The sequence below is a fragment of the Crinia signifera genome, chromosome 2 (genome assembly GCF_055691185.1).
Source record: "Crinia signifera chromosome 2, ASM5569118v1, whole genome shotgun sequence".
In the NCBI taxonomy this organism is placed as follows: Eukaryota; Metazoa; Chordata; class Amphibia; order Anura; family Myobatrachidae; genus Crinia; species Crinia signifera.
The window spans coordinates 401,984,039-402,128,217 of NC_139218.1; the positions used below are offsets into that span (position 1 = coordinate 401,984,039).

The window sequence follows — 144,179 nt, forward strand, 5'->3', positions numbered from 1 at the left end:
CGCCTCTGCTTGTCTGCTGGACCCAGTGAGCTCAGCTGTTATTGCCGCCTATGCTTGTCTGCTGGACCCAGTGAGCTCTGCTGCTGAGCCGCCTCTGCTTGTCTGCTGGACCCAGTGAGCTCAGCTGTTATTGCGGCCTGTGTTTGTCTGCTGGACTCAGTGAGCTTAGATGCTATTGCCGCCTCTGCTTGTCTGCTGGACCCAGTGAGCTCAGCTGCTATTGCCGCCTCTGCTTGTCTGCTGGACCCAGTGAGCTCAGCTGTTATTGCCGCCTTTGCTTGTCTGCTGGACCCAGTGAGCTCAGCTGTTATTGCCGCCTCAGGTTGTCTGCTGGACCCAGTGAGCTCTGCTGCTATTGCCGCCTCTGCTTGTTGCTGGACCCAGTGAGCTCTGCTGCTATTGCTGCCTCTGCTTGTTGCTGGACCCAGTGAGCTCAGCTGTTATTGCCGCCTCAGGTTGTCTGCTGGACCCAGTGAGCTCTGCTGCTATTGCTGCCTCTGCTTGTCTGCTGGACCCAGTGAGCTCAGCTGCTATCACCGCCTCGGCTTGTCTGCTGGATCCAGTGAGCTCTGCTGCTGAGCCGCCTCTGCTTGGTTGCTGGACCCAGTCAGCTCAGCTTTTTGCTGTTGCCGCCTCTGATCGGCCGCTGCCTCTGCTTTGCTGCTCATCATGAGCCAATGCAAGCCTTCTCCATTCCTTTTCTTCTGTAACAGGTTGGTCTTCATTCCATTTGCCCGTGGAATGATGTTCCTGAGCTGTGCTGGATTTTTTTTTTTTTTCACAAATCTTTCTCTGTACCGTGGAAAAGATCCTGTGATCATCCACCACTACGGTCATCCGCCGATGTCCAGGCCTTCTCATTTTCAGCTCCCCAGTGCATTCTCATTTTCTCAGAATGTACTAAGCCAGTGGTTCCCAAACTTTTTTAATCACGGCGCCCTATAGTATCAGAAAGTTTTCCGTGGCACCCCTAGACCAAAAGTTTTTTATTGAGTACTTTAGATTTTTTTTTCATTAAATAAATTGTGTTTATATGTCATCCTTAGTTTCAGTTATGTGGTTATGTACATGATTCGCTTCTGTTTGTCCAAATACTTTATGACTGGAAGCCATAAGCACTGGTTTTGCCTATTACATTGACAATAAATAATTTAATTGGGCCTGGATCACAAACCCATGGCACCCCTGCCAGTGCTCCGCGGCACGCCAGGATGCCACGGCACACAGTTTGGGAACCACTGTACTAAGCTGTTGATTTCTTCATTCCTAAGGTTCCCTTTAATTCCAAAACCCTTCCTCCAAATCAGTTGTTAATTAGCCTCAAATTCAAGATGGCATCTGGAACTTTAAACCCATAATCATTATACAACTGAAACTTAAATATGTTTTAGTAAAACACTATAAAATTAAGTCCTAATATATTAGGACACTGACCTAACAATAGAATACAAGATGATGAGAGTAGATGGGCAGAGAGTGTTCCTGGCTGGTGAGGATCTCGCTGGAGATACACCGATGATGGGGCAGGTCAGATGTCTCCACTGAAGACACACAGGAACAAAAATAAGGAGCCACAGCCAATTTCATTGACACATTTTATTAGCTGTCAGGGTCCTCACGATGATTTGGCAGCGAGGCGGCATGACAAATATACACGGGACACCACATCGGTCTCAGGCCTATCTTCTATTACTACACAGTATTGTCTCATAATAGCACACATTGTGCACAATGAAGATATGCCCCCCTGTCATTGGGTGGTAGGAGCGTGGTGGTCACCGCCAATCAATGTGGGAGGAGTCTCCGGATTGTGTCTACACAGACTGACATGATAATAAATTCCCTTTTTTTTTTAACAATCACAGTAAAAATAATTAAAATCAACAGGCGTGCAAAAATCGGAATCGGAGGTCCAAAACGGCTGCGGCGCCGGCAGCCCTGACGCACGGCACGTAGTCCGATTGGCAGATTTATCACACAAGAAAGCAGCTTTCGGTGTCAGACCGCACTCATTACTCTATTTGGCAACACAAGAAATACAAAAATGACAGATGTGCAAAACGGTGCAAGGGGTCCGGGCGTGCCGTGGACCCCCAGACTCGGTAAGATCATATACATGACACAGATTCAAACATTCAGCAAAAACCTAAATCTTCAACTAAATACAAAATAAAACTGCATCAATCACCCCTAAAGCTGAGAGTTCCTGGGGCAGATGCTGTAGTGGGCACTCAGGTGTGCGGGACAGGGAGACGGACCTGCTGAAATGGCATTGGTACAATATCCGTCCGGCACAGGGTCATGCGCAGATTATGGCTTTCACACACACATCAGTTATAAAATAATAAAAACAACATGAATAAAACAGGAAACCGCTGAAATGGCAAATCGTACAAACATCGTTACTCATCACAGATTGTAGGTAGCAGAGTGGGTGGTCGCCACCATGAACCGAGTCCTCATCCCCCATCACTGACCTAGGACCGTCTCTGGGATTCCCACAGCTGGGTACACATTAGCAATATCGTGTAGTGTGTATGTATGATGTGGGTTATTCACACCTGACTGCTGCTTTGCAAAATCGCAAGTCTATCGATAGACTGCGTATGGAACACAGCGCGCATGCACAGGGTCACACAGCGGCAAAAATGAGCAATTCATCTTATTCACAATCACCTCACAACTTGACTGAGAGGAAGCCGCAGTTTGACAGACGGACGTTACTGGGAGTGTCAGAAAGACCGCAGTCATGCCCAGGGAGGGTCCGGGACGCCAGCGCCAGCCTCAATCAGATGGATTCTGTCGCACTATGAATGGATATGCAGATGACCGCAAATTAGCGATCCATTCACAAGTCACTGGCCGACCTGCGCAGGGCGGGATTACACTGTTTGGGTGGCGACTATCTGATCTCAAAGCCCGATGCGCACTCCTGTGCGTTCCTAGCGCCTCCCTATGTCTGTACATGCTGTAAAATCCTGACTATATCGCTACCGACAGCTATACTCCTGGGTGTGACCGTCACTGTGACACCATCTAGTGTGTGCGCACTATATCGTTACCGACAGCTATACTCCTGGGTGTGACCGTCACTGTGACACCATCTAGTGTGTGCGCACTATATCGTTACCGACAGCTATACTCCTGGGTGTGACCGTCACTGTGACACCATCTAGTGTGCGCACTATATCGTTACCGACAGCTATACTCCTGGGTGTGGCCGTCACTGTGACACCGTCTAGTGTGCGCACTATATCGTTACCGACAGCTATACTCCTGGGTGTGGCCGTCACTGTGACACCATCTAGTGTGTGCGCACTATATCGTTACCGACAGCTATACTCCTGGGTGTGACCGTCACTGTGACACCATCTAGTGCGTGCGCACTATATCGTTACCGACAGTTATACTCCTGGGTGTGGCCGCTGACCGATATAGCCGTGACACCGTCTAGTGTGTGCAATATCGTTACCGACAGCTATACTCCTGGGTGTGACCGTCACTGTGACACCATCTAGTGCGTGCGCACTATATCGTTACCGACAGTTATACTCCTGGGTGTGGCCGCTGACCGATATAGCCGTGACATAGTCTAGTGTGTGCAACATCGTTACCGACAGCTATACTCCTGGGTGTGGCCGCTGACCGATATAGCCGTGACACCGTCTAGTGTGTGCAATATCGTTACCGACAGCTATACTCCTGGGTGTGGCCGCTGACCGATATAGCCGTGACACCGTCTAGTGTGTGCAATATCGCTACCGACAGCTATACTCCTGGGTGTGGCCGCTGACTGATATAGCAGTGACATAGTCTAGTGTGTGCAACATCGTTACCGACAGCTATACTCCTGGGTGTGGCCGCTGACCGATATAGCCGTGACATAGTCTAGTGTGTGCAACATCGTTACCGACAGCTATACTCCTGGGTGTGGCCGCTGACCGATATAGCCGTGACATAGTCTAGTATGTGCAACATCGTTACCGACAGCTATACTCCTGGGTGTGGCCGCTGACTGATATAGCCGTGACATAGTCTAGTGTGTGCAACATCGTTACCGACAGCTATACTCCTGGGTGTGGCCGCTGACCGATATAGCCGTGACATAGTCTAGTATGTGCAACATCGTTACCGACAGCTATACTCCTGGGTGTGACCGTCGCTGTGACACCATCTAGTGTGTGCAATATCGCTACCGACAGCTATACTCCTGGGTGTGGCCGCTGACCGATATAGCCGTGACATAGTCTAGTGTGTGCAACATCGTTACCGACAGCTATACTCCTGGGTGTGGCCGCTGACCGATATAGCCGTGACATAGTCTAGTATGTGCAACATCGTTACCGACAGCTATACTCCTGGGTGTGGCCGCTGACCGATATAGCCGTGACACCGTCTAGTGTGTGCAATATCACTACCGACAGCTATACTCCTGGGTGTGGCCGTCGCCGTGACGCAGTCTAGTGTGTGCGCACTATATCATTGTCACTGAGTTCCATAGTGGACATGGATTCAGTACGGAATCCCGGCGGTCAAAATCCTGACAGGGGGGGGGGGGGGACACGTGGATCGCCCCCCTTGCGGGCTTGCTGCGCTCGCCACGCAGCGGGCCCGGTGCCTCACTATGCTCGGCACGCTAATTTATTCTCCCTCTATGGGAGACACCCACGGAGGGAGAAAGTTTCGGGATTGCGGTGGTCGGGATTTTGACCGCCGGAAAATTGACCGCATCCCGCGGACAGAGACGTCTAATGTGTACCCAGCTATACCGAGACTGAAGATAAAGGCCATATTGTCCTGCAGATCTCCAGCTGTTGTGGAACTACAAGTCCCAGCATTTTCTGTCACAGTTTTGCTATAAGAGAATGCTAAAACCGTGACCGGGCATGCTGGGATATGTAGTTTTATAACAGCTGGAGACACACACGTTGGCCAGGCCTGGGGTTTCTCATTCATGATATTTAGCTTTATAAAAAATTTTAAAAATCAAATTTTTAACTTTTAACGTAAGTCCCCTCTTCGCCTCCTCACTCAGTATACAGATACGTATGACTACATGGTACACAGGGATACAGAGCAGTACGGCTGCATGGTGTACAGCAGGGCTGGGCAACACCGGCCCTCTAGATGTTAATGAACTACACCTCCCAGGATGCCTTGCATCAGTTTCAGCATGGCCACATAGCAAAACTAATGCAAAGCATCCTGGGATGTGTAGTTCATTAACATCTGGAGGGCCGGTGTTGCCCAGCCCTGGTGTACAGGGATCCCTCCGCCATGGTTACTATACAGTATAAAAAGTCCCCACTCTGTATACAGAGCACTATGACTGCAGGGTGTACAGGGATCCCTCCGCCATGGTTATTATACAGTATAATGTACAGATCAGTATGGCTGCATGGTGTACAGGGATCCATCCGCCATGGTTACTATACAGTATAATGTACAGGGCGGTATGGCTGCATGGTGTACAGGGATCTCTTCACCATGGTTACTATACAGTATAATAAGCCCCCACTTCGTGTACAGGGATCCCTCCACCATGGTAATAATGCAGTGCCGTACAGATGCAATAGAGAATCACTTATACAGCTATATATCCCTCTCCCTCAGAACAGTGTATACAATATGTGTAATATAACTATATTAGGTCTCCCAGACCCTAACCATGGCTTTTTACATTTCTAGCTGATATCCAGGGACTGGAACTAATTTCTCACCTGAATGACGATGGTGGGAACATTTCCAATGTCAGAACAACACGAGGTGGATAATATGCTACACCCTCACTATCACACACAGCGCTCCACAAAACGCAACTAATTCGCGTTTATCTGAAAATGGACCGGACACCTAGAAATGGAAGCGTCATGTGACCGCCAGGGCTAGTTCCCAGTGCAGTGACAGGCCACACCCTCAGGGCTATTTGCCGTGTCCGCACAGGTGACAAGAGTCAGCTACAGGCCCCTCCTCTCACACATCAGTGTGCCCGAACCTCTGCTGCTTGTCCAGTAGAGGGCAGTGCCCATAGTTTGGCATCACACAGATCTCCCAGCATAGGCGTACTAGGGATACACACAGAGATACAAGACACAGGACTACTGTAAATCATCTAGGAGCACATGGGCTGATTCTAGAAGGCTGACACTGTAGGACACAGGCTTCGCTAGAGTTCCAGACATCAGGACTCTCTAAATTACACTCAAATAGAAACAAGCAACCAAAACGGATGTTGGCCGCTGGGACTATAGATGGCGCAACCCCCCCCCCCCCCCCGAAGGCTATAGACGGCGCGGACCCCCGCAGGGCAGTGGTGATGGCTCTGACCAGTCTGCCACTGACCCATGGGATTAAAAAAAAAAAAACATCTCCCAGAATTCCAGCCGGCAGAGCAGTGATATATGTACACAACGCCTGGATGAAGTCTACGGTGCAGTATATGCGTGAGTGTATATATATAAATATATATGTATATACACACACATGTACAAACAGATATATACAGACACAGGCACGGATCTGTCCTGAATTAAAAGAGCACACCGTCACTTAAATAAGTTAAAAACTGATGAAATGCTGCATGGTCATGGGTGTTGGAAATGGGGGTGCACAGAGTGAGAGCCCCAAGGCTGGTGCCTACATACATAGTGTAGAGCACCGCCAACCAACGTTCCCCTAATGGGTGATGTTCGGGGTTTGCTATCCTCATTGATGTCTACGGGACAGCGGAGGTCAGGAAAACACAGCTGGTCAAACGCCAACCGGCCGGTGCTCTTTCCACTTCCTGAAGACAGGTCATTGAGTTCCATAGCGTGAAGGCCTTTGTGGTCCTCAGAAAAGAGAGGAGACATCCCGCTCCGTGACGCCGATGACCAAACAGACATGGAGGAGACTCTGCTTACTCCTCGGTATCCACCGGCAGGTAGGGGGATGCCACCGTGTGTTCCTGCGTGATGGCCGCCAGCTCTTTCATGAACTCTGTGAATATCACAGCGCAATAAACAGCGTTTTTTACCCGCAACGCCTCGTTCTGTTTGTCTGCGGAGCTCTTGAAGAGAGAAGTGCCAGAGAGCGCATGGAGGACCTGCCCATCGCGCACGTGTTGGAACGCCATCTGTGCCGCCTGCCTGGCCCGCGTAGGGCTGTTGGTGTGACGCAGAATCAGTTCTCCAATGGACGGCTTTCGGCTCTTCACTGTGGAAGACAAGTAGGAAAGGTTAATGTACAGGGCGGTATGGCTGCATGCTGTACAGGGATCCCTCCACCATGGTTACTATACAGTATAATGTACAGGGCGGTATAGCTGCAGGGTGTAGAGCGATCCCTCCACCATGGTTACTATACAGTATAATGTACAGGGCGGTATGGCTGCATGCTGTACAGGGATCCCTCCACCATGGTTATTATACAGTATAATGTACAGGGCGGTATGGCTGCATGGCGTACAGGGATCCCTCCACCATGGTTACTATACAGTATAATGTACAGGGCGGTATGGCTGCAGGGTGTACAGGGATCCCTCCACCATGGTTACTATACAGTATAATGTACAGGGCGGTATGGCTGCATGGTGTACAGGGATCCCTCCACCATGGTTACTATACAGTATAATGTACAGGGCGGTATGGCTGCATGCTGTACAGGGATCCCTCCACCATGGTTATTATACAGTATAATGTACAGGGCGGTATGGCTGCATGCTGTACAGGGACCCTCCACCATGGTAACTATACAGTATAATGTACAGGGCGGTATGGCTGCATGGCGTACAGGGATCCCTCCACCATGGTTACTATACAGTATAATGTACAGGGCGGTATGGCTGCATGGCGTACAGGGATCCCTCCACCATGGTTACTATACAGTACAATGTACAGGGTGATATGGCTGCATGGCGTACAGGGATCCCTCCACCATGGTTACTATACAGTATAATGTACAGGGCGGTATGGCTGCATGGCGTACAGGGATCCCTCCACCATGGTTACTATACAGTATAATGTACAGGGCGGTATGGCTGCATGGCGTACAGGGATCCCTCCACCATGGTTACTATACAGTATGATGTACAGGGCGGTATGGCTGCATGGCGTACAGGGATCCCTCCACCATGGTTACTATACAGTATAATGTACAGGGTGATATGGCTGCATGGCGTACAGGGATCCCTCCACCATGGTTACTATACAGTATTATGTACAGGGCGGTATGGCTGCATGCTGTACAGGGATCCCTCCACCATGGTTACTATATAGTATAATGTACAGGGCAGTATGGCTGCATGCTGTACAGGGATCCCTCCACCATGGTTACTATACAGTATAATGTACAGGGCGGTATGGCTGCATGGTGTACAGGGATCCCTCCACCATGGTTACTATACAGTATAATGTACAGGGCGGTATGGCTGCATGGCGTACAGGGATCCCTCCACCATGGTTACTATACAGTATAATGTACAGGGCGGTATGGCTGCATAGTGTACAGGGATCCCTCCACCATGGTTACTATACAGTATAATGTACAGGGTGATATGGCTGCATGGCGTACAGGGATCCCTCCACCATGGTTACTATACAGTACAATGTACAGGGCGATATGGCTGCATGGCGTACAGGGATCCCTCCACCATGGTTACTATACAGTATAATGTACAGGGCAGTATGGCTGCATGGCGTACAGGGATCCCTCCACCATGGTTACTATACAGTATAATGTACAGGGCGGTATGGCTGCATGCTGTACAGGGATCCCTCCACCATGGTTACTATACAGTATTATGTACAGGGCGGTATGGCTGCATGGCGTACAGGGATCCCTCCACCATGGTTACTATACAGTATAATGTACAGAGCGGTATGGCTGCATGGTGTACAGGGACCCCTCCACCATGGTTACTATACAGTATAATGTACAGGGCGGTATGGCTGCATGGTGTACAGGGATCCCTCCACCATGGTTACTATACAGTATAATGTACAGGGCGGTATGGCTGCATGCTGTACAGGGATCCCTCCACCATGGTTACTATACAGTATAATGTACAGGGCGGTATGGCTGCATGGTGTACAGGGACCCTCCACCCTGGTTACTATACAGTACAATGTACAGGGCGGTATGGCTGCATGGCGTACAGGGATCCCTCCACCATGGTTACTATACAGTATAATGTACAGGGCAGTATGGCTGCATGGCGTACAGGGATCCCTCCACCATGGTTACTATACAGTATAATGTACAGGGCGGTATAGCTGCAGGGTGTAGAGCGATCCCTCCACCATGGTTACTATACAGTATAATGTACAGGGCGGTATGGCTGCATGGTGTACAGGGATCCCTCCACCATGGTTACTATACAGTATAATGTACAGGGCAGTATGGCTGCATGGTGTACAAGGATCCCTCCACCATGGTTACTATACAGTATAATGTACAGGGCAGTATGGATGCATGGCGTACAGGGATCCCTCCACCATGGTTACTATACAGTATAATGTACAGGGCGGTATAGCTGCAGGGTGTACAGGGACCCCTCCACCATGGTTACTATACAGTATAATGTACAGGGCGGTATGGCTGCATGGCGTACAGGGATCCCTCCACCATGGTTACTATACAGTATAATGTACAGGGCGGTATAGCTGCAGGGTGTACAGGGACCCCTCCACCATGGTTACTATACAGTATAATGTACAGGGCGGTATGGCTGCATGGCGTACAGGGATCCCTCCACCATGGTTACTATACAGTATAATGTACAGGGCGGTATGGCTGCATGGCGTACAGGGATCCCTCCACCATGGTTACTATACAGTATAATGTACAGGGCAGTATGGCTGCATGGCGTACAGGGATCCCTCCACCATGGTTACTATACAGTATAATGTACAGGGCGGTATAGCTGCAGGGTGTACAGGGACCCCTCCACCATGGTTACTATACAGTATAATGTACAGGGCGGTATGGCTGCATGGCGTACAGGGATCCCTCCACCATGGTTACTATACAGTATAATGTACAGGGCGGTATAGCTGCAGGGTGTACAGGGACCCCTCCACCATGGTTACTATACAGTATAATGTACAGGGCGGTATGGCTGCATGGCGTACAGGGATCCCTCCACCATGGTTACTATACAGTATAATGTACAGGGCGGTATGGCTGCATGGCGTACAGGGATCCCTCCACCATGGTTACTATACAGTATAATGTACAGGGCAGTATGGCTGCAGGGTGTACAGGGATCCCTCCACCATGGTTACTATACAGTACAATGTACAGGGCGGTATGGCTGCATGGCGTACAGGGACCCTCCACCATGGTTACTATACAGTATAATGTACAGGGCAGTATGGCTGCAGGGTGTACAGGGATCCCTCCACCATGGTTACTATACAGTACAATGTACAGGGCGGTATGGCTGCATGGCGTACAGGGACCCTCCACCATGGTTACTATACAGTATAATGTACAGGGTGGTATGGCTGCATGGCGTACAGGGATCCCTCCACCCTGGTTACTATACAGTACAATGTACAGGGCGGTATGGCTGCATGGTGTACAGCGATCCCTCCACCATGGTTACTATACAGTATAATGTACAGGGTGGTATGGCTGCATGGTGTACAGGGATCCCTCCACCATGGTTACTATACAGTATAATGTAAAGGGCGGTATGGCTGCATGGTGTACAGGGATCCCTCCACCATGGTTACTATACAGTATAATGTACAGGGTGGTATGGCTGCATGGTGTACAGCGATCCCTCCACCATAGTTACTATACAGTATAATGTACAGGGCGGTATGGCTGCAGGGTGTACAGGGACCCCTCCACCATGGTTACTATACAGTATAATGTACAGGGCGGTATGGCTGCATGGCGTACAGGGATCCCTCCACCATGGTTACTATACAGTATAATGTACAGGGCGGTATGGCTGCATGGTGTACAGGGATCCCTCCACCATGGTTACTATACAGTACAATGTACAGGGCGGTATGGCTGCATGGTGTACAGGGATCCCTCCGCCATGGTTACTATACAGTATAATGTACAGGGCAGTATGGCTGCATGTCATACAGGGATCCCTCCACCATGGTTACTATACAATATAATGTACAGGGCGGTATGGCTGCATGGCGTACAGGGATCCCTCCACCCTGGTTATTATACTGAGATTTATGTCTTACCTGTTAAATCTCTTTCTTCGAGGACGTCAGGGGCCACAGGGATTACATTGGGTAGAGAGTGAGGTCACGACCTTTCCAGCACCAGAAAGGATAAAACTTCTGGACTGCCCAGAGACAGCCCTGGCTCCTCCCTCCTCTACCCCGCCTCCTAGGCTAGCTTACTTTCAGTTTTTCCCAAAGCCAGGCAGGAGACAAGATAGAAGGAAGAGAAACCCATACAGTAACACATTCAACCAATATATGTGTGTGTGGTTGCTCAACAGAGGAACCATAACTGTGACATGTATAAGTACCTCAATAAAGGAACTTTTAACTAAGTTCACTCAACGGAGGAACTATGAACTTCAATACCATGAAGCAGGCACGGCAGGGAGGGATCCCTGTGGCCCCTGACGTCCTCGAAGAAAGAGATTTAACAGGTAAGACATAAATCTCAGTTTCTTCTGCGGCAGACGTCAGGGGCCAGAGGGATTACATTGGGATGTCCTAAAGCAGCCACCTAAGGGTGGGGACGCGCCTGTGCCGCGGCCAGTATATTCTGGACGAATGCCGAGTTCTGAGAGGCAAACATAACAAACGCAAAAAAGCGTAAGAAATCGTTGGCAGACGACCAAGTTGCCGCCTTGCCAAGTTGCTCTGCCGTTGCACCACCTGTAAAAGCCCGAAACACACCCACAGATGTAGTGGAATGAGCCCGTACCCCTGCAAGAACGGAGAGTGAGGTGAACAAGGAATCCTGCTTGATAAACGACCGCAGATATCAGCTGGCAATAGTCTGCATGGTAGCAGACCAGCCCCTCTTATGAATTCTCTAGTGGATAAAGAGAGAGTCAGATGGCCAAAGTATTACAGCGTGATGTACATAGTCGTGCAAAGCACAGACCATCTCCAGTTGATTGCTGCCCAGGAGAGAGCGCCGGCCTACAAAGGGCAGGGATCACTATCTCCTGGATGACTTGAAATTCAGGAACCACCTTGTGAGGTGTAAAGTAACGTTTCAAAGAATCCGTTCTATGAGAATGAAAGACTATGAAAGGCGATTGACCTAACAGAGCCTACCGGGCAGACACCCAGCAGCAACGGTCAACAGGAAAACCGTTGTCCCAGTTAGCCTGTAAAGAGCCCTAAAGGGCCCAAAGAATCAGAGAAAGATTTTATCAAACCACCATGTTTGTAACAACCAGAGGTTGGATCTGCAGGACCCCCTGCAAGAATGAGCGGAGATCATACCACAGAGCTCATAGGCTGTGGAATACAAAGGAGAGAGCTGAGCCCTGTTGCTTTAAAGAAACAGGCGGAGGCCAGCCCCCACTACTTCTACCGAAAGGACAAAACCCTAGACAAACGGTAAATTCTGGGATTGAATTCAATCCCGTGGCTTTTAATTAGGTTGTCTTAACAGCCCTGTGAGCAGTTCTGGCCCCAGAGGCAGACAGATAAGAGAGACCCCTAACAGGGTTCACAGATCCGAGAACCAGATTCTCCTGGATTAAGGTGCCCCCACCTCCACTTTTAATGTACAAATTACTTTGAGGAGGAGCAAAAATGGTGAAAAGCCTACCTCCGCACGAATAGCCACTGGACTGACATAACAGAGCGTGGACTCTGTAACCTGCAGGGTCTCGAGACCTGGACACATACAGGGTGACCTGGTAAATGTGACGCAAAGCCATCAAACCACCATTGGTCCACCCCAATGGCCTACCAACCACAGGAACACCTCCGAAGGGAGGGTCCATCTGTTGGTATAGTTTTGCCAACAAGGCCGGGATCTTGCGCTCCCATTGGAAGAAGCGGGAGGCCTAAGCCTACAGCACCTGGTATTCCCAGATGGTCTCCCATCCAAGTACTAACCAGGCCTGACCCTGCTTGGCTTCCAAGATCAGACGAGATCAGGCGTGTTCAGGGTGGTGTGGCCGTAGGCTCATAGCCGGCCCACTCAGAGTGTCACCCTAGTGGTTGATAACAAACCACCCTTTTTTGCATCACCCGACTGGACCTGCACAGGGTGACCTAGAAACCAAGGTTCTACCTTGCAGAAATCCCACAGGACTGTCTTTTTCACTTAGGTTTCAAGACAGAAGCATCTTTTCCATAATAGCATTATCCAGTCTATGTCTTAAGATGTACTGTTGCGTGTATAAAACACGGATTTACCAAAAGGATCAGTTTTGGTTATAATGTATGTGTATGTAGATACATTAGAAAACAAACAAACAGGAAACTATATCGAACCGCTGTTTGAATGTAAGAAGCGAGAATGCTGACCTAGCACCGCTATATATATCCACTAATATATATATATACATATATATATATATATATATACATACACATATATATATATATATTGTGTATGTACATATATATACACACACATGTACACACACAAATGCCTACAAACATAAACATATGCATTCATGTACCCCTATACAATAGGTCGTACAGATTAAGAGGCAACATATTGGTATATAGCATATGGTGGCGCTGAAATGAACAAGGCCGTCAACATTGGCAACCAGTAAAACTTCTACCAAAGTGAGATTGCGTCCCTGAAGGGATGCATAGTCAAGGCCATATTAGCTTTTAATTATAAAAGCTACAGCCAGTGTTACTCCGCTAACATAACTTAAAGGAGAACCATAAGAAATGACAAACCGAATTGTTTGTGGGAGAAAACGGGAGCACCCGGAGTAATCCCACGCAATTACGTGGAGAATATACATAAACTCCACCCAGTTAGGGTAATGGCGTTGTTTGAATGGAACCCATGTTATCTACAACAGCTGGTGTTCCCATGTGATCTCAAATGAGATTGGGCATATCCAGTGTGGTATGAATATAGATTGACATCAGTGCCGTGAGGTAGTAATGTTAACCATTACACAGTTCGTACTGCACCTCCACAGCTGCATCTCCCAAAAATGCTACCCCGCTGGGGTGCAAGGCTACTAGAGGCCTGGAGGAATACTAAGTCAAATTATCTCAAATGTGCGATCTGCATGTTAGATGCATGTGATCCTAACGTAAATCAGACTACATAGTCAGATCCCACACTGGATTGTATTGTGCGTACACACCACAACCAGCTCTGTATGTGACAGTGCAATGTTCCAACTTCCAATGACCAGGAATACCAAAGGTTATCCTGTGGAGAAATTACATCTCAGAGTCCACCGTTGGTGACGTTTACCATAGTGCCCTGTCAGAACATGAAATAACCCCTGTATTGTGGGGACTGAATCCTTATAGCCGTGCGCCTTGTCTACTTAAGAGACGGGAGCGTTGCTGATTGAGCTATTGCTCTATTAGGGTAAAACAGGCCTGGACTATGTTCCGACAGGGTTTAAAAGTTAGCAGAGGTGTCTTACACCAAGTGTCTGGACCAGAACTGTAATGGCTGCACACACTGTGATTTCTAATTGACTTGCTATGGATAACTTTGCTAACTCATGAGTTAGTAACATACAAGTCATGCTACCTGCATTAGACATTGCTGCCCTTGCCTTTGATTAATGGAGTGACCTCTGTGTCACTCTGATAGCAGGGTATAAGACTTCCTGCTGTCCTCTGTATGTGACAGTGCAATGTTACCCTCAGTATCTGTGCATTAGAGTAAGGCAGTGACCTCTGTGTCACTCTGATAGCAGGGTATAAGACTTCCTGCTGTCCTCTGTATGTGACAGTACAATGTTACCCTCAGTATCTGTGCATTAGAGTAAGGCAGTGACCTCTGTGTCACTCTGATAGCAGGGTATAAGACTTCCTGCTGTCCTCTGTATGTGACAGTGCAATGTTACCCTCAGTATCTGTGCATTAGAGTAAGGCAGTGACCTCTGTGTCACTCTGATAGCAGGGTATAAGACTTCCTGCTGTCCTCTGTATGTGACAGTGCAATGTTACCCTCAGTATCTGTGCATTAGAGTAAGGCAGTGACCTCTGTGTCACCCTGATAGCAGGGTATAAGACTTCCTGCTGTCCTCTGTATGTGACAGTGCAATGTTACCCTCAGTATCTGTGCATTAGAGTAAGGCAGTGACCTCTGTGTCACCCTGATAGCAGGGTATAAGACTTCCTGCTGTCCTCTGTATGTGACAGTGCAATGTTACCCTCAGTATCTGTGCATTAGAGTAAGGCAGTGACCTCTGTGTCACTCTGATAGCAGGGTATAAGACTTCCTGCTGTCCTCTGTATGTGACAGTGCAATGTTACCCTCAGTATCTGTGCATTAGAGTAAGGCAGTGACCTCTGTGTCACCCTGATAGCAGGGTATAAGACTTCCTGCTGTCCTCTGTATGTGACAGTGCAATGTTACCCTCAGTATCTGTGCATTAGAGTAAGGCAGTGACCTCTGTGTCACCCTGATAGCAGGGTATAAGACTTCCTGCTGTCCTCTGTATGTGACAGTGCAATGTTACCCTAAGTATCTGTGCATTAGAGTAAGGCAGTGACCTCTGTGTCACTCTGATAGCAGGGTATAAGACTTCCTGCTGTCCTCTGTATGTGACAGTGCAATGTTACCCTCAGTATCTGTGCATTAGAGTAAGGCAGTGACCTCTGTGTCACCCTGATAGCAGGGTATAAGACTTCCTGCTGTCCTCTGTATGTGACAGTGCAATGTTACCCTCAGTATCTGTGCATTAGAGTAAGGCAGTGACCTCTGTGTCACCCTGATAGCAGGGTATAAGGCTTCCTGCTGTCCTCTGTATGTGACAGTGCAATGTTACCCTCAGTATCTGTGCATTAGAGTAAGGCAGTGACCTCTGTGTCACCCTGATAGCAGGGTATAAGACTTCCTGCTGTCCTCTGTATGTGACAGTGCAATGTTACCCTCAGTATCTGTGCATTAGAGTAAGGCAGTGACCTCTGTGTCACTCTGATAGCAGGGTATAAGACTTCCTGCTGTCCTCTGTATGTGACAGTGCAATGTTACCCTCAGTATCTGTGCATTAGAGTAAGGCAGTGACCTCTGTGTCACTCTGATAGCAGGGTATAAGACTTCCTGCTGTCCTCTGTATGTGACAGTGCAATGTTACCCTCAGTATCTGTGCATTAGAGTAAGGCAGTGACCTCTGTGTCACCCTGATAGCAGGGTATAAGGCTTCCTGCTGTCCTCTGTATGTGACAGTGCAATGTTACCCTCAGTATCTGTGCATTAGAGTAAGGCAGTGACCTCTGTGTCACCCTGATAGCAGGGTATAAGACTTCCTGCTGTCCTCTGTATGTGACAGTGCAATGTTACCCTCAGTATCTGTGCATTAGAGTAAGGCAGTGACCTCTGTGTCACTCTGATAGCAGGGTATAAGACTTCCTGCTGTCCTCTGTATGTGACAGTGCAATGTTACCCTCAGTATCTGTGCATTAGAGTAAGGCAGTGACCTCTGTGTCACCCTGATAGCAGGGTATAAGACTTCCTGCTGTCCTCTGTATGTGACAGTGCAATGTTACCCTCAGTATCTGTGCATTAGAGTAAGGCAGTGACCTCTGTGTCACTCTGATAGCAGGGTATAAGACTTCCTGCTGTCCTCTGTATGTGACAGTACAATGTTACCCTCAGTATCTGTGCATTAGAGTAAGGCAGTGACCTCTGTGTCACTCTGATAGCAGGGTATAAGACTTCCTGCTGTCCTCTGTATGTGACAGTGCAATGTTACCCTCAGTATCTGTGCATTAGAGTAAGGCAGTGACCTCTGTGTCACCCTGATAGCAGGGTATAAGACTTCCTGCTGTCCTCTGTATGTGACAGTGCAATGTTACCCTCAGTATCTGTGCATTAGAGTAAGGCAGTGACCTCTGTGTCACTCTGATAGCAGGGTATAAGACTTCCTGCTGTCCTCTGTATGTGACAGTGCAATGTTACCCTCAGTATCTGTGCATTAGAGTAAGGCAGTGACCTCTGTGTCACCCTGATAGCAGGGTATAAGACTTCCTGCTGTCCTCTGTATGTGACAGTGCAATGTTACCCTCAGTATCTGTGCATTAGAGTAAGGCAGTGACCTCTGTGTCACTCTGATAGCAGGGTATAAGACTTCCTGCTGTCCTCTGTATGTGACAGTGCAATGTTACCCTCAGTATCTGTGCATTAGAGTAAGGCAGTGACCTCTGTGTCACCCTGATAGCAGGGTATAAGACTTCCTGCTGTCCTCTGTATGTGACAGTGCAATGTTACCCTCAGTATCTGTGCATTAGAGTAAGGCAGTGACCTCTGTGTCACTCTGATAGCAGGGTATAAGACTTCCTGCTGTCCTCTGTATGTGACAGTGCAATGTTACCCTCAGTATCTGTGCATTAGAGTAAGGCAGTGACCTCTGTGTCACCCTGATAGCAGGGTATAAGACTTCCTGCTGTCCTCTGTATGTGACAGTGCAATGTTACCCTCAGTATCTGTGCATTAGAGTAAGGCAGTGACCTCTGTGTCACTCTGATAGCAGGGTATAAGACTTCCTGCTGTCCTCTGTATGTGACAGTGCAATGTTACCCTCAGTATCTGTGCATTAGAGTAAGGCAGTGACCTCTGTGTCACCCTGATAGCAGGGTATAAGACTTCCTGCTGTCCTCTGTATGTGACAGTGCAATGTTACCCTCAGTATCTGTGCATTAGAGTAAGGCAGTGACCTCTGTGTCACTCTGATAGCAGGGTATAAGACTTCCTGCTGTCCTCTGTATGTGACAGTGCAATGTTACCCTCAGTATCTGTGCATTAGAGTAAGGCAGTGACCTCTGTGTCACCCTGATAGCAGGGTATAAGACTTCCTGCTGTCCTCTGTATGTGACAGTGCAATGTTACCCTCAGTATCTGTGCATTAGAGAGTAAGGCAGTGACCTCTGTGTCACCCTGATAGCAGGGTATAAGACTTCCTGCTGTCCTCTGTATGTGACAGTGCAATGTTACCCTCAGTATCTGTGCATTAGAGTAAGGCAGTGACCTCTGTGTCACTCTGATAGCAGGGTATAAGACTTCCTGCTGTCCTCTGTATGTGACAGTGCAATGTTACCCTCAGTATCTGTGCATTAGAGTAAGGCAGTGACCTCTGTGTCACTCTGATAGCAGGGTATAAGACTTCCTGCTGTCCTCTGTATGTGACAGTGCAATGTTACCCTCAGTATCTGTGCATTAGAGAGTAAGGCAGTGACCTCTGTGTCACCCTGATAGCAGGGTATAAGACTTCCTGCTGTCCTCTGTATGTGACAGTGCAATGTTACCCTCAGTATCTGTGCATTAGAGTAAGGCAGTGACCTCTGTGTCACCCTGATAGCAGGGTATAAGACTTCCTGCTGTCCTCTGTATGTGACAGTGCAATGTTACCCTCAGTATCTGTGCATTAGAGTAAGGCAGTGACCTCTGTGTCACTCTGATAGCAGGGTATAAGACTTCCTGCTGTCCTCTGTATGTGACAGTGCAATGTTACCCTCAGTATCTGTGCATTAGAGTAAGGCAGTGACCTCTGTGTCACCCTGATAGCAGGGTATAAGACTTCCTGCTGTCCTCTGTATGTGACAGTGCAATGTTACCCTCAGTATCTGTGCATTAGAGTAAGGCAGTGACCTCTGTGTCACTCTGATAGCAGGGTATAAGACTTCCTGCTGTCCTCTGTATGTGACAGTGCAATGTTACCCTCAGTATCTGTGCATTAGAGTAAGGCAGTGACCTCTGTGTCACTCTGATAGCAGGGTATAAGACTTCCTGCTGTCCTCTGTATGTGACAGTGCAATGTTACCCTCAGTATCTGTGCATTAGAGTAAGGCAGTGACCTCTGTGTCACCCTGATAGCAGGGTATAAGACTTCCTGCTGTCCTCTGTATGTGACAGTGCAATGTTACCCTCAGTATCTGTGCATTAGAGTAAGGCAGTGACCTCTGTGTCACTCTGATAGCAGGGTATAAGACTTCCTGCTGTCCTCTGTATGTGACAGTGCAATGTTACCCTCAGTATCTGTGCATTAGAGTAAGGCAGTGACCTCTGTGTCACCCTGATAGCAGGGTATAAGACTTCCTGCTGTCCTCTGTATGTGACAGTGCAATGTTACCCTCAGTATCTGTGCATTAGAGTAAGGCAGTGACCTCTGTGTCACTCTGATAGCAGGGTATAAGACTTCCTGCTGTCCTCTGTATGTGACAGTGCAATGTTACCCTCAGTATCTGTGCATTAGAGTAAGGCAGTGACCTCTGTGTCACTCTGATAGCAGGGTATAAGGCTTCCTGCTGTCCTCTGTATGTGACAGTGCAATGTTACCCTCAGTATCTGTGCATTAGAGTAAGGCAGTGACCTCTGTGTCACCCTGATAGCAGGGTATAAGACTTCCTGCTGTCCTCTGTATGTGACAGTGCAATGTTACCCTCAGTATCTGTGCATTAGAGTAAGGCAGTGACCTCTGTGTCACTCTGATAGCAGGGTATAAGACTTCCTGCTGTCCTCTGTATGTGACAGTGCAATGTTACCCTCAGTATCTGTGCATTAGAGTAAGGCAGTGACCTCTGTGTCACCCTGATAGCAGGGTATAAGACTTCCTGCTGTCCTCTGTATGTGACAGTGCAATGTTACCCTCAGTATCTGTGCATTAGAGTAAGGCAGTGACCTCTGTGTCACCCTGATAGCAGGGTATAAGACTTCCTGCTGTCCTCTGTATGTGACAGTGCAATGTTACCCTCAGTATCTGTGCATTAGAGTAAGGCAGTGACCTCTGTGTCACTCTGATAGCAGGGTATAAGACTTCCTGCTGTCCTCTGTATGACCTAGCTGGCAGCAAACTGTCCCCCCATAAACTGTAATCTGAGAACACAGTATCTTTCTGGAAGAAAGCAAGAAGGGGTTTTTATTTTGTCAGCCAGCAGATACACATTGCACAATTAGAGGCTTATTGCAGAAATCTAACGATCTCTATGTCACGGAGGAAAAATACATCAGGGAAGGCAACAGGGTATATGGCCTCAGGCCTCAGATGACAATGTAAACTGAGTTATACACTTCCCACCTGACAATATATACACTACACACACACAGGGAGAGAGAGTAGGTATAGGTAACCAGAGATAGAATCACTGGATAAGAGAGACAGTATAAGGAGATGAGCTGCCACAGGCCAATCAACAACACCATGGTATATAACACAGGAGTGATATGACCTAATTTACATACAGCCCAATACTGTCCCACTATGCTCTAAACCCCACTGTCTGAACACAGAACATGGGGGAGCAGCTGCATTCAATATGCAGTTAACCAGGACAAGCTTGAGCACAGCCCTGGCATTAGCAGTCAGGAGCCTCCAGCAGCGTGCAATGGCGGCAAGTATGTTAAAATGACCGCCAGAACCGCCTGATAGCTGGGAAAGTACCATGGACTCCGTCCTTACAATGGCGTCCCTTTTTGAAAGGGTAGCCGCGCCATCAGGCTATACTCATATGCCCAGGCTGGCCGGTGGTACTTGGGCCAGCCTTGCAATGTGTGCAGGACACCAATATAGGAGTCCCTATGTCACTATCGCTGTCCTCTGACATTGTACAAGAGGCAGCTAAACTGGTACAGCTAACACCTATACTTCTGACATGCAGTGATGGTGTTAACACAGTTATGAGACACAGCACAATGCATATAATAATAAAAGTGGCACTGAGCTCCGCAAAGCACATAGGCCGGCAGGAGCATAAAGTACTGTACCCTGTGCTCCAGTAGGAGAGGTACAGGTGGGATTTGCCCATATGGCCCGGCAGTGAAGAGATGGAACTCCAGACTGGCAGAGAGCTCTCTGTGTCCTTCTTACACGTGCAGCAGGCAGGCAGGAAGAGATCAGGGCTGGAAACCCCGTGGGTACATCCTAGCTCCTGTCTCCGGGAGAGGGGCTGTGTGAGGAGAGGCTCCCTTCCCCCTACTAGCAAATGGCCACCGGGATTTCATGACTCATGCGGCGTCGGTAAAATGGCGGGGATCCGGCGCTTGCCGGGCGGCCCCGCATACCGACGCCGCTGCCCACACTCAAAGTCTCCCTGGTGGTCCAGCGGGTCAGGGTGCACACCTAGTGAAAGGAGGCGTTCTGGCCGCTTGCTAGTGCAGCCCGGCGATCCCCCCCACCGGGCTGCTCAGCCGCTATAACTGCGTGCGCATTCGCACTCCCAGCGGGGAGCGCGTTACCTGAAAGCGGTTGTCACCGCTGATGTCCCGGTCCCCGTCGCGGCTGTGCTCTCCAGTGCTTCAGAGCCAGCCGAACACCTCCGCTTGTGGGAGCCACGTGGGTGGTGTTGGGCTGCCGGGTCCCGGGTGATGGAGCGCAGTGCAGGGATCTAACAGACCCCCAGTGCTGCTGCTCTGTCACTGACTCCAGTCAGTGTAAAAATAAGAATAAAAAAAAAAAATTCAAAACGAAGTTTAAGCTGCTTTAACAGCAGCCCTTTCAAAATGCGTGTTGGCTCCTGCCAGCACAATCAAAACTGAAAGTAAGCTAGCCTAGGAGGCGGGGTAGAGGAGGGAGGAGCCAGGGCTGTCTCTGGGCAGTCCAGAAGTTTTATCCTTTCTGGTGCTGGAAAGGTCGTGACCTCACTCTCTACCCAATGTAATCCCTCTGGCCCCTGACGTCTGCCGCAGAAGAAACAGTACAATGTACAGGGCGGTATGGCTGCATGGCGTACAGGGATCCCTCCACCATGGTTACTATACAGTATAATGTACAGGGCGGTGTGGCAGCAGGGTGTACAGGGACCCCTCCACCATGGTTACTATACAGTATAATGTACAGGGCGGTATGGCTGCAGGGTGTAGAGCGATCCCTCCACCATGGTAACTATACAGTATAATGTACAGGGCAGTATGGCTGCATGGCGTACAGGGATCCCTCCACCATGGTTACTATACAGTATAATGTACAGGGCGGTATGGCTGCAGGGTGTAGAGCGATCCCTCCACCATGGTTACTATACAGGATAATGTACAGGGCGGTATGGCTGCATGGCGTACAGGGACCCCTCCACCATGATAACTATACAGTATAATGTACAGGGCGGTATGGCTGCATGGCGTACAGGAATCCCTCCATCATGGTTACTATACAGTATAATGTACAGGGCGGTATAGCTGCATGGCGTACAGGGATCCCTTCACCACGGTTACTGTACAGCATAATGTAAAGGGCGGTATGGCTGCATGGCGAACAGGAATCCCTCCACCACGGTTACTGTACAGTATAATGTACAGGGCGGTATGGCTGCATGGCGTACAGGGATCCCTCCACCATGGTTACTATACAGTATAATGTACAGGGCGGTATGGCTGCATGGCGTACAGGGATCCCTCCACCATGGTTACTATACAGTATAATGTACAGGGCGGTATGGCTGCACGGCGTACAGGGATCCTTCACCATGGTTACTATACAGTATAATGCACAAGGCGGTATGGCTGCATGGCGTACAGGGATCCCTCCACCATGGTTACTATACAGTATAATGTACAGGGCGGTATGGCTGCATGGCGTACAGGGATCCCTCCACCATGGTTACTATACAGTATAATGTAAAGGGCGGTATGGCTGCATGGTGTACAGGGATCCCTCCACCATGGTTATTATACAGTATAATGTATAGGGAGGTATAGCTGCATGGCGTACAGGAATCCCTCCATCATGGTTACTATACAGTATAATGTACAGGTAGTATGGCTGCATAGTGTACAGGGATCCCTCCACCATGGTTACTATACAGTATAATGTACAGGGCGGTATGGCTGCATAGTGTACAGGGATCCCTCCACCATGGTTACTATACAGTATAATGTACAGGGCGGTATGGCCGCATGGTGTACAGGGACCCCTCCGCCATGGTTACTATACAGTATAATGTACAGGGCGGTATGGCTGCAGGGTGTACAGGGACCCCTCCACCATGGTTACTATACAGTATAATGTACAGGGCGGTATGGCTGCAGGGTGTGGAGCGATCCCTCCACCATGGTTACTATACAGTATAATGTACAGGGCGGTATGGCTGCATAGTGTACAGGGATCCCTCCACCATGGTTCCTATACAGTACAATGTACAGGGCGGTATGGCTGCATGGCGTACAGGGATCCCTCCACCATGGTTACTATACAGTATAATGTACAGGGCGGTGTGGCTGCAGGGTGTACAGGGACCCCTCCACCATGGTTACTATACAGTATAATGTACAGGGCAGTATGGCTGCAGGGTGTAGAGCGATCCCTCCACCATGGTAACTATACAGTATAATGTACAGGGCGGTATGGCTGCATGGTGTACAGGGATCCCTCCACCATGGTTACTATACAGTATAATGTATAGGGAGGTATGGCTGCATGGCGTACAGGGATCCCTCCACCATGGTTACTATACAGTATAATGTACAGGGCGATATGGCTGCATAGTGTACAGGGATCCCTTCACCATGGTTACTATACAGTATAATGTACAGGGCGGTATGGCTGCAGGGTGTACAGGGATCCCTCCACCATGGTTACTATACAGTATAATGTACAGGGCAGTATGGCTGCATGGCGTACAGGGATCCCTCCACCATGGTAACTATACAGTATAATGTACAGGGCGGTATGGCTGCATGGTGTACAGGGATCCCTCCACCATGGTTACTATACAGTATAATGTATAGGGAGGTATGGCTGCATGGCGTACAGGGATCCCTCCACCATGGTTACTATACAGTATAATGTACAGGGCGATATGGCTGCAGGGCGTACAGGGATCCCTCCACCATGGTTACTATACAGTATAATGTACAGGGCAGTATGGCTGCAGGGTGTACAGGGATCCCTCCACCATGGTTACTATACAGTATGATGTACAGGGCAGTATGGCTGCATGGTGTACAGGGATCCCTCCACCATGGTTACTATACAGTATAATGTACAGGGCGGTATGGCTGCAGGGTGTACAGGGACCCCTCCACCATGGTTACTATACAGTATAATGTACAGGGCGGTATGGCTGCATGGCGTACAGGGATCCCTCCACCATGGTTACTATACAGTATAATGTACAGGGCGGTATGGCTGCAGGGTGTACAGGGACCCCTCCACCATGGTTACTATACAGTATAATGTACAGGGCGGTATAGCTGCAGGGTGTAGAACGATCCCTCCACCATGGTTACTATACAGTATAATGTACAGGGCGGTATGGCTGCATGGTGTACAGGGATCCCTCCACCATGGTTACTATACAGTATAATGTACAGGCCGGTATGGCTGCATGGCGTACAGGGACCCCTCCACCATGATAACTATACAGTATAATGTACAGGGCGGTATGGCTGCATGGCGTACAGGGATCCCTCCATCATGGTTACTATACAGTATAATGTACAGGGCGGTATGGCTGCATGGCGTACAGGAATCCCTCCATCATGGTTACTATACAGTATAATGTACAGGGCGGTATAGCTGCATGGCGTACAGGGATCCCTTCACCACGGTTACTATACAGTATAATGTAAAGGGCGGTATGGCTGCATGGCGAACAGGAATCCCTCCACCACGGTTACTATACAGTATAATGTACAGGGCGGTATGGCTGCATGGCGTACAGGGATCCCTCCACCATGGTTACTATACAGTATAATGTACAGGGCGGTATGGCTGCATGGCGTACAGGGATCCCTCCACCATGGTTACTATACAGTATAATGTACAGGGCGGTATGGCTGCACGGCGTACAGGGATCCTCCACCATGGTTACTATACAGTATAATGTACAAGGCGGTATGGCTGCATGGCGTACAGGGATCCCTCCACCATGGTTACAATACAGTATAATGTACAGGGCGGTATGGCTGCATGGTGTACAGGGATCCCTCCACCATGGTTACTATACAGTATAATGTACAGGGCAGTATGGCTGCATGGCGTACAGGGATCCCTCCACCATGGTTACTATACAGTATAATGTACAGGGCAGTATGGCTGCATGGCGTACAGGGATCCCTCCACCATGGTTACTATACAGTATAATGTACAGGGCGGTATGGCTGCATAGTGTACAGGGATCCCTCCACCATGGTTACTATACAGTATAATGTACAGGGCGGTATGGCTGCATAGTGTACAGGGATCCCTCCACCATGGTTATTATACAGTATAATGTATAGGGAGGTATAGCTGCATGGCGTACAGGAATCCCTCCATCATGGTTACTATACAGTATAATGTACAGGGCGGTATAGCTGCATGGCGTACAGGGATCCCTTCACCACGGTTACTATACAGTATAATGTACAGGGCGGTACGGCTGCATGGTGTACAGGGATCCCTCCACCATGGTTACTATACAGTATAATGTACAGGGCAGTATGGCTGCATGGCGTACAGGGATCCCTCCACCATGGTTACTATACAGTATAATGTACAGGGCAGTATGGCTGCATGGCGTACAGGGATCCCTCCACCATGGTTACTATACAGTATAATGTACAGGGCGGTATGGCTGCATAGTGTACAGGGATCCCTCCACCATGGTTACTATACAGTATAATGTACAGGGCGGTATGGCTGCATAGTGTACAGGGATCCCTCCACCATGGTTATTATACAGTATAATGTATAGGGAGGTATAGCTGCATGGCGTACAGGAATCCCTCCATCATGGTTACTATACAGTATAATGTACAGGGCGGTATAGCTGCATGGCGTACAGGGATCCCTTCACCACGGTTACTATACAGTATAATGTAAAGGGCGGTATGGCTGCATGGCGAACAGGAATCCCTCCACCACGGTTACTATACAGTATAATGTACAGGGCGGTATGGCTGCATGGCGTACAGGGATCCCTCCACCATGGTTACTATACAGTATAATGTACAGGGCGGTATGGCTGCATGGCGTACAGGGATCCCTCCACCATGGTTACTATACAGTATAATGTACAAGGCGGTATGGCTGCATGGTGTACAGGGATCCCTCCGCCATGGTTACTATACAGTATAATGTACAGGGCGGTATGGCTGCATGGCGTACAGGGATCCCTCCACCATGGTTACTATACAGTATAATGTACAAGGCGGTATGGCTGCATGGCGTACAGGGATCCCTCCACCATGGTTACTATACAGTATAATGTACAGGGCGGTATGGCTGCATAGTGTACAGGGATCCCTCCACCATGGTTACTATACAGTATAATGTACAGGGCGGTATGGCTGCATAGTGTACAGGGATCCCTCCACCATGGTTACTATACAGTATAATGTACAGGGTGGTATGGCTGCATGGTGTACAGGGACCCCTCCGCCATGGTTACTATACAGTATAATGTACAGGGCGGTATGGCTGCATGGCGTACAGGGATCAGTCCGCCATGGTTACTATACAGTATAATGTACAGGGCGGTATGGCTGCAGGGCGTACAGGGATCAGTCCGCCATGGTAACTATACAGTATAATGTACAGGGTGGTATGGCTGCATGGCGTACAGGGATCCCTCCACCATGGTTACTATACAGTATAATGTACAGGGCGGTATGGCTGCATGCTGTACAGGGATCCCTCCACCCTGGTTACTATACAGTACAATGTACAGGGCGGTATGGCTGCATGGCGTACAGGGATCCCTCCACCCTGGTTACTATACAGTACAATGTACAGGGTGGTATGGCTGCATGGTGTACAGGGATCCCTCCACCCTGGTTACTATACAGTACAATGTACAGGGCGGTATGGCTGCATAGTGTACAGGGATCCCTCCACCATGGTTACTATACAGTATAATGTACAGGGCGGTATGGCTGCATAGTGTACAGGGATCCCTCCACCATGGTTATTATACAGTATAATGTATAGGGAGGTATAGCTGCATGGCGTACAGGAATCCCTCCATCATGGTTACTATACAGTATAATGTACAGGGCGGTATAGCTGCATGGCGTACAGGGATCCCTTCACCACGGTTACTATACAGTATAATGTAAAGGGCGGTATGGCTGCATGGCGAACAGGAATCCCTCCACCACGGTTACTATACAGTATAATGTACAGGGCGGTATGGCTGCATGGCGTACAGGGATCCCTCCACCATGGTTACTATACAGTATAATGTACAGGGCGGTATGGCTGCATGGCGTACAGGGATCCCTCCACCATGGTTACTATACAGTATAATGTACAAGGCGGTATGGCTGCATGGTGTACAGGGTTCCCTCCGCCATGGTTACTATACAGTATAATGTACAGGGCGGTATGGCTGCATGGCGTACAGGGATCCCTCCACCATGGTTACTATACAGTATAATGTACAAGGCGGTATGGCTGCATGGCGTACAGGGATCCCTCCACCATGGTTACTATACAGTATAATGTACAGGGCGGTATGGCTGCATAGTGTACAGGGATCCCTCCACCATGGTTACTATACAGTATAATGTACAGGGCGGTATGGCTGCATAGTGTACAGGGATCCCTCCACCATGGTTACTATACAGTATAATGTACAGGGTGGTATGGCTGCATGGTGTACAGGGACCCCTCCGCCATGGTTACTATACAGTATAATGTACAGGGCGGTATGGCTGCATGGCGTACAGGGATCAGTCCGCCATGGTTACTATACAGTATAATGTACAGGGCGGTATGGCTGCAGGGCGTACAGGGATCAGTCCGCCATGGTAACTATACAGTATAATGTACAGGGTGGTATGGCTGCATGGCGTACAGGGATCCCTCCACCATGGTTACTATACAGTATAATGTACAGGGCGGTATGGCTGCATGCTGTACAGGGATCCCTCCACCCTGGTTACTATACAGTACAATGTACAGGGCGGTATGGCTGCATGGCGTACAGGGATCCCTCCACCCTGGTTACTATACAGTACAATGTACAGGGTGGTATGGCTGCATGGTGTACAGGGATCCCTCCACCACGGTTACTATACAGTATAATGTACAGGGCGGTATGGCTGCATGGTGTACAAGGATCCCTCCACCCTGGTTACTATACACTATAATGTACAGGGCGGTATGGCTGCATGGCGTACAGGGATCCCTCCACCATGGTTACTATACAGTATAATGTACAGGGCGGTATGGCTGCATGGCGTACAGGGACCCCTCCACCATGGTAACTATACAGTATAATGTACAGGGCGGTATGGCTGCATGGCGTACAGGGATCCCTCCGCCATGGTTACTATACAGTATAATATATGGGGCGGTATGGCTGCATGGCGTACAGGGATCCCTCCACCATGGTTACTATACAGTATAATATATGGGGCGGTATGGCTGCATGGCGTACAGGGACCCCTACACCATGGTTACTATACAGTATAATGTACAGGGCGGTATGGCTGCATGGCGTACAGGGATCCCTCCGCCATGGTTACTATACAGTATAATATATGGGGCGGTATGGCTGCATGGCGTACAGGGATCCCTCCGCCATGGTTACTATACAGTATAATGTACGGGGCGGTATGGCTGCATGGCGTACAGGGATCCCTCCACCATGGTTACTATACAGTATAATGTACAGGGCGGTATGGCTGCATGGCGTACAGGGATCCCTCCACCATGGTTACTATACAGTATAATGTACAGGGCGGTATGGCTGCATGGCGTACAGGGATCCCTCCACCATGGTTACTATACAGTATAATGTACCGGGCGGTATAGCTGCATGGTGTACAGGATCCCTCCACCATAGTTACTATACAGTATAATGTACAGGGCGGTATGGCTGCATAGTGTACAGGGATCCCTCCACCATAGTTACTATACAGTATGATGTACAGGGCAGTATGGCTGCATGCTGTACAGGGATCCCTCCACCATGGTTACTATACAGTATAATGTACAGGGCGGTATGGCTGCATGGCGTACAGGGATCCCTCCACCATGGTTACTATACAGTATAATGTATAGGGAGGTATGGCTGCATGGCGTACAGGGATCCCTCCACCATGGTTACTATACAGTATAATGTATAGGGAGGTATGGCTGCATGCCGTACAGGGATCCCTCCACCATGGTTACTATACAGTATAATGTACTGGGCGGTATGGCTGCATGGCGTACAGGGATCCCTCCACCATGGTTACTATACAGTATAATGTACGGGGCGGTATGGCTGCATGGTGTACAGGGATCCCTCCACCATGGTAACTATACAGTATAATGTAGAGGTCGGTATGGCTGCATGGCGTACAGGGATCCCTCCACCATGGTTACTATACAGTATAATGTACAGGGCAGTATGGCTGCAGGGTGTACAGGGATCCCTCCACCATGGTTACTATACAGTATAATGTACAGGGCGGTATGGCTGCATGGCGTACAGGGATCCCTCCACCATGGTTACTATACAGTATAATGTACAGGGCGGTATGGCTGCATGGCGTACAGGGATCCTCCACCATGGTTACTATACAGTATAATGTACAGGGCGGTAGCTGAGAGTCTGGGTACACACTAGACAATTCTATTTATAATGAATCATTAGTCATTAATGATTTGCCTTGATCTCCTGGACAATCGATATAGTGCGTAAACACTGAGGGATATTACAAACAATATATTCAGGGGAACATTCCAGGAGTATAGGGGTCATTGACACACACTGGACAACACACAGAGACGCCGTCAGGTCAGCCGGGCCCAGGTAATTTGGAAGGGGAGCGATGACAGGCTGTCCCTGAAGCTGTCTCTTTCCCCAGCTTAGTACACGGCACTGAGCAGCGGAAGGGAGGGGAGAGCAAGACCCGGGGCCCAGGTAAAAAGTCCTTTTAAAGTAGAAAGTTATAATGCACCAATCAACTCCTAACTGTCATTTTTCAAACACAACTGATTGGCTGATGCGTTATCACCTTCCACTTTATTACTGCTTTATCCCCAATCTATCACTTGACCGTGATTAATACGTGTGCCCCAGAGGTATACACATGTGTATAGGACACAGCCGGTCATGTGATAACAGAATGCCGGGTGACTATTGGGTGTGTGATTGTGGCTTAATGTTACAGTGTTTGGCAGGAAAACACTGTAGCAGAACATTTCCTATGCAGATATAGTGGTGATTGTATGCAGCATATCATCAGCAGAAGCTGCTTGTGCGTCGTATTGCAAGAAGCATTTTGCAGAGAAAGACCATAAATGACATGTACAGCACATGGCCAACTTGGAGAGATCAAAGTAGATTTTGGATTTTTATGCTTAAATATTATTTTTAAAATGAAATATATTTGTTGGAAATGTGCTGTAATTGTGTACTTGTTATTGTAGACAACAATGCCGAATAGATCTGTGATTATGTGCCGTTTTATAGAGCCGTTTTGTATGAGACTTGCTATCTCTGCCCCCACTATATCCCGGCCTCTAGCTGTCATACGATATACACAGGCCGATACCTTATTACATGCACAGCGACAGCCCCAAAGAAAGTCTCTTATCAGATGCGAATCTTACCCAGGGTGTCTGAGCGACGCAGCGCGGGAATGGACGACTGACCGTCACACCAGTCCAGCTTCCCACGGGCGATCAGGAACTTTTTGGCCTTGAAGAGCAGGGTGGGGAAATCCTCCTGAGAGGCGGCGAACGCTTCAATCTTATTCTTCACGGAGCCAAGCACCTGTGGGAGAGACCAAGCACATAGTCACCGACGGCCCAGGCGCGGGTGCGACTCACACGGACAGTCTCCCGTAGGATTACATCTGAGCGCTTCAGCCATGTATCTATATCAGCAGGAACAGGGGGTTGTGTGTTCTGTAAAGCACATAGTCACCGACGGCCCAGGCGCGGGTGCGACTCACACGGACATTCTCCCGTAGGATTACACCTGAGCGCTTCAGCCATGTATCTATATCAGCAGGAAGAGGGGTTGTGTGTTCTGTAAAGCACATAGTCACCGACGGCCCAGGCGCGGGTGCGACTGACGCAGACATTCTCCTGTAGGATTACATATGAGCGCTTCAGCCATGTATCTATATCAGCAGGAACAGAGGGTTGTGTGTTCTGTAAAGCACATGGTCACTGACGGCCCAGGCGCGGGTGCGACTCACACGGACATTCTCCCGTAGGATTACATCTGAGCGCTTCAGCCATGTATCTATATCAGCAGGAAGAGGGGTTGTGTGTTCTGTACAGCACATAGTCACCGATGGCCCAGGCGCGGGTGCGACTCACACAGACGTTCTCCCGTAGGATTACATCTGAGCGCTTCAGCCATGTATCTATATCAGCAGGAAGAGGGGGTTGTGTGTTCTGTAAAGCACATGGTCACTGACGGCCCAGGCGCGGGTGCGACTCACACGGACATTCTCCCGTAGGATTACATCTGAGCGCTTCAGCCATGTATCTATATCAGCAGGAAGAGGGGGTTGTGTGTTCTGTAAAGCACATAGTCACCGACGGTCCAGGCGCGGGTGCGACTCACACGGACATTCTCCCGTAGGATTACATCTGAGCGCTTCAGCCATGTATCTACATCAGCAGGAACAGGGGGTTGTGTGTTCTGTAAAGCACAGCGGGACACCAACTCTCCTGATGATGGAATGACATGGCTGAAAGACACCAGTAAGCCTGACAAACCAAGCAACGCAGAGCAATGACGGAAAATAACAGTACGCCAGTGCCAGAGAGCGCCCGATCCAAGCAACAGTTCCCCCCCCCTAGAGGGGAGGAGCAGCATTAGCCTAGAGGACATGCTCAGTGAGTAACAGGTTGATAAATATATATAGGGGGCAGACAGAGAATAGAGGTGAGGTACAATTTTTAGTCAAAAAACTTTTCCTTTTCCTATGTGTGTGTATTTTTTCACTATTTGTACCATTGTGGAATGACGAGTCCCAGTGGGCCCTTTAAGGCCCCGTATGCTGCGACTTGTGGTTCTGCAATTCCCTGCATGCGGTGCTGGCTTGCTGGGACTTGTAGTTCCACAACAATAAACAATAGTTTATTCTACTTTTAACCATTTATCAGCCTGACGTCCACCGTCCAAGGGGCATTGGGGACAGCCCCGGGCTTCAGCCTGGGCAGGGGTCACTCTGGAAGGGGGGACCCCTTTATTGGGGGGTCCCCACTCCTCCAGGATCCCTGTCTGGGCTGACCAGACAAGAGGCTGAATGCTTTGGCCAGGGGAACTTACATAATAAGTTTCCCCCGGCTGTGGCAGTACCCTGTTGGCTGTTTGGGCCTGGTGCTAGTTGCCAAAATACGGGGGACCCTCAGTCATTTTGTCCCCCGTATTTTGGTAACCAAAACCGGCCTTGCATACTATTGTCACCCTAGGCCTCCATAAAGCAGCAGACTCACCTGCACCAGGGACTTGACGCTGGGCTGGAATACCATGTTGGTGTTCAGGAGGAAGGAGCGGAGCAGGGGCTGCGGGTGACAGGCCAGCTGGGCGACAATGCCCGTCAGCAGGAAGTTCACATATAGAGAGTTTGTTACCATGTTCTCCAGTTTGGCAAAGAGGACAGCGATAAAGGGACCTGCAGCAGTAACCACAGAATTAGGGGTTATTATACAGACCATAACATGGGGCACCGAGGACCGGCTGTAATATACACTGACAGAATCAGGGGTTATTATACAGACCATAGCATGGGGCACCGAGGACCGGCTGTAATATACACTGACAGAATCAGGCGGTTATTATACAGACCATAACATGGGGCACCGAGGACCGGCTGTAATATACACTGACAGAATCAGGGGTTATTATACAGACCATAACATGGGGCACCGAGGGCCGGTTGTAATATACACTGACAGAATCAGGGGGTTATTATACAGACCATAACATGGGGCACCGAGGGCCAGATGTAATATACACTGACAGAATCAGGGCGTTATTATACAGAACAAAGCATGGGGCACAGAGGACCGGCTGTAATATACACTGACAGAATCAGGGGTTATTATACAGACCATAACATGGGGCACCGAGGGCCGGCTGTAATATACACCTAGGACTACCTTTACCATCACAGAAAACATATACACACCTACAGGAGACAAAATCAGTGAGCGTGTGTGTTACAGTACACAGGCTGGCATTGGGCTCTCACCTGTATAATGCTGGAACCTCTCTGGGCACTCACCTGTACAGGGCCGGCTACCTCTCTGGGCTCTCACCTGTACAGGCTGGCTACCTCTCTGGGCTCTGACCTGTACAGGGCTGGCTACCTCTATGGGCTCTCACCTGTACAGGGCCGGCTACCTCTCTGGGCTCTCACCTGTACAGGGCCGGCTACCTGTCTGGGCTCTCACCTGTACAGGGCCGGCTACCTGTCTGAGCTCTCACCTGTATAGGGCTGGCTACCACTCTGGGCGCTCACCTGTATAGGGCTGGCTACCACTCTGGGCTCTCACCTGTATAGGGCCGGCTACCTGTCTGGGCTCTCACCTGTATAGGGCCGGCTACCTGTCTGGGCTCTCACCTGTATAGGGCCGGCTACCTGTCTGGGCTCTCACCTGCATAGGGCCGGCCACCTGTCTGGGCTCTCACCTGCATAGGGCCGGCCACCTGTCTGGGCTCTCACTTGTATAGGACTGGCTACCTGTCTGGGCTCTCACCTGTATAGGGCCGGCCACCACTCTGGGCTCTCACCTGTATAGGGCTGGCTACCACTCTGGGCTCTCACCTGTATAGGGCCGGCTACCACTCTGGGCTCTCACGTGTATAGGGCCGGCTACCTGTCTAGGCTCTCACCTGTATAGGGCTGGCTACCACTCTGGGCTCTCACCTGTATAGGGCCGGCTACCACTCTGGGCTCTCACCTGTATAGGGCCGGCTACCTGTCTGGGCTCTCACCTGTATAGGGCTGGCTACCACTCTGGGCTCTCACCTGTATAGGGCCGGCTACCACTCTGGGCTCTCACCTGTATAGGGCCGGCTACCACTCTGGGCTCTCACCTGTACAGGGCCGGCTACCTGTCTGGGCTCTCACCTGTACAGGGCTGGCTACCACTCTGGGCTCTCACCTGTATAGGGCCGGCTACCTGTCTGGGCTCTCACCTGTATAGGGCTGGCTACCACTCTGGGCTCTCACCTGTATAGGGCTGGCTACCACTCTGGGCTCTCACCTGTATAGGGCCGGCTACCTGTCTGGGCTCTCACCTGTATAGGGCCGGCTACCACTCTGGGCTCTCACGTGTATAGGGCCGGCTACCTGTCTAGGCTCTCACCTGTATAGGGCTGGCTACCACTCTGGGCTCTCACCTGTATAGGGCCGGCTACCACTCTGGGCTCTCACCTGTACAGGGCCGGCTACCTGTCTGGGCTCTCACCTGTACAGGGCTGGCTACCACTCTGGGCTCTCACCTGTATAGGGCCGGCTACCTGTCTGGGCTCTCACCTGTATAGGGCCGGCTACCTGTCTGGGCTCTCACCTGTATAGGGCTGGCTACAACTCTGGGCTCTCACCTGTATAGGGCTGGCTACCTGTCTGGGCTCTCACCTGTATAGGGCTGGCTACCTGTCTGGGCTCTCACCTGTATAGGGCTGGCTACCACTCTGGGCTCTCACCTGTATAGGGCTGGCTACCTGTCTGGGCTCTCACCTGTATAGGGCCGGCTACCTGTCTGGGCTCTCACCTGTATAGGGCTGGCTACCTGTCTGGGCTCTCACCTGTATAGGGCTGGCTACCACTCTGGGCTCTCACCTGTATAGGGCTGGCTACCACTCTGGGCTCTCACCTGTACAGGTCAGGCTACCTGTCTGGGCTCTCACCTGTATAGGGCCGGCTACCTGTCTGGGCTCTCACCTGTATAGGGCCGGCTACCTGTCTGGGCTCTCACCTGTATAGGGCTGGCTACCACTCTGGGCTCTCACCTGTATAGGGCTGGCTACCTGTCTGGGCTCTCACCTGTATAGGGCTGGCTACCACTCTGGGCTCTCACCTGTAAAGGGCTGGCTACCACTCTGGGCTCTCACCTGTATAGGGCCGGCTACCTGTCTGGGCTCTCACCTATACAGGGCCGGCTACCTGTCTAGGGCCGGCTACCTGTCTGGGCTCTCACCTGTATAGGGCCGGCTACCTGTCTGGGCTCTCACCTGTATAGGGCTGGCTACCACTCTGGGCTCTCACCTGTATAGGGCTGGCTACCTGTCTGGGCTCTCACCTGTATAGGGCTGGCTACCTGTCTGGGCTCTCACCTGTATAGGGCTGGCTACCACTCTGGGCTCTCACCTGTATAGGGCTGGCTACCTGTCTGGGCTCTCACCTGTATAGGGCCGGCTACCTGTCTGGGCTCTCACCTGTATAGGGCTGGCTACCTGTCTGGGCTCTCACCTGTATAGGGCTGGCTACCTGTCTGGGCTCTCACCTGTATAGGGCTGGCTACCACTCTGGGCTCTCACCTGTATAGGGCTGGCTACCTGTCTGGGCTCTCACCTGTATAGGGCTGGCTACCACTCTGGGCTCTCACCTGTAAAGGGCTGGTTACCACTCTGGGCTCTCACCTGTATAGGGCCGGCTACCTGTCTGGGCTCTCACCTGTATAGGGCTGGCTACCTGTCTGGGCTCTCACCTGTACAGGGCTGGCTACCTGTCTGGGCTCTCACCTGTATAGGGCCGGCTACCTGTCTGGGCTCTCACCTGTATAGGGCTGGCTACCACTCTGGGCTCTCACCTGTATAGGGCTGGCTACCTGTCTGGGCTCTCACCTGTATAGGGCTGGCTACCTGTCTGGGCTCTCACCTGTATAGGGCTGGCTACCACTCTGGGCTCTCACCTGTATAGGGCTGGCTACCTGTCTGGGCTCTCACCTGTATAGGGCCGGCTACCTGTCTGGGCTCTCACCTGTATAGGGCTGGCTACCTGTCTGGGCTCTCACCTGTATAGGGCTGGCTACCTGTCTGGGCTCTCACCTGTATAGGGCTGGCTACCACTCTGGGCTCTCACCTGTATAGGGCTGGCTACCTGTCTGGGCTCTCACCTGTATAGGGCTGGCTACCACTCTGGGCTCTCACCTGTAAAGGGCTGGTTACCACTCTGGGCTCTCACCTGTATAGGGCCGGCTACCTGTCTGGGCTCTCACCTGTATAGGGCTGGCTACCTGTCTGGGCTCTCACCTGTACAGGGCTGGCTACCTGTCTGGGCTCTCACCTGTACAGGGCTGGCTACCTGTCTGGGCTCTCACCTGTATAGGGCCGGCTACCTGTCTGGGCTCTCACCTGTATAGGGCTGGCTACCTGTCTGGGCTCTCACCTGTATAGGGCTGGCTACCACTCTGGGCTCTCACCTGTATAGGGTTGGCTACCTGTCTGGGCTCTCACCTGTATAGGGCTGGCTACCACTCTGGGCTCTCACCTGTATAGGGCTGGCTACCACTCTGGGCTCTCACCTGTATAGGGTTGGCTACCTGTCTGGGCTCTCACCTGTACAGGGCTGGCTACCTCTGGGCTCTCACCTGTATAGGGCTGGCTACCACGCTGGGCTCTCACCTGTACAGGGCTGGCTACCACTCTGGGCTCTCACCTGTATAGGGCTGGCTACCACTCTGGGCTCTCACCTGTATAGGGCTGGCTACCATTCTGTGCTCTCAGGGGGCTGCTCAGCAGGAGTGTCAGAGAGTCCGCCCGGTTCTTCATCTCCTCCGATTCCTTATTAATAATAATATCTCCGTACTCATCCTCCTCAGACGGGATTCTGTTGTGTCTCTCTGTGGTCTCCTCCTGTACGGCCACCACCCTCATGCTGTCCTCCATCTGCTTCAGCTCCTCTCCAAGATTCTCAATATTCAAGTGTGTCCCATTGGTCTCTGCTGGGGCCCGGTCCAGGAGCTCATCTATCAGACTATCCACGGACTCTGCTGCCTCCCACTGTAATGACGCCCAATGCTGCTGATCCGCGTGAGCCGGGCGCTTCTCTTCTGTTCCATTCTCTGCTCCCGCTATTACCTCTTCCCCCTCCCCCCTCAGGACCCCGTTGCCTTCCGCCGGCTCCCGCTTTACTTTTTTAACTTCAATATCATCAGTGCGCCCGGGATGTAAAGCTGGTCTATGTGTACACCCCAAATACGCCTGTTCCTCTGTGAAAGCTCCATTCATTAGTACAGGGACAGGAGTACCACCATGAGATGTTTCTGTGTGTGTCCTCTCTCCCACCCGACCCTGGCCTTCCTCCTGTAAGCTGCGTTTCTTAGTCCGAGGGGTAACACTGTGCCGCCGTGCCTCCCTCTCGGAGCTGCTCTGCCTCCTTGTGGTTGAGGAAGGAGGGGAGAAATAATCTGGGGACACGGTGACTTCTTCTGGAGTGGGCGGTGACATGCTGCGAGGGCTGGGCTCCTCGCCATCATAAGGGGCGGACCAGACACGACAGGCGCGAGTGCACCGATCTATCCCAGCCCGGGCCTCCTGTAGGTATTCCAAGTAATTCCCATCCAACTCTGCTACCTCGTCCCAACACAAAGAGCCATGGCGCGGGCTCCCCAAACCCGCGTCAGGAGAAGAAAAGCTGGGTGAGCGATGTGATGGACTCTCAGGTGTAGAATTAGACTGACGCATAAAGAAGGCCATCCGGGAAGGGGTAGAGGGTTTCGGAACAGTGTTCACTGATGAAGTGTCGATGCTTGGACTTCCGTGGGCTGCAGGAGGAAACATCAAGGTTATGGTACCATCGCTTAGTAATGACACTGCTAAGTCAGGCATATACCTCACCTCAGATCAGACCTCCAACCACCTTTACACCATGACCTCTCAGCCTCACCTCGGATCAGACAGACCTCCCCTCACCTTTACACCATGACCTCTCAGCCTCACCTCGGATCAGACAGACCTCCAACCACCATTACACCATGAGCTCTCAGCCTCACCTCGGATCAGACAGACCTCCCCTCACCTTTACACCATGACCTCTCAGCCTCACCTCGGATCAGACAGACCTCCAACCACCATTACACCATGACCTCTCAGTCTCACCTCGGATCAGACAGACCTCCAACCACCATTACACCATGACCTCTCAGCCTCACCTCGGATCAGACAGACCTCCAACCACCTTTACACCATGAGCTCTCAACCTCACCTAGGATCAGACAGATCTCCAACCACCTTTACACCATGAGCTCTCAGCCTCACCATGGATCAGTCAGACCTCCAACCACCTTTACACCATGACCTCTCAGCCTCACCTTGGATCAGTCAGACCTCCAACCACCTTTACACCATGACCTCTCAGCCTCACCTCGGATCAGACAGACCTCCAACCACCATTACACCATGACCTCTCAGCCTCACCATGGATCAGAAGGATCTCCAACCACCTTTACACCATGACCTCTCAGCCTCACCATGGATCAGACAGACCTCCAACCACCATTACACCATGACCTCTCAGCCTCACCTCGGATGAGACAGACCTCCAACCACCTTTACACCATGACCTCTCAGCCTCAGCTCGGATCAGACAGACCTCCAACCACCTTTACACCATGACCTCTCAGCCTCACCTGGGATCGGACAGATCTCCCCTCACCATTACACCATGACCTCTCAGTCTCACCTCGGATCAGACAGACCTCCAACCACCTTTACACCATGAGCTCTCAGCCTCACCTCGGATCAGACAGACCTCCAACCACCTTTACACCATGAGCTCTCAGCCTCACCTCAGATCAGACAGATCTCCCCTCACCTTTACACCATGATCTCTCAGCCTCACCTCGGATCAGACAGACCTCCAACCACCTTTACACCATGAGCTCTCAGCCTCACCTCGGATCAGACAGACCTCCCCTCACCTTTACACCATGAGCTCTCAGCCTCACCTCGGATCAGACAGACCTCCAACCACCATTACACCATGACCTCTCAGTCTCACCTCGGATCAGACAGACCTCCAACCACCATTACACCATGACCTCTCAGCCTCACCTCGGATCAGACAGATCTCCCCTCACCTTTACACCATGACATCTCAGCCTCACCTCGGATCAGACAGACCTCCCCTCACCTTTACACCATGACCTCTCAGCCTCACCTCGGATCAGACAGACCTCCAACCACCTTTACACCATGACCTCTCAGCCTCACCTCGGATCAGTCAGACCTCCCCTCACCTTTACACCATGACCTCTCAGCCTCACCTTGGATCAGACAGACCTCCCCTCACCTTTACACCATGACCTCTCAGCCTCACCTCGGATCAGACAGACCTCCAACCACCTTTACACCATGACCTCTCAGCCTCACCTCGGATCAGTCAGACCTCCCCTCACCTTTACACCATGACCTCTCAGCCTCACCTTGGATCAGACAGATCTCCCCTCACCATTACACCATGAGCACTCAGCCTCACCTCGGATCAGACAGATCTCCTCTCACCTTTACACTATGACCTCTCAGCCTCACCATGGATCAGTCAGACCTCCCCTCACCATTACACCATGAGCTCTCAGCCTCACCTTGGATCAGACAGATCTCCCCTCACCTTTACACCATGACCTCTCAGCCTCACCTTTGATGAGACAGATCTCCCCTCACCCTTACACCATGACCTCTCAGCCTCACCTTGGATCAGACAGATCTCCCCTCACCCTTACACCATGACCTCTCAGCCTCACCTCGGATCAGTCAGACATCCAACCACCTTTACACCACAAGCTCTCAGTCTCACCTCGGATCAGACAGACCTCCCCTCACCTTTACACCATGAGCTCTCAGCCTCACCTCGGATCAGTCAGACCTCCAACCACCTTTACACCATGACCTCTCAGCCTCACCTCGGATCAGACAGACCTCCCCTCACCATTACACCATGAGCTCTCAGCCTCACCTCGGATCAGACAGACCTCCCCTCACCTTTACACCATGAGCTCTCAGCCTCACCTCGGATCAGACAGATCTCCCCTCACCTTTACACTATGAGCTCTTAGCCTCACCTCGGATCAGTCAGACCTCCCCTCACCTTTACACCATGACCTCTCAGCCTCACCTTGGATCAGACAGATCTCCCCTCACCTTTACACCATGACCTCTCAGCCTCACCTCGGATCAGTCAGACCTCCCCTCACCTTTACACCATCACCTCTCAGCCTCACCTTGGATCAGACAGATCTCCCCTCACCATTACACCATGAGCTCTCAGCCTCACCATGGATCAGTCAGACCTCCCCTCACCATTACACCATGAGCTCTCAGCCTCACCTCGGATCAGTCAGACCTCCCCTCACCATTACACCATGAGCTCTCAGCCTCACCTCGGATCAGACAGACCTCCCCTCACCTTTACACTATGAGCTCTAAGCCTCACCATGGATCAGTCAGACCTCCCCTCACCTTTACACCATGAGCTCTCAGCCTCACCTCGGATCGGACAGACCTCCCCTCACCTTTACACTATGAGCTCTAAGCCTCACCATGGATCAGTCAGACCTCCCCTCACCTATACACCATGAGCTCTCAGCCTCACCATGGATCAGACAGACCTCCCCTCACCATTACACCATGAGCTCTCAGCCTCACCTCGGATCAGAAAGACCTCTCCTCACCTTTACACCATGACCTCTCAGCCTCACCTCGGATCAGACAGGTCTCCCCTCACCTTTACACCATGAGCTCTCAGCCTCACCTTGGATCAGTCAGACCTCCAACCACCTTTACACCACGAGCTCTCAGTCTCACCTCGGATCAGACAGATCTCCCCCTCACCATTACACCATGATCTCTCAGCCTCACCTCGGATCAGACAGATCTCCAACCACCTTTACACCATGAGCTCTCAGTCTCACCTCGGATCAGACAGATCTCCTCTCACCTTTACACCATGACCTCTCAGCCTCACCTTGGATCAGACAGACCTCCCCTCACCTTTACAATATGATCTCTCAGTCTCACCTTGGATCAGACAGACCTCCCCTCACCTTTACACCATGACCTCTCGGTCGCGGCAGGATGGGAGTGGGGACCGGCCGGGGGAGTGACAGGAGCAGGCTGGGGGCGGGGTCCGGTCCTGGGTACCTGTAGGTGCAGGCTGTAATCTGTATTGTGCACTGGGAGAGCCTCAGCCTCTTCAGATGTAGCGGCGCTGCGGCAGGCAGGGTCAGGAGCGGGGACCGCAGATGCAGAGAGACCGGGTGCGCGCCACGAGAATAGAAAGAAATCCCATTCAAAGGACTGGGCGGCCGCTGATTGGCTGAGAACTCAGCCAATCAGCGGCCGCCCAGTCTTTTGAATAGGATGGTTTCTATTCTCCCGCTGCTCTGCGGTCCCCGCTCCTGACCCTGCCTGCCGCAGCGCCGCTACATCTGAAGAGGCTGAGGCTCTCCCAGTGCACAATACAGATTACAGCCTGCACCTACAGGTACCCAGGACCGGACCCCGCCCCCAGCCTGCTCCTGTCACTCCCACGGACGGCTGCACATGATTAATCTTATGTGCAGACCGTCCGTCATCCGGATCTAATCCGATGTACATGGGACCGCGCATCGGATCAGATCGGATGTCATACACTATGCAATTTGCCCAGTTTCACCCGATTTCTCGGCCCAATCCTCCAGAATCGGGTGAAATCGGGGCCAAATCGCGTAGTGTATGGGGGCCTTTACTCTGCGGGGTCCCCACTTCCACCAATATCGGCAGGTACACACATTGTGTAAAGGATAAAGCCTCCTTCCCCCTCACCTTTAGACCAGGTAGCATGCTCCTCTTCTCTCTCCTGACAGACAAGATTGTCTTTCAAACAACATCGAGGGATGAGAGAGAGGAACTTGTCAGTCGTCTTGGAGTATAAATCCACATCCTTCACGGCCCGTCTTTGGCTCAGCATGACATGATTGCAGGGGATCAAATACCTGCAATGGGAAATATTTCATTACACAGACACTTACATAACCTGCCCATTGGCAGAGCACACTGATATCACTATACACAGTGCACACTGATATCACACACTGATCACTATACACAGTATGCACTGATATCACACACTGATCACTATACACAGGACACACTGATCACTATACACAGGGCACACTGATATCACACACTGATCACTATACACAGGGCACACTGATATCACACACTGATCCCTATACACAGGACACACTGATCACTATACACAGGGCACACTGATATCACACACTGATCACTATACACAGGACAAACTGATATCGCACACTGATCACTATACACAGGACGCACAGATATAACACACTGATCACTATATACAGGGCACACTGATCACTATACACAGGACACACTGATCACTATACACAGTATGCACTGATATCACACACTGATCACTATACCCAGGGCACACTGATATCACACACTGATCACTATACACAGTATGCACTGATATCACACACTGATCACTATACAGAGGGCACACTGATATCACACACTGATCACTATACACAGGACACACTGATGTCATACACTGATCACTATACACAGGACGCACTGATATCACACACTGATCACTATACACAGTATGCACTGATATCACACACTGATCACTATACACAGGACACACTGATCACTATACACAGGACGCACTGATATCACACACTGATCACTATACACAGGACAAACTGATATCACACACTGATCACTATACACAGGACGCACTGATATCACACACTGAACACTATACACAGGACACACTGATATCACACACTGATCACTATACACAGGACACATGGATATCACACACTGATCACTATACACAGGACACACGGATATCACACACTGATCACTATACACAGGACACATGGATATCACACACTGATCACTATACACAGGACACACGGATATCACACACTGATCACTATACACAGGACACACTGATCATTATACACAGGGCACACTGATATCACACACTGATCACTATACACAGGGCACACTGATATCACACACTGATCACTATACACAGGGCACACTGATATCACACACTGATCCCTATACACAGGACACACTGATCACTATACACAGGGCACACTGATATCACACACTGATCACTATACACAGGACAAACTGATATCGCACACTGATCACTATACACAGGACGCACAGATATAACACACTGATCACTATATACAGGGCACACTGATCACTATACACAGGACACACTGATCACTATACACAGTATGCACTGATATCACACACTGATCACTATACCCAGGGCACACTGATATCACACACTGATCACTATACACAGTATGCACTGATATCACACACTGATCACTATACACAGTGCACACTGATATCACACACTGATCACTATACAGAGGGCACACTGATATCACACACTGATCACTATACACAGGACACACTGATGTCATACACTGATCACTATACACAGGACGCACTGATATCACACACTGATCACTATACACAGTATGCACTGATATCACACACTGATCACTATACACAGGACACACTGATCACTATACACAGGATGCACTGATATCACACACTGATCACTATACGCAGGACAAACTGATATCACACACTGATCACTATACACAGGACGCACTGATATCACACACTGAACACTATACACAGGACACACTGATATCACACACTGATCACTATACACAGGACACATGGATATCACACACTGATCACTATACACAGGACACACGGATATCACACACTGATCACTATACACAGGACACATGGATATCACACACTGATCACTATACACAGGACACACGGATATCACACACTGATCACTATACACAGGACACACTGATCATTATACACAGGGCACACTGATATCACACACTGATCACTATACACCGGATGCACTGATATCACACACTGATCACTATACACAGGACGCACTGATATCACACACTGATCACTATACACAGGACACACTGATATCACACATTGATCACTATACAGAGGGCACACTGATATCACACACTGATCACTATACACAGGACACACTGATGTCATACACTGATCACTATACACAGGACACACTGATATCACACACTGATCACTATACACTGATATCACACACTGATCACTATACACAGGACACACTGATCACTATACACAGGACACACTGATATCACACACTGATCACTATACACAGGACACACTGATATCACACTGATCACTATACACAGGACACACGGATATCACACACTGATCACTATACACAGGACACACTGATCATTATACACAGGAAGCACTGATTTCATACACAGATCACTATACACCGGATGCACTGATATCACACACTGATCACTATACACACTGATATCACACAGGACGCACAGATATAACACACTGATCACTATTATTATTATTATTTTATTTATAAGGCGCCACAAGTGTTTCGCAGCGCCGTACAAAGGAACAATACAGGGAGACAAAACTTGGCATAACATTGAATAAATAACAAAAATACAGTACAAATAAAGAGCGCCACAGTTCAATACACATTACAGCTTAAATGTAAGTAGTGAGGACCCAATCAACATACAACTAGAGGCTAGATGCCAATGATGGAGATGAGTATGAAGATGGTCACTGAGTGTTGGAGTATAGGAGAGCTGTGAGTGACATGTGAAGAGAAGTGGGCCTGCGACAACAGGAGGGAAGAGGGCCCTGCTCGGAGGAGCTTACAATCTAGTAGGAAGGGGAGACAGACAGATTACAAGAGGTGCAAGCGAGTGGGTGGTGGTTAGATAGCAGGATGTAAACAGGCAAGGGGTCGGAGAACCAGCTGGTTTATGCAGTGGAAGGGTACGCTTTGATGAATAGGTGAGTTTTCAGTGCCCGTTTGAAGCTTTGCAAGGTCGGGGAGAGTCTAATGGAGCGAGGGAGTGCGTTCCACTGAAGGGTGCAGCACGGGCAAAGTCCTGTACTCTAGCATGGGAAGCAGTGATCAGGGTGGCCTGTGTATTGTAAGCAGTGTGTGATAGTGCAGTCCCGTGAATCGCGGGAGGGGGGGGGGGTCGTGGGGGCATGAATAGCAGGAGGGGGGGTCGTGGGGGGCTGCGAATCGCAGGAGGGGGGTCGAGGGGGGTGCCGTGAATTGCGTGAGGGGGGGGCGTGAATCGCGGGAGGGGGGGGGGGGCGCGGGAGATGCTGAGGGGGTCTGCAAATCGCGGAAGGGGGCGCTATGGGAGGTTCCGTGAATCGTGGGAGGGGCGGGTTCTGCAAATCGCGCGGGGGTAGAAACGCGGGAGAGGGGCGCGAATTGCAGGGAGGGGGGGTCACAAATCGCAGAAAGGGGGGTTCCGTGAATCGCGGGAGGGAGGTTGCGGGGGTTCCGCGAATCGCGGGAGGGGGGTGCAGGAGTAATGGTGGATGGTGGCTGTGGAGTAATGGTGGATGGGTGGGTGTGTACTGTAGCCCTGGCTGGGCCGGGGGGGGGGGGGAGGTGATGTCAAGGGGGTGGAACGTTATACACATGAAAACGTTCTACACATAGAACACTGGTCTTTTTCCTAGGGGGGGGCGGGTTTGTGTATCCCGCTGGGCGGGAACATTATATACACAGGAGATGAGTGACAGATCTGGCTAAATATATAAGAGATATCTGTGTATGTATATAGGTAAGTCACTACAAATGATACATATTATGTATATCTGTGTATGTATATAGGTAAGTCACTATAAATGATACATATTATGTATATCTGTGCATGTATATAGGTAAGTCACTATAAATGATACATATTATGTATATCTGTGTATGTATATAGGTAAGTCACTACAAGTGATACATATTATGTATATCTGTGTATGTATATAGGTAAGTCACTACAAGTGATACATATTATGTATATCTGTGTATGTATATAGGTAAGTCACTACAAGTGATACATATTATGTATATCTGTGTATGTATATAGGTAAGTCACTACAAGTGATACATATTATGTATATCTGTGCATGTATATAGGTAAGTCACTATAAATGATACATATTATGTATATCTGTGTATGTATATAGGTAAGTCACTATAAATGATACATATTATGTATATCTGTGCATGTATATAGGTAAGTCACTATAAATGATACATATTATGTATATCTGTGTATGTATATAGGTAAGTCACTACAAGTGATACATATTATGTATATCTGTGCATGTATATAGGTAAGTCACTATAAATGATACATATTATGTATATCTGTGTATGTATATAGGTAAGTCACTACAAATGATACATATTATGTATATCTGTGTATGTATATAGGTAAGTCACTATAAATGATACATATTATGTATATCTGTGCATGTATATAGGTAAGTCACTATAAATGATACATATTATGTATATCTGTGTATGTATATAGGTAAGTCACTACAAGTGATACATATTATGTATATCTGTGTATGTATATAGGTAAGTCACTACAAGTGATACATATTATGTATATCTGTGTATGTATATAGGTAAGTCACTACAAGTGATACATATTATGTATATCTGTGTATGTATATAGGTAAGTCACTACAAGTGATACATATTATGTATATCTGTGCATGTATATAGGTAAGTCACTATAAATGATACATATTATGTATATCTGTGTATGTATATAGGTAAGTCACTACAAGTGATACATATTATGTATATCTGTGCATGTATATAGGTAAGTCACTATAAATGATACATATTATGTATATCTGTGTATGTATATAGGTAAGTCACTACAAATGATACATATTATGTATATCTGTGTATGTATATAGGTAAGTCACTATAAATGATACATATTATGTATATCTGTGCATGTATATAGGTAAGTCACTATAAATGATACATATTATGTATATCTGTGTATGTATATAGGTAAGTCACTACAAGTGATACATATTATGTATATCTGTGTATGTATATAGGTAAGTCACTACAAGTGATACATATTATGTATATCTGTGTATGTATATAGGTAAGTCACTACAAGTGATACATATTATGTATATCTGTGTATGTATATAGGTAAGTCACTACAAGTGATACATATTATGTATATCTGTGTATGTATATAGGTAAGTCACTACAAGTGATACATATTATGTACTAGGTGATTCATCGCGCCCTACGGGCGCTCTTCACACCGGCGTAAGGGGCTACGCCCCTTAATTTGTGAACATTTGTATTGTGAGAAATATGGTTAGAATTGTATGAAAGATGCCCTGTAGTGCAGCTTCTGGCAGTGGGTGAGGGTCCAGCGTGGCAGCACAGGAGTACCGGACGGTGGCCCTGAGTCAGTGTCTCCTCCTACTGGGTGGGAGTTAGGGTGCATGAGAGCAGGAGGCTGGGATATGAGGCATGATAGGGGTATGTGGGCAACACAGCGTCAGCGATTACCCAGTGGTGGAAGTTACGGTTCAGGAGAGCAGGGTAGTGATAGGGGTGTGTGGGCATACGGGGGACTAAAGAGGGTGGTGGACACTGTGCAGCTTCTGCCAGTGGGTGAGGGTCAAGCGTGGCAGCACAGAAATACAGGAGTCAGTGTCTCCTCCGACTGGGTGGGAGTTAGGGTGCATGAGAGCAGGAGGCTGGGCGGTAAAGCATGATAGGGGAATGTGGGCAACACAGGGTGAGCGGGTCTCCACTGGCGGAAGTTACGGGGCAGGAGAACAGGAGGCAGGGCAGTGTCCTCCCACATTGATGGCAAAAGTATTCAACATCGGCCATAAACCATCGATTATTTGAAAATCATTGATGGTCGATGGGCATCCCTAGAACTGGAGGAGGGTGGGGGACAGTATGCAGCTCCCGGCAGTGGGTGAGCGTCTCCTCCCACTGGGAGGGAGTGAGCGTGCATGAGAGCAGGAGGCTGTATAATAGTGGTATGTGGGCAAGACATTGATAAAAGTTGTGGCGCTGGTGCAGAGGGCAGTGGGGAAACCGGCAGTGCGGCAGCCAGGGCCGGATTTCCCACCTAGGGGCGGTACCTGCTTGTGGTGGTACAGGATCCCCCATTGTCACGGGGGTACGTGAAATGCGGGAGTGGGGGCCACGGTGGTCCGCTGGGGGGTGGAATTGCCGGAAGGGGGTCTGCAAATTGCGGGAGGGGGGGTGGTGTGTGGGGATCCGCGGTTAGCGGGAGGGGGGGGTCCGCAAAATCGTGGGCGGGGGCGCGGGGGGGCTTGAATCGTGAGAAGGGGGGTCCGCAAATTGCGGGAGGGGGGTTGTCGGGGTTAGTGAATTGTGGGAGGGGGGGTTGCGGAGGTCCGTGAATTGCGGGAGGGGCGCGTGGGGTGCCGTGAGTCAAGGGGGGGTGGTTCGGGGGTCCGTGAATCACGGGAGGGGTCATGAATCGCAGGAGGGGGGGGTCGTGGGGGGGCTGCGAATCGCAGGAGGGGGGGTGTGGGGGGTTGCCGTGAATTGCATGAGGGGGACGTGAATCAAGGGAGGGTGGGCGCAGGGGGGTGGTGCGGGGGTCCGTGAATCGCGGGAGGGGGCATGAATCGCGGGAGGGGGGGTCGTGGGGGGGTTCCGAATCGCAGGAAGGGGGGTATGGGGGTGCCGTGAATTGCGTGAGGGGGGCATGAATCGCGGGAGGGGGGGTCCCCGAATGTGTGAATGACGGGGCGGTCGCAAATCGCGAGAGGTGCCGAGGGGGCCCGCAAATCGCGGGAGGGGGGCGCTACGGGGGGTTTCGTGAATCGCGGGAGGGGGGGTCGTGGGGGGTTGCGAATCGCAGGAAGGGGGGTGTGGGGGGTGCCGTGAATTGCGCGAGGGGGGCATGAATCGCGGGAGGTGGGGTCCCCGAATGTGTGAATTAGGGGGCGGTCGCAAATCGCGAGAAGTGCCGAGGGGGCCCGCAAATCGAGGGAGGGGGGCGCTACGGGGGGTTCCGTGAATCGCGGGAGGGGGCGGCGCGAATTGCGGGAGGGGGGTCGCAAATCACAGTAGGGGGGGGTGCCGTGAATCGCGGGAGGGGGGGTCGTGGGGGGCCCTTTTAATGCCGGGAGGGGGGGTCGCAGGGGTCCCGCGAATCGTGGGAGGGGAGGATGCAGGGGTCCTGCGAATCGCGGGAGGGGGCTCGCGGGAGGGAGGGGTCGCTGGGGTCCCGCGATTTTCGGGAGGGTCGCGGGGGTCCCGCGTTTCGCGGGAGGGGGTGGTCGCGGAGGTCCAGCGAATCGCGGGAGGGGGTGTTCGGGTCTGGGACGGATATTAGACAGCACTTACAGTACATCGACAGCCATTACATCGACACCATTAGTTCGACAGCTCAATAGGTCGACATGGTTTTAGGTCGACATGTCATTAGGTCGACATGTCATTATGTCGACAGCCCATTAGGTCGACAGCCCATTAGGTCGACAGCTCATTAGGTCGACATGTTTTTAGGTCGACACTGCCATTAGGTCGACAGAGTCTATGTCGTCAGTCAAAGGTCGACATGTGTTTTTTCACTGTTTTTTGGCCGAAATGTCGACACAGTCGACATGGACACAGTTTGAAGTGTACCGCAGCCGCTCGCTATGCCTCGGGCACGGTGCCTCGCTGAGCTCGGCACACTATTTTATTCTCCCACCACACCCTAGTGGATAGTAGGGCATGAAATACCGCCTGTCGGCACATGTCGGCTCAATAAACAGTGAAAAAACCCATGTCGACCTTTTGACTGTCGACATAGACACTGTCGACCTAATGGCAGTGTCGACCTAATGGCAGTGTCGACCTAATGAGCTGTCGACCTAATGAGCTGTCGACCTAATGAGCTGTCGACATAATGACATGTCGACCTAATGGTATGTCGACCTAAAACCATGTCGACCTATTGAGCTGTCGAACTAATGGTGTCGATGTAATGGCTGTCGATGTAAGTGCTGTCTAACAATAGTCCGGATACCGGGGTGGTCGCGGGGGTCCCGCAAATCGCGGGAGGGGGTTCGCGGGGGTCCCGCGAATCCCGGGAGGGGGGGTTCGCTGGGGTCCCGCGAATCGCGGGAGGGGGGTCGCGGGGGTCCTGGCAGAGGGTAGGGATGTGCAGGAGTAATGGTGGATGGTGGCTGTGGAGTAATGGTGGATGGTGGGCGTGTACTGTAGCCCTGGCTGGGCGGGGGGAGGTGATGTCAAGGGGGTGGAACGTCAGACACATGAAAGTGAAACTGTTCTACACAGGAACGTTCTCCACAGGGGTTGAGTGACAGATCTGGCTAAATATATAAGAGATATCTGTGTATGTATATAGGTAAGTCACTATAAATGATACGTATTATGTATATCTGTGTATGTACATATAGGTAAGTCACTACAAATGATACATATTATGTAGATCTGTGTATGTATATAGGTAAGTCACTATAAATTATACATATTATGTATATCTGTGTATGTACATATAGGTAAGTCACTACAAATGATACATATTATGTAGATCTGTGTATGTATATAGGTAAGTCACTACAAATGATACATATTATGTAGATCTGTGTATGTATATAGGTAAGTCACTACAAATTATACATATTATGTATATCTGTGCATGTATATAGGTAAGTCCCTACAAGTGATACATATTATGTATATCTGTGTATGTATATAGGTAAGTCACTACAAATGATACATATTATGTATATCTGTGTGTGTATATAGGTAAGTCACTACAAGTGATAGATATTATGTATATCTGTGTATGTATATAGGTAAGTCACTACAAGTGATACATATTATGTATATCTGTGTATGTATATAGGTTAGTCACTACAAGTGATACATATTATGTATATCTGTGTATGTACATATAGGTAAGTCACTACAAGTGATACATATTATGTATATCTGTGTATGTATATAGGTAAGTCACTACAAGTGATACATATTATGTATATCTGTGCATGTATATAGGTAAGTCACTACAAGTGATACATATTATGTATATCTGTGTATGTATATAGGCAAGTCACTACAAGTGATACATATTATGTATATCTGTGCATGTATATAGGTAAGTCACTACAAGTGATACATATTATGTATATATGTGCATGTATATAGGTAAGTCACTACAAATGATACATATTATGTATATCTGTGTGTGTATATAGGTAAGTCACTACAAGTGATACATATTATGTATATCTGTGTATGTATATAGGTAAGTCACTACAAGTGATACATATTATGTATATCTGTGTATGTATATAGGTAAGTCACTACAAGTGATACATATTATGTATATCTGTGTATGTATATAGGTAAGTCACTACAAGTGATACATATTATGTATATCTGTGTATGTATATAGGTAAGTCACTACAAGTGATACATATTATGTATATCTGTGCATGTATATAGGTAAGTCACTACAAGTGATACATATTATGTATATCTGTGCGTGTATATAGGTAAGTCACTACAAATGATACATATTATGTATATCTGTGTGTGTATATAGGTAAGTCACTACAAGTGATACATATTATGTATATCTGTGTATGTATATAGGTAAGTCACTACAAGTGATACATATTATGTATATCTGTGTATGTATATAGGTAAGTCACTACAAATGATACATATTATGTAGATCTGTGTATGTATATAGGTAAGTCACTACAAATAATACATATTATGTATATCTGTGTATGTATATAGGGAATTCACTACAAATGATACATATTATGTACTAGGTGATTCATCGCGCCCTACGGGCGCTCTTCACACCGGCGTAAGGGGCTACGCCCCTTAATTTGTGAACATTTGTATTGTGAGAAATATGGTTAGAATTGTATGAAAGATGCCCTGTATTGCAGCTTCTGGCAGTGGGTGAGGGTCCAGCATGGCAGCACAGGAGTACCGGACGGTGGCCCTGAGTCAGTGTCTCCTCCTACTGGGTGGGAGTTAGGGTGCATGAGAGCAGGAGGCTTGGATATGAGGCATGATAGGGGTATGTGGGCAACACAGCGTCAGCGATTACCCAGTGGTGGAAGTTACGGTTCAGGAGAGCAGGAACCTGGGTAGTGATAGGGGTGTGTGGGCATACGGGGGACTAAAGAGGGTGGTGGACACTGTGCAGCTTCTGCCAGTGGGTGAGGGTCCAGCGTGGCAGCACAGAAATACAGGAGTCAGTGTCTCCTCCGACTGGGTGGGAGTTAGGGTGCATGAGAGCAGGAGGCTGGGCGGTAAAGCATGATAGGGGAATGTGGGCAACACAGGGTGAGCGGGTCTCCACTGGCGGAAGTTACGGGGCAGGAGAACAGGAGGCAGGGCAGTGTCCTCCCACATTGATGGCAAAAGTATTCAACATCGGCCATAAACCATCGATTATTTGAAAATCATTGATGGTCGATGGGCATCCCTAGAACTGGAGGAGGGTGGGGGACAGTATGCAGCTCCCGGCAGTGGGTGAGCGTCTCCTCCCACTGGGAGGGAGTGAGCGTGCATGAGAGCAGGAGGCTGTATAATAGTGGTATGTGGGCAAGACATTGATAAAAGTTGTGGCGCTGGTGCAGAGGGCAGTGGGGAAACCTGCAGTGCGGCAGCCAGGGCCGGATTTCCCACCTAGGGGCGGTACCTGCTTGTGGTGGTACAGGATCCCCCATTGTCACGGGGGTACATGAAATGCGGGAGCGGGGGCCGCGGTGGTCCGCTGGGGGGTGGAATTGCCGGAGGGGGGTCTGGGGGGTCTGCAAATTGCGGGAGGGGGGGTGGTGTGTGGGGATCCGCGGTTAGCGGGAGGGGGCGGGGGTCCGCAAATCGTGGGCGGGGGCGCGGGGGGCTTGAATCGTGGGAAGGGGGGTCCGCAAATTGCGGGAGGGGGGTTGTCGGGGTTAGTGAATTGCGGGAGGGGGGGTTGCGGAGGTCCGTGAATTGCGGGAGGGGCGCGTGGGGTGCCGTGAGTCAAGGGGGGGTGGTGCGGGGGTCCGTGAATCACGGGAGGGGTCATGAATCGCAGGAGGCGGGGGTCGTGGGGGGGCTGCGAATCGCAGGAGGGGGGGTGTGGGGGGTTGCCGTGAATTGCATGAGGGGGGCGTGAATCAAGGGAGGGTGGGCGCAGGGGGGTGGTGCGGGGGTCCGTGAATCGCGGGAGGGGGCATGAATCGCGGGAGGGGGGGGGGTCGTGGGGGGTTCCGAATCGCAGGAAGGGGGGTATGGGGGGTTCCGTGAATTGCGTGAGGGGGGCATGAATCGCGGGAGGGGGGGACCCCGAATGTGTGAATTACGGGGCGGTCGCAAATTGCGAGAGGTGCCAAGGGGGCCCGCAAATCGCGGGAGGGGGCGCTACGGGGGGTTTCGTGAATCGCGGGAGGGGGGGTCTTGGGGGGTTGCGAATCGCAGGAAGGGGGGTGTGGGGGGTGCCGTGAATTGCGTGAGGGGGGCATGAATCGCGGGAGGTGGGGTCCCCGAATGTGTGAATTAGGGGGCGGTCGCAAATCGCGAGAAGTGCCGAGGGGGCCCGCAAATCGCGGGAGGTGGGCGCTACGGGGGGTTCCGTGAATCGCGGGAGGGGGCGGCGTGAATTGCGGGAGGGGGGTCGCAAATCACAGTAGGGGGGGTGCCGTGAATCGCGGGAGGGGGGGTCGCGGGGGTCCCTTTTAATGCCGGGAGGGGGGGTCGCAGGGGTCCCACGAATCGCGGGAGGGGAGGATGCAGGGGTCCTGCGAATCGCGGGAGGGGGCTCGCGGGAGGGAGGGGTCGCTGGGGTCCCGCAATTTGCGGGAGGGTCGCGGGGGTCCCGCGTTTCGCAGGAGGGGGTGGTTGCGGAGGTCCAGCGAATCGCGGGAGGGGGTGGTCGGGTCTGGGACGGATATTAGACAGCACTTTCATCGACAGCCATTACATCGACACCATTAGTTCGACAGCTCAATAGGTCGACATGGTTTTAGGTCGACATGTCATTAGGTCGACATGTCATTATGTCGACAGCTCATTAGGTCGACAGCTCATTAGGTTGACATGTTTTTAGGTTGACACTGCCATTAGGTCGACAGAGTCTATGTCGACAGTCAAAAGGTCGACATGGGTTTTTTCACTGTTTTTTGGCCGAAATGTCGACACAGTCGACATGGACACAGTTTGAAGTGTACCGCAGCCGCTCGCTATGCTTCGGGCACGGTGCCTCGCTGCGCTCGGCACACTATTTTATTCTCCCACCACGCCCTAGTGGATAGTAGGGCATGAAATACCGCCTGTCGGCACATGTCGGCTCAATAAACAGTGAAAAAAACCATGTCGACCTTTTGACTGTCGACATAGACACTGTCGACCTAATGGCAGTGTCGACCTAAACATGTCGACCTAATGAGCTGTCGACCTAATGAGCTGTCGACCTAATAACATGTCGACCTAAAACCATGTCGACCTATTGAGGTGTCGAACTAATGGTGTCGATGTAATGGCTGTCGATGTAAGTGCTGTCTAACAATAGTCCGGATACCGTGGTGGTCGCGGGGGTCCCGCGAATCGCGGGAGGGGGGGGTTCGCGGGGGTCCCGCGAATCACGGGAGGGGGGGTCGCAGGGGTCCCGCGACTCGCGGGAGGGTGGAAAGCGGGGGTCCCGCGAATCGCGGGAGGGGGGGTGCGGGGTCCTGCGAATGGCGGGAGGGGGGGTCACGGGGGTCCCGCGAATCGCGGGAGGGGGGGGTCGCGGGGGGTCCCGCGAATCGCGGGAGGGGGGGGTCGCGGGGGGTCCCGCGATTCGCGGGAGGGGGGGGGTCGCGGGGGTCCCGCGATTCGCGGGAGGGGGGGTCGCGGGGGTCCCGCGATTCGCGGGAGGGGGGGGTCGCGGGGGGTCCCGCGATTCGCGGGAGGGGGGGGTCGCGGGGGGGTCCCGCGAATCGCGGGAGGGGGGGTCGCGGGGGTCCTGGCAGAGGGTAGGGATGTGCAGGAGTAATGGTGGATGGTGGCTGTGGAGTAATGGTGGATGGTGGGCGTGTACTGTAGCCCTGGCTGGGCGGGGGGAGGTGATGTCAAGGGGATGGAACGTCAGACACATGAAAGTGAAACTGTTTTACACAGGAACGTTCTCCACAGGGGTTGAGTGACAGATCTGGCTAAATATATAAGAGATATCTGTGTATGTATATAGGTAAGTCACTACAAGTGATACATATTATGTATATCTGTGTATGTATATAGGTAAGTCACTACAAGTGATACATATTATGTATATCTGTGCATGTATATAGGTAAGTCACTACAAGTGATACATATTATGTATATCTGTGCATGTATATAGGCAAGTCACTACAAATGATACATATTATGTATATCTGTGCATGTATATAGGCAAGTCACTACAAATGATACATATTATGTATATCTGTGTGTGTATATAGGTAAGTCACTACAAATGATACATATTATGTATATCTGTGTATGTATATAGGTAAGTCCCTACAAGTGATACATATTATGTATATCTGTGTGTGTGTATATAGGTAAGTCACTACAAGTGATACATATTATGTATATCTGTGTATGTATATAGGTAAGTCACTACAAGTGATACATATTATGTATATCTGTGCATGTATATAGGTAAGTCACTACAAGTGATACATATTATGTATATCTGTGCGTGTATATAGGCAAGTCACTACAAATGATACATATTATGTATATCTGTGTGTGTATATAGGTAAGTCACTACAAATGATACATATTATGTATATCTGTGTATGTATATAGGTAAGTCCCTACAAGTGATACATATTATGTATATCTGTGTGTGTATATAGGTAAGTCACTACAAGTGATACATATTATGTATATCTGTGTATGTATATAGGTAAGTCACTACAAATGATACATATTATGTATATCTGTGTATGTATATAGGTAAGTCACTACAAATTATACATATTATGTATATCTGTGTGTGTGTATATAGGCAAGTCACTACAAATGATAGATATTATGTATATCTGTGTATGTATATAGGTAAGTCACAACAAGTGATACATATTATGTATATCTGTGTGTGTATATAGGTAAGTCACTACAAGTGATACATATTATGTATATCTGTGTATGTATATAGGTAAGTCACTACAAGTGATACATATTATGTATATCTGTGCATGTATATAGGCAAGTCACTACAAGTGATACATATTATGTATATCTGTGTATGTATATAGGTAAGTCACTACAAGTGATACATATTATGTATATCTGTGTGTGTATATAGGTAAGTCACTACAAGTGATACATATTATGTATATCTGTGTATGTATATAGGTAAGTCACTACAAATGATACACATTATGTATATCTGTGCATGTATATAGGTAAGTCACTATAAATGATACATATTATGTATATCTGTGTATGTATATAGGTAAGTCACTACAAGTGATACATATTATGTATATCTGTGTATGTATATAGGTAAGTCACTACAAGTGATACATATTATGTATATCTGTGTATGTATATAGGTAAGTCACTACAAGTGATACATATTATGTATATCTGTGTATGTATATAGGTAAGTCACTACAAGTGATACATATTATGTATATAGGTAAGTCACTACAAGTGATACATATTATGTATATCTGTGTATGTATATAGGTAAGTCACTACAAATTATACATATAATGTATATCTGTGTATGTATATAGGTAAGTCACTACAAATGATACATATTATGTATATCTGTGCATGTATATAGGTAAGTCACTACAAATGATACATATTATGTATATCTGTGTGTGTATATAGGTAAATCACTACAAATGATACATATTATGTATATCTGTGCATGTATATAGGTAAGTCACTACAAATGATACATATTATGTATATCTGTGTATGTATATAGGTAAGTCACTACAAGTGATACATATTATGTATATCTGTGCATGTATATAGGTAAGTCACTACAAATGATACATATTATGTATATCTGTGCATGTATGTAGGTAAGTCACTACAAGTGATAGATATTATGTATATCTGTGTATGTATATAGGTAAGTCACTACAAATGATACATATTATGTATATCTGTGTATGTATATAGGTAAGTCACTACAAGTGATACATATTATGTATATCTGTGTATGTATATAGGTAAATCACTACAAATGATACATATTATGTATATCTGTGCATGTATATAGGTAAGTCACTACAAATGATACATATTATGTATATCTGTGTATGTATATAGGTAAGTCACTACAAGTGATACATATTATGTATATCTGTGCATGTATATAGGTAAGTCACTACAAATGATACATATTATGTATATCTGTGTATGTATATAGGTAAGTCACTACAAGTGATACATATTATGTATATCTGTGCATGTATATAGGCAAGTCACTACAAGTGATACATATTATGTATATCTGTGTATGTATATAGGTAAGTCACTACTAAACATGCTTTAAACATATATGATGAAGACATTATATTGGCTAAAGAAGGCCAAATAGTTGTAATAATCTGGTGCAGAAGTCTAGTGATAATCACTTACCTGAGCACCAGCTGGAGTAAGACATCTTCACAGTTCAGGTTCAGCAGAGTGCGGAACAGTGTCAGAGAGACCATGCAGAGCTGTAAGAGAGACATGGGTCAGTGAGAGAAGGGGCCACGCAGCGTGGTGAGAGAGACACGGGTCAGTGAGAGACGGGGCCACGCAGCGTGGTGAGAGAGACACGGGTCAGTGAGAGACGGGGCCACGTAGGGCAGTGAGAGACGGGGCCACGCAGGGCGGTGAGAGAGGCCATGCAGAGCTGTAAGAGATACACAGGTCAGTGAGAGACGGGGCCACGCAGCGTGGTGATAGACACGGGTCAGTGAGAGACGGGGCCACGTAGGGCGGTGAGAGACGGGGCCACGCAGGTCGGTGAGAGAGGCCATGCAGAGCTGTAAGAGAGACACGGGTCAGTGAGAGACGGGGCCACGCAGCGTGGTGAGAGAGACACAGGTCAGTGAGAGACGGGGCCACGCAGCGTGCTGAGAAACACGGGTCAGTGAGAGACGGGGCCACGTAGGGTGGTGAGAGACGGGGCCACGCAGGTCGGTGAGAGAGGCCATGCAGAGCTGTAAGGGAGACACGGGTCAGTGAGAGACGGGGCCACGCAGCGTGGTGAGAGACCATGCAGAACTGTAAGAGAGACACGGGTCAGTGAGAGACGGGGCCACTCAGGGCGGTGAGAGACCATGCAGAACTGTAAGAGAGACACGGGTCAGTGAGAGACGGGGCCACGAAGGGCGGTGAGAGAGGCCATGCAGAGCAGTAAGAGATACACAGGTCAGTGAGAGACGGGGCCACGCAGCGTGGTGAGAGACACGGGTCAGTGAGAGACGGGGCCATGTAGGGCGGTGAGAGACACAGGTCGGTGAGAGACGGGACCACGCAGGGCGGTCAGAGAGGCCATGCAGAGCTGTAAGAGATACACAGGTCAGTGAGAGACGGGGCCACGCAGCGCGGTGAGAGACGCAGCGTGGTGAGAGACCATGCAGATGCAGAGCTGTAAGAGAGACACAGGTCGGTGAGAGACAGGGCCACGCAGGGCGGTGAGAGAGGCCATGCAGAGCTGTAAGAGAGACACGGGTCAGTGAGAGACGGGGCCACGCAGGGCGGTGAGAGAGGCCATGCAGAGCTGTAAGATACACAGGTCAGTGAGAGACGGGGCCACGCAGAATGGTGAGAGATACGGGTCAGTGAGAGACTGGGCCACGTAGGGCGGTGAGAGACACAGGTCGGTGAGAGACGGGGCCACGCAGGGCGGTGAGAGAGACGCAGGGCAGTGAGACGGGGCCACGCAGGGCGTTGAGAGAGACGCAGGGCGGTGAGAGACACAAGTCGGTGAGAGATGGGGCCACGCAGGGCGGTGAGAGAGACGCAGGGTGGTGCGAGATACACAGGTCAGTGAGAGACGGGGCCACGCAGGGCAGTGAGAGAGACACAGGGCAGTGAGAGATGGGGCCACGCAGCGCGGTGAGAGACGCAGGGCGGTGAGAGAGACGCAGGGCAGTGAGAGACGGGGCCACGTAGGGAGGTGAGAGAGACACAGGGCAGTGAGAGAGACACAGGGCAGTGAGAGACGGAGCCAAGCAACGCGGTGAGAGAGAGAAGCAGGGTAGTGAGAGACGGGGCCACGTAGGGCGGGGAGAGAGACGCAGGGCAGTGAGAGAGACCATTTAGAGCTGTAAGAGACACAGGTCAGTGAGAGACAGGGCCACGCAGGGTGGTGAGAGAGACGCAGGGCAGTGAGAGACGGGGCCACGCAGCGCGGTGAGAGAGACGCAGGGCGGTGAGAGACACAGGCCAGTGAGAGACAGGGCCCGTGAAGGGTGGTGAGAGAGGCCATGCAGAGCTGTAAGAGATACACAGGTCAGTGAGAGACGGGGCCGCGCAGGGCAGTGAGAGAGACACAGGGCAGTGAGAGAGACGCAGGGCAGTGAGAGAGACGCAGGGCAGTGAGAGAGACACAGGGCAGTGAGAGAGACACAGGGCAGTGAGAGAGACACAGGGCAGTGAGAGAGACACAGGGCAGTGAGAGAGACACAGGGCAGTGAGAGAGACACAGGGCAGTGAGAGAGACACAGGGCAGTGAGAGAGACACAGGGCAGTGAGAGACGGGGCCCACACAGGGCAGTGAGAGACGGGGCCCACAAAGTGCAGTGAGAGAGACACAGGGCGGTGAGAGACGGGGCCCACGCAGGGCAGTGAGAGAGACACAGGGCGGTGAGAGATGGGGCCCACGCAGGGCAGTGAGAGAGACACAAGGCGGTGAGAGACGGGGCCCACGCAAAGCAGTGAGAGACGCAGGGCAGTGAGAGACGGGGCCCACGCAGGGCAGTGAGAGACGGGGCCCACGCAGGGCAGTGAGAGACGGGGCCCACGCAGGGCAGTGAGAGACGGGGCCCACGCAGGGCAGTGAGAGACGGGGCCCACGCAGGGCAGTGAGAGACGGGGCCCACGCAGGGCAGTGAGAGACGGGGCCCACGCAGGGCAGTGAGAGACGGGGCCCACGCAGGGCAGTGAGAGTCGGGGCCCACGCAGGGCAGTGAGAGTCGGGGCCCATGCAGGGCAGTGAGAGACAGGGCCCACGCAGGGCAGTGAGAGAGACACAAGGCGGTGAGAGATGGGGCCCACGCAAAGCAATGAGAGAGACACAGGGCATTGAGAGACGGGGCCCACACAGGGCAGTGAGAGACGGGGCCCACGCAGGGCAGTGAGAGAGACACAGGGCAGTGAGAGAGACACAGGGCAGTGAGAGACGGGGCCACGCAGGGTGGTGAGAGACGGGGCTCAAGCAGGGCAGTGAGAGAGACACAGGGCAGTGAGAGACGGGGCCACGCAGGGCGATGAGAGAGACACAGGGCGGTGAGAGACGGGGCCCACGCAGGGCAGTGAGAGAGACACAGGGCGGTGAGAGACGGGGCCCACACAGGGCAGTGAGAGAGACACAGGGCAGTGAGAGACGGGGCCCACACAGGGCAGTGAGACACACACAGGGCAGTGAGAGATGGGGCCATGCAGCGTGGAGAGAGACCATGCAGAGCTGTAAGAGAGACACGGGGCCACGCTGGGCGGTGAGAGAAGCCATGCAGAGCTGTAAGAGATACACAGGTCAGTGAGAGACGGGGCCACGCAGCGTGGTGAGAGACACGGGTCAGTGAGAGACGGGGCCACGTAGGGCGGTGAGAGACACAGGTCGGTGAGAGACGGGGCCACGCAGGGCGGTGAGAGAGGCCATGCAGAGCTGCAAGAGATACACAGGTCAGTGAGAGACGGGGCCACGCAGCGGGGTGAGAGAGACGCAGCGTGGTGAGAGACCATGCAGAGCTGTAAGAGAGACACAGGTCAGTGAGAGACGGGGCCACGCAGGGCGGTGAGAGAGGCCATGCAGAGCTGTAAGAGAGACACGGGTCAGTGAGAGACGGAGCCACGCAGGGCGGTGAGAGAGGCCATGCAGAGCTGTAAGAGATACACAGGTCAGTGAGAGACGGGGCCACGCAGCGTGGTGAGAGACACAGGTCAGTGAGAGACGGGGCCACGCAGCGTGGTGAGAGACACAGGTCAGTGAGAGACGGGGCCACGTAGGGCGGTGAGAGACACAGGTCGATGAGAGACGATGCCACACAGGGCGGTGAGAGAGACCATGCAGAGCTGTAAGAGAGACATGGGTCAGAGAGAGACGGGGCCACGCAGGGCGGTGAGAGAGACACAGGGCAGTGAGAGACGGGGCCACGCAGGGCGGTGAGAGAGACGCAGGGCGGTGAGAGACACAGGTCGGTGAGAGACAGGGCCGCGCAGGGCGGTGAGAGACACAGGTCAGTGAGAGACGGGGCCACGCAGGGCGGTGAGAGACAGGGTCCGTGCAGGGCGGTGAGAGAGGCCATGCAGAGCTGTAAGAGATACACAGGTCAGTGAGAGATGGGGCCATGCAGAGCGCGGTGAGAGAGACGCAGGGCGGCGAGAGATACACAGGTCAGTGAGAGACGGGGCCACGCAGGGCAGTGAGAGAGACGCAGGGCGGTGAGAGACGGGGCCACGTAGGGAGGTGAGAGAGACGCAGGGCAGTGAGAGACGGGGCCAAGCAGCGCGGTGAGAGAGACGCAGGGCAGTGAGAGACGGGGTCACGTAGGGCGGGGAGAGAGACGCAGGGCAGTGAGAGAGACCATGTAGAGCTGTGAGAGAGACACAGGTTAGTGAGAGACGGGGCCACGCAGGTCAGTGAGAGACAGGGCCCGTGCAGGGTGGTGAGAGAGGCCATGCAGAGCTGTAAGATACACAGGTCAGTGAGAGACGGGGCCACGCAGGGCAGTGAGAGAGACGCAGGGCAGTGAGAGAGACGCAGGGCAGTGAGAGAGACGCAGGGCAGTGAGAGAGACGCAGGGCAGTGAGACACAGGGCAGTGAGAGACGGGGCCCACAAAGGGCAGTGAGAGATGGGGCCCACACAGGGCAGTGAGAGACACACAGGGCAGTGAGACGGGGCCCACACAGGGTAGTGAGAGACACAGGGCAGTGAGAGACGGGGCCCACGCAGGGCAGTGAGAGAGACGCAGGGCGGTGAGAGACGGGGCCTACGCAGGGCGGTGAGAGAGACACAGGTCAGTGAGAGACGGGGCCACGCAGGGCGGTGAGAGACACAGGGCAGTGAGAGACGGGCACTGGCTGAGGTGGGAGAGCAAGAGACCATCACTGGCAGAGATGACAGCAGGAAGACGTAACGGCCACAATGCATACGGAACCTGTACAGAGAACACGCTGGTATATGGGGTCACGGATAATGACAGGACACTATAGAACAGTCACACAACACATGGCAGAAGTCAGCATTGCCGACTCCCACCCAGAAGAGCTGTAGTGCAGATACACCACTAAGCGCAGAGCAGCAGCAGTACGGGGTCTCACCCGAGAATTGCTGGAGATGCGGCTGATGAGGGTCTGCAGGATGGTGCTACTGTCGTGCCGATGTAGGAGGATAAAACGCAGGAACGTCTTCAGCAGAGAGATCTCACTGATACTGCGCACAAACAGCTCCAGGTAGGCTGTGCTGGCGATCATCTCCTCTATGGAGGTCTGCGGGAGAGAGTGGAGGGGCAGCATTAGTCACTGTTAGTGTTCATTCTGAAAACCCATGCAGTTCCTCTTCCCTGCCTGGGGTGTCGCTGCCTGCTGTAGTGTTTCTAGCACAGTGTGGTCTGTATATCAGCACTGATATGCAAACCAGACCTGTGCTAGAAACACCACAGCAGACAGTGACACCCCAGGCAGAGAAGAGGAACTGCATGGGTTTTCAATGATAGTGGGTGCTAGAATGAACCCTAACTGTGCCCACCAGGAACCCCTCATGGTGCCCTTACCTTATGGAGAGCTGGTCCCATCACCGGCACCAAGAAACCATTGTGTATGTACTCCACCAGCTGGTTCTGCACCAGGGGATGAGCCACCTGCGGGCAGAGAGACATCATTAGGGCCCCAGGAGAGTATAAGTTTCGCTCGTCACCTCCTCAGCAGCCACTTACCTGAGTGACAGCATTGCAGAACTCCAGGGAATTCATAAACAGGACTAGGGAGGAGACACCGATCCAGTCCTCCCGGCGCAGAAAGTGCCAGTCATCCCCGCGCACCTCAATCTTACGTGGCAGAGAGGAGTACAGAGCGCTCAGCCCGGTGGCCAGGATCTGGGAGACAAATATAGAGACAGAGGGAAAGGGATGAAGACAGCTGAACAGTCCCATCAGGATGCTATGAGCAGGTGGCCCTGCTGCAGGAAAACACTAGGGGGCAGTGAGAGCACACTGCACAGGGATACGTACACCACTAGGGGGCAGTGACAGCCCACTGCACGGGGATACGTACACCACTAGGGGGCAGTGACAGCCCACTGCACGGGGATACGTACACCACTAGGGGGCAGTGACAGCCCACTGCACGGGGATACGTACACCACTAGGGGGGCAGTGACAGCCCACTGCACGGGGATACATACACCACTAGAGGGCAGTGACAGCCCACTGCATGGGGGTTCGTACACCGCTAGGGGGCAGTGACAGCCCACTGCACGGGGATACGTACACCACTAGAGGGCAGTGACAGCCCACTGCACGGGGATATGTACACCACTAGGGGGCAGTGACAGTACAGGTATCCTTACAAACTCCACGGGGATACATATAACACTAGGGGCCAGTGACAGCACAAGTATCCTCACACACTACATGGGGATACGTATAACACAAGGGGGCAGTGACAGTACAGGTATCCTCACACACTGCACTGGGATACGTATAACATTATGGGCCAGTGACAGTACAGGTATCCTAACACTGCACTGGGATATGTATAACATTAGGGGCCAGTGACAGTACAGGTATTCACACACTGCACTGGGATATGTATAACGCTGCACGGGTACACGTATAACACTAGGGGGCAGTGACAGCACAGGAATCCTCACACACTGCACAGGGATACGTATAACAGTAGGGGCAGTAACAGTACAGGTATCCTCACACACTGCATGGGGATACGTATAACACTAGGAGGCAGTGACAGCACAGGTATCCTCACACACTGCAAGGGGATACTTATAACACTAGGGGGCAGTGACAGCACAGGTATCTTCACACACTGCACGGGTATACGTATAACACTAGGGGCTAGTGACAGTACAGGTATCCTCACACACTGCACGGAGCTACATATAACACTAGGGGGCAGTGACAGTACAGGTATCCTCACACACTGCACTGGTATACGTATAACATTAGGGGACAGTGACAGTACTGTTATCCTCACACATTGCATGGGGATGCGTATAACATTAGGGGGCAGTGACAGTACAGGTATCCTCACACACTGCATGGGGATACATATAACACTAGGGGGCAGTGACAGTACAGGTATCCTCACACACTGCATGGGCATACTTATAATACTAGGGGCTAGTGACAGCACAGGTATCCTCACACAATGCATGGGGATACGTATAACACAAGGCGGCAGTGACAATACGTATAACACTAGGGGCAATGACATTACAGGTATCCTCACACACACTGCACAGGGATCCGTATAACACTAGGGGGCAGTGACAGTACAGGTATCCTCACACACTGCACAGGGATACCTATAACACTAGGGGGCAGTGACAGTACAGGTATCCTCACACACTGCACAGGGATACGTATAACACTAGGGGGCAGTGACAGTACAGGTATCCTCACACAATGCATGGGGATACGTATAACACTAGGGGCTAGTGACAGTACAGGTATCCTCACACACTGCACTGGGGATACGTATAACACTAGGGGTCAGTGACAGTACAGGTATCCTCACACACTGCACTGGGATATGTATAACGCTGCACGGGGACACGTATAACACTAAGGGGCAGTGACAGCACAGGTATCCTCACACACTGCATAGGGATACGTATAACACTAGGGGGGCAGTGACAGTACAGGTATCCTCTCACACTGCACAGGGATACGTATAACACTAGGGGGGCAGTGACAGTACAGGTATCCTCACACACTGCACGCGGACACATATAACACTAGGGGCAGTGACAGCACAGGTATCCTCACAAACTGCATATGGATACGTATAACACTAGGGGGCAGTGATAGCTCAGGTATCCTCACACACTGCATGGGGATCTGTATAAAACTAGGGGGCAGTGACAGTACAGGTATCTTCACACACTGCACAGGGATACGTATAAACCTAGGGGGCAGTGACAGTACAGGTATCCTCACACACTGCATGGGGATACGTATAACACAAGGCGGCAGTGACAGCACATGTACCCTCACACACTGCACAGGGATACGTATAACACTAGGGGGCAGTTACAATACGTATAACACTAGGGGCAATGACATTACAAGTATCCTCACACACACTGCACAGGGATCCGTATAACACTAGGGGGCAGTGACAGTACAGGTATACTCACACACTGCACAGGGATACATATAACACTAGGGGGCAGTGACAGTACAGGTATCCTCACACACTGCACAGGGATACCTATAACACTAGGGGGCAGTGACAGTACAGGTATCCTCACACACTGCACAGGGATACCTATAACACTAGGGGGCAGTGACAGTACAGGTATACTCACACACTGGGGATAGGTATAACACTAGGGGGCAGTGACAGCACAGGTATCCTCACACACTGCACAGGGATACGTATAACACTAGGGGCAGTGACAGTACTGGTATCCTCACACACTGCATGGGGATGCGTATAACATTAGGGGGCAGTGACAGTACAGGTATCCTCACACACTGCACGGGGATATGTATAACACTAGGGGGCAGAGACAGTACATGTATCCTCACACACTGCATGGGGATACGTATAACACTAGGGGGCAGTGACAGTGTGGGTATCCTCACAAACTGCATGGGGATAAGTATAACACTAGGGAGGCAGTAACAGTACAGGTATCATCACACACTGCATGGGGATATGTATAACACTAGGGGGGCAGTGACAGCACAGGTATCATCACACACTGCATGGGGATATGTATAACACTAGGGGTAAGTGACAGCACAGGTATCCTCACACAATGCATAGGGATACGTATAACTGTAGGGGCTAGTGACAGCACAGGTATCCTAACACACTGCATGGGGATACGTATACCACTAGGGGCAGTGACAGTACAGGTATCCTCACACACTGCACAGGGATACGTATAACACTAGGGGGCAGTGACAGTACAGGTATCCTCACACACTGCATGATGATATGTATAACACTAGGGGGCAGTGACAGCACAGGTATCCTCACACACTGCACGGGGATACGTATAACACTAGGGGGCAGTGACAGTACAGGTATCCTCACACACTGCACGGGGATACGTATAACACTAAGGGGCAGTGACAGCACAGGTATCCTCACACACTGCATGGGGATATGTATAACACTAGGGGGGCAATGACAGTACAGGTATCCTCACACACTGCACAGGGATACGTATAACACTAGGGGGGCAGTGACAGTACAGGTATCCTCACACACTGCACGGGGATCCGTATAACACTAGGGGGCAGTGACAGTACAGGTATCCTCACACACTGCACAGGGATACGTACAACACTAGGGGCTAGTGACAGTACAGGTATCCTCACACACTGCATGAGGATATGTATAACACTAGGGGGCTAGTGACAGCACAGGTATCCTCACACACTGCACAGGGATCCGTATAACACTAGGGGGCAGTGACAGCACAAGTATCCTCACACATTGGGGATAGGTATAACACTAGGGGGCAGTGACAGTACAGGTATCCTCACACACTGCATGGGGATACGTATAACACTAGGGGCTAGTGACAGTACAGGTATCCTCACACACTGCATGGGGATACGTATAACACTAGGGGGCAGTGACAGTACAGGTATCCACACACACTGCATGAGGATATGTATAACACTAGGGGCCAGTGACAGTACAGGTATCCACACACTGCACTGGGATATGTATAACGCTGCACGGGGACACGTATAACACTAAGGGGCAGTGACAGCACAGGTATCCTCACACACTGCATGGGGACACGTATAACACTAAGGGGCAGTGACAGCACAGGTATCCTCACACACTGCACAGGGATAAGTATAACACTAGGGGGGCAGTGACAGTACAGGTATCCTCACACACTGCACGGGGATACGTATAACACTAGGGGGCAGTGACAGTACAGGTATCCTCACACACTGCACAGGGATACGTACAACACTAGGGGCTAGTGACAGTACAGGTATCCTCACACACTGCATGAGGATATGTATAACACTAGGGGCAGTGACAGCACAGGTATCCTTACACACTGCACGGGGATACGTATAACACTAGGGGGCAGTGACAGTACAGGTATCCTCACACACTGCACAGGGATATGTATAATATTAGGGGGCAGTGACAGTACAGGAATCCTCACACACTGCACAGGGATATATATAACACTAGGGGGCAGTGACAGTACAGGTATCCTCACACACTGCACGGGGATCCGTATAACACTAGGGGGCAGTGACAGTACAGGTATCCTCACACACTGCACAGGGATACGTACAACACTAGGGGCTAGTGACAGTACAGGTATCCTCACACACTGCATGAGGATATGTATAACACTAGGGGGCTAGTGACAGCACAGGTATCCTCACACACTGCACAGGGATCCGTATAACACTAGGGGGCAGTGACAGCACAAGTATCCTCACACATTGGGGATAGGTATAACACTAGGGGGCAGTGACAGTACAGGTATCCTCACACACTGCATGGGGATACGTATAACACTAGGGGCTAGTGACAGTACAGGTATCCTCACACACTGCATGGGGATACGTATAACACTAGGGGGCAGTGACAGTACAGGTATCCACACACACTGCATGAGGATATGTATAACACTAGGGGCCAGTGACAGTACAGGTATCCACACACTGCACTGGGATATGTATAACGCTGCACGGGGACACGTATAACACTAAGGGGCAGTGACAGCACAGGTATCCTCACACACTGCATGGGGACACGTATAACACTAAGGGGCAGTGACAGCACAGGTATCCTCACACACTGCACAGGGATAAGTATAACACTAGGGGGGCAGTGACAGTACAGGTATCCTCACACACTGCACGGGGATACGTATAACACTAGGGGGCAGTGACAGTACAGGTATCCTCACACACTGCACAGGGATACGTACAACACTAGGGGCTAGTGACAGTACAGGTATCCTCACACACTGCATGAGGATATGTATAACACTAGGGGCAGTGACAGCACAGGTATCCTCACACACTGCACGGGGATACGTATAACACTAGGGGGCAGTGACAGTACAGGTATCCTCACACACTGCACAGGGATATGTATAATATTAGGGGGCAGTGACAGTACAGGAATCCTCACACACTGCACAGGGATATATATAATACTAGGGGGCAGTGACAGTACAGGTATCCTCACACACTGCACGGGGATACGTATAACACTAGGGGGCAGTGACAGTACAGGTATCCTCACACACTGCACAGGGATACGTACAACACTAGGGGCTAGTGACAGTACAGGTATCCTCACACACTGCATGAGGATATGTATAACACTAGGGGGCAGTGACAGTACAGGTATCCTCACACACTGCACAGGGATACGTACAACACTAGGGGCTAGTGACAGTACAGGTATCCTCACACACTGCACAGGGATACGTATAACACTAGGGGGCAGTGACAGTACAGGTATCCTCACACACTGCACAGGGATATGTATAATATTAGGGGGCAGTGACAGTACAGGAATCCTCATACACTGCACAGGGATATATATAACACTAGGGGGCAGTGACAGTACAGGTATCCTCACACACTGCACGGGGATACGTATAACACTAGGGGGCAGTGACAGTACAGGTATCCTCACACACTGCACAGGGATACGTACAACACTAGGGGCTAGTGACAGTACAGGTATCCTCACACACTGCATGGGGATATGTATAACACTAGGGGGCAGTGACAGTACAGGTATCCTCACACACTGCACAGGGATATGTATAATATTAGGGGGCAGTGACAGTACAGGAATCCTCACACACTGCAAAGGGATATATATAACACTAGGGGGCAGTGACAGTACAGGTATCCTCACACACTGCATGGGGATACCTATAACACTAGGGGGCAGTGACAGTACAGGTATCCTCACACACTGGGTATAGGTATAACACTAGGGGGCAGTGACAGCACAGGTATCCGACACACACTGCACAGGGTGTGTGTAAACATGGGGGAGGCTGACATCACAGTATTATAGCATTGTGTTTCTGCCAGGCGGGCACTAGAGGGTAGCAGAGAGGTAGGAAATCCTGGGCACAGATCCAGTACGTGGTCGGCAGTCACTCACATAGGGAGGGGCTGCATTCCAGGCTCAGGGAGTGTCCGGGAAATGTGTTATACTACACGCATCTGCCAGGACACTGGTCCTATGCCTGGGCATGTCACTGTGGCACACTGGGGGTACAGAGAGACAGTCAGCTATGTACATTAACTCTATCCCTGCCAGGACGCTTGCCTGCTTTCCCTACACACACGTATACATACATAAACACATACTGTACATTACACATGCATGCACACACACACACACGTTGTGTATTATTAATAGTTATTTATATAGCGCACACATATTCCACAGCGCTGTACAGAGAATATTACCAGTTATTATATAGCGCACACATATTCCACAGCGCTGTACAGAGACTATTATTACCAGTTATTATATAGCGCACACATATTCCACAGCGCTGTACAGAGAATATTACCAGTTATTATACAGCGCACACATATTCCACAGCGCTGTACAGAGAATATTACCAGTTATTATATAGCGCACACATATTCTGCAGCGCTGTACAGAGACTATTATTACCAGTTATTATATAGCGCACACATATTCCGCAGCGCTGTACAGAGACTATTATTACCAGTTATTATATAGCGCACACATATTCCGCAGCACTGTACAGAGACTATTATTACCAGTTATTATATAGTGCACACATATTCCGCAGTGCTGTACAGAGAATATTATTACCAGTTATTATATAGCGCACACATATTCCGCAGTGCTGTACAGAGAATATTATTACAAGTTATTATATAGCGCACACATATTCCACAGTGCTGTACAGAGAATATTAGAACATTCACATCAGTCCCTGGAGCTTACAATCTATATACTCTACCACATGTACAAGCACACACAGACATTCTAGGGTTAATTTTGTTGGGAGACAATTAATCTACCAGCATATTTTTGGATTGTGGAGGAAACCCACGCAAGTACGGGGAGAATATACAAACTCCACACAGTTAGTGGCTATGGTGGAAATCAATCTCATGACCTCAGCGCTGTGAAGCAGTAATACTAACCATTACACCATCCGTACTGCCCCGTATATATAACACATGGTGGGGATAGAACCCATGACCTCAGTGCTGTGAGGCAGTAATGTAACCATTACACCATCCGTACTGCCCCATATATATATAACACATGGTGGGGATAGAACCCATGACCTCAGTGCTGTGAGGCAGTAATGCTAACCATTACACCATCTGTACTGCCCCGTATATATAACACATGGTGGGAATAGAACCCATGACCTCAGTGCTGTGAGGCAGTAATATAACCATTACACCATCCGTACTGCCCCGTATATATAACACATGGTGGGGATAGAACCCATGACCTCAGTGCTGTGAGGCAGTAATGTAACCATTACACCGTCCGTACTGCCCCGTATATATAACACATGGTGGGGATAGAACCCATGACCTCAGTGTTGTGAGGCAGTAATGCTAACCATTACACCATCCGTACTGCCCCGTATATATATCACATGGTGGGAATAGAACCCATGACCTCAGTGCTGTGAGGCAGTAATGAAACCATTACACCATCCGTACTGCCCCGTATATATAACACATGGTGGGGATAGAACCCATGACCTCAGTGCTGAGAGGCAGTAGTATAACCATTACACCGTCCGTACTGCCCCGTATATATAACACATGGTGGGGATAGAACCCATGACCTCAGTGCTGTGAGGCAGTAATACTAACCATTACACCGTCCGTACTGCCCTGTATATATAACACATGGTGGGGATAGAACCCATGACCTCAGCGCTGTGAGGCAGTAAGGTAACCATTACAACGTCTGTACTGCCCCGTATATATAACACATGGTGGGGATAGAACCCATGACCTTAGTGCTGTGAGGCAGTAATGCTAACCATTACACCATCCGTACTGCCCCGTATATATAACACATGGTGGGGATAGAACCCATGACCTCAGCGCTGTAAGGCAGTAATGCTATAACCATTACACCATCCGTACTGCCCCGTGTATATAACACAAGGTGGGGATAGAACCCATGACCTCAGTGCTGTGAGGCAGTAATGTAACCATTACACCATCCGTACTGCCCCATGTATATATAACACATGGTGGGGATAGAACCCATGACCTCAGTGCTGTGAGGCAGTAATGCTATAACCATTACACTGTCCGTACTGCTCCGTATATATAACACATGGTGGGAATAGAACCCATGACCTCAGTGCTGTGAGGCAGTAATGTAACCATTACACCGTCCGTACTGCCCCGTATATATAACACATGGTGGGGATAGAACCCATGACCTCAGTGCTGTGAGGCAGTAATGTAACCATTACACCATCCGTACTGCCCCGTATATATAACACATGGTGGGGATAGAACCCATGACCTCAGTGCTGTGAGGCAGTAATGCTAACCATTACACCATCCGTACTGCCCCGTATATATAACACATGGTGGGAATAGAACCCATGACCTCAGTGCTGTGAGGCAGTAATGTAACCATTACACCGTCCGTACTGCCCCGTATATATAACACATGGTGGGAATAGAACCCATGACCTCAGTGCTGTGAGGCAGTAATATAACCATTACACCATCCGTACTGCCCCGTATATATAACACATGGTGGGGATAGAACCCATGACCTCAGTGCTGTGAGGCAGTAATGCTAACCATTACACCGTCCATACTGCCCCGTATATATAACACATGGTGGGATAGAACCCATGACCTCAGTGCTGTGAGGCAGTAATGCTAACCATTACACCGTCCGTACTGCCCCGTATATATAACACATGGTGGGGATAGAACCCATGACCTCAGTGCTGTGAGGCAGTAATGCTAACCATTACACCATCCGTACTGCCCTGTATATATAACACATGGTGGGAATAGAACCCATGACCTCAGCGCTGTGAGGCAGTAATGTAACCATTACACCATCCGTACTGCCCCGTATATATAACACATGGTGGGGATAGAACCCATGACCTCAGCGCTGTGAGGCAGTAATGCTAACCATTACACCGTCCGTACTGCCCTGTATATATAACACATGGTGGGGATAGAACCCATAACCTCAGCGCTGTGAGGCAGTAATGTAACCATTACACCATCCGTACTGCCCCGTATATATAACACATGGTGGGATAGAATCCATGACCTCAGTGCTGTGAGGCAGTAATGTAACCATTACACCGTCCGTACTGCCCCGTATATATAACACATGGTGGGGATAGAACCCATGGCCTCAGTGCTGTGAGGCAGTAATGTAACCATTACACCATCCGTACTGCCCCGTATATATAACACATGGTGGGGATAGAACCCATAACCTCAGCGCTGTGAGGCAGTAATGTAACCATTACACCATCCGTACTGCCCCGTATATATAACACATGGTGGGGATAGAACCCATGACCTCAGTGCTGTGAGGCAGTAATGCTAACCATTACACCATCCGTACTGCCCCGTATATATAAAACACATGGTGGGGATAGAACCCATTACCTCAGTGCTGTGAGGCAGTAATGCTAACCATTACACCGTCCGTACTGCCCTGTATATATAACACATGGTGGGGATAGAACCCATAACCTCAGCGCTGTGAGGCAGTAATGTAACCATTACACCATCCGTACTGCCCCGTATATATAACACATGGTGGGATAGAATCCATGACCTCAGTGCTGTGAGGCAGTAATGTAACCATTACACCGTCCGTACTGCCCCGTATATATAACACATGGTGGGGATAGAACCCATGGCCTCAGTGCTGTGAGGCAGTAATGTAACCATTACACCATCCGTACTGCCCCGTATATATAACACATGGTGGGGATAGAACCCATAACCTCAGCGCAGTGAGGCAGTAATGTAACCATTACACCATCCGTACTGCCCCGTATATATAACACATGGTGGGGATAGAACCCATGACCTCAGTGCTGTGAGGCAGTAATGCTAACCATTACACCGTCCGTACTGCCCTGTATATATAACACATGGTGGGGATAGAACCCATAACCTCAGCGCTGTGAGGCAGTAATGTAACCATTACACCATCCGTACTGCCCCGTATATATAACACATGGTGGGATAGAATCCATGACCTCAGTGCTGTGAGGCAGTAATGTAACCATTACACCGTCCGTACTGCCCCGTATATATAACACATGGTGGGGATAGAACCCATGGCCTCAGTGCTGTGAGGCAGTAATGTAACCATTACACCATCCGTACTGCCCCGTATATATAACACATGGTGGGGATAGAACCCATAACCTCAGCGCTGTGAGGCAGTAATGTAACCATTACACCATCCGTACTGCCCCGTATATATAACACATGGTGGGGATAGAACCCATGACCTCAGTGCTGTGAGGCAGTAATGCTAACCATTACACCATCCGTACTGCCCCGTATATATAAAACACATGGTGGGGATAGAACCCATTACCTCAGTGCTGTGAGGCAGTAATGCTAACCATTACACCGTCCGTACTGCCCCGTATATATATAACACATGGTGGGGATAGAACCCATGACCTCAGTGCTGTGAGGTGGTAATATAACCATTACACCATCCGTACTGCCCCGTATATATAACACATGGTGGGAATACAACCCATGACCTCAGCGCTGTGAGGCAGTAATGTAACCATTACACCATCCGTACTGCCCCGTATATATAACACATGGTGGGAATAGAACCCATTACCTCAGTGCTGTGAGGCAGTAATGCTAACCATTACACCATCCGTACTGCCCCGTATATATAACACATGGTGGGGATAGAACCCATGACCTCAGTGCTGTGAGGCAGTAATATAACCATTACACCATCCGTACTGCCCCGTATATATAACACATGGTGGGGATAGGACCCATGACCTCAGCACTGTGAGGCAGTAATGCTAACCATTACACCGTCCGTACTGCCCCGTATATATAACACATGGTGGGGATAGAACCCATGACCTCAGCGCTGTGAGACAGTAATGCTATAACCATTACACCATCCGTACTGCCCCGTATATATAACACATGGTGGGGATAGAACCCATGACCTCAGTGCTGTGAGGCAGTAATGTAACCATTACACCGTCCGTACTGCCCCGTATATATAACACATGGTGGGGATAGAACCCATGACCTCAGTGCTGTGAGGCAGTAATGTAACCATTACACCATCTGTACTGCCCTGTATATATAACACATGGTGGGGATAGAACCCATGACCTCAGTGCTGTGAGGCAGTAATGTAACCATTACACCGTCCGTACTGCCCCGTATATATAACACATGGTGGGAATAGAACCCATGACCTCAGTGCTGTGAGGTGGTAATATAACCATTACACCATCCGTACTGCCCCGTATATATAACACATGGTGGGGATAGAACCCATGACCTCAGTGCTGTGAGGCAGTAATATAACCATTACACCATCCGTACTGCCCCGTATATATAACACATGGTGGGGATAGGACCCATGACCTCAGCACTGTGAGGCAGTAATGCTAACCATTACACCATCCGTACTGCCCCGTATATATAAAACACATGGTGGGGATAGAACCCATTACCTCAGTGCTGTGAGGCAGTAATGCTAACCATTACACCGTCCGTACTGCCCCGTATATATAACACATGGTGGGGATAGAACCCATGACCTCAGCGCTGTGAGACAGTAATGCTATAACCATTACACCGTCCGTACTGCCCTGTATATATAACACATGGTGGGGATAGAACCCATGACCTCAGTGCTGTGAGGCAGTAATGTAACCATTACACCATCTGTACTGCCCTGTATATATAACACATGGTGGGGATAGAACCCATGACCTCAGTGCTGTGAGGCAGTAATGTAACCATTACACCGTCCGTACTGCCCCGTATATATAACACATGGTGGGAATAGAACCCATGACCTCAGTGCTGTGAGGTGGTAATATAACCATTACACCATCCGTACTGCCCCGTATATATAACACATGGTGGGGATAGAACTCATGACCTCAGTGCTGTGAGGCAGTAATACTATAACCATTACACCATCCGTACTGCCCCGTATATATAACACATGGTGGGGATAGAACCCATGACCTCAGTGCTGTGAGGCAGTAATGTAACCATTACACCATCCGTTCTGCCCCGTATATATAACACATGGTGGGGATAGAACCCATGACCTCAGCACTGTGAGGCAGTAATGCTATAACCATTACACCATCTGTACTGCCCCGTATATATAACACATGGTGTGTATATATAACACATGGTAAACTAACTATTACACCATCCGTACTGCCCTGTATATATAACACATGGTGGGAATAGAACCCATGACCTCAGTGCTGTGAGGTGGTAATATAACCATTACACCATCCGTACTGCCCCGTATATATAACACATGGTGGGAATAGAACCCATGACCTCAGCGCTGTGAGGCAGTAATGTAACCATTACACCATCCGTACTGCCCCGTATATATAACACATGGTGGGAATAGAACCCATTACCTCAGTGCTGTGAGGCAGTAATGCTAACCATTACACCATCCGTACTGCCCCGTATATATAACACATGGTGGGAATAGAACCCATGACCTCAGTGCTGTGAGGCAGTAATATAACCATTACACCATCCGTACTGCCCCGTATATATAACACATGGTGGGGATAGGACCCATGACCTCAGCACTGTGAGGCAGTAATGCTAACCATTACACCATCCGTACTGCCCCGTATATATAAAACACATGGTGGGGATAGAACCCATTACCTCAGTGCTGTGAGGCAGTAATGCTAACCATTACACCGTCCGTACTGCCCCGTATATATAACACATGGTGGGGATAGAACCCATGACCTCAGCGCTGTGAGACAGTAATGCTATAACCATTACACCATCCGTACTGCCCCGTATATATAACACATGGTGGGGATAGAACCCATGACCTCAGTGCTGTGAGGCAGTAATGTAACCATTACACCGTCCGTACTGCCCCGTATATATAACACATGGTGGGGATAGAACCCATGACCTCAGTGCTGTGAGGCAGTAATGTAACCATTACACCATCTGTACTGCCCTGTATATATAACACATGGTGGGGATAGAACCCATGACCTCAGTGCTGTGAGGCAGTAATGTAACCATTACACCGTCCGTACTGCCCCGTATATATAACACATGGTGGGAATAGAACCCATGACCTCAGTGCTGTGAGGTGGTAATATAACCATTACACCATCCGTACTGCCCCGTATATATAACACATGGTGGGGATAGAACCCATGACCTCAGTGCTGTGAGGCAGTAATACTATAACCATTACACCATCCGTACTGCCCCGTATATATAACACATGGTGGGGATAGAACCCATGACCTCAGTGCTGTGAGGCAGTAATGTAACCATTACACCATCCGTTCTGCCCCGTATATATAACACATGGTGGGGATAGAACCCATGACCTCAGCACTGTGAGGCAGTAATGCTATAACCATTACACCATCTGTACTGCCCCGTATATATAACACATGGTGCGTATATATAACACATGGTAAACTAACCATTACACCATCCGTACTGCCCTGTATAAATAACACATGGTGGGAATAGAACCCATGACCTCAGTGCTGTGAGGTGGTAATATAACCATTACACCATCCGTACTGCCCCGTATATATAACACATGGTGGGGATAGAACCCATGACCTCAGCGCTGTGAGGCAGTAATGTAACCATTACACCATCTGTGCTGCCCCGTATATATAACACATGGTGGGGATAGAACCCATGACCTCAGCGCTGTGAGGCAGTAATGCTAACCATTACACCATCCGTACTGCCCCGTATATATAACACATGGTGGGGATAGAACCCATGACCTCAGTGCTGTGAGGCAGTAATGTAACCATTACACCATCCGTACTGCCCCGTATATATAACACATGGTGGGGATAGAACCCATGACCTCAGTGCTGTGAGGCAGTAATGTAACCATTACACCGTCCGTACTGCCCCGTATATATAACACATGGTGGGGATAGAACCCATGACCTCAGCGCTGTGAGGTAGTAATGTAACCATAACACCGTCCGTACTGCCCTGTATATATAACACATGGTGGGAATAGAACCCATGACCTCAGTGCTGTGAGGCAGTAATGTAACCATTACACCATCTGTGCTGCCCCTCACCCGGATCCCAGAATCATACAGTGGGGGTCATTCTGGATGACTCTGGCCGACTTTACCTCCACGCATGTGAATGTATGTTTTGCATAAACATCCATTCCCAGCCTTGCCTGCGCAGCCGCAATCATTCAGAGGTCACCGACCGACCATCAAGTGATTACAACTGGCCACACAAATATAAATCAGTGGATACTGACTTATATTTGTGGTCATGTCCCCGAATACAGGGCAGGCCGCCCACCCCACCACCCCGCGTGACGGCCAAATGACCATGGTAATAATGCCCATGAAACACTGAGCATTCCCAGTGTAGGAGTCAGACAAACTAAAAATAGGGCAATGGCATTGAAGGCTGTAATGCCTATTACACATGTCACACACCAATTACATATTATACCACACACCATAATGCCCATTACATATTATACCACACACCATAATGCCCATTACATATTATACCACACACAGTAATGTCCATTACATATAATACCACAAGCTGTAATGCCTAATACATATTATGCCACATACGTTCTGTTTACTTACATGCTTGTTGCCAGGGGTTTCATGCTCTAACAGGGGTTAAAATGCTCGTTGCCATGGGGGATAATCCCTTCTCCTCCCTACCGTTACCATCCGTGGTAAAGGCAAAAGCTGGGCAGAGCAGTGGGCAAGCCACCAGGCTGTATGAGAGCAGGACCGCCATGGGGCTATTAAAAAACTTGCACCAGAGCACGAGCCAATCAAGGATCAAGGTCCCACGGCCAATCAAGAGCTATCACTGCTGCTCTTGATTGGCTGCTGAACCACAATAGCCATAGTGGACCTGCTCTCATACAGCCGGGAGGGTTGTCCACCCATCTGCCCGGCTGTTACTGCAGGTGCACCGGCCACAACCAGATTCTGCTTTTTCTCCAAAGAAATCTGGTCACCTGGGGTTGCCGAGCCCTGGAGTAGAGGCTCTCTCTCTCTATATATATATATATATATCTAGTATGACATGTAAGGAAACATAGACAGGGCAAACAGCCACCCATCCCTGTCACATAGGGCACAGGTGGGAGACGATGTGTGCACTTACTGGGCAGAAGAAGGAGTTCTCTGTGATGTATCTGGCCATGGTAGGATTGTCAGAAGACATTGCCATGATGAGCAGCAAGGCATCCCGGGCCTGCTGTCCTATCACACCCTCGTGGTGGATGAAGGGCACCAGCAGGGAGAAGATGAGGAGGTTGGCTGGTCCGTCCTTCCCAGCAGAGTCTTGGAAGAATAGTTCCAGAGTGGAGGGTTCCTGGGCCAGGGACACACACAGCTGATTCAGCAGCAGAACCAAGTTGTTCTCCAGCACAGCAGAGGCCGGGCCTGGAGAGAAGGTGCCCAGGAGGGTGACGAGGGGGCGCAGGACAGGCTGGTAGCGCAGCAGCGGCTGGCAGGACTGGCTGATTAACATCTCGTACAGCTTCAGCTGCTCCACCTGAAACATACACACAAATTACATGGACTGGCATGCTTCGTTCTGAGGTGGGCCTATGCCGTCATGCATGATTCATGGCACCAGCCCCCTCCCAGCAACTAGCACTGTACTAGAACGGTCCCTCTACATGACTAGCAGAATGTGTAGGGAAGGGTATTACGCAGCAATGCGGACCCTCATTCCTAGCCTACAGAGGTCAGTGCAGCCGGTATCGGGACGCCAGATGGGTGGTGGTACGCAATGATACATGACTATTCTCAGCGCAGATGGCGTCATGTTACAGAGGTCAGCGCAGCTGGTATCGGGACGCCAGGTGGGTGGTGGTACACAATGATACATGACTATTCTCAGGGCAGATGGCGTCAGGTTACAGAGGTCAGCGCAGCCGGTATCGGGACGCCAGATGGGTGGTGGTACGCAATGATACATGACTATTCTCAGCGCAGATGGCGTCAGGTTACAGAGGTCAGTGCAACCGGTATACAGACGCCAGGTGGGTGGTGGTACACAATGATACATGACTAAGCTCAGCGCAGATGGCGTCAGGTTACAGAGGTCAGTGCAGCCGGTATACAGACGCCAGGTGGGTGGTGGTACGCAATGATACATGACTATTCTCAGTGCAGATGGCGTCAGGTTACAGAGGTCAGCGCAGCCGGTATCGGGACGCCAGATGGGTGGTGGTACGCAATGATACATGACTATTCTCAGCGCAGATGGCGTCAGGTTACAGAGGTCAGTGCAACCGGTATACAGACGCCAGGTGGGTGGTGGTACACAATGATACATGACTAAGCTCAGCGCAGATGGCGTCAGGTTACAGAGGTCAGTGCAGCCGGTATACAGACGCCAGGTGGGTGGTGGTACGCAATGATACATGACTATTCTCAGTGCAGACGGCGTCAGGTTACAGAGGTCAGTGCAGCCGGTATACAGACGCCAGGTGGGTGGTGGTACACAATGATACCTGACTAAGCTCAGCGCAGATGGCGTCAGGTTACAGAGGTCAGTGCAACCGGTATACAGACGCCAGGTGGGTGGTGGTACACAATGATACATGACTAAGCTCAGCGCAGATGGCGTCAGGTTACAGAGGTCAGCGCAGCCGGTATTGGGACGCCAGATGGGTGGTGGTACGCTATGATACATGACTAAGCTCAGCGCAGATGGCGTCAGGTTACAGAGGTCAGCGCAGCCGGTATACAGACGCCAGGTGGGTGGTGGTACGCAATGATACATGACTATTCTCAGCGCAGATGGCGTCAGGTTACAGAGGTCAGCGCAGCCGGTATTGGGACGCCAGATGGGTGGTGGTACACAATGATACATGACTAAGCTCAGCGCAGATGGCGTCAGGTTACAGAGGTCAGTGCAGCCGGTATCGGGACGCCAGATGGGTGGTGGTACACAATGATACATGACTAAGCTCAGCGCAGATGGCGTCAGGTTACAGAGGTCAGTGCAACCGGTATACAGACGCCAGGTGGGTGGTGGTACACAATGATACATGACTAAGCTCAGCGCAGATGGCAAGAGTTACAGAGGTCAGTGCAGCCGGTATACAGACGCCAGGTGGGTGGTGGTACGCAATGATACATGACTATTCTCAGTGCAGACGGCGTCAGGTTACAGAGGTCAGTGCAGCCGGTATACAGACGCCAGGTGGGTGGTGGTACACAATGATACCTGACTAAGCTCAGCGCAGATGGCGTCAGGTTACAGAGGTCAGCGCAGCCGGTATACAGACGCCAGGTGGGTGGTGGTACACAATGATACATGACTAAGCTCAGCGCAGATGGCGTCAGGTTACAGAGGTCAGTGCAGCCGGTATACAGACGCCAGGTGGGTGGTGGTACACAATGATACATGACTAAGCTCAGCGCAGATGGCGTCAGGTTACAGAGGTCAGTGCAGCCGGTATACAGACGCCAGGTGGGTGGTGGTACACAATGATACATGACTATTCTCAGCGAAGATGGCGTCAGGTTACAGAGGTCAGCGCAGCCGGTATCGGGACGCCAGATGGGTGGTGGTACGCAATGATACATGACTATTCTCAGCGCAGATGGCGTCAGGTTACAGAGGTCAGTGCAACCGGTATACAGACGCCAGGTGGGTGGTGGTACACAATGATACATGACTAAGCTCAGCGCAGATGGCGTCAGGTTACAGAGGTCAGTGCAGCCGGTATACAGACGCCAGGTGGGTGGTGGTACGCAATGATACATGACTATTCTCAGTGCAGACGGCGTCAGGTTACAGAGGTCAGTGCAGCCGGTATACAGACGCCAGGTGGGTGGTGGTACGCAATGATACATGACTATTCTCAGCGCAGATGGCGTCAGGTTACAGAGGTCAGTGCAGCCGGTATCGGGACGCCAGGTGGGTGGTGGTACACAATGATACCTGACTAAGCTCAGCGCAGATGGCGTCAGGTTACAGAGGTCAGTGCAACCGGTATACAGACGCCAGGTGGGTGGTGGTACACAATGATACATGACTAAGCTCAGCGCAGATGGCGTCAGGTTACAGAGGTCAGTGCAACCGGTATACAGACGCCAGGTGGGTGGTGGTACACAATGATACATGACTAAGCTCAGCGCAGATGGCGTCAGGTTACAGAGGTCAGTGCAGCCGGTATACAGACGCCAGGTGGGTGGTGGTACGCAATGATACATGACTATTCTCAGTGCAGACGGCGTCAGGTTACAGAGGTCAGTGCAGCCGGTATACAGACGCCAGGTGGGTGGTGGTACACAATGATACCTGACTAAGCTCAGCGCAGATGGCGTCAGGTTACAGAGGTCAGTGCAGCCGGTATCGGGACGCCAGGTGGGTGGTGGTACACAATGATACCTGACTAAGCTCAGCGCAGATGGCGTCAGGTTACAGAGGTCAGTGCAACCGGTATACAGACGCCAGGTGGGTGGTGGTACACAATGATACATGACTAAGCTCAGCGCAGATGGCGTCAGGTTACAGAGGTCAGTGCAACCGGTATACAGACGCCAGGTGGGTGGTGGTACACAATGATACATGACTAAGCTCAGCGCAGATGGCGTCAGGTTACAGAGGTCAGTGCAACCGGTATACAGACGCCAGGTGGGTGGTGGTACACAATGATACATGACTAAGCTCAGCGCAGATGGCGTCAGGTTACAGAGGTCAGTGCAACCGGTATACAGACGCCAGGTGGGTGGTGGTACACAATGATACATGACTAAGCTCAGCGCAGATGGCGTCAGGTTACAGAGGTCAGTGCAACCGGTATACAGACGCCAGGTGGGTGGTGGTACACAATGATACATGACTAAGCTCAGCGCAGATGGCGTCAGGTTACAGAGGTCAGTGCAACCGGTATACAGACGCCAGGTGGGTGGTGGTACACAATGATACATGACTAAGCTCAGCGCAGATGGCGTCAGGTTACAGAGGTCAGTGCAGCCGGTATACAGATGCCAGGTGGGTGGTGGTACACAATGATACATGACTATTCTCAGTGCAGACGGCGTCAGGTTACAGAGGTCAGTGCAGCCGGTATACAGACGCCAGGTGGGTGGTGGTACGCAATGATACATGACTAAGCTCAGTGCAGATGGCGTCAGGTTACAGAGGTCAGTGCAGCCGGTATCGGGACGCCAGGTGGGTGGTGGTACACAATGATACCTGACTAAGCTCAGCGCAGATGGCGTCAGGTTACAGAGGTCAGTGCAACCGGTATACAGACGCCAGGTGGGTGGTGGTACACAATGATACATGACTAAGCTCAGCGCAGATGGCGTCAGGTTACAGAGGTCAGTGCAACCGGTATACAGACGCCAGGTGGGTGGTGGTACACAATGATACATGACTAAGCTCAGCGCAGATGGCGTCAGGTTACAGAGGTCAGTGCAGCCGGTATACAGACGCCAGGTGGGTGGTGGTACGCAATGATACATGACTATTCTCAGTGCAGACGGCGTCAGGTTACAGAGGTCAGTTCAGCCGGTATACAGACGCCAGGTGGGTGGTGGTACACAATGATACCTGACTAAGCTCAGCGCAGATGGCGTCAGGTTACAGAGGTCAGTGCAACCGGTATACAGACGCCAGGTGGGTGGTGGTACACAATGATACATGACTAAGCTCAGCGCAGATGGCGTCAGGTTACAGAGGTCAGTGCAGCCGGTATACAGACGCCAGGTGGGTGGTGGTACACAATGATACATGACTATTCTCAGCGAAGATGGCGTCAGGTTACAGAGGTCAGCGCAGCCGGTATCGGGACGCCAGATGGGTGGTGGTACGCAATGATACATGACTATTCTCAGCGCAGATGGCGTCAGGTTACAGAGGTCAGTGCAACCGGTATACAGACGCCAGGTGGGTGGTGGTACACAATGATACATGACTAAGCTCAGCGCAGATGGCGTCAGGTTACAGAGGTCAGTGCAGCCGGTATACAGACGCCAGGTGGGTGGTGGTACGCAATGATACATGACTATTCTCAGTGCAGACGGCGTCAGGTTACAGAGGTCAGTGCAGCCGGTATACAGACGCCAGGTGGGTGGTGGTACACAATGATACCTGACTAAGCTCAGCGCAGATGGCGTCAGGTTACAGAGGTCAGTGCAACCGGTATACAGACGCCAGGTGGGTGGTGGTACACAATGATACATGACTAAGCTCAGCGCAGATGGCGTCAGGTTACAGAGGTCAGTGCAACCGGTATACAGACGCCAGGTGGGTGGTGGTACACAATGATACATGACTAAGCTCAGCGCAGATGGCGTCAGGTTACAGAGGTCAGTGCAGCCGGTATACAGACGCCAGGTGGGTGGTGGTACGCAATGATACATGACTATTCTCAGTGCAGACGGCGTCAGGTTACAGAGGTCAGTGCAGCCGGTATACAGACGCCAGGTGGGTGGTGGTACACAATGATACCTGACTAAGCTCAGCGCAGATGGCGTCAGGTTACAGAGGTCAGTGCAACCGGTATACAGACGCCAGGTGGGTGGTGGTACACAATGATACATGACTAAGCTCAGCGCAGATGTCGTCAGGTTACAGAAGTCAGTGCAGCCGGTATACAGACGCCAGGTGGGTGGTGGTACACAATGATACATGACTAAGCTCAGCGCAGATGGCGTCAGGTTACAGAAGTCAGTGCAGCCGGTATACAGACGCCAGGTGGGTGGTGGTACACAATGATACATGACTAAGCTCAGCGCAGATGGCAACAGGTTACAGAAGTCAGTGCAGCCGGTATACAGACGCCAGATGGGTGGTGGTACGCAATGATACATGACTAAGCTCAGTGCAGACGGCGTCAGGTTACAGAGGTCAGTGCAGCCGGTATACAGACGCCAGGTGGGTGGTGGTACACAATGATACATGACTATTCTCAGCGCAGATGGCGTCAGGTTACAGAGGTCAGTGCAGCCGGTATACAGACGCCAGATGGGTGGTGGTACACAATGATACATGACTAAGCTCAGCGCAGATGGTGTCAGGTTACAGAGGTCAGCGCAGCCGGTATCGGGATGCCAGATGGGTGGTGGTACGCAATGATACATGACTATTCTCAGCGCAGATGGCGTCAGGTTACAGAGGTCAGCGCAGCTGGTATCGGGACGCCAGATGGGTGGTGGTACGCAATGATACATGACTAGTAAGTAAGTAAGTAAAATTTATATAGCGCACTTTCTCCAGCAGGACTCAAGGCGCTTACAGACATTAAAAAACAATGCACATAATACAGAGGATGTTGGAGGTACAGTAACAGACATGTCACAGACAAAAGCCCCTGAGCACACAGTAAGCATAATGCAGGAGTGGTGCAGCATTTTGGATAATAACTTCCATGGGTTGTGTACTCCACCCTGACAAGGTACCAAGTGCGGCAGCCATTTTAGGCGCTCTGCGTAGGATTACCCAGGGTGAAATAGATTACCCCTAAAAGAAACTACCCAAAATGGATGATTTCAATGTATACTCAGGTCCATGTATTTTTCATCCCATTCACAAGTGCACCAGATGAGGCAGCCATGGAGGGCGCACTACGAAGGTTACACTGTAAGGGGCGAGCCATACAAGGACCCAATGCATATATTGGAAAGCAAATACTTCTGTAGTAGTATTCTGACTATTCTCAGTGCAGACGGCGTCAGGTTACAGAGGTCAGTGCAGCCGGTATCGGGATGCCAGATGGGTGGTGGTACGCAATGATACATGACTATTCTCAGCGCAGATGGCGTCAGGTTACAGAGGTCAGTGCAGCCGGTATCGGGACGCCAGATGGGTGGTGGTACGCAATGATACATGACTATTCTCAGCGCAGATGGCGTCAGGTTACAGAGGTCAGCGCAGCCGGTATCGGGACGCCAGATGGGTGGTGGTACGCAATGATACATGACTATTCTCAGTGCAGATGGCGTCAGGTTACAGAGGTCAGTGCAGCCGGTATACAGACGCCAGGTGGGTGGTGGTACGCAATGATACATGACTATTCTCAGTGCAGATGGCGTCAGGTTACAGAGGTCAGCGCAGCCGGTATCGGGACGCCAGATGGGTGGTGGTACGCAATGATACATGACTATTCTCAGCGCAGATGGCGTCAGGTTACAGAGGTCAGTGCAGCCGGTATCGGGACGCCAGATGGGTGGTGGTACGCAATGATACATGACTATTCTCAGTGCAGACGGCGTCAGGTTACAGAGGTCAGTGCAGCCGGTATACAGACGCCAGATGGGTGGTGGTACGCAATGATACATGACTATTCTCAGCGCAGATGGCGTCAGGTTACAGAGGTCAGCGCAGCCGGTATCGGGACGCCAGATGGGTGGTGGTACGCAATGATACATGACTATTCTCAGCGCAGATGGCGTCAGGTTACAGAGGTCAGTGCAGCCGGTATCGGGACGCCAGGTGGGTGGTGGTACACAATGATACATGACTATTCTCAGCGCAGATGGAGTCAGGTTACAGAGGTCAGTGCAGCCGGTATCGGGACGCCAGATGGGTGGTGGTACACAATGATACATGAGTAAGCTCAGTGCAGATGGCGTCAGGTTACAGAGGTCAGCGCAGCCGGTATCGGGACGCCAGATGGGTGGTGGTACCCAATGATACATGACTAAGCTCAGCGCAGATGGCGTCAGGTTACAGAGGTCAGCGCAGCCGGTATCGGGACAACAGATGGGTGGTGGTACGCAATGATACATGACTATTCTCAGCGCAGATGGCGTCAGGTTACAGAGGTCAGTGCAGCCAGTATCGGGACGCCAGATGGGTGGTGGTACGCAATGATACATGACTATTCTCAGCGCAGATGGCGTCAGGTTACAGAGGTCAGTGCAGCCGGTATACAGACGCCAGGTGGGTGGTGGTACACAATGATACATGACTATTCTCAGCGCAGATGGCGTCAGGTTACAGAGGTCAGTGCAGCCGGTATACAGACGCCAGGTGGGTGGTGGTACACAATGATACATGACTATTCTCAGCGCAGATGGCGTCAGGTTACAGAGGTCAGCGCAGCCGGTATCGGGACGCCAGGTGGGTGGTGGTACGCAATGATACATGACTATTCTCAGCGCAGATGGCGTCAGGTTACAGAGGTCAGTGCAGCCGGTATCGGGACGCCAGATGGGTGGTGGTACGCTATGATACATGACTAAGCTCAGCGCAGATGGCGTCAGGTTACAGAGGTCAGCGCAGCCGGTATCGGGATGCCAGATGGGTGGTGGTACACAATGATACATGACTATTCTCAGCGCAGATGGCGTCAGGTTACAGAGGTCAGCGCAGCCGGTATCGGGACGCCAGGTGGGTGGTGGTACGCAATGATACATGACTATTCTCAGCGCAGATGGCGTCAGGTTACAGAGGTCAGTGCAGCCGGTATCGGGACGCCAGATGGGTGGTGGTACGCTATGATACATGACTAATCTCAGCGCAGATGGCGTCAGGTTACAGAGGTCAGTGCAGCCGGTATCGGGACGCCAGATGGGTGGTGGTACGCAATGATACATGACTATTCTCAGCTCAGATGGCGTCATGTTACAGAGGTCAGCGCAGCCAGTATCGGGACGCCAGATGGGTGGTGGTACACAATGATACATGACTATTCTCAGCGCAGACGACGTCATGTTACAGAGGTCAGTGCAGCCGGTATACAGACGCCAGATGGGTGGTGGTACGCAATGATACATGACTATTCTCAGCGCAGACGACGTCATGTTACAGAGGTCAGTGCAGCCGGTATCGGGATGCCAGATGGGTGGTGGTACGCAATGATACATGACTAAGCTCAGCGCAGATGGCGTCAGGTTACAGAGGTCAGTGCAGCCGGTATACAGACGCCAGGTGGGTGGTGGTACGCAATGATACATGACTAAGCTCAGCGCAGATGGCGTCAGGTTACAGAGGTCAGTGCAGCCGGTATCGGGACGCCAGGTGGGTGGTGGTACGCAATGATACATGACTAAGCTCAGCGCAGATGGCGTCAGGTTACAGAGGTCAGTGCAACCGGTATACAGACGCCAGGTGGGTGGTGGTACACAATGATACATGACTATTCTCAGCGCAGATCGCGTCAGGTTACAGAGGTCAGTGCAGCCGTTATACAGACGCCAGGTGGGTGGTGGTACGCAATGATACATGACTATTCTCAGCGCAGATCGCGTCAGGTTACAGAGGTCAGTGCAGCCGTTATACAGACGTCAGATGGGTGGTGGTACACAATGATACATGACTATTCTCAGCGCAGATGGCGTCAGGTTACAGAGGTCAGCGCAGCCAGTATCGGGACGCCAGATGGGTGGTGGTACACAATGATACATGACTATTCTCAGCGCAGACGACGTCATGTTACAGAGGTCAGTGCAGCCGGTATCGGGATGCCAGATGGGTGGTGGTACGCAATGATACATGACTAAGCTCAGCGCAGATGGCGTCAGGTTACAGAGATCAGTGCAGCCGGTATACAGACGCCAGGTGGGTGGTGGTACGCAATGATACATGACTATTCTCAGCGCAGACGACGTCAGGTTACAGAGGTCAGCTCGGCCGGTATCGGGACGCCAGATGGGTGGTGGTACGCAATGATACATGACTACTCTCAGTGCAGACGGCGTCAGGTTACAGAGGTCAGTGCAGCCGGTATCGGGACGCCAGGTGGGTGGTGGTACGCAATGATACATGACTATTCTCTGCGCAGATCGCGTCAGGTTACAGAGGTCAGTGCAGCCGGTATCGGGACGCTAGGTGGGTGGTGGTACACAATGATACATGACTATTCTCTGCGCAGATCGCGTCAGGTTACAGAGGTCAGTGCAGCCGGTATACAGACGACAGATGGGTGGTGGTACGCAATGATACATGACTATTCTCAGCGCAGATGGCGTCAGGTTACAGAGGTCAGTGCAGCCGTTATACAGACGTCAGATGGGTGGTGGTACACAATGATACATGACTATTCTCAGCGCAGATGGCGTCAGGTTACAGAGGTCAGTGCAGCCGGTATCGGGACGCCAGATGGGTGGTGGTACACAATGATACATGGGTGGAATAATGACCTATATTGCTAGAATAGAATGGCGCTGCAGGTACCGAATGGGTCGTAAGCTGGCGTGTATTATACAGGATACGCCATTTGTAAATCACCTTCTTTTCCTCGGTGAAGTCCCTCTGTAGATGCCACGTGAGCAGCCTCTCCAGTATACCCTCTGATGCCATGTAGCCCAGAATGGGTCCCGGCCCTTCTCCATCCCGCGGCCGCTCCTCTGCTAACAGGCTCAGCATCTGGTAGGTATTATTACGTACGCAGCTCAGGTCATCCATGGTGACATGTTCTGTGGACCCATGCCGCTCCAATATCCGGAGTACCTGCCCAGCAACAGAGTGAGTGTGAGTGGAGACTGGGTATAGGTCTTTCTCCCACCTTTAGCCCAACTCTTCTGAGTCTATCATGATGAACATCTCAGTCTTCTCCATCTCCTTCCTGTAGTCAGTGCAGGGAGATGTACATGACATCACACTAACTGCTCCCTTGGACATGACATCACACTAACTGCTCCCTGTTCTCTTGTACATGACATCACACTAACTGCTCCCTTGGACATGACATCACACTAACTGCTCCCTGTTCTCTTGTACATGACATCACACTAACTGCTCCCCGTTCTCTTGTACATGACACCACACTAACTGCTCCCTGTTCTCTTGTACATGACACCACACTAACTGCTCCCTGTTCTCTTGTACATGACACCACACTAACTGCTCCCTGTTCTCTTGTACATGACACCACACTAACTGCTCCCTGTTCTCTTGGACATGACATCACACTTACTGCTCCCGATTCCCTTGGACATGACATCACACTAACTGCTCTATGTTCTCTTGGACATGACATTACAATAACTGCTGCCGGTTCTCTTGGACATGACAATACACTAACTGCTGCCAGTTCTCTTGGACATGACATTACACTAACTGCTCCCTGCTCGCTTGGACATGATATTAAAATAACTGCTCCCGGTTCTCTTGGATATCACACTAACTGCTTCCAGTTCTCTTGGACAGGACATCACACTAACTGCTCCCTTGGGCATGACATTACACTATCTGCTCCCTTGGGCATGACATTACACTAACTGCTCCCTGTTCTCCTGTTCATGACATCACACTAACTGTTCCCTGTTCTTTTGTACAAGACATCACACTAACTGCTCCCTGTTCTTTTGGATATGTGATATGACATTGTTCTGTGTACTCACCTGGGACCAGTGATTCTTGAAGACCATCAGGCAAGTCTCAGGGTCAGCTGTTACCAATGGTTGGATGCTGGCATTGCGCCCAGCCTTGCTGCCAGAAGCTCGAGGGTTCAGTTTACTAAGCCAACTCATCCTTGTGTGTCAATGATGAGGGTCACGTAATGTATGGGTAGCGGAGGATGAGTGGCCCCATAAGCAGAGGAGTGAGAAGACGATCTTGGTAAAGAAATAACCTTAGAAACCCATCTCAACCCGTCTGCAGCGTCTCTTGCTCCATGATGTCTCCTAGCACCCTGGGGAGACAGCAGAAGATATAATTACCCACAAGAGCTGGACAACTGCAGGAGTGCAGATGGTACATATATTCTGTATGAGCAGGTACAGCCCACAGAACAGGAGTCTGGAATGGGAAGTGATCACCACACATCAATTCATTCAAACTCATTTCAAAATAAATCCCTGCTAAGTGGGTGGCTGAAAATAACGGTCACAGTTTGCAGACCACCCAGCAGGTGCCATGTTCCAGGTCACCCAGCAGGTGCACAGGGAGAGTTCCCCAACTGTCACAATTTCTAGAAGACTATGGTGATGTAATGTAAATGACGGAGAAAGGTTTTGCCACAGAATTCCGAAACGCAGCGAACAATTACAATTATTTGTCAGCAAATAACGGATAGAAATAATTTGGTATGTGATGCAACCTGATCAGATGCGGATATCATAGAAATATAAATATATAAGTCGTCCTGCTAGTTATATAAATATAGAATATCTGGCTAATGTACGGTACACACCAGAACGACCCTGATCGTGCAATGATTTCTGTGAAATCGTACGATGGTCGCACAATTGGAGTACAAGGTCTGCACAGGATTGGTACCCAATCCAATGTAAATGACGGATCTTTAGTGCAGCCCAGTGACCGGCGGGACGAGCATCGGATCGGAAACGTATTGAAAACTTGCACAATTCTGCTCTTTTTACATCATACAATCGGACAAAATCGCATGAAAACTGAGCCCAAATTGTTCAGCATTAGGCTTATTGGGGAACAATCCGATTGATGTGGTTGTGTTGTGTGTGATTCTATCCTAGAAAAGGAGCAGGTGCCAGCGTCACCCAGGGCCCAGTATGAGCACAGGGAACAACAATATGTGGGGCACAGGCATCACTAGCTGCAATCAGAGCTGTATGGGGTGTTCTGGCCATTCCAAAATCTCCTACAGATACAATAGAAGGTCACACGGGGGAGGAATAGTGAGATGCTAATTAATACAGAGAGAACTACGAGTGTACATGGAACCAATGGTAACGCTGAAGCACAAGTGGTCACAGTATGGATCTGATCCTAGGAATAATGTAACTAGGATGACCCTGGTGTATATGGGAGGTGCAGGAAGCTGGAAGTAGCTGCTTCTCCCTGGCTGGACTCTGACCCACCACCAGGAAAACACAGAAGTATATGGCCAGGGTGTGTCAGCCTTCTCCTAACCTTCGTACTAGTGAGGGAGACTGCTTACTACACTGACACACACACACACACAAAGGGCCCCCTGTATTACACACATGCAGCGTGCCCCATATCACACACACGCGCAACGTGCCCCCTGTATCATACACATGCAACGTGCCCCATATATCACACACACGCAACGTGCCCCCTGTATCACACACACACGCAACGTGCCCCCCGTATCACACACACACACGCAACGTGCCCCCTGTATCACACACATGCAACGTGCCCCCGTATCTCACACACGCGCACCGTGCCCCCGTATCTCACACATACACGCGCACCGTGCCCCCGTATCACACACACATGCAGTGTGCCCCCATATCACACACGCGCAACGTGCATCATATCACACACACGCAACGTGCTCCCCGTATCACACACACGCGCAACGTGCTCCCCGTATCACACACACGCGCAACGTGCCCCCTGTATCACCCACATGCAACGTGCCCCCATATCACACACACACGCGCCCCGTATCACACACATACACGCGCACCGTGCCCCCGTATCACACGCGCACCGTGCCCCCGCATCACACACACGCGCGCGCAATGTGACCCCCGTATCACACACACGTGCAACGTTCCCCCCATATCACATACGCGCGCAACGTGCTCCCCGTATCATACACGCGCGCAACGTGCTGCCCGTATCACACACGTGCGCAACGTGCCCCCTGTATCAAAAACATGCAACATGCCCCATGTATCACACACACACGCAACGTGCCCCCCGTATCACACACACACGCAACGTGCCCCCCCGTATCACACACACACGCAACGTGCCCCCCCGTATCACACACACGCGCACCGTGCCCCCCCGTATCACACACACACGCAACGTGCCCCCGTATCACACACACGCACACCGTGCCCCCGTATCACACACACACGCGCACCGTGCCCCCGTATCACACACACGCGCGCACCGTGCCCCGTATCACATACACACACGCGCGCACCGTGCCCCCGCATCACACACGCGCGCACGCACCGTGCCCCCGCATCACACACACGCGCACCGTGCCCCCGTATCACACACATGCGCAACGTGCCCCCCGTATCACACGCACACGCGCACCGTGCCCCCGTATCACACACACACGCGCACCGTGCCCCCGTATCACATACACACGCGCGCGCACCGTGCCCCCGCATCACACACACGCGCGCACCGTGCCCCCGCATCACACACATGCGCAACGTGCCCCCCGTATCACACGCGCGCAACGTGCCCCCCGTATCACACGCGCGCAACGTGCCCCCCGTATCACACGCGCGCAACGTGCCCCCCGTATCACACGCGCGCGCAATGTGCCCACGTATCACACACACGTGCGAAATGTGCCCCCTCGTATCACACACGCGCGAAATGTGCCCCCCGTATCACACACGCGCGAAACGTGCCCCCCGTATCCTATACGCATGAAATGTGCCCCCCGTATCACACACGCAAAACGTGCCCCCCGTATATCACACACACACGCGTAACATGCCCCTGTATCACGCACGCTCGCAACGTGCCCCCCATCACAAACGCACACAACGTGCCCCCCGTATCACACACGCGCACAAAGTGCCCCCCGTATCACACACGCGCGCAACGTTCCCCCTGTAGAGGCTACACTCGAGATACATCCCTTGGAGTGGCGGGGTGACACCATCAGAGGCTACACCTGGGATACATCCCTTGGAATGGCGGGGTGACAACATCAGAGGCTGGACCTGGGATACATCCTGTCACAACTGAAGGACTGGATGAAGTCGTGTGGTGTGTAGCAACCGGAGGCGGACCAGAGGAGGAAGGATTAAATCGTGCAGGTTTAATAATAGAATTCATAAATGGAACAATACACACTTGAATACTTTCTTTAAGTGGCAGTTAGTGGTAATAAGAATTGAGCCAGCACGGCACTTTGAAAGAAGAAAAAGTTCATTTAAACAATGACAGTTCAAGCACTGCGGACGGCAGGCTGGGGTCTTGAGGAATGAGGAAATCCGGAAAGAGAATGTACTTGATGGTAATGAGGGATCCTTGAAGACTGAAAGAAGATGGATGATGACAGAAGAATGGGAAGTTGCTTGGAAGCAGACGGCTTGAAGAGCTATAGGCCAGGAAGCTCAGGGATGCAGGCAGAGACCAGACTGTGGAGAGAACTGGCAGCGATGGGGTTAAGCTGAACCGAGACCAACACAGAGCACTAAAGCAAGGCACCAAGTCAGGAGAGGTGAGTCAGAGAGCCGGAGTCAGCTGGGAGCTGTGAACGCCTCTGGAGACTCTTTGTACTGACACTGAACAGGCCTTGGCAGATCCCCTATATCCCTAGAGGGCGGCTGCCATTGGCTGTCAGGTCAGTATGGGCGGAAACCTCAGACAAGGACCAATCTGCTATTTGCCCTTAACCAAGATGGCGGCGCCGGCCTCCCGGCGCCCCTACAGCACATACCGCTACACTTGCCGGCGTCCCACACTGCCTGCTGCCGCTGAACTGGAGACCACTACACGCTAGCCGACGGCGGGCGCGAACGGGTGAGTAGTAAGCCCGCCGTGCACCGCCGCGGCTGCGTGTGACACATCCCTTGGAATGGCGGGGTGACAACATCAGAGGCTGGACCTGGGATACATCCCTTGGAATGGCGGGGTGACAACATCAGAGGCTACACCTGGGATACATCCCTTGGAATGGCGGGGTGACAACATCAGAGGCTGGACCTGGGATACATCCCTTGAAATGGCGGGGTGACACCATCAGAGGCTACACCTGGGATACATCCCTTGGAATGGCGGGGTGGCACCATCAGAGGCTGGACCTGGGATACATCCCTTGGAATGGCGGGGTGACACCATCAGAGGCTACACCTGGGATACATCCCTTGGAATGGCGGGGTGACACACCATCGGAGGCTGGACCTGGGATACATCCCTTGGAATGGTGGGGTGACACCATCAGAGGCTGGACCTGGGATATATCCCTTGGAATGGTGGGGTGACACCATCAGAGGCTACACCTGGGATACATCCCTTGGAATGGCGGGGTGACACACCATCGGAGGCTGGACCTGGGATATATCCCTTGGAATGGCGGGGTGACACAATCAGAGGCTGGACCTGGGATATATCCCTTGGAATGGTGGGGTGACACCATCAGAGGCTACACCTGGGATACATCCCTTGGAATGGCGGGGTGACACCATCCGAGACTACACCTGGGATATATCCCTTGGAATGGCGGGGTGACACCATCCGAGACTACACCTGGGATACATGCCTTGGAATGACGGGGTGACAACATCAGAGGCTGGACCTGGGATACATCCCTTGGAATGGCGGGATGACACTATCAGAGGCTACACCTGGGATACATCCCTTGGAATGGTGGGGTGACACCATCAGAGGCTGGACCTGGGATACATCCCTTGGAATGACGGGGTGACAACATCAGAGGCTGGACCTGGGATACATCCCTTGAAATGGCGGGGTGACACCATCAGAGGCTGGACCTGGGATATATCCCTTGGAATGGGGGGGGTGACACCATCAGAGGCTGGACCTGGGATATATCCCTTGGAATGGCGGGGTGACACCATCAGAGGCTACACCTGGGATATATCCCTTGGAATGGCGGGGTGACACCATCAGAGGCTACACCTGGGATACATCCCTTGGAATGGCGGGGTGACACCATCAGAGGCTGGACCTGGGATCTATCCCTTGGAATGGCGGGGTGACACCATCAGAGGCTGGACCTGGGATACATCCCTTGGAATGACGGGGTGACAACATCAGAGGCTGGACCTGGGATACATCCCTTGAAATGGCGGGGTGACACCATCAGAGGCTACACCTGGGATACATCCCTTGGAATGGCGGGATGACACTATCAGAGGCTGGACCTGGGATCTATCCCTTGGAATGGTGGGGTGACACCATCAGAGGCTGGACCTGGGATACATCCCTTGGAATGGCGGGGTGACACCATCAGAGGCTGGACCTGGGATCTATCCCTTGGAATGGTGGGGTGACACCATCAGAGGCTGGACCTGGGATACATCCCTTGGAATGGCGGGGTGACACCATCAGAGGCTGGACCTGGGATACATCCCTTGGAATGGTGGGGTGACATATCAGAGGCTGGACCTGGGATATATCCCTTGGAATGGCGGGGTGACACCATCAGAGGCTGGACCTGGGATACATCCCTTGAAATGGCGGGGTGACACCATCAGAGGCTACACCTGGGATACATCCCTTGGAATGACGGGGTGACAACATCAGAGGCTGGACCTGGGATACATCCCTTGAAATGGCGGGGTGACACCATCAGAGGCTGGACCTGGGATATATCCCTTGGAATGGCAGGGTGACACCATCAGAGGCTGGACCTGGGATACATCCCTTGGAATGGTAGGGTGACACCATCAGAGGCTACACCTGGGATACATCCCTTGGAATGGCGGGATGACACCATCAGAGGCTGGACCTGGGATATATCCCTTGGAATGGCGGGATGACACCATCAGAGGCTGGACCTGGGATATATCCCTTGGAATGGCAGGGTGACACCATCAGAGGCTGGACCTGGGATACATCCCTTGGAATGGGGGGGTGACACCATCAGAGGCTGGACCTGGGATACATCCCTTGGAATGGCGGGGTGACACCATCAGAGGCTGGACCTGGGATATATCCCTTGGAATGGCGGGGTGACACCATCAGAGGCTGGACCTGGGATATATCCCTTGGAATGGTAGGGTGACAACATCAGAGGCTGGACCTGGGATACATCCCTTGGAATGGCGGGGTGACACCATCAGAGGCTGGACCTGGGATATATCCCTTGGAATGGCGGGGTGACACCATCAGAGGCTACACCTGGGATACATCCCTTGGAATGGTAGGGTGACAACATCAGAGGCTGCACCTGGGATACATCCCTTGGAATGGTGGGGTGACATCATCAGAGGCTACACCTGGGATATATCCCTTGGAATGGTGAGGGTGACACCATCAGAGGCTGGACCTGGGATATATCCCTTGGAATGGTGAGGGTGACACCATCAGAGGCTACACCTGGGATATATCCCTTGGAATGGCAGGGTGACATCATCAGAGGCTACACCTGGGATACATCCCTTGGAATGGCAGGGTGACACCATCAGAGGCTGGACCTGGGATACATCCCTTGGAATGGGGGGGTGACACCATCAGAGGCTGGACCTGGGATACATCCCTTGGAATGGCGGGGTGACACCATCAGAGGCTGGACCTGGGATATATCCCTTGGAATGGCGGGGTGACACCATCAGAGGCTGGACCTGGGATATATCCCTTGGAATGGTAGGGTGACAACATCAGAGGCTGGACCTGGGATACATCCCTTGGAATGGCGGGGTGACACCATCAGAGGCTGGACCTGGGATATATCCCTTGGAATGGCGGGGTGACACCATCAGAGGCTACACCTGGGATACATCCCTTGGAATGGTAGGGTGACAACATCAGAGGCTGCACCTGGGATACATCCCTTGGAATGGTGGGGTGACATCATCAGAGGCTACACCTGGGATATATCCCTTGGAATGGTGAGGGTGACACCATCAGAGGCTGGACCTGGGATATATCCCTTGGAATGGTGAGGGTGACACCATCAGAGGCTACACCTGGGATATATCCCTTGGAATGGTAGGGTGACACTATCAGAGGCTGGACCTGGGATATATCCCTTGGAATGGTGGGGTGACACCATCAGAGGCTACACCTGGGATACATCCCTTGGAATGGGGGGGTGACACAATCAGAGGCTACACCTGGGATATATCCCTTGGAATGGTAGGGTGACACCATCAGAGGCTGGACATGGGATACATCCCTTGGAATGGTGGGGTGACACCATCAGAGGCTACACCTGGGATACATACCTTGGAATGGCGGGATGACACCATCAGAGGCTGGACCTGGGATATATCCCTTGGAATGGCGGGATGACACTATCAGAGGCTACACCTGGGATACATCCCTTGGAATGGCGGGGTGACACCATCAGAGGCTGCACCTGGGATACATCCCTTGGAATGGCGGGATGACACTATCAGAGGCTGGATCTGGGATATATCCCTTGGAATGGCAGGGTGACACCATCAGAGGCTACACCTGGGATACATACCTTGGAATGGTGGGGTGACACCATCAGAGGCTACACCTGAGGTACATCCCTTGGAATGGCGGGGTGACACCATCAGAGGCTACACCTGGGATACATCCCTTGGAATGGCGGGATGACACTATCAGAGGCTACACCTGGGATACATCCCTTGGAATGGCGAGGGTGACATGACCCCTGGAAAAGGGGGATGACGGGTCATGTCCCAATGAGTTGTGTCCAGTGTAAATATGAGTAATTAGCCAAATGAGCAGGAACAGAGAACACAATGAGCACGTGTAACTGTACATTACCTCCATACAAATGATTGTGATACACAGACTCTATACCTCCCACACAAGGATTGGTCATTCCTAATATTACTCCTCCCCCATCCACCTGCGCACCACTGAGGACGACTACTTAGCATTCAGTAATGCTGCATCTAGCCGCCAATCAATCAGTCTCCATGGAGATACTGATTGTTCCATCAGACAGATGACCTCCCCAGCTGTGACCCATTGTGCCCCACAACAGCAGGATGCTTCTATACCTGGCAGAGGGTGACCAGGGCAGACGTCACTACTGACTGCCAAGGGGTTTGCTTTCTACTTTATTTTATTAAGGTGTATTATAATGTGACATATATTCCTTATTACTGCTTAGTATGTTATCCCGAATACTGACTGTCATCCACTGAATACGGCTGATGTTATGTACTTAGGACACAATCACTGCCAAGGGCAGCAGGCACTGTGTATGTATCACATGACAGCTGGCACAGGTAAGTATTACAGGTAATCAGAGATAAAAGCTGGGCCAAGCTAAGTAGTGCAGGACAGCTGGCAGCGGGTATCGCATGACAGCTGGTACCATAGGATTACATGACAGCTGGCACCAGGGGATCGCATGACAGCTGGCACAGGTAAGTATTACAGGTAATGAGAGATAAAAGATGGGCAAAGCTAAGTAGTGCAGGGCAGCTGGCACCAGGGGATCGCAAGACAGCTGGCACAGGTAAGTATTACAGGTAATGAGAGATAAAAGATGGGCAAAGCTAAGTAGTGCAGGGCAGCTGGCACCAGGGGATCGCATGACAGCTGGCACAGGTAAGTATTACAGGTAATGAGAGATAAAAGATGGGCAAAGCTAAGTAGTGCAGGGCAGCTGGCACCAGGGGGATCGCAAGACAGCTGGCACCAGGGGGATCGCAAGACAGCTGGCACCAGGGGGATCGCAAGACAGCTGGCACCAGGGGGGATCGCAAGACAGCTGGCACCAGGGGGATCGCAAGACAGCTGGCACCAGGGGGATCGCAAGACAGCTGGCACCAGGGGGATCGCAAGACAGCTGGCACCAGGGGGATCGCAAGACAGCTGGCACCAGGGGGATCGCAAGGCAGCTGGCACCAGGGGGGATCGCAAGGCAGCTGGCACCAGGGGATCGCATGACAGCTGGCACCAGGGGGATCGCAAGACAGCTGGCACCAGGGGATCGCAAGACAGCTGGCACCAGGGGGATCGCAAGACAGCTGGCACCAGGGGGATCGCAAGACAGCTGGCACCAGGGGGATCGCAAGACAGCTGGCACCAGGGGATCGCAAGACAGCTGGCACCAGGGGATCGCAAGACAGCTGGCACCAGGGGGATCGCAAGACAGCTGGCACCAGGGGATCGCAAGACAGCTGGCGCCAGGGGGATCGCAAGACAGCTGGCACCAGGGGATCGCATGACAGCTGGCACCAGGGGATCGCATGACAGCTGGCGCCAGGGGGATCGCAAGGCAGCTGGCGCCAGGGGGATCGCAAGGCAGCTGGCGCCAGGGGGATCGCAAGGCAGCTGGCGCCAGGGGGATCGCAAGGCAGCTGGCGTCAGGGGATCGCAAGGCAGCTGGCACCAGGGGATCGCATGACAGCTGGCACCAGGGGATCGCATGACAGCTGGCACCAGGGGGAATCGCAAGGCAGCTGGCACCAGGGGGAATCGCAAGGCAGCTGGCACCAGGGGGAATCGCAAGGCAGCTGGCACCAGGGGATCGCAAGGCAGCTGGCGCCAGGGGGATCGCAAGGCAGCTTGCACCAGGGGATCGCAAGACAGCTGGCACCAGGGGGATCGCAAGACAGCTGGCACCAGGGGGAATCGCAAGGCAGCTGGCACCAGGGGGAATCGCAAGGCAGCTGGCACCAGGGGATCGCAAGGCAGCTTGCACCAGGGGATCGCATATACCGGCGTCTCCCTGCTGCCGGAGATCTTACTCTGTAGCGTAACGCCGCACCTGTATACTGTTTGTCTGACAGAGAAGGTTTCTGCGCCTCTAAGTGACCGGCTCCATCTGAGGTCTCCAGGTAACACCTGTAGCCCAGTCACCCCTTAGTTGTGCGTAGTGGACCTTATTCTGGTACACATGCAACGCTGCAAAATTTGCAGCGCTGCGTGTGGATGAAATGCCGCTGCGTGTGGATGAAATGCCGCACCCGCACCCCCCTCCCCCCCCCCATTCCTGCTCGCCGAGTTCCCCCACATGGCTGCGAATGGAAGTTTTGCCCGAACTTCTAGATGCCATTGGGACGGCGAACTAGCAATTCTCCGTGCCCTCTTGCACCCAGCATCTGCACACGCCCATAAATGCGCAGAAACTAAACATCGCTTCCCCGTGCAAACACGTGGGGAGCGATGTAACCAAAATACGGCCAAGTGTGTATGAGACGTAACCCATGTGTGGATAGAACATACATATTCTGACCACACATGAATCTGAGTCTGTCTCTGCTTCCAAGCCATGTTGGAGGGATAAGGATGTCATTGACATGACTGGCACCATGGACCGTCATACAGCAGAGAGCACATACAGGATACAGGGTCTCCGATGCTACCACAGTGCAGTATTATCCCAATATAGCAGCTGCCTACAGTACGTAGATTACGGTTTTGCACCGCACTGTAGAGGGCAGTGGCATACGCTGAGGTGTAGACGAGGGGCAGATAGGCGGGTAGGAGGCACGCAGGGGGTTATGACCCCACATGATCAGCGCGGAGGATCCCCAGCTCTTCAAGTCGATTTGGCCTATTCGACCTGTTCTGAAGATTTTCTTTCTACTTTTTCGATTATCACTATTTTCCATTCGATTTGCACTATTCAATTTGTTATTTGATTTCAATTTGATCTCAAAATGTTCCTGATCCTTCAGGCAGGAGACTGAAATCTAATCTGTATCAAATCGCATTAGATTTCCACCACACCGGAGCGCGCATCGGGATCGAATCTGCATTGAATGCTAATAAAAGTATTCGATTTCTATTCAATTTTTGCTATAAGCAAAATCCAATAGAAATTGAGGGCAGATGTATAAGATCCCATTCATGTTCTAGGCCCTGCACATTCTGCAGCCACTGGGTGCTGAGGATCTGGTCTCCCTGCAGGGAAGTAACGCTCCACACCCAATGCCACCTGCTGCCAGTCCTACCACTTACACTCCGGCTCCCATAGGGAATGTCACCCCTGAGGCAGCAACAGGCAACTCCCAATCAGACACGTACAGGAGGAACAGCATGATGGGAATATAACATCGCTAAGGAGGACGGAAGCATTCAGCAGCAATTACACTGTCAGCGCAGAGCCCACCACCAGCTGTCTGTACCACAGAGACATGGACAGCACAGAGCCCACCACTCTCCCAGTACCACGGAGACGCGAACACCACAGAGCCCACCACCAGCTGTCTGTAACACGGAGACATGGACAGCACAGAGCCCACCACTCTCCCAGTACCACAGAGACACGAACACCACAGAGCCCACCACCAGCTGTCTGTACCACGGAGACATGGACAGCACAGAGCCCACCACTCTACCAGTACCACAGAGACACAAACACCACAGAGCCCACCACCAGCTGTCTGTACCACAGAGACATGGACAGCACAAAGCCCACCACCAGCTGTCTGTACCACGGAGGCCCGAACACCACAGAGCCCACCACCATAGACCCAGACAGCTGCTGACCACGTGTGGTGCCTTATAAATAAAGTGTTATAGTATTATTACTCTGAGATCAGCAGAGCAGGGATAGAACTTGTGGGGAGATCACTGTACTGTCCTACTGCTTCCAGATGTACGGCACTGCGGACCACGTGTGGCACCTTATAAATAAAGTGTAATAGTATTATTACTCCGAGATCAGCAAGACAGGGATAGAACTTGTGGGGAGCTCCCTGTACTGTCCTACTGCTGCCAGATGTACGGCGCTGCGGACCATGTGTGGCGCCTTATAAATAAAGTGTAATAGTATTATTACTCCGAGATCAGCAGAGCAGGGATAGAACGGTGGGAAGCTCCCTGTACTGTCATACTGCTGCCAGATGTACGGCGCTGCGGACCATGTGTGGCGCCTTATAAATAAAGTGTAATAGTATTATTACTCCGAGATCAGCAGAGCAGGGATAGAACGGTGGGGAGCTCCCTGTACTGTCCTACTGCTGCCAGATGTACGGCGCTGCGGACCACGTGTGGCGCCTTATAAATAAAGTGTAATAGTATTATTACTCTGAGATCAGCAAGACAGGGATAGAACTTGTGGGGAGCTCCCTGTACTGTCCTACTGCTGCCGGATGTACGGCGCTGCGGACCACGTGTGGCGCCTTATAAATAAAGTGTAATAGTATTATTACTCCGAGATCAGAGTACTGCTGCCAGATGTACGGCACTGCGGACCACGTGTGGCGCCTTATAAATAAAGTGTAATAGTATTATTACTCCGAGATCAGCAGAGCAGGGATAGAACTTGAGGGGAGCTCCCTGTACTGTCCTACTGCTGCCAGATGTACGGCGTTGCGGACCACGTGTGGCGCCTTATAAATAAGGTGTAATAGTATTATTACTCCGAGATCAGCAGAGCAGGGATAGAACTTGTGGGGAGCTCCCTGTACTGTACTACTGCTGCCAGATGTACGGCGCTGCAGACCACGTGTGGCACCTTGTAAATAAAGTGTAATAGTATTATTACTCCGAGATCAGCAGAGCAGGGATAGAACTTGTGGGGAGCTCCCTGTACTGTCCTACTGCTGCCAGATGTACGGCGCTGCGGACCACGTGTGGCGCCTTATAAATAAAGTGTAATAGTATTACTCCGAGATCAGCAGAGCAGGGATAGAACTGTGGGAAGCTCCCTGTACTGTCCTACTGCTGCCAGATGTAGGCGCTGCGGACCACGTGTGGCGCCATATAAATAAAGTGTAATAGTATTATTACTCCGAGATCAGCAGAACAGGGATAGAACTTGTGGGGAGCTCCCTGTACTGTCATACTGCTGCCAGATGTACGGTGCTGCAGACCACGTGTGGCACCTTGTAAATAAAGTGTAATAGTATTATTACTCCGAGATCAGCAGAGCAGGGATAGAACTTGTGGGGAGCTCCCTGTACTGTCCTACTGCTGCCAGATGTACGGCGCTGCGGACCACGTGTGGCGCCTTATAAATAAAGTGTAATAGTATTACTCCGAGATCAGCAGAGCAGGGATAGAACTGTGGGAAGCTCCCTGTACTGTCCTACTGCTGCCAGATGTAGGCGCTGCGGACCACGTGTGGCGCCATATAAATAAAGTGTAATAGTATTATTACTCCGAGATCAGCAGAACAGGGATAGAACTTGTGGGGAGCTCCCTGTACTGTACTACTGCTGCGGACCACGTGTGGCACCTTATAAATAAAGTGTAATAATATTACTCCGAGATCAGCAGAACAGGGATAGAACTTGTGGGAAGCTCCCTGTACTGTCATACTGCTGCCAGATGTACGGCGCTGCGGACCACGTGTGGCGCCATATAAATAAAGTGTAATAGTATTATTACTCCGAGATCAGCAGAACAGGGATAGAACTTGTGGGGAGCTCCCTTTACTGTACTACTGCTGCCAGATGTACGGCGCTGCGGACCACGTGTGGCACCTTATAAATAAAGTGTAATAATATTACTCCGAGATCAGCAGAACAGGGATAGAACTTGTGGGGAGCTCCCTGTACTGTCCTACTGCTGCCAGATGTAGGCGCTGCGGACCATGTGTGGCGCCTTATAAATAAAGTGTAATAGTATTATTACTCAGAGATCAGAGTACTGCTGCCAGATGTACGGCACTGCGGACCACGTATGGCACCTTATAAATAAAGTGCAATAGTATTATTACTCCGAGATCAGCAGAACAGGGATAGAACTGTGGGAAGCTCCCTGTACTGTCCTACTGCTGCCAGATGTACGGCGCTGCGGACCACGTGTGGCACCTTATAAATAAAGTGTAATAGTAGTATTACTCCGAGATCAGCAGAACAGGGATAGAACTTGTGGGGAGCTCCCTGTACTGTACTACTGCTGCGGACCACGTGTGGCACCTTATAAATAAAGTGTAATAATATTACTCAGAGATCAGCAGAGCAGGGATAGAACTTGTGGGAAGCTCCCTGTACTGTCCTACTGCTGCCAGATGTACGGTGCTGTGGACCACGTGTGGCACCTTATAAATAAAGTGTAATAATATTACTCCGAGATCAGCAGAACAGGGATAGAACTGTGGGAAGCTCCCTGTACTGTCCTATTGCTGCCAGATGTACGGCGCTGCGGACCACGTATGGCACCTTATAAATAAAGTGTAATAGTATTATCACTCCGAGATCAGCAGAACAGGGATAGAACTGTGGGAAGCTCCCTGTACTGTCCTACTGTTGCCAGATGTACGGCGCTGCGGACCACGTGTGGCGCCTTATATATAAAGTGTAATAGTATTATTACTCCGAGATCAGCAGAACAGGGATAGAACTGTGGGAAGCTCCCTGTACTGTCCTACTGCTGCCAGATGTACGGCGCTGCGGACCACGTGTGGCGCCTTATAAATAAAGTGTAATAGTATTATCACTCCGAGATCAGCAGAACAGGGATAGAACTGTGGGAAGCTCCCTGTACTGTCCTACTGCTGCCAGATGTACGGCGCTGCGGACCACGTGTGGCGCCTTATAAATAAAGTGTAATAGTATTATTACTCCGAGATCAGCAGAACAGGGATAGAACTGTGGGAAGCTCCCTGTACTGTCCTACTGCTGCCAGATGTACGGCGCTGCGGACCACGTGTGGCGCCTTATAAATAAAGTGTAATAGTATTATCACTCCGAGATCAGCAGAACAGGGATAGAACTGTGGGAAGCTCCCTGTACTGTCCTACTGCTGCCAGATGTACGGCGCTGCGGACCACGTGTGGCGCCTTATAATTAAAGTGTAATAGTATTATTACTCCGAGATCAGCAGAGCAGGGATAGAACTTGTGGGGAGCTCCCTGTACTGTACTACTGCTGCGGACCACGTGTGGCACCTTATAAATAAAGTGTAATAATATTACTCCGAGATCAGCAGAGCAGGGATAGAACTTGTGGGAAGCTCCCTGTACTGTCCTACTGATGCCAGATGTACGGCGCTGCGGACCACGTGTGGTGCCTTATAAATAAAGTGTAATAATATTACTCCGAGATCAGCAGAACAGGGATAGAACTGTGGGAAGCTCCCTGTACTGTCCTACTGCTGCCAGATGTACGGTGCTGCGGACCACGTGTGGTGCCTTATAAATAAAGTGTAATAGTATTATTACTCAGAGATCAGAGTACTGCTGCCAGATGTACGGCACTGCGGACCACGTATGGCACCTTATAAATAAAGTGTAATAGTATTATTACTCCGAGATCAGCAGAACAGGGATAGAACTTGTGGGGAGCTCCCTGTACTGTACTACTGCTGCGGACCACGTGTGGCACCTTATAAATAAAGTGTAATAATATTACTCCGAGATCAGCAGAGCAGGGATAGAACTTGTGGGAAGCTCCCTGTACTGTCCTACTGATGCCAGATGTACGGCGCTGCGGACCACGTGTGGTGCCTTATAAATAAAGTGTAATAATATTACTCCGAGATCAGCAGAACAGGGATAGAACTTGTGGGAAGCTCCCTGTACTGTCCTACTGCTGCCAGATGTACGGTGCTGCGGACCACGTGTGGTGCCTTATAAATAAAGTGTAATAGTATTATTACTCCGAGATCAGCAGAGCAGGGATAGAACTTGTGGGGAGCTCCCTGTACTGTCCTACTGCTGCCAGATGTACGGAGCTGCGGACCACGTATGGCACCTTATAAATAAAGTGTAATAGTATTATCACTCCGAGATCAGCAGAACAGGGATAGAACTGTGGGAAGCTCCCTGTACTTTCCTACTGCTGCCAGATGTACGGCGCTGCGGACCACGTATGGCACCTTATAAATAAAGTGTAATAGTATTATTACTCAGAGATCAGAGTACTGCTGCCAGATGTACGGCACTGCGGACCACGTATGGCACCTTATAAATAAAGTGTAATAGTATTATCACTCCGAGATCAGCAGAGCAGGGATAGAACTGTGGGAAGCTAACGCTGAACGTGTGGGAGCAGACGACTTATCCTACGGACGGATATGCATGTGACAGACATTATCTGCTAGCTGCAAGTGGCTGCTTGTCACCACCGGCCGGGAATGCTGCATCCTAGGTTCTATGTCTGGCCTGGGCGATGGGACAGCTGCAATCACCAGACATGCGCTAGAGTTACATGGCAGAATTACACGTGACCCACAGTCTCATTTACTACACACAAACACACAACACCTCAATGTAAGGACCACAATTACTAGTGATGCGGTGACCTAGTAAATGATATGTTCCATGTAAGGGCACGTTCCTCTGCATGTTGTGCATTATATTCTACATAGAAATCGCACTGCAGGCAGTAATACAATATATATAATGTCTCTGTATGACAGGCATGTCCCAGCTATGGCCGTCCAGCTGTCCCAGCATGCCTTGCCACAGTATTAGAATCCCCTGATGGCAAAGCTGTGGCAAGGCATGCTGGGATGTGCCGGAGGGCCATAGTTTGGATATGCCAGCTGTATAAGCTCCAATCATGCCCAGGTTACTGAGCCCTTACCTGACCGATGCCCCCACCGGAGGCGTCACCAAGCACATGTATGAATGATAGGATGGTAATGTGCACGTTTGTGTATAGATCTGGCACCAGCGGGCAGAAGCAGATCAATCTGGGCACAAGCCCACTCCTAGCAAGTGAGCAGAGTCGACATGGGCAAGGTTGACAGTCAAAAGGTTGACATGGGGTTTTTTGAGCCGACAGGCGGTATTTCATGCCCTACCATCCACTAGGGCGTGGTGGGAGAACGAAATAATGTGCAGAGCGCAGCGAGGCGCCGTGCCCGAGGCACAGCGAGCGCAGCGAGGGACCGTGCCCGAGGCACAGTGAGCGCAGCGAGGAACCGTGCCAGAGGCATAACGAGCGCAGCGAGGGCCCGTGGCATAGTGAGCGAGGGCCCGTGGCATAGCGAGCGCAGCGAGGGACCGTGCCCGAGGCACATTGAGGGGCGGTGCCCGAGGCATAGCGAGCGCAGCGAGGGACCGTGCCCGAGGCATAGCGAGCGCAGCGAGGGACCGTGCCCGAGGCATAGCGAGCGCAGCGAGGGGGCGTGCCCGAGGCACAGCGAGCGCAGCGAGGGGCCGTGCCCGAGGCACAGCGAGCGCAGCGAGGGACCGTGCCCGAGGCACAGCGAGCGCAGCGAGGGGCCGTGCCCGAGGAATAGCGAGCGCAGCGAGGGACCGTGCCCGAGGCACAGCGAGCGCAGCGAGGGGCCGTGCCCGAGGCATAGCGAGCGCAGCGAGGGGCCGTATCCGAGGCATAGCGAGCGCAGCGAGGGGCCGTGCCCGAGGCATAGCGAGCGCAGCGAGGGACTGTGCCCGAGGCATAGCGAGCGCAGCGAGGCAACGTGCCCGAGGCATAGCGAGCGCAGCGGGGGACCGTACCCGAGGCACAGCGAGGGACCGTGCCCGAGGCATAGCGAGCGCAGCGAGGGACCGTGCCCGAGGCATAGCGAGCGCATTACTGTACGCGCAGGAGGTGCTGGCGGAGAATCGGGAGGTACACAGCGCTATAGCCGGCATCCGATACACACAGGACGCACGATCACCATTACTGTAAGCTCAGGAGGTGCGGGCGGAGAATCGGGAGGTACACAGCGCTATAGCTGGCATCCGATACACACAGGACGCACGTTCACCATTACTGTACGTGCAGGAGGTGCTGGCGGAGAATCGGGAGGTACACGGCGCTATAGCCGGCATCCGATACACACAGGACGCACGTTCACCATTACTGTACGTGCAGGAGGTGCTGGCGGAGAATCGGGAGGTACACAGCGCTATAGCCGGCATCCGATACACACAGGACGCACGATCACCATTACTGTAAGCTCAGGAGGTGCGGGCGGAGAATCGGGAGGTACACAGCGCTATAGCCGGCATCCGATACACACAGGACGCACGTTCACCATTACTGTACGTGCAGGAGGTGCTGGCCGTATCCGAGGCATAGCGAGCGCAGCGAGGGGCCGTGCCCGAGGCATAGCGAGCGCAGCGAGGGACCGTGCCCGAGGCACAGCGAGCGCAGCGAGGGACCGTGCCCGAGGCACAGCGAGCGCAGCGAGGGGCCGTATCCGAGGCATAGCGAGCGCAGCGAGGGACCGTGCCCGAGGCATAGCGAGCGCAGCGAGGGGCCGTGCCCGAGGAATAGCGAGCGCAGCGAGGGGCCGTATCCGAGGCATAGCGAGCGCAGCGAGGGGCCGTGCCCGAGGCATAGCGAGCGCAGCGAGGGACCGTGCCCGAGGCATAGCGAGCGCAGCGAGGCAACGTGCCCGAGGCATAGCGAGCGCAGCGAGGGACCGTGCCCGAGGCATAGCGAGCGCAGCGAGGGACCGTACCCGAGGCACAGCGAGGGACCGTGCCCGAGGCATAGCGAGCGCAGCGAGGGGCCGTATCCGAGGCATAGCGAGCGCAGCGAGGGGCCGTGCCCGAGGAATAGCGAGCGCAGCGAGGGACCGTATCCGAGGCATAGCGAGCGCAGCGAGGGGCCGTGCCCGAGGAATAGCGAGCGCAGCGAGGGGCCGTATCCGAGGCATAGCGAGCGCAGCGAGGGACCGTACCCGAGGCACAGCGAGGGACCGTGCCCGAGGCATAGCGAGCGCAGCGAGGGGCCGTGCCCGAGGCATAGCGAGCGCAGCGAGGGGCCGTGCCCGAGGAATAGCAAGCGCAGCGAGGGGCCGTATCCGAGGCATAGCGAGCGCAGCGAGGGGCCGTGCCCGAGGCATAGTGAGCGCAGCGAGGGACCGTGCCCGAGGCATAGCGAGCGCAGCGAGGCAACGTGCCCGAGGCATAGCGAGCGCAGCGAGGGACCGTGCCCGAGGCATAGCGAGCGCAGCGAGGGACCGTACCCGAGGCACAGCGAGGGACCGTGCCCGAGGCATAGCGAGCGCAGCGAGGGGCCGTATCCGAGGCATAGCGAGCGCAGCGAGGGGCCGTGCCCGAGGAATAGCGAGCGCAGCGAGGGACCGTATCCGAGGCATAGCGAGCGCAGCGAGGGGCCGTGCCCGAGGCATAGCGAGCGCAGCGAGGGACCGTGCCCGAGGCATAGCGAGCGCAGCGAGGCAACGTGCCCGAGGCATAGCGAGCGCAGCGAGGGACCGTGCCCGAGGCATAGCGAGAGCAGCGAGGGACCGTACCCGAGGCACAGCGAGGGACCGTGCCCGAGGCATAGCGAGCGCAGCGAGGGGCCGTATCCGAGGCATAGCGAGCGCAGCGAGGGGCCGTGCCCGAGGAATAGCGAGCGCAACGAGGGACCGTGCCCGAGGCACAGCGAGCGCAGCGAGGGGCCGTATCCGAGGCATAGCGAGCGCAGCGAGGGGCCGTGCCCGAGGCATAGCGAGCGCAGCGAGGGACCGTGCCCGAGGCATAGCGAGCGCAGCGAGGCAACGTGCCCGAGGCATAGCGAGCGCAGCGAGGGACCGTGCCCGAGGCATAGCGAGCGCAGCGAGGGACCGTGCCCGAGGCATAGCGAGCGCAGCGAGGGACCGTACCCGAGGCACAGCGAGGGACCGTGCCCGAGGCATAGCGAGCGCAGCGAGGGACCGTGCCCGAGGCATAGCGAGCGCATTACTGTACGCGCAGGAGGTGCGGGCGGAGAATCGGGAGGTACTGTACACAGCGCTATAGCCGGCATCCGATACACACAGGACGCACGTTCACCATTACTGTACGTGCAGGAGGTGCTGGCGGAGAATCGGGAGGTACACGGCGCTATAGCCGGCATCCGATACACACAGGACGCACGTTCACCATTACTGTACGTGCAGGAGGTGCTGGCGGAGAATCGGGAGGTACACAGCGCTATAGCCGGCATCCGATACACACAGGACGCACGATCACCATTACTGTAAGCTCAGGAGGTGCGGGCGGAGAATCGGGAGGTACACAGCGCTATAGCCGGCATCCGATACACACAGGACGCACGTTCACCATTACTGTACGTGCAGCAGGTGCGGGCGGAGAATCGGGAGGTACACAGCGCTATAGCCGGCATCCGATACACACAGGACGCACGTTCACCATTACTGTACGTGCAGGAGGTGCTGGCGGAGAATCGGGAGGTACACGGCGCTATAGCCGGCATCCGATACACACAGGACGCACGTTCACCATTACTGTACGTGCAGGAGGTGCTGGCGGAGAATCGGGAGGTACACAGCGCTATAGCCGGCATCCGATACACACAGGACGCACGATCACCATTACTGTAAGCTCAGGAGGTGCGGGCGGAGAATCGGGAGGTACACAGCGCTATAGCCGGCATCCGATACACACAGGACGCACGTTCACCATTACTGTACGTGCAGCAGGTGCGGGCGGAGAATCGGGAGGTACACAGCGCTATAGCCGGCATCCGATACACACAGGACGCACGTTCACCATTACTGTACGTGCAGGAGGTGCTGGCGGAGAATTGGGAGGTACACGGCGCTATAGCCGGCATCCGATACACACAGGACGCACGTTCACCATTACTGTACGCGCAGGAGGTGCTGGCGGAGAATCGGGAGGTACACAGCGCTATAGCCGGCATCCGATACACACAGGACGCACGTTCACCATTACTGTACGTGCAGGAGGTGCTGGCGGAGAATCGGGAGGTACACGGCGCTATAGCCGGCATCCGATACACACAGGACGCACGATCCCCATTACTGTACGTGCAGCAGGTGCGGGCGGAGAATCGGGAGGTACACAGCGCTATAGCCGGCATCCGATACACACAGGACGCACGTTCACCATTACTGTACGTGCAGGAGGTGCTGGCGGAGAATTGGGAGGTACACGGCGCTATAGCCGGCATCCGATACACACAGGACGCACGTTCACCATTACTGTACGCGCAGGAGGTGCTGGCGGAGAATCGGGAGGTACACAGCGCTATAGCCGGCATCCGATACACACAGGACGCACGTTCACCATTACTGTACGTGCAGGAGGTGCTGGCGGAGAATCGGGAGGTACACGGCGCTATAGCCGGCATCCGATACACACAGGACGCACGATCCCCATTACTGTACGTGCAGGAGGTGCGGGCGGAGAATCGGGAGTTACACAGCGCTATAGCCGGCATCCGATACACACAGGACGCACGTTCACCATTACTGTACGTGCAGGAGGTGCGGGCGGAGAATCGGATACACACAGGACGCACGATCACCATTACTGTACGTGTAGGAGGTGCGGACGGAGAATCGGGACGTAGACAGCGCTATAGCCGGCATCCGATACACACAGGAGGCACGATCACCATTACTGTACGCGCAGGAGGTGCGGGCGGAGAATCGGGAGGTACACAGCGCTATAGCCGGCATCCGATACACACAGGACGCACGATCACCATTACTGCACGTGTAGGAGGTGCGGGCGGAGAATCGGGAGGTACACAGCGCTATAGCCGGCATCCGATACACACAGGACGCACGTTCACCATTACTGTACGCGCAGGAGGTGCTGGCGGAGAATCGGGAGGTACACAGCGCTATAGCCGGCATCCGATACACACAGGACGCACGTTCACCATTACTGTACGTGCAGGAGGTGCTGGCGGAGAATCGGGAGGTACACGGCGCTATAGCCGGCATCCGATACACACAGGACGCACGATCCCCATTACTGTACGTGCAGGAGGTGCGGGCGGAGAATCGGGAGTTACACAGCGCTATAGCCGGCATCTGATACACACAGGACGCACGATCACCATTACTGTACGCGCAGCAGGTGCGGGCGGAGAATCGGATACACACAGGACGCACGATCACCATTACTGTACGTGTAGGAGGTGCGGGCGGAGAATCAGGAGGTACACAGCGCTATAGCCGGCATCCGATACACACAGGACGCACGATCACCATTACTGTACGTGTAGGAGGTGCGGGCGGAGAATCGGGAGGTACACAGCGCTATAGCCGGCATCCGATACACACAGGACGCACGATCACCATTACTGTACGTGTAGGAGGTGCGGGCGGAGAATCGGGAGGTACACAGCGCTAAAGCCGGCATCCGATACACACAGGACGCACGTTCACCATTACTGTACGCGCAGGAGGTGCTGGCGGAGAATCGGGAGGTACACGGCGCTATAGCCGGCATCCGATACACACAGGACGCACGATCCCCATTACTGTACGTGCAGGAGGTGCGGGCGGAGAATCGGGAGGTACACAGCGCTATAGCCGGCATCCGATACACACAGGACGCACGTTCACCATTACTGTACGCGCAGGAGGTGCGGACGGAGAATCGGGAGGTACACAGCGCTATAGCCGGCATCCGATACACACAGGACGCACGATCACCATTACTGTACGCGTAGAAGGTGCGGGCGGAGAATCGGGAGGTACACAGCGCTATAGCCGGCATCCGATACACACAGGACGCACGTTCACCATTACTGTACGCGCAGGAGGTGCTGGCGGAGAATCGGGAGGTACACAGCGCTATAGCCGGCATCCGATACACACAGGACGCACGTTCACCATTACTGTACGTGCAGGAGGTGCTGGCGGAGAATCGGGAGGTACACGGCGCTATAGCCGGCATCCGATACACACAGGACGCACGATCCCCATTACTGTACGTGCAGGAGGTGCGGGCGGAGAATCGGGAGTTACACAGCGCTATAGCCGGCATCTGATACACACAGGACGCACGATCACCATTACTGTACGCGCAGCAGGTGCGGGCGGAGAATCGGATACACACAGGACGCACGATCACCATTACTGTACGTGTAGGAGGTGCGGGCGGAGAATCAGGAGGTACACAGCGCTATAGCCGGCATCCGATACACACAGGACGCACGATCACCATTACTGTACGCGCAGCAGGTGCGGGCGGAGAATCGGATACACACAGGACGCACGATCACCATTACTGTACGTGTAGGAGGTGCGGGCGGAGAATCAGGAGGTACACAGCGCTATAGCCGGCATCCGATACACACAGGACGCACGATCACCATTACTGTACGTGTAGGAGGTGCGGGCGGAGAATCGGGAGGTACACAGCGCTATAGCCGGCATCCGATACACACAGGACGCACGATCACCATTACTGTACGTGTAGGAGGTGCGGGCGGAGAATCGGGAGGTACACAGCGCTAAAGCCGGCATCCGATACACACAGGACGCACGTTCACCATTACTGTACGCGCAGGAGGTGCTGGCGGAGAATCGGGAGGTACACGGCGCTATAGCCGGCATCCGATACACACAGGACGCACGATCCCCATTACTGTACGTGCAGGAGGTGCGGGCGGAGAATCGGGAGGTACACAGCGCTATAGCCGGCATCCGATACACACAGGACGCACGTTCACCATTACTGTACGCGCAGGAGGTGCGGACGGAGAATCGGGAGGTACACAGCGCTATAGCCGGCATCCGATACACACAGGACGCACGATCACCATTACTGTACGCGTAGGAGGTGCGGGCGGAGAATCGGGAGGTACACAGCGCTATAGCCGGCATCCGATACACACAGGACGCACGATCACCATTACTGCACGTGTAGGAGGTGCGGGCGGAGAATCGGGAGGTACACAGCGCTATAGCCGGCATCCGATACACACAGGACGCACGATCACCATTACTGTACGTGCAGCAGGTGTGGACGGAGAATCGGGAGGTACACAGCGCTATAGCCGGCATCCGATACACACAGGACGCACGATCACCATTACTGTACGTGTAGGAGGTGCAGGAGGAGAATCGGGAGGTACACAGCGCTATAGCCGGCATCTGATACACACAGGACGCACGATCACCATTACTGTACGCGCAGCAGGTGCGGGCGGAGAATCGGATACACACAGGATGCACGATCACCATTACTGTACGTGTAGGAGGTGCGGGCGGAGAATCAGGAGGTACACAGCGCTATAGCCGGCATCCGATACACACAGGACGCACGATCACCATTACTGTATGTGTAGGAGGTGCGGGCGGAGAATCGGGAGGTACACAGCGCTATAGCCGGCATCCGATACACACAGGACGCACGATCACCATTACTGTACGTGCAGGAGGTGCGGGCGGAGAATCGGGAGGTACACAGCGATATAGCCGGCATCCGATACACACAGGACGCACGATCACCATTACTGTACGTGTAGGAGGTGCGGGCGGAGAATCGGGAGGTACACAGCGCTATAGCCGGCATCCGATACACACAGGACGCACGATCACCATTACTGTACGTGCAGGAGGTGCGGGCGGAGAATCGGGAGGTACACAGCGATATAGCCGGCATCCGATACACACAGGATGCACGATCACCATTACTGCACGTGTAGGAGGTGCGGGCGGAGAATCGGGAGGTACACAGCGCTATAGCCGGCATCCGATACACACAGGACGCACGATCACCATTACTGTAAGCGCAGGCGGAGAATCGGGAGGTACACAGCGCTATAGCCGGCATCCGATACACACAGGACGCACGATCACCATTACTGTACGTGCAGCAGGTGCGGCCGGAGAATCGGGAGGTACACAGCGCTATAGCCGGCATCCGATACACACAGGACGCACGATCACCATTACTGTACGTGCAGCAGGTGCGGGCGGAGAATCGGGAGGTACACAGCGCTATAGCCGGCATCCGATACACACAGGACGCACGATCCCCATTACTGTACGTGCAGGAGGTGCGGGCGGAGAATCGGGAGGTACACAGCGCTATAGCCGGCATCCGATACACACAGGACGCACGATCACCATTGGCGCCCTCTGACTGCAGGAACCGGTAAAGGTTTAATAGACGAGGACTCCCATATTATCATCGTTCCCAGGTATCAGTTACAGGTGTATGCGCGTATTGCTGATAATTACACCATGTACATGCTACATATGCTGGCTACGCGCTCCACCGGGGCTACGTGAGGTTTGGGATATAGACCGCCTTCCTATATAACACGGTGACAGATACATATGTGATAACTAGTAAGCCCGCTCAAAGCAAATGCTTCGAAAGCTAGCTAATGTGAGACAGAAAGAGATGTAGTTTCACGTGTTGCCAACAGATGGCAGTGTTTCATTGACACACAGACACTACACATATATATATAATGATAAGCACTCATCCTAATAATACACCAGCTACATATATTATATACGCTGACAGGTGACCCCCCCCCCCCCCCCCCATATTATATACCCTGACAGGTGACCCTCCCATATTATATACCCTGATAGGTGACCACCCCCATATTATATACCCTGACATGTGACCCCCCCCCATATTATATACCCTGACAGGTGACACCCCCCCCCCATATTATATACCCTGACAGGTGACCCCCCCCCAATATTATATACCCTGACAGGTGACCCCCCCATATTATGTACCCTGACAGGTGACCCCCCCCCATATTATATACCCTGACAGGTGACCCCCCCATATTATATACCCTGACATGTGACCCCCCCCCATATTATATACGCTGACAGGTGACCCCCCATATTATATACCCTGACAGGTGTCCCCCCTATTATATACCCTGATAGGTGACCCCCCCCCCCCGATATTATATACCCTGATAGGTGACCCCCCCCATATTATATACCCTGACAGGTGACCACCCCCCATATTATATACTCTGACAGGTGACCCCCCCTCCCCCGATATTATATACCCTGATAGGTGACCCCCCCATATTATATACCCTGACAGGTGACCCCCCCATATTACATACCCTGATGGGTGACCATCCATTTTATATAATATATACCATGACAGGTGACCCCCCCGCTAATTATATACTATATACCCTGACAGGTGACCCCCCATATTATATACCCTGACAGGTGACCCCCCCATATTATATACTATATACCCTGACAGGTGACCCCCCCATATTATATACTATATACCCTGAAAGGTGACACCCCCCCCCATATTATATACCCTGACAGGTGACCCCCCATATTATATACTATATACCCTGAAAGGTGACCCCCCATATTATATACTATATACCCTGAAAGGTGGCCCCCCCATATTATATACTATATACCCTGACAGGTGACCCCCCCCCATATTATATACTATATACCCTGACAGGTAACCCCCATATTATATACTATATACCCTGACAGGTGACCCCCCCCCCATATTATATACTATATACCCGGATAGGTGACCCCCCCCCATATTATATACTATATACCCAGACAGGTGACCCCCCATATTATATACTATATACCCTGACAGGTGACCCCCCCATATTATATACTATATACCCCGACAGGTGACCCCCCCATATTATATACTATATACCCTGACAGGTGACCCCCCCATATTATATACTATATACCCTGACAGGTGACCCCCCCCCATATTATACACTATATACCCTGACAGGTGACCCCCCCCCCATATTATATACTATATACCCTGACAGGTGACCCCCCCCCCCCCCAATATTATATACTATACACCCTGACAGGTGACCCCCCCCCCATATTATATACTATATACCCTGACAGGTGACCCCCCCCCCCCCCCATATTATATACTATATACCCTGACAGGTGACCCCCCCCCCCCATATTATATACTCTGACAGGTGACCCCCCCATATTATATACTATATACCCTGACAGGTGACCCCCCCATATTATTTACCCTGACAGGTGACCCGACCCCCCCATATTATATACTATATACCCAGAAAGGTGACCCCCCCCATATTATATACTATATAGCCAGACAGGTGACCCCCCCATATTATATACTATATACCGTGATAGGTGACCCCCCATATTATATACTATATACCCAGAAAGGTGACCCCCCCCCATATTATATACTATATAGCCAGACAGGTGACCCCCCCATATTATATACTATATACCCTGATAGGTGACCCCCCATTTTATATACTATATACCCTGACAGGTGACCCCCCCATATTATATACTATATACCCAGACAGGTGACCCCCCCCCCATATTATATACTATATACCCTGATAGGTGACCCCCCATATTATATACTATATACCCAGACAGGAGACCCCCCATATTATATACTATATACCCTGACAGGAGACCCCCCATTTTATATACTATATACCCTGACAGGTGACCCCCCCATATTATATACTATATACCATGACAGGTGACCCCCCCCCCCCCCCATATTATATACACCCTGATAGGTGACCCCCCATATTATATACTATATACCCTGACAGGTGACCCCTTCATATTATATACTATATACCCTGACAGGTGACCCCCCATATTATATACTATATACCCAGACAGGTGACCCCCCCATATTATATACTATATACCCTGACAGGTGACCCCCCCATATTATATACCCTGACAGGAGACCCCCCATATTATATACTATATACCCTGACAGGTGACCCCCCCATATTATATACCCTGACAGGTGACCCCCCATATTATATACTATATACCCTGACAGGTGACCCCCCATATTATATACTATATACCCAGACAGGTGACCCCCCCATATTATATACTATATACCCTGACAGGTGACCCCCCCATATTATATACCCTGACAGGTGACCCCCCCATATTATATACTATATACCCTGACAGGTGACCCCCCCCCATATTATTTACCCTGACAGGTGACCCCCCCATACAACACACACCCTGCCCCATGTAACACACATGCCCATACACACAGGACAGCCCCACATGACACATGTATGACAGGGAAGCAGCCCCAATAACATGCACCCACCCCACAGCTCGGGCTCCCGGCCATGACAAGGAGACGGTATCTTACCTGTCCCCTCAGCAGCTCACGGCCACCATCTTCCCCTGCTCTGTAGGTGCAGACTGAAGGACCACCCACTCACTACGGCGCAGGCGCGGAGCCCGGGGCGTGCCGGGAAATGGAGTTCTAGGCGCAGACACAGTGCGAGCAGGGTGAATTGCGGGAGTTGTAGTGTGTAGGCTTCCGTCACACCTGTCTCTGACTGTCAGAGAACTACAACTCCCGGCGTGCTGTGCGGTGTGACAAGAGCACCACCCAAACTGGAGGGAACGCTGCCATCTGCCGGCTGCTGGGGAAAGTGTCACATGATCATAATTAGTGTATGTGCAATATAAAAACACAGATGTGATGGCAGATATGAGGCACTTGGGCCATCTGGGCGGGATAAGGTCACTAGGTCTACAAGCATTGGGTCGACAAGACTGAAGGTCGACAGGGTCATTAGGTTGAGATGGGGAAGGTCGACAGTCAAAAGGTCGACATGTGGTTTTTCACTTTCAGTCAATACCATCCAGTAGGGCGTGCTGAGGTTAGCGAGCCATGCGAGGGGACGCGGTGTTACGTTTCAGTGTCCATGTCGACTGCCAAAATTCAGGAGAAAAAAATGTGAAAACCACCATGTCGACCTTTTGACTGTCGACCTTCTCCATGTCCACCTAATGCATGTGTCGACCTAATGACCCTGTCGATCTAACCTATGTCGACCTTCAGTCATGTTGACCTTAATGCATGTTGACAATGCATGTTGACCTAATGGTGTCGGCCTAATGCTTGTCGACCTACTTGCTGGTGACTCAATGATCCATACCCTTCTGGGATGCCCCAGTTATTATCCTATAGGTAACCTCAGCCCTATGTGACCTTCAGTGACGTACACACGGTCCCTGAGTCCTACATTATGCCACAAACCGAAATGCCCATTACACATTACGCCACACACTGTAATGCTTATTTACATTACGCCACACACTGTAATGCTTATTTACATTACGCCACACACTGTAATGCTTATTTACATTACGCCACACAATGTAATATGGGTAAAAGGAAATAGCACAGCAGCGAGCGGGCGGGCTGCAGTCCCCTTGGCAACAAGCTTTATCAGTCCCCCTTGGCAACGAGCATGAAGCCCCATGGCATCCAGCATGAAGCCCCTAGCATCGAGCATGAAGTTCCTAGCAATGAGCATGTAGGTAAGTGGCACCAGGGCTGGATTAAAGCAGGGGCAAAAGGGGTCAGTACCTCTGGGCCCTGCTCTAGCTAGGGCCCACCTATGGTCGGCATGTATTTTTAGCTCTAGGTTTTGTGCAAGGGAGTGGGGTAGTGCTGCAGCTTCACCTATCTGCCAATGTGACCATGATTAATGGTGCTGAGCATCGGGAGCCAAGGCACACTGACTGCACAAGTGTGCAGTGCATTACTGGGAGTTCACTAAGTCCCATGACACTTTGCACCAGAGGTCAGAGGCTGAGAGGTTTGTGCTGAGCTCTGATTGGTGGAGCTCATTACATGCTTCTCAGGTCCATGGAGAACAGCAGCAGCAGCCAAGTCATGGGAGGGTTTTCAATCATAGGCAGCACTGGGACTGTGAGGTCTCCTACAGAGTAAGGTGCAAAGGGTCAAACACAGGCTTTTCATGATGGATGTATATATATATATAAATATATATATATATATATATATATATATATATATATATATCCAAATAGACACTATGGAGAAGCACTAGCTTATATAACCTCAATATCAGTAGTTCAGTGTTCAAAGTCCCAGAGTCAGATAGAGCTCCCGGAAGAATTTCTTTGTATATAACGCACTAGACCTTTAAATTCACGGCCGCTGCTTTCCACCCTTTTGTGAGGGAATCCCGGGACCCCACGGGATTAACAGATATCTAGAAGAAGAAATGGGAGGAAGCGCTTCATAGTACAAGTATTGTTTTTTAATTAAATATGGAATTTTCACTTTAAAAGTTCAAGTTAAAATGTACAACTCGTACCATGCTTTGTATCAGCGTGGGCTAAAAACTACCAGGTGGTTTTTGAATATCACATTTACCGCGTCCACCACCAGGCTCTCATCAAAGACGATCGGGTAAGGCTGCCGTGTCCCGTGTCCGTCTGTCCGTCCATCCAATTGTGTCTGATTAGGCGTGTCCTATCAGACGCAATTGTTGTACCGGCCACCAGCCAGGAGAACGGAGAGGGGAGAAAGTGCGCCAGCAAGCCCAGCGTGTCGGACAGACACGGGACACGGCAGCCTTACCCGATCGTCTTTGATGAGAGACTGGCGGTGGACGCGGTAAATGTAATTTTTAGCCCACGCTGATGCATAGCATGGTACGAGTTGTACATTTTAACTTGAACTTTTAAAGTGAAAATTCCATATTTAATTAAAAAACAATACTTGAACTATAAAGCGCTTCCTCCCATTTCTTCTTTTAGATATATATATATATATATATATATATATATATATATATATAGATAGATAGATAGATAGATAGATAGATAGATTTTTTTTAATCTCCCCCTGCAGCTACCCACTGACCAGGTTTATACTGCCTTTACTCTGTGTTTTGACAGTGTAATATTCTCCCATGCAGTTTGCGGCCAGTAATGACAAGTGCAACGGGGCCCCCCTGTCTAAAGTGCCCCGGGCCCCCCGAAGGCTTAATCTGGCACTGAGTGGCACTTATGTGTCAAATGTGTAATGGGCATTACAGTTTGTTATATAGTATGTGATGGGCATTGTGGTTTGTTATATAGTATGTAATGGGCATCATGTGTGGCTTTATGTGTAATTGGAATTACAAAGTTCGCTAAAATGTGCAATGGGCATTACGGTGTGTGGTATAATGTTAGGCCGCGCCCCCTTTTAGCCGCGCAAGAGCCTACTACTACAAATTGGGGGAGGAGGGGGGTGTGCGAAACATGCCCTTGCTCTGGGCACAGTGGCCCCTAGCTACACCACGGTCCCTGAGACACAATATATATATCAAAGAAACCTACTGTAGACAGAGGTTTTAGCCATCTAGAACTTTCTGACTGGGTGAAAGGACCCACAATATTTACGAAACTTGGCCTCCGCGGGGCATACACTGTCATTTATACCAGCCAGGGAGCATTTTAATACTAGGGATCAGCAGTATGAGAACTTTGTCATGGACCTTGGAAGTGGTTTTTAGACCTTTGTGTAACCTCCCTGTTGTTTCTTTGTCTCTCTGTATTTGAGTAACCTGAATAAAAGGTATTTGTTGTTTTTGCACAAGCCTGGGGGTCGGTCGGTCACTTGTGGATTATCTGTAGCAGAGCGCACTCTAGCAAGAACCCGGTTACAAATGGCGCCCTTCTACTAGGCATGTCGCACGTGCCAGAGGACTCGACAGCAGCACACGTACCAGAGATCTCCATACCAAGCTGAAGTGCTGTGCAGCAGTGCCAGACCAAGGGTATATACACAAAACAATTGTGGGATTGCGTCTTATCCGGTTATATAATCTCCATGTAAAGACGGGATGCGGTTATTGGGTCACCAACATGCGGGTGACCTCAGGATCCACACCCCTGAAGACGAAGTCCAGAAAATACATTTTATTCAAAGTCTCTTTTTGTCAGAAGGTAAAAATCAATGAAGTTTTCTCAGTGCATAATTGATGTTATGATGTCCCAAAAAACCGGGACAGTCCCGCGAAAAACGGTACCCTTGGGAGCTATGTATTAGTGATGAATCTTTAACCAGAATGGTGGATATTCTACAGAGTTCTTAAATTCAACAATGGTTCCCTTTCAACAGAGTTATATCCATGTTCAATACGACTGCACTGAAATTCCTACATCCAAAAAACACAGATTTCACCGTCTTTTGTGGCTTATTTGCTGGTTCGGTGGGTTTTAAAATCAGGATATTCACCCTGTTGTGGCAATTCAGAATGTATATAAACTATATACAAGCCCAGATACATTCCGATGGGATGCAGTTGAAATCCCGGCGGTCGGAATCCCGACACTTTGTCCCTCTATGGGTGTCCACGACACGTAGCGAGCCCGCAAGGGGGGTGATCCACGTCCACCCCTTGTCGGGATTTCGGCGGTTGGTATTTTGACCACCGGGATTCCGACCGCCGGGATTTCGTACCAATCACATTCCGATAATGAGTCACCTCACAGCAGTGGATGTGCATTCACAAAAGGCTCTGCATGTAAGGCTCTGCACAAAAGGCTCTGCAATGTGTGGTGTGACCACCATCTTCCCTGTTATGTGACCACCCTCCGATGTGACCGCCCTCCACCCCTAGGTGCTTGCATGCAGTATTTGAAGGGATGTGGGTCATTTGGTGGCCTTATTTTGGGTAGGATTGAGCACTGAAGGTCGTCAGGGTTGAAAGATCAACACAAGCATTACGTCGACAGCGAAAAGGGGACATGAGTTTTTCAAGGTTTTTTTTGTCAGGAATGTTGACATGGCCACCGATGTGTGCTGCGTCCAATCGCACGGCTCGCTACTGCGTCCAATCGCACGGCTCGCTGCTGAGTCCAATCGCAGGGCTCGCTGCTGAGTCCAATCGCAGGGCTCGCTGCTGCGTCCAATCGCACGGCTCGCTGCTGAGTCCAATCGCAGGGCTCGCTGCTGCGTCCAATTGCACGGCTAGCTGCTGCGTTAAGTCGTACGGCTCGCTGCTGTGTCCAATGGCACGGCTAGCTGCTGCATCCAATGGCACGGCTCGCTACTGCGTCCAATGGCACGGCTCGCTACTGCTTCCAGTCGCACGGCTCGCTGCTGCATCCAATGGCACGGCTCGCTACTGCGTCCAATGGCACGGCTCGCTACTGCTTCCAGTCGCACAGCTCGCTGCTGCGTCCAGTCGCACGGCTCGCTACTGCGTCCAATGGCACGGCTCGCTGCTGCATCCAATGGCACGGCTCGCTACTGCGTCCAATGGCACGGCTCGCTACTGCTTCCAGTCGCACAGCTCGCTGCTGCGTCCAGTCGCACGGCTCGCTGCTGCGTCCAGTCGCACGGCTCGCTGCTGCGTCCAGTCGCACGGCTCGCTGCTGCGTCCAGTCGCACGGCTCGCTGCGGCGTCCAGTCGCACGGCTCGCTGCTGCGTCCAGTCGCACGGCTTGCTGCACTCGGCACATTATATTCTACCACGCGCCATAGTTTATGGTATGATAAGACATACCGCCTGTCGGCACATGTCAGCTTAAGAAAAGGGGAAAAACACATGCGACTTTTTGACCTTCCCATTGCCGACCTAATGCATATGTCAACCTTCTGACCCTTGGAATTACCCCCAACTGGCACTACCATCCATTGCTTGATTGTCACCTGGAGTCGTGAGCTACCACTTGGAATTAACCCCAACTGGCACTGCCACCCATTGCTTGATTGTCACCTAGAGCCGTGCGCTACCACTTGGAATTACCCCCAACTGGCACTACCATCTATTGCTTGATTGTCACCCAGAGCTGTGAACTCCGACTGGACATTCTCTTTTGGGACATGGCATCTGTTCCTAAACCAGCCTGCAGAGTTCCATTGGTATAAATACCCGGAATTTCCTGGCATCCGTCTAAAAAGACAACTACAGTATGTGGATATAAGGGAGATATTGCTGCTAAAGAACGCCAGATTGCACATCATTCTCCTATAATCCTCCAAGGCTCTATATACCTAGCACCTACTGCAACAAAGCGCGGACTGGTAATATATAACACCCAGCACCTACTGCAACAAAGCGTGGACTGGTAATATATAACACCCAGCACCTACTGCAACAAAGCGCGGACTGGTAATATATAACACCCAGCACCTACTGCAACAAAGCTCGGACTGGTAATATATAACACCCAGCACCTACTGCAACAAAGCGCGGACTGGTAATATATAACACCCGGCAGCACCTACTGCAACAAAGCGTGGACTGGTAATATATAACACCCAGCACCTACTGCAACAAAGCGTGGACTGGTAATATATAACACCCAGCACCTACTGCAACAAAGCGCGGACTGGTAATATATAACACCCAGCACCTACTGCAACAAAGCGCGGACTGGTAATATATAACACCCAGCACCTACTGCAACAAAGCGCGGACTGGTAATATATAACACCCAGCACCTACTGCAACAAAGCGCGGACTGGTAATATATAACACCCAGCACCTACTGCAACAAAGCGCGGACTGGTAATATATAACACCCAGCACCTACTGCAACAAAGCGCGGACTGGTAATATATAACACCCGGCACCTACTGCAACAAAGCGCGGACTGGTAATATATAACACCCAGCACCTACTGAAACAAAGCGCGGACTGGTAATATATAACACCCAGCACCTACTGCAACAAAGCGCGGACTGGTAATATATAACACCCAGCACCTACTGCAACAAAGCGCGGACTGGTAATATATAACACCCAGCACCTACTGCAACAAAGCGCGGACTGGGAATATATAACACCCAGCACCTACTGCAACAACGCGCGGACTGGTAATATATAACACCCAGCACCTACTGCAACAAAGCGCGGACTGGTAATATATAACACCCAGCACCTACTGCAACAAAGCGCGGACTGGTAATATATAACACCCAGCACCTACTGCAACAAAGCGCGGACTGGTAATATATAACACCCAGCACCTACTGCAACAAAGCGCGGACTGGTAATATATAACACCCAGCACCTACTGCAACAAAGCGCGGACTGGTAATATATAACACCCAGCACCTACTGCAACAAAGCGCGGACTGGGAATATATAACACCCAGCACCTACTGCAACAAAGCGCGGACTGGTAATATATAACACCCAGCACCTACTGCAACAAAGCGCGGACTGGTAATATATAACACCCAGCACCTACTGCAACAAAGCGTGGACTGGTAATATATAACACCCAGCACCTACTGCAACAAAGCGTGGACTGGTAATATATAACACCCAGCACCTACTGCAACAAAGCGCGGACTGGTAATAATATATAACACCCAGCACCTACTGCAACAAAGCGTGGACTGGTAATATATAACACCCAGCACCTACTGCAACAAAGCGCGGACTGGTAATATATAACACCCAGCACCTACTGCAACAACGCGTGGACTGGTAATATATAACACCCAGCACCTACTGCAACAAAGCGCGGACTGGTAATAATATATAACACCCAGCACCTACTGCAACAAAGCGTGGACTGGTAATATATAACACCCAGCACCTACTGCAACAAAGCGCGGACTGGTAATATATAACACCCAGCACCTACTGCAACAACGCGCGGACTGGTAATATATAACACCCAGCACCTACTGCAACAAAGCGTGGACTGGTAATATATAACACCCAGCACCTACTGCAACAAAGCGTGGACTGGTAATATATAACACCCAGCACCTACTGCAACAAAGCGCGGATTGGTAATATATAACACCCAGCACCTACTGCAACAAAGCGCGGACTGGTAATATATAACACCCAGCACCTACTGCAACAAAGCGCGGACTGGTAATATATAACACCCAGCACCTACTGCAACAAATCGTGGACTGGTAATATATAACACCCAGCACCTACTGCAACACAGCGCGGACTGGTAATATATAACACCCAGCACCTACTGCAACAAAGCGCGGACTGGTAATATATAACACCCAGCACCTACTGCAACAAAGCGCGGACTGGTAATATATAACACCCAGCACCTACTGCAACAAAGCGCGGACTGGTAATATATAACACCCAGCACCTACTGCAACAAAGCGCGGACTGGTAATATATAACACCCAGCACCTACTGCAACAAAGCGCGGACTGGTAATATATAACACCCAGCACCTACTGCAACAAAGCGCGGACTGGGAATATATAACACCCAGCACCTACTGCAACAACGCGCGGACTGGTAATATATAACACCCAGCACCTACTGCAACAAAGCGCGGACTGGGAATATATAACACCCAGCACCTACTGCAACAAAGCGCAGACTGGTAATAATATATAACACCCAGCACCTACTGCAACAAAGCGCGGACTGGTAATATATAACACCCAGCACCTACTGCAACAAAGCGCGGACTGGTAATATATAACACCCAGCACCTACTGCAACAAAGCGCGGACTGGTAATATATAACACCCAGCACCTACTGCAACAAAGCGCGGACTGGTAATATATAACACCCGGCACCTACTGCAACAAAGCGCGGACTGGTAATATATAACACCCGGCACCTACTGCAACAAAGCGTGGACTGGTAATATATAACACCCGGCACCTACTGCAACAAAGCGCGGACTGGTAATATATAACACCCGGCACCTACTGCAACAAAGCGCGGACTGGGAATATATAACACCCAGCACCTACTGCAACAAAGCGCGGACTGGGAATATATAACACCCAGCACCTACTGCAACAAAGCGCGGACTGGTAATATATAACACCCAGCACCTACTGCAACAAAGCGTGGACTGGTAATATATAACACCCAGCACCTACTGCAACAAAGCGCGGACTGGGAATATATAACACCCAGCACCTACTGCAACAAAGCGCGGACTGGTAATATATAACACCCAGCACCTACTGCAACAAAGCGCGGACTGGTAATATATAACACCCGGCACCTACTGCAACAAAGCGTGGACTGGTAATATATAACACCCGGCACCTACTGCAACAAAGCGCGGACTGGTAATATATAACACCCGGCACCTACTGCAACAAAGCGCGGACTGGTAATATATAACACCCAGCACCTACTGCAACAAAGCGCGGACTGGTAATATATAACACCCAGCACCTACTGCAACAAAGCGCGGACTGGTAATATATAACACCCAGCACCTACTGCAACAAAGCGCGGACTGGTAATATATAACACCCAGCACCTACTGCAACAAAGCGCGGACTGGGAATATATAACACCCAGCACCTACTGCAACAAAGCGCGGACTGGTAATATATAACACCCAGCACCTACTGCAACAAAGCGCGGACTGGTAATATATAACACCCAGCACCTACTGCAACAAAGCGTGGACTGGTAATATATAACACCCGGCACCTACTGCAACAAAACGCGGACTGGTAATATATAACACCCGGCACCTACTGCAACAAAGCGCGGACTGGTAATATATAACACCCAGCACCTACTGCAACAAAGCGCGGACTGGTAATATATAACACCCAGCACCTACTGCAACAAAGCGCGGACTGGTAATATATAACACCCAGCACCTACTGCAACAAAGCGCGGACTGGTAATATATAACACCCAGCACCTACTGCAACAAAGCGCGGACTGGGAATATATAACACCCAGCACCTACTGCAACAACGCGCGGACTGGTAATATATAACACCCAGCACCTACTGCAACAAAGCGCGGACTGGGAATATATAACACCCAGCACCTACTGCAACAAAGCGCGGACTGGTAATAATATATAACACCCAGCACCTACTGCAACAAAGCGCGGACTGGTAATATATAACACCCAGCACCTACTGCAACAAAGCGCGGACTGGTAATAATATATAACACCCAGCACCTACTGCAACAAAGCGCGGACTGGTAATATATAACACCCAGCACCTACTGCAACAAAGCGCGGACTGGTAATATATAACACCCAGCACCTACTGCAACAAAGCGCGGACTGGTAATATATAACACCCAGCACCTACTGCAACAAAGCGCGGACTGGTAATATATAACACCCAGCACCTACTGCAACAAAGCGCGGACTGGTAATAATATATAACACCCAGCACCTACTGCAACAAAGCGCGGACTGGTAATAATATATAACACCCAGCACCTACTGCAACAAAGCGCGGACTGGTAATAATATATAACACCCAGCACCTACTGCAACAAAGCGCGGACTGGTAATAATATATAACACCCAGCACCTACTGCAACAAAGCGCGGACTGGTAATATATAACACCCAGCACCTACTGCAACAAAGCGCGGACTGGTAATATATAACACCCAGCACCTACTGCAACAAAGCGCGGACTGGTAATAATATATAACACCCAGCAGCTACTGCAACAAAGCGCGGACTGGTAATAATATATAACACCCAGCACCTACTGCAACAAAGCGTGGACTGGTAATATATAACACCCAGCACCTACTGCAACAAAGCACGGGCTGGTAATATATAACACCCAGCACCTACTGCAACAAAGCGCGGGCTGGTAATATATAACACCCAGCACCTACTGCAACAAAGCGCGGACTGGTAATATATAACACCCAGTGGGGACTTGAATGTATTCCTTTCCTTTAGGTCTGACAAGATCTCAGTCAGCACATTATCTGTACACTGTAGCACTCTTTTACATTCATGTTGTTTATGTGTAGTTATTAACCTTATATGTTACTGTAATACCGTCTTGCAGATTTATGTCAGCCAGCGCTGGCACAACACGTCTTCCCCTGTTGACCTATCTCAGGTGTCGATCTAAGCTCTGTCGATCTTCAGTGGTCGATCCAATGCATGACGAGGTGATGGTGAGATCTGTGGGAACCATAGGCCTGACCCAGACCTTAGCAAGGCTGCAAATATTATGCTGCACTGCAGGTGGGGCAGATGTAACAGGTGCAGAAAGAGTTAGATTTGGGGAAGTTATAATGTTTCTGTGCAGGGTAAATACTGGCTGCTGTAGTCTTACACTGCAATATAGATATCAGTTTGATCACCCCCTCCCCCCACCCAAATCTAACTCTCTCTGCACCTGTTACATCTACCCCACTATATATATATATATATATATATATATATATATATATATATATATCAGGGTTGCCGACTTTAAGATTCTCCTCTCCGGGAGAAGCCCGGAGAGGAGAGTTTCAGCAGCCGTTTAGGGGGTGGGGGTTACGAGTGACATCACTTAGCCCCGCCCCATGCTGTTAAAGCAGCGAATTCACGGATCTCCGTGGAGGGGGCGGGCTAAAATGACGCGATTGTGCCGTTTCAGCTCCGTCCCCTCCTCTGAGACCCGAGGATTGCGGCATTTTAATGCCGCGATCCGGGGGTCAACGGGGGTCCCTCCTGAATCCGGGAGGGTTGCCCACCCTTCCGGGGGGCCGGGAGGGGGACCCGATTTTCGGGAGACTCCCGGAAATTCCGGGAGGGTCGGCAACCCTGATATATATATATATATATATATATATATACACACTGCACAAAAAAATAAAGGGAACACATAAGATGACACATTCTAGATCTGAATGAATGAAATATTCTTATTAAATACTTTGTTCTGTACATAGTTGAATGTGCTGACAACAAAATCACACAAAAATTATCAATGGAAATCAAATGTATTAACCCATGGAGGTCTGGATTTGGGGTCACACTCAAAATTAATGTGGAAAAACACACTACAGGCTGATCCAACTTTGATGTAATGTCCTTAAAACAAGTAAAAATGAGGGTCAGTAGTGTGTGTGGCCTCCACATGCCTGTATGTCCTCCCTACAACGCCTGGGCATGCTCCTGATGAGGTGGTGGATGGTCTCCTGAGGGATCTCCTCCCAGACCTGGACTAAAGCATCTGCCAACTCCTGGACAGTCTGTGGTGCAACGTGACGTTGGTGGATGGAGCGAGACATGAAGTCCCAGATGTGCTCAGTTGGATTCAGGGCTGGGGAACGGACGGGCCAGTCCATAGCATCAATGCCTTCATCTTGCAGGAACTGCCGACACACTCCAGCCACATGAGGTCTGGCATTGTCTTGCATTAGCAGGAACCCAGGGCCAACCGCACCAGCATATGGTCTCACAAGGGGTCTGAGGATCTCATCTTGGTACCTAATGGCAGTCAGGCTACCTCTGGTGAGCACATGGAGAGCTGTGCGGCCCCCCAAAGAAATGCCACCCCACACCATTACTGACCCACTGCCAAACCGGTCATGCTGGAGGATGTTGCAGGCAGCAGAACATTCTCCTTGGCTTCTCCAGACTCTGTCACGTCTGTCATGTGCTCATTGGGAACCTTTCATCTGTGAAGGGCACCAGTGGCGAATTTGCCAATCTTGGTGTTCTCTGGCAAATGCCAAACGTTCTGCATGGTGTTGGGCTGTAAGCACAACCCCCACCTGTGGACGTCGGGCCCTCATCCCACCCTCATGTAGTCTGTTTCTGACCATTTGAGTTGACACATGCACGTTTGTGGCCTGCTGGAGGTCATTTTGCAGGGCTCTGGCAGTGCTCCCCCTGTTCCTCCTTGCACAAAGGTGGAGGTAGCGGTCCTGCTGCTGGGTTGTTGTCCTCCTACGGCCTCCTCCACGTCTCCTGATGTACTGGCCTGTCTCCTGGTAGAGCCTCCATGCTCTGAACACTACACTGACAGACACAGCAAACCTTCTTGCCACAGCTCGCATTGATGTGCCATCCTGGATGAGCTGCACTACCTGAGCCACTTGTGTGGGTTGTAGACTCCGTCTCACGCTACCACTACAGTGACAGCACCGCCAGCTTTCACAAGTGACCAAAACATCAGCCAGAAAGCATCGGAGCTGAGAAGTGGTCTGTGGTCACCACCTGCAGAACATCTCCTTTATTGGGGGGGTCTTGCTAATTGCCTATAATTTCCACCTGTTGTCTATTCCATTTACACAACATCATGTGAAATTGATTGTCAATCAGTGTTGCTTCCTAAGTGGACAGTGTGATGTCACAGAAGTGTGATTGACTTGGAGTTACATTGTGTTGTTTAAGTGTTCCCTTTATTTTTTTGAGCAGTGTATACACACACACACACACACACACAGTATATGACCCAGGCGTGGAAAGTGCCTTCTCCCCCGAGTCCCCCAGGTGTGCGCCAGCACGATGGAGGCAGAGCCTTCTCCCCCGAGTCCCCCAGGTGTGCGCCAGCACGATGGAGGCAGAGCCGTCACTCATTAGCTGTAGTTATGGCTGTTTAACGCGGCACGTCCGGGCTCAGGTGTGTACAATGTCCCCTGGGGCCGCCAGGTTCTCTCCATAACTCCGTTACTAAGGCTTACAGGGATCTGCGCAGCACGGAGCAGTCAGCGTCTGTCAGTCTCTGTACATAGCTCAGCAGCTCCGGGACCCCGACCACGATGAATACGCTAACACAGATGATGTCCCACCGGGGGGAGAGGATGGAAAAGGAAGAGATCAAAGCCTGGACCAAACCCATGGAGAGAACGGACAACCCCAGGTACAGTATGGGGGACAGTATGGGGGGACATGCTACAGAGACAGAGGAACCCCAGGTACAGTATGCGGGACAGTATGGGGGACATGCTACAGAGACAGAGGAACCCCAGGTACAGTATGGGGGACATGCTACAGAGACAGAGGAACCCCAGGTACAGTATGGGGGACAGTATGGGGGGACATGCTACAGAGACAGAGGAACCCCAGGTACAGTATGCGGGACAGTATGGGGGACATGCTACAGAGACAGAGGAACCCCAGGTACAGTATGGGGGACATGCTACAGAGACAGAGGAACCCCAGGTACAGTATGGGGGACAGTATGGGGGACATGCTACAGAGACAGAGGAACCCCAGGTACAGTATGGGGCACAGTATGGGGGACAAGCTACAGAGACAGAGGAACCCCAGGTACAGTATGGGGGACATGCTACAGAGACAGATGAACCCCAGGTACAGTATGGGGGACATGCTACAGAGACAGAGGAAACCCAGGTACAGTATGGGGGACAGTATGGGGGACATGCTACAGAGACAGAGGAACCCCAGGTACAGTATGGGGGACATGCTACAGAGACAGAGGAACCCCAGGTACAGTATGGGGGATATGCTACAGAAACAGAGGAACCCCAGGTATAGTATGGAGGACAGTATGGGGGACATGCTACAGAGACAGAGGAACCCCAGGTACAGTATGGGGGACATGCTACAGAGACAGAGGAACCCCAGGTATAGTATGGGGCACAGTATGGGACCACTGCAGGAGCACGCATCACCGCTCATCGCTGCCCCGTACACACTGCAGGAGCATGCATCACCGCTCATCACTGCCCCGTACACACTGCAGGAGCACGCATCACCGCTCATTGCTGCCCCGTACACACTGCAGGAGCACGCATCACCGCTCATCGCTGCCCCGTACACACTGCAGGAGCACGCATCACCGCTCATTACTGCCCCGTACACACTGCAGGAGCGTGCATCACTGCTGATCACTGCCCCGTACACACTGCAGGAGCACGCATCACTGCTCATTGCTGCCCCGTACACACTGCAGGGACGTGCATCACCGCTCATCGCTGCCCCGTACACACTGCAGGTGCATGCATCACCGCTCATTGCTGCCCCGTACACACTGCAGGAGCACGCATCACCGCTCATCGCTGCCCCGTACACACTGAAGGAGCTCACACCACCGGTCATTGCTGCCCCATACACACTGCAGGAGCACGCATCACCGCTCATCGCTGCCCCGTACACACTGCAGGAGAACGCATCACCGCTCATCACTGCCCCGTACACACTGCAGGAGCATGCATCACCGCTCATCGCTGCCCCATACACACTGCAGGAGCACGCATCACCGCTCATCGCTGCCCCGTACACACTGCAGGAGCTCACATCTCCGCTCATCACTGCCCCATACACACTGCAGGAGTGCGCATCACCGGTCATTGCTGCCTCATACACACTGCAGGAGCACGCATCACCGCTCATCACTGCCCTGTACACACTGCAGGAGCACGCATCACCGCTCATCACTGCCCTGTACACACTGCAGGAGCACGCATCACCGCTCATCACTGCCCCGTACACGCTAGTAATAACCCTTTCACACAGAAATTTTAATTTCTGAGGGCAACAGTTCCACCCAGGAATTTCATGAAACACACGGGTCCATGTCCTCACCCCACCATCTACATGTCCCCTACCTAACTCTCCATGTCCTCACTCTACCATCTACATGTCCTCAGCCTACCTCTCCATGTCCTCACTCTACCATCTACATGTCCTCAGCCTACCTCTCCATGTCCTTACCCCACCATCTCCATGTCCTCAGCCTACCTCTCCATGTCCTCACCCCACCATCTACATGTCCTCAGCCTACCTCTCCATGTCCTCACTCCACCACCTACATGTCCTCAGCCTACCTCTCCATGTCCTCAGCCTACCTCTCCACGTCCTTACCCCACCATCAACATGTCCTCAGCCTACCTCTCCATGTCCTCAGCCTACCTCTCCATGTCCTCACCCCACCATCTACATGTCCCCAGCCTACCTCTCCATGTCCTCACCCCACCATCTACATGTCCTCAGCCTACCTCTCCATGTCCTCACTTCACCACCTACATGTCCTCAGCCTACCTCTCCATGTCCTCAGCCTACCTCTCCATGTCCTCAGCCTACCTCTCCATGTCCTCACCCCACCATCTACATGTCCCCAGTCTACCTCTCCATGTCCTCACCCCACCATCTACATGTCCTCAGCCTACCTCTCCATGTCCTCAGCCTACCTCTCCACGTCCTCAGCCTACCTCTCGACATCCTCACCCCACCATCAACATGTCCTCAGCCTACCTCTCCACGTCCTCACCCCACCATCAACATGTCCTCAGCCTACCTCTCCATGTCCTCACCCCACCATCTACATGTCCCCAGCCTACCTCTCCATATCCTCACCCCACCATCTACATGTCCTCAGCCTACCTCTCCATGTCCTCAGCCTACCTCTCCATGTCCTCACCCCACCATCTACATGTCCCCAGCCTACCTCTCCATGTCCTCACCCCACCATCTACATGTCCTTAGCCTACCTCTCCATGTCCTCAGCCTACCTCTCCATGTCCTCAGCCTTCCTCTCCACGTCCTCACCTTACCATCAATATGTCCTCAGCCTACCTCTCCATGTCCTCACCCCACCATCTACATGTCCCCAGCCTACCTCTCCATGTCCTCACCCCACCATCTACATGTCCTCAGCCTACCTCTCCATGTCCTCACCCCACCATCTACATGTCCTCAGCCTACCTCTCCATGTCCTCAGCCTACCTCTCAATGTCCTCAGCCTACCTCTCCATGTCCTCACCCCACCATCTACATGTCCCCAGCCTACCTCTCCATGTCCTCACTCTACCATCTACATGTCCTCAGCCTACCTCTCCATGTCCTCACTCTACCATCTACATGTCCTCAGCCTACCTCTCCATGTCCTTTCCCCACCATCTACATGTCCTCAGCCTACTTCTCCATGTCCTCACCCCACCATCTACATGTCCTCAGCCTACCTCTCCATGTCCTCACTCTACCATCTACATGTCCTCAGCCTACCTCTCCATGTCCTCACCCCACCATCTACATGTCCTCAGCCTACCTCTCCATGTCCTCACCCCACCATCTACATGTCCTCAGCCTACCTCTCCATGTCCTCACTCTACCATCTACATGTCCTCAGCCTACCTCTCCATGTCCTCACCCCACAATCTACATGTCCTCAGCCTACCTCTCCATGTCCTCACTCCACCAACTACATGTCCTCAGCCTACCTCTCCATGTCCTCAGCCTACCTCTCCATGTCCTCAGCCTACCTCTCCACGTCCTCACTCCACCATCAACATGTCCTCAGCCTACCTCTCCATGTCCTCACCCCACCATCTACATGTCCCCAGCCTACCTCTCCATGTCCTCACCCCACCATCTACATGTCCTCAGCCTACCTCTCCATGTCCTCACTCCACCACCTACATGTCCTCAGCCTACCTCTCCATGTCCTCAGCCTACCTCTCCATGTCCTCACCCCACCATCTACATGTCCCCAGCCTACCTCTCCATGTCCTCACCCCACCATCTACATGTCCTCAGCCTACCTCTCCATGTCCTCACTCCACCACCTACATGTCCTCAGCCTACCTCTCCATGTCCTCAGCCTACCTCTCCATGTCCTCAGCCTACCTCTCCATGTCCTCACCCCACCATCTACATGTCCCCAGTCTACCTCTCCATGTCCTCACCCCACCATCTACATGTCCTCAGCCTACCTCTCCATGTCCTCAGCCTACCTCTCCATGTCCTCAGCCTACCTCTCCACATCCTCACCCCACCATCAACATGTCCTCAGCCTACCTCTCCACGTCCTCACCCCACCATCAACATGTCCTCAGCCTACCTCTCCATGTCCTCACCCCACCATCTACATGTCCCCAGCCTACCTCTCCATATCCTCACCCCACCATCTACATGTCCTCAGCCTACCTCTCCATGTCCTCAGCCTACCTCTCCATGTCCTCACCCCACCATCTACATGTCCCCAGCCTACCTCTCCATGTCCTCACCCCACCATCTACATGTCCTCAGCCTACCTCTCCATGTCTTCAGCCTACCTCTCCATGTCCTCAGCCTTCCTTTCCACGTCCTCACCTCACCATCAATATGTCCTCAGCCTACCTCTCCATGTCCTCACCCCACCATCTACATGTCCCCAGCCTACCTCTCCATGTCCTCACCCCACCATCTACATGTCCTCAGCCTACCTCTCCATGTCCTCAGCCTACCTCTCCATGTCCTCAGCCTACCTCTCCATGTCCTCAGCCTACCTCTCCATGTCCTCAGCCTACCTCTCCATGTCCTCAGCCTATCTCTCCATGTCCTCACCCCACCATCTAAATGTCCCCAGCCTACCTCTCCATGTCCTCACTCTACCATCTACATGTCCTCAGCCTACCTCTCCATGTCCTCACTCTACCATCTACATGTCCTCAGCCTACCTCTCCATGTCCTCACTCTACCATCTACATGTCCTCAGCCTACCTCTCCATGTCCTTTCCCCACCATCTACATGTCCTCAGCCTACTTCTCCATGTCCTCACCCCACCATCTACATGTCCTCAGCCTACCTCTCCATGTCCTCACTCCACCACCTACATATCCTCAGCCTACCTCTCCATGTCCTCACTCCACCACCTACATGTCCTCAGCCTACCTCTCCATGTCCTCAGCCTACCTCTCCATGTCCTCAGCCTACCTCTCCACGTCCTCACCCCACCATCAACATGTCCTCAGCCTACCTCTCCATGTCCTCAGCCTACCTCTCCATGTCCTCACCCCACCATCTACATGTCCCCAGCCTACCTCTTCATGTCCTCACCCCACCATCTACATGTCCTCAGCCTACCTCTCCATGTCCTCACTCCACCACCTACAGTACATGTCCTCAGCCTACCTCTCCATGTCCTCAGCCTACCTCTCCATGTCCTCACCCCACCATCTACATGTCCCCAGCCTACCTCTCCATGTCCTCAGCCTACCTCTCCATGTCCTCACCCCACCATCTACATGTCCTCAGCCTACCTCTCCATGTCCTCACTCCACCACCTACATGTCCTCAGCCTACCTCTCCATGTCCTCAGCCTACCTCTCCATTTCCTCAGCCTACCTCTCCATGTCCTCACCCCACCATCTACATGTCCCCAGTCTACCTCTCCATGTCCTCACCCCACCATCTACATGTCCCCAGCCTACCTCTCCATGTCCTCACCCCACCATCTGCATGTCCTCAGCCTACCTCTCCATGTCCTCAGCCTACCTCTCCATGTCCTCAGCCTACCTCTCCACGTCCTCACCCCACCATCTACATGTCCTCAGCCTACCTCTCCATGTCCTCACTCTACCATCTACATGTCCTCAGCCTACCTCTCCATTTCCTCACCCCACCATCTACATGTCCTCAGCCTACCTCTCCATGTCCTCACCCCACCACCTACATGTCCTCAGCCTACCTCTCCATGTCCTCACCCCACCATCTACATGTCCCCAGCCTACCTCTCCATGTTCAATCACCAGTGCAGCTGTTAATGCACCACTGCTGTGGGCACCATCAATCATCCCACGTTACACGTTCATGTTGTGTACCCATCATATCATGAGTGATACACCTCATTAATCTCTGTATACCTTCACCATCCCATTCTTATAGTCAGAATCCTGCGTCAGCATTATGTGCGGAATAGCTACTCTGCAGTACCTCCTGGTGGCCACCCAGTGTATAAAACGTATCACAGACGTGTCATAGTCATAATCTGACCGATATAAGAGATTGATCTGATTGTTATACCCGCAGTACCCGCAGACGTGCCTGGATCCTGGACCCTGCTGGAGACTGGTATTACGCCTGGCTCAACATCATGGTCATTCCTGTTACCTACAATTGGGTTATCATCATCTGCAGGTATTGTACAGCTGGGCGGAAGCACAATGGGGGGAGATGTAAGACAATGGTGGTGGCCGATCTAGCACAATGTTCCTGGTGAGAGAGCACAATGCTAGTGTGGTAGAGGCATAATGCTCATTGGGAGAGGAGAACAATGTTGCTGCTGAGAGGAGCGCAAAGTTCCTGGGGAGAGGAGCACAATGTTGCTGGGGGAGAGGAGCACAATGTTGTTGGGGGAGAGGAGCACAATGTTGCTGGGTGAGAGGAGCACAATGTTGCTGGGGGGAGAGGAGCACAATGTTGCTGGGGTGAGAGGAGCACAATGTTGCTAGGGTGAGAGGAGCACAATGTTGCTGGGGGAGAGGAGCACATTATTACTCGGGGAGAGGAGCACAATGTTGTTGGGGTAGAGGAGCACAATGTTGCTGGAGGGAGAGGAGCACAATGTTGCTGGGAGAGAGGAGCACAATGTTGCTGGGAGAGAGGAGCACAATGTTGTTGGGGGAGAGGAGCACAATGTTGCTGGGGAGAGGAGCACAATGTTGCTGGGGAGAGGAGCACAATGTTGCTGCGGAGAGGAGCACAATGGTGCTGGGGAGAGGAGCACAATGTTGCTGGGGGGAGAGGAGCACAATGTTGTTGGGGGAGAGGAGCACAATGTTGCTGGGGGAGAGGAACACAATGCTGCTGGCGAGAGGAGCACAATGTTGCTGGGGAGAGGAGCACAAAGTTCCTGGGGAGAGGAGCATAATGTTGCTGGGGGAGAGGAGCACAATGTTAAAGGGGAGAGGAGCACAATGTTGCTGGGGAGAGGAGCACAATGTTGCTGGGGGAGAGGAGCACAATGTTGCTGGGGAGAGGAGCACAAAGTTCCTGGGGAGAGGAGCACAATGTTGCTGGGGGAGAGGAGCACAATGTTACTGGGGAGTGGAGCACAATGTTGCTGGGGAGAGGAGCACAATGTTGCTAGGGAGAGGAGCACAATGTTACTGGGGAGAGAAGGACAATGTTGCTTGGGGAGAAGAGCACAATGTTGCTGGGGGAGAGGAGCACAATGTTGCTGGGGGAGAGGAGCACAATGTTGCTGGAGGAGAGGAGCACAATGTTGCAGGGGTAGAGGAGCACAATGTTGCTGGGGAAAAGAGCACAATGTTACTGGGGAGAGGAGCACATTATTACTCGGGGAGAGGAGCACAATGTTGTTGGGGGAGAGGAGCACAATGTTGCTGGAGGGAGAGGAGCACAATGTTGCTGGGGGGAGAGGAGCACAATGTTGCTGGGGGAGAGGAGCACAATGTTGTTGGGGGAGAGGAGCACAATGTTACTGGGGAGAGGAGCACAATGTTGCTGGGGAGAGGAGCACAATGTTGCTGGGGGAGAGGACCACAATGCTGTTGGGGGAGAGGAGCACAATGTTGCTGCGGAGAGGAGCACAATGTTGCTGGGGAGAGGAGCACAATGTTGCTGGGGAGAGGAGCACAATGTTGCTGGGGAGAGGAGCACAATGTTGCTGGTGGAGAGGAGCACAATGTTACTGGGGAGAGGAGCACAATGTTGCTGGGAAGAGGAGCACAATGTTGCTGGAGGGAGAGGAGCGCAATGTTGCTGGGGGAGAGGAGCACAATGTTGTTGGGGGAGAGGAGCACAATGTTGCTGGGGGTAGAGGAGCACAATGTTGTTGGGGGAGAGGAGCACAATGTTACTGGGGAGAGGAACACAGGGAGAGGAGCACAATGTTGCTGGGGGAGAGGAGCACAGTGTTGCTGGGGAGAGGAGCACAAAGTTCCTGGGGAGAGGAACACAATGTTGCTGGGGAGAGAAGCACAATGTTACTGGGGAGAGGAGCACAATGTTGCTGGGGAGAGGAGCACAATGTTGCTGGGGAGAGGAGCACAATGTTACTGGGGGAGAGAAGCACAATGTTGCTGGGGAGAGGAGCACAATGTTGCTGGGGAGAGGAGCACAATGTTACTGGGGGAGAGGAGCACAATGGTGCAGGGGTAGAGGAGCACAATGTTGCTGGGGAGAGGAGCACAATGTTACTGGGGAGAGGAGCACATTATTACTTGGGGAGAGGAGCACAATGTTGTTGGGGGAGAGGAGCACAATGTTGCTGGAGGGAGAGGAGCACAATGTTGTTGGGGGAGAGGAGCACAATGTTGCTGGGGAGAGGAGCACAATGTTGTTGGGGGAGAGGAGCACAATGTTGCTGGGGAGAGGAGCACAATGTTGCTGGGGAGAGGAGCACAATGTTGCTGGGGAGAGGAGCACAATGTTGCTGGGGGAGAGGAGCACAATGTTACTGGGGAGAGGAGCACAATGTTGCTGGGGAAAGGAGCACAATGTTGCTGGAGGGAGAGGAGTGCAATGTTGCTGGGGGAGAGGAACACAATGTTGCTGGGGGAGAGGAGCACAATGCTGCTGGCGAGAGGAGCACAATGTTGCTGGGGGGAGGAGCACAAAGTTCCTGGGGAGAGGAGCATAATGTTGCTGGGGTAGAGGAGCACAATGTTACTGGGGAGAGGAGCACTATGTTGCTGGGGGAGAGGAGCACAATATTGCTGGGGGAGAGGAGCACAATGTTGCTGGGGAGAGGAGCACACAGTTCCTGGGGAGAGGAGAACAATGTTGCTGGGGGAGAGGAGCACAATGTTACTGGGGAGAGGAGCACAATGTTGCTGGGGAGAGGAGCACAATGTTGCTGGGGAGAGGAGCACAATGTTGTTGGGGGAGAGGAGTACAATGTTGCTGGGGAGAGGAGCACAATGTTGCTGGGGGAGAGGAGCACAATGTTGCTTGGGGAGAGGAGCACAATGTTGCTGGGGGAGAGGAGCACAATGTTGCTGGGGAGAGGAGTACAATGTTGCTGGGGAGAGGAGCACAATGTTGCTGGGGGAGAGGAGCACAATGTTGCTGGGGGAGAGGAGCACACAGTTCCTGGGAAGAGGAGGACAATGTTGCTGGGGGAGAGGAGCACAATGTTACTGGGGAGAGGAGCACAATGTTGCTGGGGAGAGGAGCACAATGTTGCTGGGGGAGAGGACCACAATGTTGCTGGGGGAGAGGAGCACAATGTTGCTGGGGAGAGGAGCACAATGTTGCTGGGGAGAGGAGCACAATGTTGCTGGGGAGAGGAGCACAATGTTGCTGGGGAGAGGAGCACAATGTTAATGGTGGAGAGGAGCACAATGTTACTGGGGAGAGGAGCACAATGTTGCTGGGGAGAGGAGCACAATGTTGTTGGGGGAGAGGAGCACAATGTTGCTGGGAGAGGAGCACAATGTTGCTGGGCAGAGGAGCATAATGTTGCTGGGGAGAGGAGCACAATGTTGCTGGGGAGAGGAGCACAATGTTGCTGGGGAGAGGAGCACAATGTTGCTGGGGGAGAGGAGCACAATGTTACTGGGGAGAGGAGCACAATGTTGCTGGGGAGAGGAGCGCAATGTTGCTGGAGGGAGAGGAGCGCAATGTTGCTGGGGGAGAGGAGCGCAATGTTGTTGGGGGAGATGAGCACAATGTTGCTGGGGGAGAGGAGCACAATGTTACTGGGGAGAGGAGCACTATGTTGCTGGGGGAGAGGAGCACAATGTTGCTGGGGGAGAGGAGCACAATGTTGCTGGGGAGAGGAGCACACAGTTCCTGGGGAGAGGAGCACAATGTTGCTGGGGGAGAGGAGCACAATGTTACTGGGGAGAGGAGCACAATGTTCCTGGGAGAGACAAGCACAATGTTGCTGGGGGAGAGGAGCACAATGTTGTTGGGGGAGAGGAGCACAATGTTGTTGGGGGAGAGGAGCACAATGTTGCTGGGGAGAGGAGCACAATGTTGCTGGGGAGAGGAGCACACAGTTCCTGGGGAGAAGAGCACAATGTTGCTGGGGGAGAGGAGCACAATGTTACTGGGGAGAGGAGCACAATGTTCCTGGGAGAGACAAGCACAATGTTGCTGGGGGAGAGGAGCACAATGTTGTTGGGGGAGAGGAGCACAATGTTGTTGGGGGAGAGGAGCACAATGTTGCTGGGGAGAGGAGCACAATGTTGCTGGGGAGAGGAGCACAATGTTGCTGGGGAGAGGAGCACAATGTTGCTGATGAGAGGAGCACAATGTTGCTGGGGAGAGGAGCACAATGTTGCTGGGGGAGAGGAGCACAATGTTACTGGGGAGAGGAGCACAATGTTGCTGGGGAGAGAAGGGCAATGTTGCTGGAGGGAGAGGAGCACAATGTTGCTGGGGGAGAGGAGCACAATGTTGTTGGGGGAGAGGAGCACAATGTTGCTGGGGGAGAGGAGCACTATGTTGCTTGGGGAGAGGAGCACAATGTTGCTGGGGGAGAGGAGCACAATGTTGCTGGGGAGAGGAGCACACAGTTCCTGGGGAGAGGAGCACAATGTTGCTGGGGGAGAGGAGCACAATGTTACTGGGGAGAGGAGCACAATGTTCCTGGGAGAGACAAGCACAATGTTGCTGGGGGAGAGGAGCACAATGTTGTTGGGGGAGAGGAGCACAATGTTGTTGGGGGAGAGGAGCACAATGTTGCTGGGGAGAGGAGCACAATGTTGCTGGGGAGAGGAGCACAATGTTGCTGATGAGAGGAGCACAATGTTGCTGGGGAGAGGAGCACAATGTTGCTGGGGGAGAGGAGCACAATGTTACTGGGGAGAGGAGCACAATGTTGCTGGGGAGAGAAGGGCAATGTTGCTGGAGGGAGAGGAGCACAATGTTGCTGGGGGAGAGGAGCACAATGTTGTTGGGGGAGAGGAGCACAATGTTGCTGGGGGGAGAGGAGCACAATGTTGTTGGGGGAGAGGAGCACAATGTTGCTGGGGGAGAGGAGCACAATGCTGCTGGCGAGAGGAGCACAATCTTGCTGGTGGGAGGAGTACAAAGTTCCTGGGGAGAGGAGCATAATGTTGCTGGGGGAGAGGAGCACAATGTTACTGGGGGGAGGAGCACAATGTTGCTGGGGAGAGGAGCACAATGTTACTGGGGGAGAGGAGCACAATGTTACTGGGGGAGAGGAGCACAATGTTGCTGGGGGGAGAGGAGCACAATGTTGCTGGTGGAGAGGAGCACAATGTTTGCTGGGGGGAGAGGAGCACAATGTTACTGGGGGAGAGGAGCACAATGTTGCTAGGGAGAGGAGCACAATGTTACTGGGGGAGAGGAGCACAATGTTGCTGGGGAGAGGAGCACAATGTTGCTGGGGAGAGGAGCACAATGTTGCTGGGGGAGAGGACCACAATGTTGCTGGGGGAGAGGAGCACAATGTTGCTGGGGAGAGGAGCACAATGTTGCTGGGGAGAGGAGCACAATGTTGCTGGGGAGATGAGCACAATGTTGCTGGGGAGAGGAGCACAATGTTGCTGGGGAGAGGAGCACAATGTTAATGGTGGAGAGGAGCACAATGTTACTGGGGAGAGGAGCACAATGTTGCTGGGGAGAGGAGCACAATGTTGTTGGGGGAGAGGAGCACAATGTTGCTGGGAGAGGAGCACAATGTTGCTGGGCAGAGGAGCATAATGTTGCTGGGGAGAGGAGCACAATGTTGCTGGGGAGAGGAGCACAATGTTGCTGGGGAGAGGAGCACAATGTTGCTGGGGGAGAGGAGCACAATGTTACTGGGGAGAGGAGCACAATGTTGCTGGGGAGAGGAGCGCAATGTTGCTGGAGGGAGAGGAGCGCAATGTTGCTGGGGGAGAGGAGCGCAATGTTGTTGGGGGAGATGAGCACAATGTTGCTGGGGGAGAGGAGCACAATGTTACTGGGGAGAGGAGCACTATGTTGCTGGGGGAGAGGAGCACAATGTTGCTGGGGGAGAGGAGCACAATGTTGCTGGGGAGAGGAGCACACAGTTCCTGGGGAGAGGAGCACAATGTTGCTGGGGGAGAGGAGCACAATGTTACTGGGGAGAGGAGCACAATGTTCCTGGGAGAGACAAGCACAATGTTGCTGGGGGAGAGGAGCACAATGTTGTTGGGGGAGAGGAGCACAATGTTGTTGGGGGAGAGGAGCACAATGTTGCTGGGGAGAGGAGCACAATGTTGCTGGGGAGAGGAGCACAATGTTGCTGGGGAGAGGAGCACAATGTTGCTGATGAGAGGAGCACAATGTTGCTGGGGAGAGGAGCACAATGTTGCTGGGGGAGAGGAGCACAATGTTACTGGGGAGAGGAGCACAATGTTGCTGGGGAGAGAAGGGCAATGTTGCTGGAGGGAGAGGAGCACAATGTTGCTGGGGGAGAGGAGCACAATGTTGTTGGGGGAGAGGAGCACAATGTTGCTGGGGGAGAGGAGCACTATGTTGCTTGGGGAGAGGAGCACAATGTTGCTGGGGGAGAGGAGCACAATGTTGCTGGGGAGAGGAGCACACAGTTCCTGGGGAGAGGAGCACAATGTTGCTGGGGGAGAGGAGCACAATGTTACTGGGGAGAGGAGCACATTGTTCCTAGGAGAGACAAGCACAATGTTGCTGGGGGAGAGGAGCACAATGTTGTTGGGGGAGAGGAGCACAATGTTGTTGGGGGAGAGGAGCACAATGTTGCTGGGGAGAGGAGCACAATGTTGCTGGGGAGAGGAGCACAATGTTGCTGATGAGAGGAGCACAATGTTGCTGGGGAGAGGAGCACAATGTTGCTGGGGGAGAGGAGCACAATGTTACTGGGGAGAGGAGCACAATTTTGCTGGGGAGAGAAGGGCAATGTTGCTGGAGGGAGAGGAGCACAATGTTGTTGGGGGAGAGGAGCACAATGTTGCTGGGGGGAGAGGAGCACAATGTTGTTGGGGGAGAGGAGCACAATGTTGCTGGGGGAGAGGAGCACAATGCTGCTGGCGAGAGGAGCACAATCTTGCTGGTGGGAGGAGCACAAAGTTCCTGGGGAGAGGAGCATAATGTTGCTGGGGGAGAGGAGCACAATGTTACTGGGGGGAGGAGCACAATGTTGCTGGGGAGAGGAGCACAATGTTACTGGGGGAGAGGAGCACAATGTTACTGGGGGAGAGGAGCACAATGTTGCTGGGGGGAGAGGAGCACAATGTTGCTGGTGGAGAGGAGCACAATGTTTGCTGGGGGGAGAGGAGCACAATGTTACTGGGGGAGAGGAGCACAATGTTGCTGGGGAGAGGAGCACAATGTTACTGGGGG

General features: G+C 51.6%; 1 protein-coding gene and 1 non-coding gene across 2 annotated transcripts; both read right to left on the reverse strand.

The window, feature by feature from the left end:
- Nucleotides 1-1,581: 1,581 nt before the first annotated feature.
- FHIP1B (FHF complex subunit HOOK interacting protein 1B) lies at nucleotides 1,582-117,941 on the reverse strand. The gene is made up of 13 exons (XM_083170609.1): nucleotides 117,837-117,941; nucleotides 89,911-90,200; nucleotides 88,796-89,017; nucleotides 78,755-79,147; nucleotides 63,029-63,187; nucleotides 62,867-62,953; nucleotides 62,415-62,582; nucleotides 57,517-57,596; nucleotides 41,769-41,938; nucleotides 36,659-37,732; nucleotides 32,453-32,631; nucleotides 30,608-30,770; nucleotides 1,582-7,194 (listed from the first exon to the last, which is right to left on the reverse strand). Exons 2-13 carry the CDS (start codon nucleotides 90,037-90,039, stop codon nucleotides 6,899-6,901), a joined length of 3,120 nt encoding a protein of 1,039 aa, XP_083026735.1. The 5' UTR covers nucleotides 90,040-90,200; nucleotides 117,837-117,941; the 3' UTR covers nucleotides 1,582-6,898.
- LOC146060796 (5S ribosomal RNA) lies at nucleotides 12,998-13,116 on the reverse strand. Its single transcript, XR_014470483.1, has one exon. It is a non-coding gene; the product is annotated as a 5S ribosomal RNA (ribosomal RNA).
- Nucleotides 117,942-144,179: the final 26,238 nt, after the last annotated feature.

Bases quoted from the DNA above. Each gene is read 5' to 3' on its own strand.
- FHIP1B (XM_083170609.1), bottom strand. From the start codon at position 90,039: ATGAGTTGGCTTAGTAAACTGAACCCTCGAGCTTCTGGCAGCAAGGCT. The intron at 62,583-62,866 runs GTAAGGGCACCA...TCTCTCCCGCAG, and splicing joins TGGGACCAGCTCTCCATAAG to ACCTCCATAGAGGAGATGAT. The intron at 41,939-57,516 runs GTAAGTGATTAT...TTCCCATTGCAG, and splicing joins TTACTCCAGCTGGTGCTCAG to GTATTTGATCCCCTGCAATC.